The following is a 144,179-nucleotide window of genomic DNA, read 5'->3' on the forward strand; positions in this document are numbered from 1 at the left end:
CACTCTAACTAGAGGAACCTCTGCTATCTGTTGGCTCACTGGAATCTTCTTCTTTTTTTGCAACTTTAACAAGGAACTTATCCAATTGCAGTTGCTTTTGCCTGAAGAGTCAATACACTTGGACACAAAATGAAAAAATGCTTTACACACTGTAAGGTTTCTAAACTCTTTTGGGATTCCACCCAACAGGATGACACGCAGAAGAGCGTCCCGAAGCAGTTCGCCGTGAAAGCAAATCCAAAAAGATCGCAGACATGCTATAAGCGCCTACCATTGATGGGTGATACAAGGAACATTATAAATACAGGGCACAGTATTACTGGCCACTAATGTGGCCCTGACCTTGCCTGACTGCTGTGTCTGTGTATAGGAGAGTGGTAGATCCTGCTATAATAAATAACCGTGCTGTTCCTGTTTCAAGCTGAATAAAGCTGGTGTTGCTAAAGTACTGCGACTCAGCTTCGTGTTTTGGGGTGCAAGACAGGGACTCACACGTTACAACACACACACGTGGGCACAATGCTATAGTAAACAGTATACACTTGTACGGATGTTGACTATATGAGTGAGGCATGCCAACTGAGACTGAGAATGGGAGATGATTACCCACAATCCCGCAGCGAGAGAGAGAAGAACCATCAGCTCAGTTGTGATCATGTGACGCTCAGCAGACAAAGCGTATACATACTACTCGTATCGCAAGACCTTGTTCGTTTATCAAGTTAAAATTTATTAAAAATTTTAGCTCGTCTTGCAAAATACTTACAGACCAAGTTACTCGCAATCCAAGGTATTATTGTATATATGTATATATATATACACATATGTGTATAGTATATACAGTCCTGTGCCAAAGTCTTAGACAGAAAATCCCATAAATTGAAGGTACTTTCAAAAATAGGTTTCTAAATATCAAAAAATTTTATATAAAGAGCAGTAAACTGTAAAAAGAAAATAAATCTATTCTCTTAGGTACACTGTCATGCAGTTTTATAAGAAAATCGGTTAGTAGTTAGTTTGAAACATTTTGAAGACCTTACCCCAGTTCTTCTGCAGGCTTTGGTTATCTTACTGCAAGATGGCCTTGATGATGCTGAGATTAGGGCTCTGTGGAGGCCATAACCTCTGTTGCAGAGTGTCCTGTTATTTTTTCACTGAGGATAGTTTTATATGATCTTGGCCTTGTAGTTGCAGTCATGCTTTGCTGTGTTCTGCCGAATGAAGTTGAGACTTATCAGATGCCCCTCCCCCTGCTTTTATTGCAGGATGGATACAACTCTGCTTATGGTTCTCAGAATTGAGGATTCCATTAATTCTGACCAGGCTACCAACTCACTTTACAGAAATTCAGGGAATCACTGCCATGATTCGTGGTTACCTGCATACACTCATCTGTGTAAAGCTCTCCAGGTTTTCTACTGACAAAACTGCCCCCTATTTGAGCTACACATTTCAAAATTTGACTCTTTAGTCCTGACTCCTTGTGTTCATTGTGTAGGTGATACACTTGGCTTTTATTCCACTTCAGAAGAAAGGCTTGGTGGCAAAGTGGCTCTTACAAAAAGACCACTTATGACAAGGCTTTGAGTTCCAGTCATTTCTGTGAGTTCAGATTTGATAGCAGATCTGGACTTCTTTCAGTTCTGAAGTGACATCAGTTTGATGTATCTCATTCCTGCTACACACTGACCACTGCATTTCTGGCCTTCAACTTTTCATTGGGCTTTTTCACATTTTGAAAGTCCTGTCTGCCATAAAATATCTGATGTGGGATATCTTGCTGCTGAAGGATGACCACCTTCTGCTATGTCAGTCAAGGTGTAAGAATTAATGCCACGGTGTACAAATTAATAAATTGAAGGTAAAATTGTCACACCTGCCACAGTCTCACCTTTTAATTTGGTAGTCATTTGCAAAATCCGATTCTGCCTGTTCAAACAGAATGTTATGTCATTCAGTATTAGCACACGTTTGCTCTCTTATTAGTTTTTTTGTTTTGGTATGCACTAGACTATATAGCTGCAAAGATTTTTATCTGAAAAGTGGTCTTACTCGTCCTGCAACTTGTAATTTTTGGAAAACAAATGTTTTAAAATCTGAATTTTATTATTTCTCCTGACACAATAATGCAAAAAGCAAAAAAAGTTAATATATTGTGCCTATACAGTATATTATAATATGAAATGTTTTATATATAGTATATTTAAAATGGTGGCCTTTTTGGAATACACTGCAGAAACATATTATTATAATGTCTACCTTAATGAATAAATGCCTCAGACTATATATCACTTTAACAATTTTGTTTGACACTCTTTAATTAAACTTCTAGCTAAAGATGGTGTAAAAAGCATACAGTATCTTTGAATTGCAAGTGGTATTAAGAACCTCTTCCAAAACTGAGGAAAGTGTAATCAATGGAAGAGTATTACCAAAACAAGACTGTTTGAAAATGGCATTCAAAATATTATTACAGGTCTACAAATGACATTTTTATCTTTTTCTTTTTTATAATAGCTGAATATATATAAACAAAAACTTTGTAGTTTCCTTTGTTTTCTTGACAGCCAGCAATTACATAGAAAATGATATGGGCTCCATCACTCGTAATTAATGTACACCTTTGCTGTGGGATGCTTTAACAAGTCCTGGGTCTGTTGTATCCCAGTTATCATTTTCGAAAAGCACCATACCCAGTTACCCTTTAACGCATAAAATGATTCTTGACCCATACTTTATTTAAAAAATTTGAATGCTTAAATGAGTATCCATTTTCAAACAAATCTCAAAAAAATTAAGGATGACTCCTTAATATTTGATCATAAACTATAAATAAATCATTAATTTTCTGAGGTTTTATAATGTACATTAAAACCAAAATAACAAACTATTCATTGAGGTAGGGTAGAAATGGCAGTTACCTGAAAAACTAATTAGTGTCTCAAGTCAATTACTGTATATAAAATTTCTTAGATCAAGGAAAAAAGTGATAGTGACACAAACAAAATGATATCTTTAGTAGTAATATGTATTGTATATTCTTCTATATTATGTATAACTCTTGTAATGGATGGCACACATGGATTGGCATCCTGGCCAGGATTGAATAAGGATCCTATGGGAGACGACCGGCAGTACAACCCGGCCAGGATGCCCCTAAAATGGAAGGATGGAGGAAAGCAGCTACAGGTTGCCATTGCTTCTCTTAAAATGCTAGATGGCAGCTTCTCTGGAGTATAGCAGTGCCCTGGATTCCCGCAGGGCATCCTGGGACTTGGAATTCGGATTCTCAGCCCTGTTGGGTGCCGCCGGGGGAGGTGTTGAAGGACCTGGGGACTCATGCTTTCCTTATAGCCCGAAAGTACTAGGTAGTCATTAGGATGGAAGCCCTTCCGGGGTGACTAAAGAACTTGAATTATCCATTTGACCCAGAGGTGCTTGCAGGTCACGTGGGAGGAAGAGCAGAAGCACTTCTGGGTTAGACACTATTTAAAGGAAAGCTGAAGACCCAGCAAGTGAGTCGGAGTTGGGAGGTAGAAGACAGAGCTTGCTGGGAGGTGTGGAGGAGAGAATTGTGTTCATTGTGTGATTTACTTGTGTTTATTCATGGCTGTGGTTATTAAAAGCCTTCTGGGTGCTTTTACTTTGTGTCCTGAGCGTCCGTCTGTTGGGGTTAAAGGTGCAACAGCAACCCCTGGTGTTCACAATCCTTACCAAGCTGGGAGGCCTGTACAATGAAAGGACTGTGGGGAGATGAGCACTGATAAATATTTTCTCCCCTAATACACTACGTGGTAACCTCCTTGGGTTAGGATCCCCACACAGATGCCTGTAGGGCACGCTGGTAACTGTAGTCCCGTGAAGCAGCCCTGTTGGGTTACGTGGAGGCTGCCAGGGGGAACTGGTGGGATTCATAGTCCCTACTTTTTGGGACTTCTTAAGTGCTTCCATTTGGCTATTCCCTAGCACCACAAGTATTCTTGGGTCCAAGATAAAAGAGACTGCTCAACCTCATCCAGTCGGGTGGAAAAAGGACAAAGCTCTCTTGGGAGAGTGGAAGGAGAGAGGAAAAAGGAGATTAATTGTGTTGGTTTATGTCGCTTTTAATATGGTGTAAAAAAATATTTTACTTATATGGGAACTGGTGTCTGTGAAGTTGTGTCTGGGGTTAGGGGTGCTCCAGTGCCGCCAGGTGGTCACACTGTATAAAGTTTATGTTTATACAGTGCCAGAGACATAAAAAATATTTGGTTGTAATGAAAATTTCGTAGTAATGAGATACTGTAGTTGACGCTATAGTGCTTTCTTTAACTTGCGTCCAGGTGTTTGCAATAATTTCAATAGCTTCTTTCGCATTAATTTTCATCTCCTCCTGTGTACAAGTTATGCTGAATAGAATTTTTCTCAGCATTTCCTTGCAATAATACACTTTCAGGGTGTGAACAATGCCCAAATCCAATGGATGAAGCGCTGCCGCGCAATTGGGTGGGAGGAACTCAAAGCAAACATTATCTAAATGTGGGCAGCACAGTTATCAATCGGAAGCAGAATCTTCCTTTTGTTCTTCTTCATATTGTTAGGTTTCTGAACTGTTTTGGGACCCCCGAAGAGTGATTGTTGCATCTGTGGAAGACTGCGTACCCCGACCCCCTCCGCAATGGGATGACACGCTGAAGCGTAACTGCTGCGTCTGTGGAGGATTGCTTGCAGATCAAGATCGTGCTATAAGCGTTTGTCACCGATGGGTGATAAAAGGAACATTATAAATGCAGGGAACAGTATAACTTGGCCACTAACCAGGCCCCGTCTCTGCCCGTTTGCTGTGCCTGTGTATAGGAGAGTGGTAGCTCCCACTACAATAAATAAGCGTGCTGTTCCTGTTTCAAGTTGAATAAAGCTGGTCTTGCTGAAGTTTTGAATCTCACCCTTGTGTTTTGGGGTGCAAGACAGGAACTGACACATCACAATATCCTTGTCAAGTTGTCGCAGCCAGTTTCCCAAAATATCTTGAGTCATCCATGCATGCTGGTTTGCTTTATACTCAAAGGGAAGGAATGTAACGCACTTAAAACACTGAGGATTGGTTGACTTGCCAATGATGAGAGAAATAACTTTGCGGCTGGCAGTTGAATTGAGCTGTCAACCTTTATTTAATTTTTTTTCCTCCCCGGCACAGATCACCTTTGAGTGCTAAAGTGCAATGCGGTAGCAGCTGGTAGAAGATTCCAGTCTCATCAGCATTGTAGATGTATTCAAGCTCATAAGCTGAAAAGATTTTTCTGATTTCACCTGTATGCCATTTGTTTGCTTTTCCAATTGGAATTACAGATTATTCTCCACAGATCACTTCAGCTGCAATTCCAAAACAAAGTGAATTAGCCCACCCCAGCTGGTAGTAAAATCTTTGTGACCCAAGGAGATTGACAGTGACTTTGCTTTTTCTTGAATGAGTGGCCCACTAATATGAATGTTTCTTGAATGAGCATCACTGAACCACATAAAAACTGCTTTTTCGACATCTTCAAATGCAGTAGTTTGCATATGTTTGCGCTGAGGCTTATGGTTTGCAACCTGAGGTTTTTCTTCTGTTTTTGATTGGTCTTTCAAAAAAGTTGACAGTGTCAATGGCAAAATTCCACATTCACTGCCAACGTCTTTTTTTCTTTTTGCCAGAATCGAGAGCCGCAAAACTTTTTTTTTTTTTAATGTGAACTGTTGTCATTTTTACGTGTCTGCCATTTCTATAGGAGGGTGACAATGAGTTAATTCCAATGGATGTTTTTCAAATATTGACGAACAATAAGCAAAATGTATTACTGAAAAAAGCAGAAAACAAACACAGCAAAAAAAAAAAAAAAATACAGGGAAAGTTCGAAGAAAGAGAAACATTTATAATGTTTGAGGATCGTTGTGCACAACTGAGCTGCAACCACAGAACTAATTGCTCTGTGAATGATTCATTCAGGCATTTCAAGGTTTTTTGAGCACTTCATTGTAATTAAAGTATCTGTTGAATGTATTTCGTTGTAAGACTCTGTCTTATGTGGAAACTGTTGGGTCTATAAAAATACTTTGTTGTAATGAAAACTTTGTTTGGTTGATATTGGTTGTAACAGAGTTTTACCTGTAGTCATAAAAAGAGTTGTAAACCATTTAATAGGAAAGTTGGCAAGGCTTCTTTAGGACCAGAAGGGACAGGGTAGGACAACGGGCAGAAGGTGCTCTCATACTTTATCATCCCGGTCTTTATCTTCTGTTATAGGGGAGTAAAAGGAAGGAATTTAAGAAGCTGTGTTTCAATCAGATCATTCCTTGGTGTATCATTAAATTCAGTCCCCCAAAAAATCACATTATGCCCTTCCATAAAAAAATGTATGCATATTGGATTAGATTATGTATTGTCATGGAATATCTGGCTTTCAAGGGCACTACCAGAATGGTACATGTTACGGCACAATCCAGCATCAAATTTTCTAAGGAGAGAACATCTTGTAGTGAAAATGAGAGAACAGTGTTAAAAGCCAAAAGGTTATAGTACGTAGATCGTAGACTCAGTTATGCATAACGCCCCACAACCAAATCAGCGGGAGGTTTGATCAGCGACTGACTCCTTGGATGGAAATATATCATGCTCATTCAGGACCCTCTAATGCAAGCGACCACAGAATTTGCCTAGTGCATGTGACCTTGGGCTAATAGTAATGGAATGGAGAGCTGTCCATTTCAATTACAGAATGTGGAATACTGTGCCAAAACAATGTTGTCCCTTTTATGTTAAGCCTATGAAGAATGATCAGAGGTTACTTCTCACTTGTCTAGCTGTTATAGGATCGCACATATGACCCCTGAATGGGAATAAGGGGACCACATAGACATTTCAAACTAGGCAACTGGAGAGTTGCCTTGAGGAGTCTAACTTTTGGAGAATACTGCAAACCTGTGGCAGTAGCTGTGGGGCTTGGCTGTAAATGATAAAAGGAAAGGGTTAAAGCAGCCTTAGGCCAAAAGTTTAGCTGAGACTTGTAAGAAAGAAAGAAAGAAAGAAAGAAAGAAAGAAAGAAAGATCATATAATGGAGAAAGACAGAGAGAGAGAGGTTAGGAGCACGTGCTGACAGGAAAAGAAAAAGTGCATAACCCACCCCATCTGTTAATTACAGAGGGATTGTATGTAGAAATGTACTTTATTTATCCCTTCCTCCTTTGTGGATGCTTGTGCAGTATGAGTTTGACACCCGACACGATGTCAAAAACATCTTCTTTATGATATAGGAGTTTAATTCCTGTCTACTCAATGGGGTCTCTTGTATACAGTACTTGCTCACTATCCAGAATATACTACTTCATGCCTAGAAACAGTCTTCTACTAAACTAAACTAGTGTGAACCTGTTGTGAATCCAAGAAAGAGTGGTCCACTTTTGATAGAGTGAAAATTGTGACCATTAAAGAAGAGGCATTTTTATTATATAATAGATATCTTTAAATGTATAGCTAATCGGTATACTTTGTATATGGAAAGGAGGGTTCATCTTGATATCACTGCTACTGGGTATTCCCTCTGGTTTTATAAGTCAACTAGAAAAGAGTATGTTTCTCTCTGGTGGTCAATCCCAGATCCATTCCCTCTTATCCGTTAATTTCCTGTCTCTCGTCAACCTGGAGTACGCCTGCTACAGTATACATTGCTTAAGAGATAACAATATATGATTTTAAATACAAGATGAGTCAAATGTCATTAAATATACACAAAGGCAGACTAAATATAAAAGTTGGAAAATGAAGAGTGTTTTAAAAGGGCAAGGTTAATGTAGAAGGAAAAAAATGATTCATTCCATATTCCAAAAAGAAATACAAATTAAAAACCAGGTAAGGTAAGAAGCATCTTGGACTCCCACCCAAGTTTTGCAAAATGAACCCTACAAAGCTGATATCATGTTCATCAAGAATGGTACTGTAAAAAAATCTAGAATCAGTTTTGTAACAAAAGTTTAGAATATATAAAAAACATTACAATTGTTTGAGGGATTTTAGGTGAACATGATGGAGAGGAAGTCAGTGTAGTGAATGAAGCATACTAGTAAGCTGATATCTGGTACTTGTCTGGACTGTAAATCCAGAGCCAGGAAAACCCTCAGGTTACCAGTCCCTTATAATGAGAGTTAGAAAGGCAAGTATAACATAATGATTCACCCTACTGGCACCTGCCAGGCTGGAGGTCTCTTGCTATGCTATCCAGTGTCTCTCACTGTCCTGTTTTATAATCATGTCTGAAGTATGGTATACTCATTTGAATGGATAAGAGAAAACATACCCTTGAATGTCCATTACTCCATTTATAAATATAAAGAACTGCACCCACATTTAGGATTGGTCAAATGTCACTTGCTAAGCCATTGAAGTTGCGATCGTTAGGGCACAAAATATTAGGTCTCCATTATAGCCTGACTCACATCAAGCAGTATAAAGCTCTGTCTGAAGAAAGTTCCTGACCAAGCCATCCATCACACAATGCAAATTATAAAGGAAGTATTTAAATTCTACATTAAAAGAAAAAAAAAGATCCTGGACAGTGCTAGCCTTAATTTGTGCAGTTTAAATTATTGGTTTGCATGGGAAAACTTCATTCTCTACAATTACAAGTTACTGAGCTATTGCTGGTCTGGTATTAACTTTTATGTTTAAGATAAATTCCCACAGAAACTTAGAATCACAGTAGTCCTGTTGCATCTACAGGGCATTTCATATGCCTTAAGGAGCACAATATGGCTGCCAAGTGGTAACAGCATTATTTACTCAAAAAGCAATGGCGGAAGATTTGCAGTCAACTTTGTGTGCTCTCGTCTTGTTCATCTAGGTGGTATCATTTCTACTCACATTCTGTGGGCATGCGTGGAGGTTGATTGGTGTCTCTTGATTGACATACTGTAATAATGACTTGTATGTTAATGTATTTGTGCATCTGTTCTACATATGTACCCATGTACCTTTAGTGATTCTAAGACACCATTCAATTACCTGTAGCTTGTGTAATATTGCAGATGTCAGTGCCCCGTTATTCATATATTCTTTCTGATTCAATTGTTTACATTTTTGTGGAGTTATATAAGTTTCAACCACTGGTGTAGCTCAGAATTCTTGCCCCATAACTCATAACAGTGGAGGTTAGGGTCTCTCCATAAAAACAAGTTTCTACAATAAAAGCCACATTTAATATTGCCATATTTAACATTTTTATACATTCAACGTTTTTGTGGATGATGTTGTTGACATAAAAAAGCTCTTTTAAGGCTGTGTTCACATGGTAGCTAAAAGTGACTTTATCCTAATGTTGTTTTTGACTGGTCAGGTTAATTTTGCAACTGATCCAAACCTGAGAAGACTTTCCCAAATGTGCCCCAAGCGCTCAAAATGAATATAACAATTTTTTTCAGACAGATACAAATCAAAAGATGCTGGTTGCTGCTCTACTTCACATTATTTCATTGCAGGATATCTGTGAATTTGTAAGGGCAAGAAAGAAAACCAAAAAACAAAAGATCAGAGATGTTGGTTTGTGTACATGTATCACTGCCAGTGTAGCTCGAAGGACAGGAGACAGGAATAGTGCCAGCGATGTGGATGGCATGGATAGAAATAGTTGTTATGAGAGTAGGGTGCATAGTTTCTGAAAAGTTTTGATGATTTTGATTTGATATCATTTCTTGCTAATCACACTTCTCTTAAAAAACAGAGCTGTGTCACATATGAGTGAAAAACGTGAATTCAGCTGTAATGTCAATGTGGCCTTCTTTGGTTTCAAAAATTAAAAGCAAGATTTTTATGTGGGGGTTTAACAACAGCGTAGCTGTTGGCAGCACTCATGAAACGGAATAACATCAAGAAATGACAAAAATGAAATTATTCTAAAGTAATTATTTAATATCAATAAAATGATATTCTACAAGTTAAACAGACCAAACTGGATCTTAACTATTAATCCTGTAAGTAACTGTGGTGAAAATATATACATATAAAAAAGAACTAAATGCAGGAAACTGGAACCCGTAGAAGCAGAATCCTGTGAAATCCTTCACAATTTCCTGCATTTAACACCTTTTAAATTTCTTAGAAAAACGCTACATGGGTGTTCTACTGCATTTCAAGTTCTTCTGCCTCTTTGCCGATGTTAGATAATATTCAAACAAATGCTTTTTTAGAGATCAAATTAAATTATACCCGTGGTTTCCCATAGTGATATTGTTGTAATTTGGAGGAAAACTACTTTGGCAATAATATAAAATAATGAAACATTTTGGGACCGCAATATTATTATTTATTTATTTCTATTCAAATACTGGGATATTCTTACTTCTAGTTAGATCTGAGGCTGCTAAGGTCCTTGCCACATCTTTATAAATAAATTCCTTTAGCTAAGCAGATTTCAAATATTATTGTACTTGTCCATTCATTGCCTGTAATATCACACAAAGCAACACACCAGTTCCTCACTGTTTTGTTTAGCCTAAAAAAATTCACAAAATATGTTTTTTTCTTTATTCAAATTTTAAATATATACAGTATATTTTTGTGACTGGCTTTGTGTAAGTCTGCTATGCCAGTGGTTTTAACATACCAATAAAAACATAAAAATTGATACAGACACAATGACATTTTGAGAGCCCAAAATCACTTACATGTTCCCTTCTCTACCAAAAAAAGGCAAGGAAGGCATAGAATACAATATATTTAAGTTATACTTTTAAAAATTGGAATGTGAGCACTTATCTGTAGACTTACAGCAGAAATGTTGCTAGATGTCTGCTCTTTCTAAACGAAGATTAAGAACGAGCCCAAGAAAAGGCAGTGCTCGCAGACAAGAGGTCCAGCCATGCCATGTGAAATTAAAGGGTGAGGACTTTTTCCTTTATATTTAAAGAGACATGAAATTTTGAAATGCTGAATGTCATACATTTTAGATATTGTGTGAAAAAATAGTATTCTATTATCCCAGTTTATTTTTGCAAAAGACCCTATATAAATAAAATATTACTATTATTTGTATAATGGTACTGCTAATAATAGGTTGCAGCATTTAATAAGTTACTGCTATGTGGCCACCTTAAATATGCTGTTTGATATTAATCATAATTTGAATACAAGGGCTATCTGTAGTGCCTCTGTTAGCCACTTACTTACTTTTTTGTATTACATAGCAGTTAAAGCTTAATTAAAGGACTATAGAAAACCATTAGTTGCTATGCAGTTCAAAATATGTATATGTTGTGGCGGCTGGGACGCCTGGAAGGACCAGGAGAAGGACTGTGCCTCCCCCGGGCCAGGAGAGGGTAGCCACCCTGGTCAGTATGGGGGCCACAGGAACTGAGCATAGACGTTCAACCCTATTAGGGCCCGTGGTCACCGTGAGGGGGCACCCAGAGGATCATAGAGCCCTGAACGACAGGACTTCCGCCACACCTGGAGGTGCTGGTGGAAGGAATACCAGGGACACCCAGTGTGCTTCCGGGTGCTCATGAAGCACTTCTGCCACACCAGGAGATCATCAGAGGGCACCTAGAGCACATCCTGGTGGATATAAAAGAGACTGCCTTCCTCCAGTCGTGATCTGGAGTCGGGAGGAAGAGGACAAAGCTCAGGAAAGAGGAACAGAGGCAGTGAATGAAAGAAGGACGAATGGAGGGCCCGGACTTGAGAAGGGTGTTTGGTGCGAGGACACTATGTGCTGTGTGGACAATTTATTTATTAAACATGTGTGTTTTTGGAACTGTCTGTGTCTGCCTGTTTGTGTCCGGGCTGGTTTGCCATAATGCTTACTTTGAAAATGAAAATGCATTTAGAATCTTGTTAAATAACAATTATTAAAAATATTGGTATCAATTATAAATACTGTGTTAAAGTAGAATAAATTGCTGCATACCATAATCAATCACACGAGTTTCCTCCTGTGACTTTCTGTTTGGTGGCAGTATAGCCTTGCGGCTAAGAAGTTTGTTTCTGCTACAAGGGCACAGGTTCAAAATTACACCCCAGGGTATGATCTTGACCAACAACTTAACCTTACTGTGCTCAACTTTTACAAGCACTTTGTGAGAGTGTTTACCAAGAATCATGTTATAAAAATTGTTATATTTATTAAAGAAAGAAAACATAATTGAAGAATGATGAAGTACTTGAATTGTGATGAATAAAATATTAGAAATATCTTTACAATCAAAAAAATAATGGTCCTGAAAAGTCTATATTATATCATATCATGTGTAATATTCTAATTCCAAAAAAAAAACTAATTTAAATGTGTGCAGTTAATTTTCTGGGTCACTTGGTGACATAGTGCTTAGCTCTGCTGCTTCACAGATTCACAGCTCTGGACCTAAATCTTGACCCTGACATTGTCTTTGTGATATTTGCATGTTGTCCATTTTCTATGTATTTCTTTTATTTATCTGACACATTTTAAAGATATGCAGGTTAGGTTGTAACAGAAAGATATAAGGAATATGTAGGCCCTAAATGCTGATGATGTGCATGTATTGCATGTTTTCTGTAAGCATCTGTCCTGTCCTGTCAGGTTGCTTTTCCTTATTGATTAAAATGATGAAGAGCTGCAAACCAAAGAATTTTGTCCCAGGAGGTCTGTGCTAGTCACTCAGGATCACAGGAAGCTATTTAAGCCGTAGACAGCAGTGTAATGGGATCTTGGATAGTTTTGGAGTTGGATGTAAGAGATCACAGTATTGTGATCATCACCTGTGGGAAAAAGTCACCTCCAGTTTTCGACTAAAATACTATATATAAGGGACTTCCATCCTTAGCAGCTGGAGGAGAAAAGCTAACTTAAGACTAAAATTTGCATAATCATTAAAATGTTCTTCACAAAGAGAATTGCAGGCACATGGAATAAGGCCCCTTCTGCACTATTTTATTTTTTTTAAAACACAGACTTTTGTCACCGTTTTTGACTGTCATCCACTCTACACTGCCGTTTTCAACGCACAAAGGCAATTCTGGAAACGTTCCCCAGAACCATATAATTCTAAAAATTCTGGTGTGTTATTTCAACATCTTCTTCTTCTTCCTGTTCATTTTTTCCCACTTTTCTGTGGGGCCAATGTGCTTGATCAGCCTTCTCCACAGAGCTCAATCCTGCATCTCCTCCTTAGTCAAACCCTTTTTTTAGATTTCTACAAGGGATGTTCAAAAAGTTTCCGCACTTTTTTTAAAACTCTATTTACTAAGAATTTCAAAAATAAATTATATCACTTTTCTACATAGTCACCTTCCTTTGCGAAGCAGCTTTCCTAGTCACATGACACTCTTAGACACAAACAATTACTACTCCTCCCACCTTCACCGTTTCCAAAGAAAAAATAAAAGTGCAGAAACTTTTTGAATGCCGCAGTCTGGTTGGTTTGTGTTTATTACATGGCTCTACCCTGACTGCATTTTGCTCTTTGTAATGTCTCTTTCCCTGATTGGTCACTCTTCTGACAGAGCGGGTTGAAAGGAGTTTCTTTCCATGGCACTTGTGCTTGCCTGTATGCTGTGGCAGATGGCTGGGGAGCCTGTGCAGCTGGGGACGCCTGGAAGTTGGAAGGACAAGGAGAGAGACAATATCTCCCCGGGACATGAGAAGGCAGCTGCCCTGGTTTGCATGGGGGGCCACGGGATTGGAGCTTAGAAACTCAACCCTGTTGGGAAGTGCTGCGGGAAGATCATCAGAGAGCACTTGAAGCACATCCGGGTGCATTATAAAAGGGGCCGCTTCACTCCGTTCAGGGAGCCGGAGTCGGGAGGCAGAGGACGGAGCTTGCAAAGAGAGGAGTGGAGGGAAAGAATAAGAAGGGAGAAGAAAACAAAGTAAAGGACTGAGCGGAGTATAGTGATGATTCGTGCACTGTACTGTGAGAAGAAGAAATTAAAACTTGTGTTTTTTAGCTTGTGAGTCTGTGTATCTGTAGGCGTCGAGTTCAGTTTCCCCCAATGCATTTCAATTTTGTTTTGTGCTGATTTTCAGAAATCATGGATAAGCCACTAGTCTCACTGCTGTTCATTTCGATTGATAGGCCTCGACATTGGGTGTTTAGACTATAAGTTTTCAATGCACACTCACTGCGGTTGCTGTACAATAAATTTCAGGAAATTTCATGATGACATCAGAATATGGGCTAATGACACTGCTCACAGTAGAAGAAAGTCAAATGAAATTTCTGACATGACAGTAATTCTTCCTGTTGTGGGATAGCCCAGTTTTAAGGTGCAATCAGGCATCACAACTACATTTGAAATAATGGCCAATGAAGCTACAGTTTGAACCAATGCACAAAATCAGTCTGTAACTACAAATCAGGCATAACATTGTGCCAAAGTCGTACAGCTTTTGCATTGTTAAAGAAGTCTATAGCTTCTTGCTTCCCAATGTTGATGGACAATTATGTCATATGTGCTTTTGATCATTTTCGTATGGATGAAAATACTTTAGTAAATGATATGAAAATCCTAGTGTGTCTGTAGCTTGTTTTTACTTAGTGTGGATGTAACCTAATTTACCAAGTATTCTGGTAGACAGTAATATTTTGGGGACCTTTAAAACTCAAACTAATGTTATTTTGGAGAAATTAGGATTGACAAGGTTTGTAAGGCTTCAGGTTTCTCATCAAAAGTGTACTCTTGTTCTAAACTATAAACTTATCAGGCGTGAGAAAAAGGCCATGGCTATGGGTAGCTAGGGGGATGACAGTGCCTAACGAAATGGATCTCCCTACTCAATAAAAATATCAGTAAAAATACATTTTTGTCATATTTTGACATTTAGTAGTCAACACCCACCCAAGGTGACACTTTAGTAATGCTGCAGCTTAGAAAACCTTATTTAGGCTTGTACCTGAGTGTCCATTTTCCATGGGTCATCATACATATCAAAAGAAACCCTGTATAGTAACTGTTGCAGGGACTGCATCCTTGCCAAATGAGTGTAAGTGGCATTCAGCTATCATGCATATGTACTGTATATGTATAGACACATAAGAATTAAACTGGAAAGTCTAGGTGGCATGTGCAGTTCAAAAGGCCTTCAAGCTTAAGTATAAAATAAGAGGATCTGAAATTTAGTAAATAAATGAAGACTCTTCATTCAAATGACTGAGACAAACAAAATCCATCATGAGAAAAGCTCAGCATCTGTAATGCCAGAATAGTCTGTGAACATTTTTGTTATTCTAAACAGCATCAGTTTCATTCGCAGAGTTGTTTTAACTGAGATTACTTCTTCTTGATAGTTTAAAGATAGGTTTCTTTTGGTTAACACCTCCACATTTCTTCATTATATGTTACTTTGGATCTAGAGTGTGCCCTTTACTTTAATGGTGTCCTCTTCAAGGCTGGTTACTTGCTAGAGCCCAGTTCTTCTCTGACTTTCCACTATGTTTAGACAGTTAATTATTATTAAATATTTTATCTTCACCTTGAGTCTTTTTAAATTTGATACATCATAATGCCAAAAAATCCTGCTATACAGTATTTTTCTATACTGCTTACCTGTTTCACTTGTTTAGCTTTGTGCCACCAGATGTATCGTATTCAATTGAAACTCCACAATTTTTTGATTTCATTAAAAGATTATTTTCTTTCATCTGTCGTCAATAGGAGAAGCAAATAGTCACAAAAAGTCTGTAGTTTAAAAAAACGTTTCCAGTGCTAATTTTTTATCATGCTTGGTAAAATAAAGATAAACTGAACTGGAGAAGCTACCGCGGTATGTAGACTAACATATTTATAGCGGAGAACAGCATCATTCATTCAATTAGAAAAAGCTAGCAGCTCCGAGTGCAAAAGTATTTGTTCCTGTAAACAGTTTGAGTTTATTTAACATACATAAACCCCTCAAGGCCATGCCTGTGAGCATCAGCATGTGGTGTTACTGGCAGGAAAAGAAAAGATGAACAGTGCAAAAATGCTTTTGCCTTTGTTCACATTAAATTAGACAAGGATGAATCAATCTGAATTGGGTTAGAAAAGCTCAGGCGATAACAATGATTCTGTTAATTCCCCTATGTCCTTTGGAGCGAATGTGCAGCTTTTTTAGCTTGCACGAACTCCTGTGATATCATGTTATCCTAGTCAAAACTGAACGAACAAGGATTACGAGACATCAGACTGCAATCTTTTATCCTGTCTTGTGTGAGTGAAAACAAGAAGTCGTTTGCCCTTTGATGTCCTAATTGACTGTCTGCATCAATCAGCAGCTAATCCTTTTCCTGCATGCATTGAAGTATCCCAAGTAACTGAGCCAAGGCTCCCAAGGGTTCCTGCTCTAGACCACATTCATAAACTAATGTGCATGAACAGGGCTGGCACTTTATATGTTTAGAGTGATGCCTTTGGTGTGTGATTAGATTTGTTTTATTTGGGTATTCTGGCCGTTGCTTTGACTAAATGGAAAGGTAAACACAAGTATTTGTCCTTTCACCTGCCATTCTTTATGAGGTGTCAGATGATTAAAGCTCTGTTTATAATCAATGGAAGAGCAGTCTTAGTTGTATCTAATTAAAAAGTAATGGGTGTACCATTAGCCCAGGGATCTTGTTTTTAGCCACTTCTATTATATCCTTTAATCCATCCATGTGCTTTCTTAACCAGATTTCATTTCAGAAGAGATTTCAGGAACATCCAGGGATTTTTAAGCAATAGGTAGGAACTGGCTTTAAACAGTATATACATACACCCTAGTTAGACATTCTGGTTAATGTGGAAAGTATCTGGGGAAAATCCTACACTAACAAGGAGACAACAGGCAAACGAAGAAAATACCATGGCATGAAACTGAACCCTGTTTCCTGGAGCTGCGAGGCAGTAGAACTTTACCACTGAGCTGTCATACACGCAATTCCTGTTATAAGTATAACATAAAAATATAAAACAAAATTAAAAAATAGTGTATTATGAGACTCAGAGTGGAGGCAGAACCTCTGTGCTTTTCCCAGTTCATTCTGGGGATTGTCAGGAGTATGTTCTTGCTCCTATTCTGTTGAATGCTTGCATGGACTGGGTGATGAGTAGGGTTAAATGAATTCTGAATTCTGTAGTTTACTTTAACATATTTTATGAAAATTAATCTTGAAAATGTGTGTAAACTTGTGGACTTTAGTCATATCCATTAGTTTAATTTCTATTTCTTACCCACTGTATGACCCCAAGCATATCATCTAATCAATCTGTGATCCAGCTGTAAAAAATGATTGCTTCAAGATCCAATGGGGTGCTAACAAAAGCCAAATAAATCATTCTGAACTGAATGAGAGAAACCTCTTAACCAGCAGTGCAAAGAGAAAACAGTGATGGTGTTGTACCTTAGTAAGTCCATTTTAACTGTTACCAATGCACAGGAGCTTAGTTCTCAGTGTACAATAGAATTCACTTATCTCACCTATCCATACTTACAAAAGATGGAAATTGAAGCCTGCAGTTGTAGTTCATGGCTGCTTAACTGTTTTGGGTTCATTCTTTTGGGGTTTTGGGTAATTATTTTTGACATAATTATTTTTGTTGTCTTTTTAGTGATGTCATCAGAGAGGCATTTGGTTTCTTGTTTCTGTTGTGATTCCATTGTTGGTAACCTTGATATTGATTGCTAATTACATGTGGAATGGCAGTATAGCATGTGACTTATATACACGACTGCTGTTTAGGTGGTGTTGTGGTAATGCAAGCACCCACATTTCTGAATAAATATAAACAGACTACTACAATTCTAAAGAGTTATTTAGGGAAAATTTATTTAGGCAGTTAGGACCTTTTCCATTGGATTTCAGACCTGTGATTCTCATTTTGCATATTAGGCTTTGTAAGTCTATGTTAACTGAGTTTTGGTTTCGATTTCTGCTTGATTTTTTGACTACTAATTTGCCACATCTTCATTTCCTAGTCCATTTCTAATGAGACTTTCCATGTCCGTTGGGACAGGCAGCTTACAATGCTTGCCTATATTAACTAGTTCCTCTGAGAAAGGGAAAATAATTATTTCTGAAACTTTGTTAACAAAGTGAACACAGTGGAATTAAGGTATTTGCCAAACTACAACAGCATGCTTGCATATGCACCATTCAAGTAAAGCAAGCAGTATAGAACCCTTGGTTTTGGAAATACAGATTACTGATTATTTATTAAATGAACATCAAGAAATATTGTCACTAATACATCAGTGCTCTGTAAAACAACAGGAAGATTTCCATAGCAGCGATATCTGAAGAAAAGATGACTGGGTGCAACCTTCTGCAATTATAATGTGAATATTTGACCACTGCAAAAGAAAACAAAAATGAACATAGAAAAATACCAAGATGAATGTTAGTTCTGCAAAAATTGTAACCGATCCTGATCTTGTAAGTAGCCTAAAATAAATTCCTCAGCCCAATTTATAGGTCATTTCTCTGCATATACTTTTACTTAAATGTAATACAAGTTTTACTGTATTACAATTTTTAACTCAGCATTACAGTCAAATTCTACTATTACAGTGGTTCCTTTGTTTTGAGCCAATTATTAAAAAAAAAAAAATAGTTGAGTTAGAATTAGAGCCATTCAATAAATAATGTAAAAAATTACTCAGCTTATTTTATGAATACACTTATGATATTGCAAGGGAGGTAGTACATATTAGGAATGATGATGACATCACCTCATCTTCATGCTATTGTTTGTCTTTCTCGACTTGGCTTGGCTAGGCCAGAGCCCTGTTGTTCCTGACAGTAGTGTGCATGGCTAGTTATGTGATTGGACATTGCCATGTCGAGTTTCATCACCAACATATCCCTACTTAAGATGGAGGCGTGTCAAGGTCTTTAACCATGTTTTGCATTCATTCTCAAGACAATTTTTTTAGGAAATAGTTTAGTGTTTCAATTTTACCTTGAGAGCAATTGCTCAAATTGGTACATTTTGTATATTTTCCACTTTTGCTCGTCTGACAGCTGCCCGGATGCCCAATGCAAGTGAGTCAGATATCAGGCAGGGTGCTGGCGCACATACAGCTCACACACAGCAATGCTGTTGTCCCGTTGCTTTACATAGGTTAACTAAAAGAGCACAAAAGTAGGTAATTTCTCTGGAAATAAATGGAAGAGGAAAGTAATTATGTAAGCATATATATGACTGAATTAAACAATATTATCTGCAGATTATTATTGTAAAGGACGAGCATCATCAACCTGCAGCTAAGTGGTATTTGAGCTAATTAATAACACAGGAAAGGTGCAGCTGCTGTAAATGATATAAACTTAGGATGGGTTTAAAAATGAACAGTGGCATCAGGAGCTGTGATGCTTTAGTGGCTTAAGTCCCTGATATACACTAAGAATTGTGGCAGGTCCCCGATCTTCTTGTCCATCACATACCATTTATATTCCTGTTCTACAACATGCCAGTTCCTTTCCAAGTTGTTATTTATATAATTGTAATGAATTACCGTGCATTAACTAATGATAATAACTAGGTAGGGAACTTCCTTCAGTTCTTTTTCTCCTTTCGTAGGTTAATATTTATACTACTTTTATGCTACTATTGGTCATTTTGTATTAATAGTTATTTTTCAGTTGCCAATTATTGGGTACTACTCTACTCGGTAAACTTTCACAGTTTATTCCATTATGTCTTTATGACTTTGAATTGAAGTAAACAGGTTCAAACATAGAAAGATGGATGGATTTCTGCATAAGGCCTGTAATGACTGGCTGGTGTTAACCAAAGATAACAACAAAAATCTTATACAGGCTCAAAAATCACAATGCTGTCCAGAAAGCTGAAAAATTTCAAAAATCAAAAATGTTTAAAATGTTATTAAATAGATAAAAAAGCTGTAGTACAATGCATTTATTTTTTTAAAGCAGAAAAGCAAACTGTTTAGTATTGTTCTTTCACCCCCTATACTGCTCTGTTTGGGACAGGCGGCTGTGATTTCAAAAGCTATGAATCCTTGACGGAAACACAAGAACAACAGAAAGCTACTAGAATTTCTGCACCAGTTGCTGAAACATGATCCTGCCGTCTGAGACTCCCCATTTGCTGCTGGAGCACATCAGTCTGGTCTTGGTTTGTGGATTCATCCCCATGAGCCTTTGTGCTTATTTTATGATGGAAGTAAAGTGATCAGCATGTACAGTTATACATGGTGAGACTCTTCCCTGTACATTTTCAGCTTCAGCTCAGTATTAGACCTAAATAAATAATTAAAGCCAATGTGCCAGGGTGAATGAAGTTTCAGTTGCTGGCCTGTGCTGGATACAATTCCGTCCATTATCTGCTATGTAATCACATTATTATCATTATTATTATTATTATTATTATTATTATTATTATTATTATTAGCATCATCAGGGATTCTGTTTCAGTCCAATTCTTCAGTAATTCCCTAGTATTTGGAACAGGCTAAATTGATCCAGTTTCAGTCATTGTTGAGAACTGCTCTGGGATTTAAAGGCTGCTGTCAATTGATAATATTTTCAAATCTCGGTTTGTAATTAGGTGTCCTATGTAGATGGGTATTCTATTCACAGTAGGCCCCTGCTTTGCACCAGACAGACTTTAGCGCCGCTCTGCGTTTGAATTTGATCACAAAGTGGTTGTATAGAGAAATATCTGTGGTTGTAATCTGCAACAATGAATGAAGTTGAATTCAAGAGAGGCAAATTATGCCCTTAAATAAGAATTTCAGGATGGCCTGGTAGTTAAACGTTAGTCTGGCTTCAAGACTCCAGTGATCTGGGTTTAAATCCCAGTTTGGTATTTGTTTCTTTGAAGTCTGCAAGCTCTACCTGAGCTCACATGTTTATTCTTTAGGTGTTCTGGTTTTCCACTCTGTTCAGAAAAATGATGAAAGAGAGGAAAACAGACAAACCTAACATTGTATTTTACTTTTGCAATATGGCATTGATCTGTAATATATCCACTTTATGTACAAAAAAAAAATAATGAGTGAATCTTTCTTGTTAGGCAATTGGTGATAATTATCCTGTAGTCCATAAATAAGTCCTTTACATTTCTGAAATTAATCCATCCATCCATCCATTTTGTAAACCCACTGAATCCACCACATGGTCATGGGAGCCACAACCTAACTTGTCCAGAGGGTCATCATTGTTGCATGTACAGAGTACATTGGAATTCTTACTTACATGTGCTAGTCGATATGCAACATGACACCACTTTCCAGCACTATGATCAGTAAGTACAACAACAATACTAATCGTAAGGAACTGAAAATGGGTCTGTGGGATATCAACACAAACCCTTATACCATTTTGCAACCCCTTTACTAAGCATCATATGTATATGTCTTATTTCTAAGAACTCCAACTGCTCATTCTCCCTGCCATCTCTGTGCCAGTTACTGCCTATATGCATGTATTTATTTATACTTTGCATACAATGAGCAGGCAGGTGACTGGAATACAAGATGTTGGATCTGTGTCGCAGCATCACTAATCAGACCACATGTGCTACACGACTTGTTCACGGTCAGTGAGTCAGTGGTGTGAATGTGGGCCTTCATGAAATGCACTCCTACCCCAGCTTTAAGTTAACCATTGGGTCACATCATAAAAACATCTTTTTTCAGTGATAAACAGATTAACTGATTCAATAAATAAGAGCTAATTTTGAAAGAAAAACAAAACAACATACACATTAAGTAAAATATGTGCATGTTCCAATTCATTAAAGTTTTCAGAACTATTTATTTAGGTATTAAGTGTATTAAAATCAGTAAGGCACAATTCAATTACTCGAAGAATAGCATGCATTCCTTATATGTTTAGAAGCCTTAAACAAAGCAGGGTAATGGTGACGTTACTTGATGTGGAGATGATTGTTGCAACTTCTCAGTCTTTAACCCTCCCTCTAAAATCTTTGTTTCTTTAATGTTGAGATTCCTTCATGCCCTGTTAAGCACCAACTGTGGGGGATCAAGGCCACCCGGGGTGCTTCTCAAAATTGTCGAGAGGTTAAATGATCTCACAATTGGACATTTCCTGCAAATGGAATTTTAAGCACATAACCATCTTCTGGATGCATTTTTCTTAATGTATTGAAATATATTGGAACTCTCTCAAGTGTTTTATACAGTATGTTGGCAAGTATTATAGATAGTATAGTACTAACTGCATGTCTACAGACGTGAGGGTGGAAAGCTCATATAGACACGAGAAGAATGTGCAAAGACCTCAAGGATAACAGCCAGTATTCAAGAACAGGGCATGGGATCCATGAAGCAGTAGTATTAACCGCTGTATTACCAGCCTTACATTATGTCACTTCCATTAAATTCACCTGGTTGGATGTAGTCACATTGCATGATGGCATTCCATTTTCTGCATCTAGTTTTTACATTAAAAGTGTAGCCAGAGCTTATACCAGTTTCCCTAGCCACAAACCAGGCAGTTATCCTTCATGCGACATTCTCTCTATCATATAACACACTAATTCACATCCCTGGACCAAATTCCAATCATTTAATTAATCTAATATGTAGTTGTAAAAGAGGAAACCCATGCAGATGCAGAAAGAACGTCCAAACTCCACACAACAACCTTGGCGCCTGGTGAGGTTAGGCAACAGTGCTTGTCACTGTGACATCTTCATTTAAAAATCCACTGAACCACTTACCTTAACCTTGGTCCATTACAGGGACTCCATCCTAGAAAAACTTGCCATATTACAGAACTGGGTGCATGATAGTTTCTTGCAGGGCATACGCACTCAATAAATGAAACACATCCACTAGCCTAAAAACTAAAGAACCCTCAGAAAGCTTGCATGAACACAAGAAGAATGAGAAAGACTCACAGAGACAATAACACACTTGGGATTCAGTCCTTGGTCTCTGAAACTGTAATGGACCACAAAGCATTGTACCACAGGTAATGCCTAAAATGCCACTTCTTAAAATTATTGTTATTCAATTTAAAAAGTAAGTTTTTCATGTCCTCAATCACATTGCATTTTTCCAGTAATCTAACAGTGCTGAAGACTGCATTCCTTTAATGTGGGAAGTGACATCTTTAACATGTTCTAGAAATCTGTGATGGCCAGTGTGATTTTCTACCCTGTGGTGTGCTGGGCTGGTAACATCACTTCTAGAGAGACCCACCAAATCAACAGGCTAATTAAAAGGGCAAGCTCGGTTATGGAATGCACTCTGGATCTCCTGGAGGTCATAGTGAAACCAAACTGAGTGCCATTATGAATAATGCAGCACATCCTCTCTGTGACACACTAACACTAAGGACTTCTAGCCAACAAATAATTCAGCAGAAGGGCATCAAGGAGCACTACTGGGGCTTCTTTATATGAACAGCAATACACCTGCATAATGCCTCGCTGTGACTATGTCAGCATACTTAGAAGTTTTCTTCTCTTTTAAATTTTCTTCTTTTTTAATTATTATGGTGTGTGTTCAGACCATAGTGTGTGTGTGTGTGTGTGTGTGTATTAATTAATTAATTTATTTATTTAAAGAGCTTCTGTAAAAAAACAAATTTCCACCAGGGGACCAATAAAGTCTATCTATCTATCTATCTATCTATCTATCTATCTATCTATCTATCTATCTATCTATCTATCTATCTATCATATGGAGAAAATTTGCAATGACTGAAAGGTTATTTGACTCTGCCTCTTTTGAAAAGTGTTTAGATACAATAAAATTTTGAAAATATTATAATTATCATGCCTTACTAGCATGCCATGATTAGGTGCAAAACTGGTACTAGAAATCCATTGCAGAAATTAACAGACATTTTTGTGCTTTCCATATTTTCTCTTAACAATATTTTTGGCCTTCCCTATTGTGGTGATAAACAGGTCGCTACAATTATTGGAACATTTTATGCAGATTTGTAATCTGAAGATTTGTCAATAACTTCTGAAAGGTATGGATTCAACAATGCTTGGCGTCTGGTGGTCATCTTACTCTGAAAGATGATACTTAGATGATTAGAAAATGAACTCTGATTGGAAAGCAGGTTATCTCCCTAAATGAAAATGTCATGTCTGTATCGAGGCTATTAACTGGAAATCTCATCGCTCTAGTGGAATATGTCACATTTAGTTTCAGGCAACCTTTATTTTGATTCTTTACATAAATAAATAAGGGAAGGATATTAGACCCAAAATAATTACATTTAATGTTATATTAAGATTAGAAGTGTGCCACACAATTTAGATTATTTGGTGATTTGGATACTGCCTTTAATCAAGCAGTTATTCCATCCATCCATTATCCAACCCGCTATATCCTAACAACAGGGTCATGGGGGTCTGCTGGAGCCAATCCCAGCCAACACAGGGCGCAAGGCAGGAAACAAACCCCGTGCAGAGCGCCAACCACCGTGGGCAGTTATTATATAATGTTAATTAATTATTAATATAACTGATTTCCTTTAATAGAGTCAAATCATTTGGATTCAGTTTCAGTGTCTGATCGATTTACTATGTAACATACATAAATATTCAAAAATGACTCAAAGTGCTGCTTATTACAGATATGAACAGCAAATTATGTCACAAAAAACAGATGGCTCCTCACAGTGACATCTTCATTTAAAATTCCACCGAACCACTTACCTTAACCTTAACCTGCAAAAAGTGCAGTACACAGCCGAGTACACAGAGTGTAAACTCTGAAATAATTACATAATATTGTTAGCTTATCCATAAACAACTCTGGAAATTATTAATTACATAATATTGTTAGCTTATCCATAAACAACTCTGGAAATTATTTTTATTTGTAGCATCAAGAAGTAAGGCAGCCAAAATCAGTTGTATACAGGGTGCCCATAAAGTCCGTGTGCAATTTAAAATAGTTGTAACTTTGTAAGTATATGTGATAGGAAGAATTCGTAAAAAGGATTAGAAAGCTTGATGTATCTAGTTTTTTTTTGTCTTTTTTTTAGAAGTTTTATTTTTGTCATATTTGGGGAACTGAAAATCCACATGAGTCTACGTGATAGAGATTCTCCCAAAGTTAATGTGTGGTGTGCTTTGGGAAAAAATCGAGTTATAGGGTCATTCATTTTTAAAAGGCGTGTTGCAAAATGACTTTATTCCTCAACTTGAACAATTAGGACTGATAGAGAATACAGTGTTTCAACAAGATGGTGCTCCTTGTCACTTTGCTTTGCATGTTAGACAGTTTCTACATTAGAAATTCCCTAACAGATGGATTGGAAGAGATGGACCATTTTCTTGGCCTCCACGTTTGCAAGATTTGACGCCATTGGATTTCTTTTTATAGGGACATGTGAAAACTAATGTTTATTCAACCAAACATCGATCTTTAGAAGACTTGCAAGCTAGGATAACTGATGTGATTGCTGGTAATAAAACTACAGAATTGTATTACCCTTTGTATTAGTAATGATGGTGAACATGTTGAAAACTAACAAGAACGATAAAAAAAATTTAATGTTTCTTCTTTTTAATCATTTTTACAGATTCTTTTTATTACATATACTTACAACTATTTTAAATTGCACTCAGGCCTTATGGACACCCTGTATACAGTATATATTAGAAGACCATTATCCGGATTTGATTTTAAATGTTATTTATAAAGTAACTTTTTTTAAATTATGACATAATCACCCATCTGTACATTTGATCCAATTCATTATTGCAGTTTGCTGGAGCCCGTCCTAGAAGCATGCATCCAAGGCAGTACCAAACCTGGGAAAGGTTGCCAGTCCGGTGCAGAGAGCAATTAACCTTATGTATGCAATGCATTGTCTATTTTTTTTCCAAGGAAATCCCAACATGTTTTAAATATGGATCCTTGTATTCAGAGTGCAGGTAGATCGTAATGAGTTACTTCTAGTAATATAGTTCCTGTATTTTTATTTACAGTGTTAGACACTCACAGATCCAGTATCCTGATTTTGAAGCCCATGTTTGCTTGCAGACTATTTAACTTTCTCAAAATGTCTGCATGTTTTTTTTCTGGGCACTCCATTTTTCTTCCTCAATCCATAGAGAATGGCAGGTTAGGTTAATTGGCAATGCTAAGTTCTTCCTAGTTTTATTATGTTTGTGTGAAAAGACCCTGAGATACACTAGTTGTGTATCTTGTACTCAACTACTTTTGCAGGCTTTTAGTGTATTTTACCAAAAGGATTTAAACAATGTGAAATGATTTGCTTTTTTACAATTGGTAACATAATTTTGTCTGCACAACTTCATGATTTGATAGATGTCTACACACCTTGAGAAATTAGGAAAAGGAAAACTTTCAGAAATAGACATTGTTATTAAGTAAGCAAATTCTTTTTTTTAATCAATATTACTTAAAAGAAAGAAAATTAGGAAGTGTTGCAAATAGATAGAAGTAGACTATAAGTCATTGACAGAAAGACATTTACCCCAACAGATCTAAACAAGCTTCCTTAAACTGAAGGCTTTACCTTTAAAATACAGTTTTCCATACTCTGAATCATTAGAGTCAAAGTCTCACAGTTCAGTCAGTCACAGCTTCTAGCATGGCAGTAGATCAATTTGTATTTGTCAACAGTAAGATTAACAGATTTGGCATTCCTGGTGGTCTTCTCATTATCAGGCTTTTTGATCAGCAAATTACTTGAGCTATACCACTTGCTGCTAGGGCCACTTGATCTGTTCTGTAATTACAAAGCAAATTTTTCTCAAACCGGGAAGTCAAAGTGTGTGGTAATCTTCAATCTAAACACCTCTTTCCCTGCCTGTGGACCCCTAATTTGCCACATCAGCGTGCAAGGAAAATAAAGCCAGAGTCAGTGGAGAGTTACATACTACTTGTTCAGTCATCAGTGACGCATAGTTGTATACTTAGGTGAAATGCTCTTTTATTCTGCCTCTTATGTAGCCTCTATCTAATTTCTGAATTTTTTCAGGGTTTAATTTTAGGCCCTTCAGCATATTGTTAAGCAGAATACTTTCTCAGATTTTTATTAAATTGCAGTTGAAACTTGGAAGATGAAAATATTTAGTTGTAATACTTCCTATTAAGCAAAAATGCACCCATTTTAAGCAACTGTCATTCTGACATAGGTTGGTTTTTATTACCATTCATTTTGTGATGCCACCTTTTCTATTATAGCGTTATGAGGAGAAGTCTAATATTGCAGTATTGTGTGAATTGTTCCTGTGGGGACCACCAACTGGTCATTGGGCACACATGCAGTACTCACACTCAACTCTTCTAAAGTATTATAAAGATTGAAGTCAGGGATAATGTTCTTAAATCAATGAAGACTGTATAAATGTCTCACAGATCATGACTGAAGTAAAGAGCTATCCACTGCAAACACATTTTATTAATATTTTTAATTTCTTCTTACATGTAAAAGAAGCAGATTTAATAGTTTATGTTAGCTGTAATGTACATTGTAATAATTAACATGACCATTCTCAAACCTTATTCCAATTCTGGGTCGTAGGAGTCTAGAGCTGCATTGGCTACAAGGTACTAAACAGCCGTGCGCAGGGTGTAAGTCCATTGTAAGTGAAGGTCTTGAATACAACAACTCTCAAAGTAACCACCACTTAGGGCAATTTGGAATTGCCACTTAACCAAACCCATCCATCTTTGATGATGTAGGAATGAAAACACCATTCAAATATGAGGAGAAGATACAAACTCCACATGGATAAAGACCCAGCATGGAATTCAAACTCTGTATTTTATATCTGAGAAGCAGCATTTCTACCTGCCCTTCAATATACTAATTATATGCATAAAATCTTTACTGTACATTCTAATAGAGGACATACTGTATATTTAGGTACTTTTTACATACATTACTATTGTCATTGATGAAAGGTACACAAATCCAACTGGGTTGCCCCTATTAATAAATATAGTCCCAAAAATAAACAGGTACTTGATGGCACAAACATTTATAACAAAACAAAAGCAATATTGCCAGGTAGGAGTGAGGGTGCTTCAAGACACTGTACAAAAGTCACTTTTCAAATAGCAGGAAACTCAGTCTGAAGTGAGACAACCTCAGCTGGGAGAGTCTCAACTTTCTAGTGGCTGGACTGGAAAGGGTGGAGTCAGTTGATCTCATTGGGCAATTTCTCTGTGCTGTGGGTGAAAGAAGAGTTAATGCTGTCAGTGACAGTGTCCACTCATGTTCCAGAGTGGTAGTGCTTACCTCTGATGAGGTTGGAAGGTGAGCTTTTCACTATATTAAAAGTTTACATTCCCAAGCTTTGGGTCAGTGGCTGAATGAATACGTTTTGGGCTTCAGGTGGTTAAAAAGAGATTCCTTCTTGGCATTGCTGGATGCACTTCTTCATAATAGATGTCCCCTAGGCCTCTGTCACAGAAGTGTACTGAGTGCAGCCTACTTAGAGAAGAGCCATAACATGCTAGAGGGGCTATACAGGGTGGTCCAAGAAATCGTCACCCAGTCTAACTGTCAATGTTGTTAACACTTGAAAAGTTATTTTGTTTTATTATTACTACATAATATTATTAAAGAATGTTTCTGACCATTTTAACGGCTGTGCTGAAAATCCATATTGCAAAGATTAATGCACTGAAACGAGGTCCTTAAAACCAAGCCCATCTTAGCACATCTAATCTCATAATCGCCATATTGACTTGTAAGTTCTACTTTTCTCAATGTCAACTCACAACTTCTGAATAAGAAAACACAAAATTTAATGAAAGGGTTTCTAGTTTTGGTGCATTGCCTACTAAACTAATAGAATGCCACTTTTTCATCAACTACTGAATTGTCTGTTTCACTGGAGGATTCACAAAGGGAAATTCTATGAATCGTTCACATGTTTATTTGTAGGAGAATGTGCAAACATACAGCTCCACAATCAAAATTCAGTGCACTGTTCCAATGAATACAGCATGTCTTATCTCCAGCAAGCCTACAGATAACAAAACTAATAATTCACCTGACTACTTTTGCTGTTGCTAAAATGACAGCATGGCTCCTTACTGTGCATGGGGCTCACCCTGTATTTCTTAGCTAGAGTGTCAGTCCTCAAGAAGGATCCGAAAACTGTTGCTTAGATTACAGTGATCTGGGCTGTCCAGCTCAGCATATTGCCTCCATGACCTTCACTAGAATAAGCTCATGAAGAGTGTAGTGAACATTCTATTTTGTTAATAATATTCAATATAAGTCAATTTTACAATTTCTGCTGCATGCATTATCGTAGCAATGCGGCCAGCCAAAGAATAAAACTGTAATGTCAGTACTTGTTTTAAAGTCAACAAAAAAGAAACAAGAAAACACTTTCAAATTATGTATGACAGCAGAATAAGATAACACGATAGAATAGGTTCTGCCTAGGTTCATCTATTACTCAGTTACTGCATTGTAACTGGATCCTAACAAACACTTGGTGTTAGTAAAATTTATACAGCCAATGAGGCTGACGAAGGGGGGCGAGCCATAGTACATCTATTAATCACTCATTGTTATGTATCTTATGTTAGACCTTAACAAAGGCTTAGTTTATGTTACATGGCAATCTTTTTATATAATACACTATCATGGCCGTTCGTTTGTCTGTTCAGGATTTTAAATCACCTGTAGCTCTCAAACCATTTGACCTATTGACCTGAAATGTGGTACACATATACTATGTGACATCTACTATCTGCTTTCAGACTGATGATTGACCTCCAAGGTTATTCTGCTTTTTTATTTTTATTTAATTGCATAATCAACTCTCAGCAGTAGACAGCGGGGAAGCTGTGTGGCACATGTATATGGGTGCTGTTCTCATTACCTACCACCTTCACCATCTTAAGTGAACAATTAAAAAGTACTAAGTAATTGCAACACAAACACTGACTTAATAAGTTTTGATGCAAAAAGATGTGAACAGAAAAAGAGAAGTGGGCTGCTAGGGTGGAGGAAAGAAGGGCTGCTCAGAAAGCAGCAAACGCAGCAAACGAATGCTAAAGTACAGAGAAAGAGTATGAAAACTATGAATGCTCAAGTCAAGTGTATTCACTGCATGTTATTGTGCAGTGCGCCGTTACTGGTAAGAGACTAATATGTGTCCCACATCAAGTCCTTAAAAGTCTTGTTCTGAAGTGTTATCCAAAAGTAGCCAGCAGTCATGAATTGTATCAATTGTATCAATGCAAATATCAAAAGTCATGTCCTTTTCTACTGATATTTTTTTCGCCCCTGTCTTTTTATCACTCATTTCACTCAGCTTTCCTTCTTTCAAACTCTTTTGGTCTAATATTTCATTCTAGAGAGGCTACTGACTTTCTGTTTTCATTTCCTGACTCTTCACCTACAGTAGACTTCCTCATTCTGAATTTCTTTCCTTTTTCTCTTCTTGTTGTTATTGACATTCCTCAGCTGCTAATGAAATCCCTCACCAACATGAATGTTCAACGGTTCACTTTCAGGCTGTCACATCTCAGTGAAGAATAGGGGTGATGTGAGGAGCACTGCCCTCTCACTGCACCAGATAGGCCAGATGTTAACCTGACTTACAATTCAGAGGTCACCCATGTCACTGTTAATTTTAACATCTTAAACTTTTCTCATTTTTTATTATTAGAGTGTGGCATGTACAGGCAAATAAGAATGAATTAAACAAGGCAGAGTACCAAGCAAAACTTGCTTCTCTATATCTCATTTTAGAAGATAACTTGGTTCAAAATCAAGAGTGTTACCTTTAAATTCTGGACACTCCACCTGAGAGTTATGTTCTATAAAAAATCTCCTGACTACAAGTCATACAACATACAGTATGTGAAAAATACAATTAAATATGACCTAGGAATTTGCTGATCTACTAATTAAATAAATAACCAAATTGTTGTTTAAAGGGTAATGTCTTGAAAGAATCTACTCATAGGCAATTCTGGTTGACTACTCTGTGATATTACATATCATTAATATAATATAACATGGTCATACGTGCCTGTTCCAGTTAAGAGTTGTGCTCAGTAAATCCTATCCCAGCAACCTTGATTACAAAGCAGGAATAATCCTCAAATGGGACTCAAAGTCGTTTGTAGTCCCCATTCATATGTGAGAAAAGTGGAATACAATGCAAATAAGAAAAGTGAGTACATTTCACTCAGAAAATAATGGTGAATTAAGCACAATGCTCAAACCCAAGATGCTACATCCAGGAGACAGTAGTGCTGATTATGGTGCCACTATAGTATCCTTTCATAGCCATGTAGATAAGTCAGCTGACATAGAAACTCTACTTCATTTACATGAAAACCTAACTGGGAAATTTGAATACCCAAGCATGCAAAATATTTGATATCAATTGCCTGTTGCACTCATACCCAGAGCTACAACAACAACAACAACAACATTTATTTATATAGCACATTTTCATACAAACAGTAGCTCAAAGTGCTTTACATATTAAAGAATAGAAAAATGAAAGACACAATTATAAAACAAAATAAATCAACATTAACATCAATAAGAGTAAGGTTCAATGGCCAGGGGGGACAGAAAAAACAAAAAAAAAACTCCAGACGGCTGGAGAAAAAATAAAATCTGTAGGGATTCCAGACCATGAGACCGCCCAGTCCCCTCTGGGCATTCTACCTAATATAAATGAAACAGTCCTCTTTGGATTTAGGGTTCTCATGGAAGGGCTTGATGATGATGGTCACGTAGACTTCTGCCTTTTAATCCATCCATCATTGTTGGAGCATCATGAAGCTTTGAGTAGGTGGTGGTGGCGTAGGCCACCACCACAAAGAAACCGGAAAAAGAAACAGAAAAGAGAGTAGGGGTCAGTACCGAGAGGCTAGAGGCCCACACCTCACAGTCTCCATAAAAGGCAATACCAAACAGGATGAACTTTGTGACAATTGTTCACCTACAGCACAATATGAAGGCATCTTCCACTCATTTGTCAGATGTACAGACAACAGGGTAAGATTGATATAATTACCATACACATGTAGGCTGGTGCTGGTAAGAGAGGCTGCAGGAAGGACCGTCACTGTAATTGAGAAGGATCTGGGAGGCCCAGTGGAACACTATAGTCTGTCATCTTACAGAAATTTGTTACATAGCTTGCTTGATAGTGCGTTTGGCTATGGGCCATTAACTCACAGAGATGGGCCTGCATTAGAAGCATCCACATTTGCCAATGACTCACAGAGATAGCACTTCATTCACAGCATCCACTGTTGTTAAATTTGTAGTAGTGTGGAATGCTATCAGGTCAACTTTTACCAACTGGTTACTTTAATCAACTCAGTCTCTTGAATACATTTATATAGTATTTCTAAAAAAATACACCTGGCACACTTGGCCAGGCTACACCTGGCTACTTCTCCCATCATGCACAACAATGCCTTAAGCTGTCAGCTTAAACCAAAGATGGGCCTCCCTCCCTTATTTTAAAACTATTCTATACTTACTCCACTTTGACCCAGCTGTACACTTCATTTCTGTGATTATTTCTAACAAAATTATATTACAAAAGTGCTGTAATATTTAAGTAAATCCATAAGTAGGAAAAAATCTTCTGTGCTGGCAAGAGCTGATGTATAACTGGTATAAGACCCAGGGCAATGTGCTGTTTATTAGTTGGGTTCTGTTTTTAATGTTTGCTAAGTTCTGTTTTTACTCTAAAAGTGCCTATTTATTTATGTATTTACATCTGGACTGAAGAATTCCTATAACCTAACGGTAAGCTAACATTCTTCTAAAGTTGCACGTATGCAAATGGAGTGAGCAAGAGTTCATTTTCTGCCAAGGCAGTTTATTTCAACTTTCACACCTTTAATGAATCCATCCATTCATCTATCCTTCCCTTTCCTGAAACCACTTTTACCAATAGGTGGTCATGGGGAGCTGAAACCATTGGCATCAGATGCAAGAGAGAAGCCAATCAGGTGGGGAGGGTGACAGCCTATCATTCACTGGGCCCTCTCATACACACATCCACAGTTACAGTTGTAAGTTAACCTGGCAAGAACAACTCTGCCATGTGGGTAAAAACTGGAGTATTTTTGAAAATGCAGATGTGGAGGGAACATGCAGACTCTAGACAGTAGTGGGCCAAAATTTGAACCCAGGATTCTGGAGCTGTGAAGCAGTAATGCTATAGCTCTGGTATAATTAAAATTAAAATTGAAATAAAATCCTGGTTTTCTTCGAATTTTCTTAAATTAAACAGTGATAAAACTGAGGTTCTCCTCATTGGCTCAAAATCATCATTATCCAAAGCCGATAATCTTTCTCTTGTGATTGATACCTCCGTTGTTTTTCCATCACCTCAGGTTAAGAGTCTGGGTGTCATCCTTGACAGTACTCTATCTTTCCAATCTCACATTAATAACATCACCCGGTCTGCTTATTTCCACCTACATAATATTAATCGCATCCTCCCCTCCCTCTCTCCCCATACCACTGCCAATCTTTTTCACAGTCTTGTTATTTCTTGTCTGAACTATTGCAATTCACTTTAAGAAATATTGTCAAGTAAATTTTGCTTACCCTATTTGTAGATATTTATGCTAAATAAAAGCAAAACAACTCCCATATAAAGTTTTTTGTCTAGTTTTTGTATATGCATTTTTTGCAGTGTGAATTCAGAGTAAACATAAATAAACATTTTGGAAATAAGCATGTAGCCTGGAAGAAAAGCTGGGGGCCAGAGAGGGGAATCCAAAAATTCTCAGAACTGACAAAAACAAATTTAACAGGTGTCACAAAAAGCAGACACAAGAGTCATAAAAAGGTTTGGACAGCCATCTGTATAATATTCCCTGGCTGTGAAAGGATAATTGTTTAGCACTGATGTGCTCAGAACGGAGTCCAAAACAGAACTGATTAGGTTAGTCAAATATGGCAGCTTTAAAGGCCAGAAATGGAAGTGAAGTCATCGAGGGCAGAAGCGGAAGGGTCCTCTTCCATAGGTTCGGACCCAGACATGACATCATCAAAAGGGCTGGAACAGGAAGTTGTGGTGCTATGGGTCCACAGCTCTCTCTCAGCAAAGGACAGTTGTTTTTAAATAAATTATCGCCATGCTCGTGACTTAGCGACGGGGCGTGGTGGCTGTAGCGGATCTCAGGGCGATCTGCGGTGTGGGCATTTCTTACCTAGTGCACAGGTGAGGGACTGCCCATATCCATGATTGTTCCTGAGGCTGTTAATGTGCTGCAGCTGCTATGGCCCCTCAATATATAGAAGCGCGAGTCGGTTAAAAAAAGAGAGATCAAAACGGAAAAAGAGAAGGAAACGAATGTTGCAGGAGGAAGCAGGAAGCAATGAGGCGAGAGAGAGCAAATCGGTGCAGCAGGAAGCGAGCGAGAGTTAGGCTCGCAGCAGCTGAGCAGGCAGCCTGGGTGTTTGGCCAACACCTGGGAGAAGTAGTGGTTGTGGTCGCTCCCGTAGAAGTTTGCTTTGGAGGGTGCAAGTGACCGGAAGGCGTAGTACTCTCCGCGGAAGGAAGAGGGAGTCGGGACTTGGGACGTGGTGTCCCCTACGTGAGAGCCTTGGTCGCAGGGGAATTCCCAAGTCACTGTCAGGGGGGGCTAACTGGAGCCAAGGATCGGTAAGGCGACTGACAGTAGTAGAAGTAGGAATAAAGAAGGTCAGCTGCAGAGAGAGCGTCTCACCTGTCGCAAAGCCCAAACAAAAGAAGCAGGTGAGACGCTAGTGTAGAAGAAGCACCGGGCTTGTCATTGTTTTAGGACTGCTTCCAGCATTGTTTTTAACCTCGTTGTTTTAAGAAGACTTTTCTATTTATTGATTTTAACCTCCACCATTATCACTGTTTTTTGGATTATTTATTTAAGGAAGATCTTTTGAATCACTGCACTATTTAATTGAACACTGTTTTTTGTTGAACTTTGTTGAAATAAAAGCACTGTGCACTTTTATACACCATCCCCTTGCTCTATTGTTGTTGCCTCACTGTCTTGTCTAGCTCATCGGTTATATCTACCGACGGTGTTGGGTTCAAGGGCTCCCAAACAGCAGATGGGAGCATGGAGCTGAACCCGCATCGTCACAGAAGTCTATTCAGTCATGGGTTCTTCACCAGAAGTGACATCATCCAAGGGTTGGAACCGGAAGTGACGTCATTAGGGCCAGGAGGAATTGCCCATGAATGTTCTGCAGGAAAGCAAGAAAAAAAGGTCAATGCATCCCACCACCTCCTGGTCTGGCATGGAATTATTCTCATTTAGACCCTTTAGCTGCCTCCCATGTGCATGTGTGTGACACAGGGATTTTCTGTAAGTTGTATAATAAAAACTTTCAAAATATTCCTCTTCAGATACAACACACGTGTCCTTTTTCTTCTTCCATTTGTAGAAACATTGTACTTGTCCGTTGTTACCATTGTACTCACCCTATACTCATCCTTTGTTACCATGTCTTCCAAAGTTGCAAATCATGCTCTTTTCATTCTCACTTTAATTTTTAGGAATGAAAAGAAGACACAGGGAGTGAGAATATATGGTATACAAAGCAACAACCACATTGTTTTTGGTTAAAAACTCTTTGACTTACAACAGGTGCGTTCTCATGGTGCAAAATGCACTTTTGTGTGTTTTGCTGTTACAGCTCTTTTTTTCCTGATGCTTTCCTGCAGACACCTCAGCAGTTCAGTATCATGCCACTAATTACCAATCTATTCACAGGGAACCAATTCCTTATAAACAAATCTTGCATTACAGGAAAATTAATGGAAGGAATTATTAAGGATAAGATTGAGCATGAGTTCAGAAAAAGGAGGTCATGTTTTACTAAAATGCTGGAATTCTATGAGGAAGCAACAAAAGGATATGATCAAAGTGGAGCTTATGACATGATTTATCTGGACCTTCAGAAAGCATTTGATAAGGTGTCACATGAGAGGTTGGGCATCAAATTAAAAGAAGTTGGAGTTCAGGGTGATGTTTTTAGACGGGTGCAGAATTGGCTCAGACACCAGAAGCAGAGGGTGATGGTGCGAGGAACCTCATCAGAACTGGCCGATGTTAAGAGTGGTGTTCCACAGGGGTCAGTGCTAGGGCCGCTGCTATTTTAATATATATAAATGATTTAAATAGGAATACAAGTAAGCTGGTTAAGTTTGCAGATGATACCAAGATAGGTGACTTTGCAGATAATTTGGAATCTGCTAAATCATTGCAGAAGAACTTGGACAGCATACAGGCTTGGACAGATTTTTGGCAGATGAAATTTAATGTCATTAAATGTAAAGTATTACACATACAGTAGAATGTAAAAATGTCAGGTTTGAGTATACAATGGGAGGTCTAAAAATTGAGAGTACACATTATGAGAAGGGTTTAGGAGTCATAGTGGACTCTAAGCTATCAGCTTCCAGATAGTGTTCAGAAGCCAATAAGAAGGCAAGCAGAATATTAGGTTATTTAACATAATGTGTGGACTCAAGTCCAAGTAGGTTATGCTCAAGCTTTATAATGCACTGGTGAGGCCTCATCTTGAGCATGTGTGCAGTTTTGGTCTCCAGGCTACAAAAAGGACAGAGCAGCGAAAAAGTCCAGAGAAGAGCGACTAGGCTGATTCCTGGGCTTAAGGGGATGAATTATAAAGGAAGATTAAAAAGGATGAGTCTATACAGTTTAAGCAAAAGAAGATTAAGAGGTGACATGATTGAAATGTTTAAAATTCTGAAGGGAATTAGTACAGTGGATTGAGACTGTTATTTTAAAATAAGTTCACCATGACCTGGGGGACACAGTTGGAAAGTTGTTAAGGGTAAATTTTGCACAAACATTAGGAAGTTTTTCTTTACACAGAGTACCGTAGACACTTAGAATAAGCTACCAAGTAGTGTGGTAGACATTAAGATTTAGGGACTTTCAAAACTTGACTTGATGTTTTTTAGAAGAATTAAGTGGATTGGACTGGCAAGCTTTGCTGGGCTGAATGTCCTGGTCTCATCTAGATTGTTCTAATGTTCTAAAACGTCAGTCAATGTCAAAAAACATGATCATTATTGTTTCTTGAAAATCTGACATGATGGCTTGGAGAATAAAATGCCAAAGACATCTGCATGATTGCAGAATAAATTGCAGAAATATACAGTACTCCTGTGCTATTGACCAATTTAGGAAGTTTTGGGTCTTCCATCATATATCAGCAATGGTACTTCTATGTTACTGTGTCATATCCTTAAATATAAGTTGCTGCTCTGTCCTGTGACAAAATGGAAATTAAATTTACACCGACCAGCCACAACTTTAAAACTACTTGCCTAAAATTGTGTAGATCCCCATCGTGCTGCCAAAACAGTTCTAACCCATTGAAGCATGGACTGCACAAGACCTCTGAAGGTGTCCTGTGGTATCTAGCACCAAGACGTCAGCAGCAGATTCTTTAAGTCCTGTAGGTTGTAAGGTGGAGCCTCTGTAGTTCGGATTTGTTTTTTCAGCACATCCCATAGATAATCAATAATATTCACTTCACCTGTCAGTGTTTTTAATGTTGTGTCTTATCATTGTAAATATTATTTGCAACATATGTAGATCTGCATGCATCAGTGTACCTGAAACAGCTTTTGTCCACCATACCAGCAATCAAATAAAGTTTGCTGACAAAGCTTTGATCATTCCAACATGTGTGTATTTTAAAATATTATGTGCAAAATTATACTGAGTGGATTATGCAGTGAATCAAAAAAAGTAAATTATTTAATTTTACTGCTCATTAATGCAGGCAGTGGGTGCCATGGTGGTGTGGTGTGTAACTCTGTATGAGTGAGTGAGGGTACATGAATGCATGATGTATGATTACTTATGACATCACTCTCACCATGTCCCTTCAAAGGGATAAGAATGACAAGGGTACACTAACCAGACTTTACCCAGTAACAATGATATGTCTCATGAACAGCATTCAGTGCAAGTGAAGTTATTGTTTACTTAATACACACAAAAGGAAGCACGTCTAACACCAACTACACAAATAGAATAACACAACAATAATGCTCTTTCTGTCTCGGGTTTCAGTTGCTGCATAATAACTGTGACACTAACATATAGCATAACATACAGTAATATAGTTTTCTCAGACTTGCTTAATACAATTTAGGGCTGTAGGGACCGGGGTCTGTTCTAGCAGCATAACTCACAAAGCATGAACCAGCCCTGGACAGGACTGTCATTCAGATAAAGAAAAACATTTAAAAAATGAGTCTACCTGTATATTATTTAAATACAACACACATAAAAAATGCACCTCTTTTCAAAACTGTAACACATTTAACTCATTTAAACTATACATATCGTCCTGACATTATACAATTGTTTTATACAGTATGAAGCACTCTCTTCATGCACTTAGTATTCTCCTTATCAATATCCTCTCAACTATGTATGTCTCTAAAGTCATCTCTTCACGGCTCTGCATGGCGCCCCATTGTTGCTGAGGGCCTGGCAATAGGGACCCGACACTGGTTGTGATGGTTGACTGCCCCTCTCAGTTGGACGCCTCCATGGTTGCCAGATCCCATATGGCAGTAAGCTAAGGTGACACCGACTTGGAGCAGGGAGCATTGGGATTCATGAGTTTTAAAGATCTGTTTCTCTGATTTACCTTTAACCATGGTTTTTATTGGAATATATTTTGTAAAAGGTTTTTTAACCCCACTTAGATATAGATAATTTTTTATTATTAGGATTAGCTATTTATTTATTGAAGATTTCACTGCACTGCACTTTAATTTTGACACTGTTATGTTTTGATTGCCTTATAAAAGCACCGTTTGACCTTTGTACCCACCCCTTGCTGTATGTGTGTGCCCTCATCTGCCCAGCTCATCTCAGTTACAGTATTGACAGTGGTGGGTTCAAGAGACTTCAGAATGCAACCTGGAGCATCATCCAACCCACTATGTCCTAACACAGGGTCACGGGGGTCTGCTGGAGCCAATCCCAGCCAACACAGGGCACAAGGCAGGATCAAAACCCCAGGTAGGATGCCAGCCGACCGCAGGGCACACACACACACACACACACACATACACACACACACCAAGTACACACTAAGATCACCAATGCACCTAACCTGCATGTCTTTGGACTGTGGGAGGAAACCCACGTAGACACGGGTAGAACATGCAAACTCCACGCAGGGAGGACCCGGGAAGTGAACCCTCTTTACTGCGAGGCAGCAGTGCTACCACTGCACCACCGTGCTGCTCAAGAATAACATCACTTTTGGAAATGTTTTGTGGTGGCAGAACGAGAGAAACAACAAGCCATGGAATTAAATAACAGGTTTAATTAACAACAAGTATCTAAATCTAATTAAGGTACTGGTTGAAGTGAAATTGGTTGGACTATAAGGCCTTGACTTAACTGGTCATCTGTTGGCTCACTTCATATCTCATTCCTGTTTGGCTGCCATTTAAGGAAAAATGAATAAATGAAGTGAGTCTTTAAAAAACACAGCATTTATAATGAAGGGAAAATAACTGAATTTACAACAGAAATTGGTCAGTGTTTAAGAAAGTGGCAAATGGGAAACCAGTAGTCTCTGCAGTCCTCCAGGTCTGGATTCCCCTGCTTTAGAAACTGCAGCTGAGAAAGGCGGAGCCCAGACTTAGAAGTGCTCTTCTCGCATTTCTTTGACCATAACAGAGGCCATCGTTTTGCAAGTACCACCATAAACAGGGTTACCCTGCTGGTGTCTCATATCTTAGGGCTCAATCACTCATTTTTATTTTAAAAGTTATTGAAAAGAAACCTAAAAATCTATTTTACTCTTTTGTGACAGATTTGTCACAATACCACAACTCCTCTGGAGGCACCCTGTCATATGCTTTCTCCAGGTCCACAAAGATGCAATGCAACTTCTTCTGGCCTTCTCTATACTTCTCCATCAACACCCTTAGTTGTACAGGATATGTACGAGGGAAGTGTGACAGTGGTGAGGTCTGCGGTAGGAGTGATGGATGCATTCAAGGTGGGGGTGGGATTACATCAGGTATCGCCTCTGAGCCCTTTCTTATTTGCAATGCTGATGGACAGGTTCACAGACGAGATTAGACAGGAGTCCCCATGGACTATGATGTTTGCTGATGACATTATGATCTGTAGTGATAGTAGGGAGCAGGTTGAGGAGACCCTGGATAGGTGGAGATATGCTCTAGGGAAGAGAGGAATGGGCATCAGTAGGAACAAGACACAATACATGTGTGTAAATGAGAGGGAGGTCAGTGGAATGGTGAGGATGCAAGGAGTAGAGTTGGTGAAGGTGAATGAGTTTAAATACTTGGGATCAACAGTACAGAGTAATGGGGATTGTGGAAGAGAGGTGAAAAAGAGAGTGCAGGCAGGTTGGAATGGGTGGAGACGAGTGTCAGGAGTGATTTGTGACAGACGGATATCAGCAAGAGTGAAAGGGAAGGTCTACAGGACGGTAGTGAGACCAGCTATGTTATATGGGTTGTAGACGTTGGCACCTACCAGAAAGCAAGAAACAGAGCTGGACGTGGCAGAGTTAAAGATGCTAAGATTTGCATTGGGTATGACAAGGATGGACAGGATTAGAAATGAGTATATTAGGGGGTCAGCTCAAGTTGGACGGTTGGGAGACAAAGTCAGAGAGGCGAGATTGTGTTGGTTTGGACATGTGCAGAGGAGAGTTGCTGGGTATATTGGGAGAAGGATGCTAATGATAGAGCTGCCAGGGAAGAGAAAAACAGGAAGGCCTAAGAGAAGGTTTATGGATGTAGTGAGAAAGGACATGCAGGTGATGGTTAAAACAGATCAAGATGCAGAGGACAGAAAGATATGGAAGAAGATGATCCATTTTGGTGACCCGTAATGGGAGCAGCCGAAAGAAGAAGAAGAAGTGACAGCTCCGGCACAAACTGGTATCAAAAAATAAAAGAATGAATGACCAGAGCTTTGTAAATAGAATAGGCTCTAATGTCTGTGGGTTTTCCATGTTTGCCTCATCCTGGGAAGATCCAATACCCCAGCTCAGATCACACTACAACATAAGATGGCAGAATTATTTTGCTGATTGACAAAAACTACTGAGATATCAAGAACAGCCAATGATGTCATGACTTTATATGTCTCAACTCCCACCTACTCAGGAATTTAGTCCATAGCCTACAGAGAAGCTTGCAAAAGCTTTCTTTTCCTAACCAGTTATATGGTGGCTGGAAACAGGTGTCTGTCTGCAATGAATAGCTTTTGGAAGCAAAACAAAGTAACATTACCAACAACCAACCAACAAAACAAACATGAAAATTAAAGTACAACACAGGTGGCCAAATCAACGAATGCAAACAGCAAATACTCTCAAAAAAAATAAAATAACAAGAAGCAATACAGACAATTGTTCTACAAATACAGCTTGACAATGTACTTTAGAACAGGTGGCTTTATTTATTTAAACACTGCAAGAAATTAAATAAGCCAACACCTGCACATTCTCGGGACCAACATGGAGGTGTGAGTAGTGACTGACAGTTGTGATTCAATGGATTGTGGAAAAATTGCAATTTGAAATTTACCTTTGGGAAGACATTTTGAAATCGACATTACAAAAAGAAACTTGGACTCTTGACAGTGACTGTGTGGTAACTCTAGTAAGTATGTCCACTGATCGACACCATCCAGAGTTCTGGGGTCTTGCTTAGCAACCTTTCCTTCCAGGGACAGCATCTACTCCCCCATAACCCTGGAATAATAAAAGCAGGTTCAGAAAATATACATTCACATAGTGAAAATTAGTCTTGTCAAAAAATGTAATAAAAAGCAGGGATAATACAAAAAATGTTTCAGCAAATTTGCTTTCTTAGCTCCCTTCACAAAGTAGCATTTGTTAAAGGTGAGGTGCATCTTGGAATGGTGCCAAAAAACAAAACTCTGTAAGTTTTAGGTTTCATGCCTTGTCAAACTTATCGCAGTTTTCAACATTCTTCTGAAGTCTCAACAGATTTTGTGGAAAGCTTTAAGAGATGTACCACTGCTCATCACCTCATAAGCCAATGATTTTATTGGTTAGTGTTGATAAATCCATGGTTGTATAATATTTAAAGATCCTATACAAGGTAGTCTTGCAGTTATTCAACAACAATGTCCAGTGTTAGCCCTCCTCAGCTCATCTCTGTTGCACTACAGTATATGTAGTATTATCTCTGTATGTAACTTTGAGGGAATCACAAAACAGTCTGTCTTTTTTTTTTGCTAACTGACAAAAAGGTCAATCTATCCAGATTCAGATTTCCTGAGACCGAGTGCCGCTATTTGCAACAACTGTGGTATCAAAAGAGACCATCTAAAAAGGTGCAATGAGAGGAACATCACACTCTAAGCTTCATTTAGTTTCACAGGAATACTTTGGTAGAGTCCATGTTTGTAAGGCAGATTTTTGCTTAAAAGCCTGTTATTTACTGTATTCCTCCTGCATAGGGCAGAATGCCACAAGGGTTTGTGGGAAAGAAGGCTTGAAACAATTAAACACCTTAACTCTTTCAGGGCTGATGTCGACTTTTGTCAAAATTCAGGGGTAAACTGTGACAAAACTCGTCCTTACGTTTTAGTTCAACTCTCTTTGCTAGAAGGACTGTTACATAGCTTTGTTGATTTTACTTTGATTCCCTACGCTTGCATGAGTAGCGAAGAACAAACAACCTCTAAAATGGCCTCGACATCTGGCGAGAGACCAAAGCGAATGTGCAAAGCAAAATATTCCATGGATGTTTTATGTAATTCCGTTAAATAGGACTCTGACTTGTCGAACTCTGAGTTTGATGCAAGTGATCTGGAGATGGATATCGAAAACGAAAGTGAGGTACCAGCATCATCTGATCGGTCCCCAGCTTATCGTGGCGCTGAACACTTTCGTGTAGCTGATGCGCCTACAGCAGCGTTCACCTGGGAGGACCAAGACTTATGGTGACAAGAGGTACAAACCATATTGCGTCACTCTGCGACCGCCACCCACCTGCTGTGTGAAGACAACCAGGCTGCTGGCCCACTGTTCATTCCTGCTGGCTATCGAGGCACCCCTGCACAGCCACTGCTGCCAGAGATGCCGAACAGGTGCCAACAGCAGCCACAGCACATAGCAACAGACATTTTATGTTGACTTATGTGTGAAACCACTGCTTTGCATGCTTTTGAGAAAAGTGAGTTTTTTGGAGAAAATATTCAGCCCTCAAAGAGTTAAAGATACTGTATGATTGAAACCATTTTCAGGAGTAGCACACCTCAAGAATACAATGGTGTCTTTGTCTTATATTTGCAGAAGGTCATCTTAGTTGGAGGCCTTTGCCACCTGTAGCCCACATGGTTTCATGCAAGACTTTTGTCCAACAGCGGCGTACACACAGTCATGTATAATCTACTCTATATATATATAAAATCGTAAGCCTAAAAGTGCAACGATTTTGTGCAACAATTTTATGTGACATTTTATGTGATGGGCTTACTTTAAAACCTACATATGTATTGGTGTCATTCTTTTCAGAATTTATTAAACTTTAATGTGATGTTGTTAGATTTTCAGATTCTTATTGCGTTTTTATATTATAAACAAAAAAATATCAAGAGCCCACGTCCCACGAGACGAGAGTTTGTGCCAAGAGATTTAACTACACCCGGGGCTGGAAATAAAAGACAAAGAGTTGATGACAAAGACAGCTGGTGTACAGGCTTCTAAATGTTCGAAGCACTGCACAAGATGCAAATCACGCGGCACAGCAGCAAGCCAGCAGCTGATTGAGCAAAGAGGAGGTAAAAAGAAAACTGTATTTGTTTCCCATTGTATCACAGTTTAAGAAGGGGTTTTAGAGGAGCAACCGAGTCTCCTCGGGGTGCATTCAGCCCCCCCTCTTCACAACACGAGGGGCAGAGACATGAAGTGGCTGGTGTGTAGCACAGAAAAGGGGGGTTGGCGAGCAAAGCGAGTAGGGTGTAAACCCCCTAGTTACCTACAATCCTGGTTTATTGGCTTATAGTCATGCTACTACGTAATGCATTGTACTGTATTGACTTTTCATTTATTCAGTATATTTTTTTTTAAGTTTGCTTTTGTTGGAGTCATTGGAGACCCAAATAATGTACATGAATCTTTATTAAATAAAAAGGAGAATACCCCAGATATTTGTTTTTTATTAAAGCTTATACAGAAAATTATTAAACCTTTTTTAAGTCCTTAAGAATAAAACAATGAATAAAGGAATAGTCTGATACTCTCTGCTGATGCAGATCTCTTATAATACTTGATACTTGTGGACTATTTTTTTTCCACATAAATTAATCAACAAACTCAAGTTCTTTTTAACTCGTATGAAATCATGCTGAAAATGACTACAATGGGCTTCATGAGTGCCCCCATCCTGCTTTGATTTCAGCCTTCCAGTCAGTGAGACCTTCATGGTACTGAAATAGATTAAGCAGGTTTGAAAATGATTGGATGGGCTTAGTCTTATTTACTCCTTAAAATGATCTACTTAGATATGTTCATAACTGCCCTGTGATAGAAACACTTGGAAAAGCTTCATACAATTCAGAAAGGCTTGGACAAGCTTCAGAACTGAACAAACACTTGGAAAATGCAATGTGGAAAAGCATAATATGCTATAAATGGGCAAAAGAAATGTCAATTATAAAAAAGATGAGAGACACTGTCCCACAGGAAGCAACTTCTGAAAAGAGTTTAGGAGTTTATGTCGACATAACATTTTCATTATCTAAGCAATGTGCAGAAGACATTACAAAGACAAATAAAATCTTAGGGTATATCAAAAGAACTGTTGAATATGTCAAGGGACATAAAGATTATATAATACACTAATGAGACTGTATCTGGAGTAATGTGTGCAGTTCCCCTGAATATGCTACAAGAAAGACATAGTAGCACTTGAAGCTGTGCAGAGGAAAGCAACCAAGTGCATTCCAGGACTTAAGACAATGTCCTGCTCTGACTCAGACAATTAAACATGTTTAGTCTTGAGCAGAGGAGACTGTGTAGGGATCTAATCCATGTTTTCAAATTTCTCAAAGGCATTGACAAAGTAAGTCAAACAGAATTCTTTCAACTTAACAGTGAATCACATACTTGAGAAAATCATTGAAATTAAAGGAAAGGGCATTTGGACAGAAAGAAGACAGAAAGCACTTCTTTATGCAAAGAGTTGTGGGAATCTGTAACAAAACTGTAGAACCATGTGGCTGAAGCAGAATCCTTGACAAAGAAGTGTCTAGATGGGATATTGGGATAGCTGAGCTTTTAGCTAAGCAAACAAGCCAGATGAGACTGAATGGTCTCCTCCTCTGATTTGTCAAATTTCTTTCGTTCTTATGGCATCTTATTCAGGGTTTGTTCCTAAGCCAGCTAGGAAAAACTAAACTTGTTTATCTGTGTGTATGTGTGTCTACTTTTCTGAGGAGTCATGCAAGTACAAATTTCATTGTCCTATGCAGACCTGACAATAAACTAAAATTTGAATTTGAATAAGTGTGTCTGCAAAGATAAGGAATGAACACTTTTAACTTTTGTTTTGCTCATATTTTTCTTTACTTTACAGAGTGGCAAACTGAAGCAATTTCAATAACATCTTTGACCCTGTTTCAACAACACCATCTGTGTGCACCTCTTACTCAATTTTCACAAAAAGGGCAGAGACTATTATGTCATAGAGGTTGCAGCTTTACAAACTTTTCAGGGCTTACTTCAAAACTAGAGTGATACAGACTGCACAATGCGTTTGTAATTCAAATAAAATTAAATAAAGCATAAAACAGAGCAAAACTGTGCAACGCCACTCTTTCAAATATATTAAAAACTAGCCAAATACCCGCACTTCGCAGCGGAGAAGTAGTGTGTTAAAGAAGTTATGAAAAAGAAAAGGAAACATTTTAAAAATAACGTAAGATGATTGTTAATGTAATTGTTTTGTCATTGATATGAGTGTTGTTGTCATATGTATCTAGATACAGACACACACACATATATATATACATATACATATATATGCATATATATACATATACATATATATATACACATACAGTATATACATATACATATATACATATACATATATAGCAAAATACCCGCTTTGCAGCGAGAAGTAGTGTGTTAAAGAAGTAATGAAAAAAAAGGAAACATTTTAAAAATAACGTAAGATGATTGTTAATTGTAATTGTTTTGTCATTGTCATGAGTGTCATATACATATACATATATACAGACACACATTTACATACACTTATATCTATCTATCTATCTATCTATATGTATATATCCATCTATCTATATACTGTATGTATATCTATATCTATATTTATATATATATATATATCTATATATCTATCTATATATCTATATATATCTATATCTATATATCTATATCTATATATCTACTGTATATATATCTATATATCTATATATATATATACACATATATATACAGACACACATTTACATACACTTATATCTATCTATCTATCTATCTATCTATCTATCTATCTATCTATCTATCTATCTATCTATATCTATATGTTGTAAAAGGACGAGCAGAGACAGCATGAAGTGTTGGGGTTTCCGGCCCCGTATATTCTACAGCAAAAAAAACAGGTCAAAATCATAAACTTTTAGAAGTTCATAACGCGACCCCGAGTCCTGGTGTCGCGGCCATTTTATTGGGGAGGAGCCGGAAGTGGAGGAATGCTGGGAAGGTCCGTGAGGGAGGATGGGAAGGATGACGTCAGGGCAAGATGGCGGAGGAAGGGCGGAAGTGCCGCACTGCGGTCAAACCCGGCTACGGAAGAGGGAGGTCTTTTTTCCTACAAGGAAGCAGAGGGAGAAAGTTAATACCCCGCCATTCCCTGCCGGCGAATGTTTTCCCAGATGCTTTCGAATCCGTCCGCGGTCTCCTACTCGCGCGTGCGTGACACGATCCCCCCCTTAGCCCAGGACCGTCAGGTCGGGCGGACCTAACCGAGAGGTCGTGAATACGGGAGAGGGCATCGGCGTTGGCCTGAAGGGTACCAGAAACCACCTAGTGACCCGCGGATTCGACTCTTTGTGTAGGGACATCCACTGAAGCGCAGCGTGATCTGTCACCAGAGTGAATTCGTGACCCAGTAGGTAATAACGGAGGTGGGTCACTGCCCACTTAATGGCCAAGGCTTCCCTCTCCACCGCCGCATACCGAGTCTCCCGGTCCATCAGTTTCCGGCTAAGGTACATCACAGGGTGTTCAACACCATCAACGCTTTGGCTCAGCACGGCACCCAGGCCTGTGTCCGAAGCGTCGGTCTGGAGGATAAACGGGAGCCCAAAATCGGGCGTCCGCAATACAGGTGCCGACGTTAGGGCCTTTTTTAAGTCACTGAACGCGTGTTCTGCCTTGTCGGTCCACACTACGTATAGGGGAGCACCTTTTTTTGTCAGGTTAGACAAGGGTGCCGCTCTTTCGGAGAAGCGGGGAACAAACCGGCGGTAGTACCCGCAAGCCCCAAGAAAGCCTGCACCTGCTTCTTGGTATTCGGACGGGGCCATTCTAAGATGTCTTTAACTTTGGAGCCCTGTGGCCGCACCTGTCCTTGTCCCACGAGGTAGCCTAAATACTTGGCCTCCTTTAAGCCAAAGAAACATTTTCGGGGGTTTATGCGGAGGCCGGCTTTAGCCAGTGTTCTGAGGACAGCTGCAACCTGCAATAGATGCTCCTCCCAGGTGCCGGAATAGATGACGACGTCATCCAGGTAGGCGGCACTATAGGATTGGTGGGGCTTCAGCACTCTGTCCACCAGACGTTGGAAGGTGGCCGGCGCCCCGTGCAGCCCAAATAGGGGTGCTAAAGGCTGTTTTTTCTTTTGCGGATGCCGTTAAGGGAATTTGCCAATACCCCTTTGTCATGTCAAGGGTGGTCAAATACGAGCCGTGCCCAGCCGCTCCAGAAGGTCGTCAATGCGGGGCATCGGGTAGGCATCGAACTTGGAGACCTGATTCAGATGTCTAAAGTCGTTACAGAACCTCCAGGAGCCGTCCGGCTTGGAGACGAGGACAACAGGGCTGAACCAGAGACTATGGCTCTCCTCAATTATGTCCATGTCCAACATACGTTGCACCTCCAGTTCAACCTCTGCGTGTTTTGCCTCCGGGAGCCTATAGGGCCTCTCCCGGACGATTACCCCGGGGTCCGTAACTATATCGTGGACAATCAGCGAGGTCCGGCCGGGTGATTCGCTTACCACTTCGGGGATGGCTCGGAGTGTCTGGATTAACTCCTGCCGCTGCTTGGGTGTCAGCTCTTCGCCGAGGTTGAGGGCAGTCGTGCTTGAGAAAAGGGAGAGTGACCTATGGGAGCCGGGCAGCTCCTCCCTATCCTTCCAAGGTTTCAACAGGTTAACATGATAGATCCTTCACTCGGTCGACGCATTGGGTTGTTTCACCAAATAGTCGACGAGTCCTTTTCTCTCCTTAACCTCGTAAGGCCCTTGCCAGTGAGCGAGCAGCTTAGAGTGGGAGGTAGGGATGAGAACCATAACCCGGTCCCCTGGGCGGAACTCCCTGAGGACGGAGTTGCGGTTGTAACACCGGGCCTGCGCTGCTTGCGCACGAGTCATGTGTTCTTTTAGGAGGGGCCTGATTTTTGTGAGTCGATCGTGCAGTTGCGCTACATACTCTAAAATATTGGAGGAGGGAAGGGCCTCAGCCTCCCAGCCCTCTTTTAGGATGTCGAGGATTCCTCGGGGTTGTCGCCCATATAACAATTCAAACGGGGAGAAGCCCGTAGAGGCCTGAGGTACCTCCCGATAGGCAAAAAGCACGAGCGGGAGGAGCTGGTCCCAGTTCCTGCCGTCTGCACTGACCACCTTGCGGAGCATCTGTTTAAGCGTCTGATTAAAACGTTCCACCAACCCGTCCGTTTGCGGGTGATAGACAGACGCTTTCAGGTGCTTTATCTGCAGTAATTTGGCTACCTCCCTGAACGTATCCGAAGTAAAGGGCGTACCCTGGTCCGTGAGGACTTCTTTGGGTATGCCTACTCGGGAAAACACGTTAACCAATTCCCGTGCGATGCTTTTAGAATTAGCGGAGCACAGGGGAACCGCCTCTGGGTACCGGGTAGCATAATCCACCATGACTAGTATATAGTTGTGGCCACGGTTTGAGGGCTCTAAGGGTCCTACCAAGTCGACCCCTATTCTTTCAAAGGGGACATCGATGAGGGGTATAGGGACGAGAGGAGCACGGTCCTTTCTAGGAATCTGGCGGATCTGGCACTCCGGACAGGACTGACAGAAACGCCGGACCTCCTCATTGACCCCCGGCCAGTAAAACCAGAGCTTAATCCTCTCCAGTGTTTTTTCGGCCCCGAGGTGGGCGCCTAGGAGGTGAGCGTGCGCCAACTCGCATACCTCCCGCCGGAAGGTACGCGGAATTAGCAGCAACTTCCGCACCTCGCCCTCATGGGTTGCCACTCGGTACAACAGATCGTTCTCAAGGACAAAGAAGGGCTCACGCGGTGTGGAACCGTCCGCTTGTGTGCTGTTAGGCAGAACGACAGCATTCCGGGCGAAGCGCAGGGAGTCATCATTCCACTGCTCCCTCTTAAAGGAGGCAGGCGTGGACCGGAACTGATGGTCCAGGCCGCCGAGAGGGTCTTGTGGCCTGGGCCCGGGAAGAGTTCCTGGCTAGTCCCTTCCCCGCGGAATCTTCCGGTCGGGTCCGTAGCCGCGAAAGGTCCCCGAGGCGCCAGCGCCATTAGGGCCTGCCCTTGTGCACGGCGTGGAGACCGCGGGAGGGGTGCCACTGCCCCTCATAACAAGATCCAACAAGGCCCCGGGAGCGGTGGATGTCTTACCGCTGATCCTTTTAGACCAGTCTTGTCCCAAAATCACTGGGAAGGGGGGTTCCGGCAGCACCGCGACCGTCATTTGAGTTGGTTCCCCCCTCCAGGTGAGATAACAGCGAGCGGAACGATATGACCTAGTCCCCCCATGCACACAAGCGTTGGCTTATCCACTGTCGCGGTAAGACAAAACGGCGAGCTACAATGGTAATGTTGCTGCCGGAGTCAAACAAAGCCACCACGGCGTGCCCATTTAACAATACCACTCCCGTGTTCGGACTCGCCAAGGGATGCGGCGGGGTACAGTACCTCTCCGGCGGCCCAGGTGCAATCCATGGGTTCTGGAGCTATGTTGTGGGGGCAGGTTGGCAGCAGGTGGCCGGTCTCGCCACACTTGTAACAGCGCGGCAGGCCCGGCTTCTCTCTGGTTCTCGGCGGTGCTTCTGCAGCACGTCGAGAGGGCTCGGGGGTGGCCGCCCGTCCCTGTCGGTTCCCCCGAGCAGGCCTTTCTGACCCGCCGAGTCGGAGGACCGCCAGTTGACGCTCCAGGACGTCCAGGAGGCCTGGCATATCCTTATAGGCGTGTCCCCGGACCTGCTGGGCGAGGGAACTGGGCAGCGAGTTGACCAGGCCTTCACAGGCCACCTGCTCCACCACTCTCCGAGCTTGGGGTCCTTCTGGCCGTAGCCAGCGCCCATCTTACCCCAGAACTCGAACGCCTGGGCGCTGGCAGGCTTTTCGGGTCAAAGACCCAGTTCCGCCATTCAGCCGCCTGCTGGCCCGGGGTGATGCCGTAGCGCGCCAGTATTTCTGGTTTGAGGAGGTCATAATTGGCGGCCTCCTCCTCAGGGAGGTCATAATAGGCCCGCAGCGCGGGTCCCTTCAGATAAGGCGCCAATATGGACGCCCACTCGGCCCGCTGCCACTCGTTCCGGGTGGCCGTCCGTTCGAAGACGCCTAGGTAGGCCTCGATGTCTTCAGAAGCACTCATCGGGACCAAAGGAGGAGGCGTCTGCTTGGGCGGGTCTGGCCTTACCCGCTGGGCCTCTGTCAACCTGGCCTTCGTGGCTTCCAGCTCCATCGCGGGTGGCGGCTTGCGCCTGCTGCAGTGCCTGGAGCCGGGCGTCCATGTTTTGCAGCACGGTGTTCAGGTCCTGTCCCTCCGTCATATTTCCGGGATTTCTGTATCCTGCCGACTACACCAGATGTAAAAGGACGAGCAGAGACAGCATGAAGTATTGGGGTTTCCGGCCCCGTATATTCTACAGCAAAAAAAACAGGTCAAAATCATAAACTTTTAGAAGTTCATAACGCGACCCGAGTCCTGGCGTCGCGGCCATTTTATTGGGGAGGAGCCGGAAGTGGAGGAATGCTGGGAAGGTCCATGAGGGAGGATGGGAAGGATGACGTCAGGGCAAGATGGCGGAGGAAGGGCGGAAGTGCCGCACTGCGGTCAAACCCGGCTACGGAGGAGGGAGGTCTTTTTTCCTACAAGGAAGCAGAGGGAGAAAGTTAATACCCGCCATTCCCTGCCGCTAATGTTTTCCCAGATGCTTTCGAATCCGTCCGCGGTCTCCTACTCGCGCGTGCGTGACAATGTATATATCCATCTATCTATATATGTATATCTATATTTATATATATATATATCTATATATCTATTTATATATCTATATATATAACTATATATATATATATATATATATATATATATATATATATATATATATATATATATATATATATATATATATATATATATATATCTCCTTTGGGGTGTGAGCAACTGTTGCTGGGGTGCCAGAATCCATTGAGGAAGAAAAATTAAAAACATTATTTGTACAAAATCCTTAATTTATCTATCCATTCCTAAATAATTAAATGGGCAGGCTATTTTGTATCAGTGCAATACGCTGCTTGTTAAAACGGATGACTCCTAATCTTACGTGTACTTAGTGCTGCGTGGGTATTATGAACTATCGTATTTGTTCAAGTTCTATTTAAATTTTAAATATAAGTAATTTTTATTTGGTCGACAGAAATATGTTTAGTAGGAATGTAAGTTAAATTTAATCATTATTGCATAAATTTTTCTTCACCATAGAAATTTAAAGACTAAATCCAACTGCCTGATGGGCTCATCAGGCAGTGCACACTCACTGCACCCACTCGCGAATCGAACCTCAGACGTCAGCTAAAGGCTAAGCCTCTCATGTTGCGCTAGGGTGTGTGGTTCTTTTATTTTACAGTATGTAGATCGGGTGTGTATATACTTATATATATATATATATATATATATATATATATATATATATATATATATATATATATATATATATATTACTTTTGAGAATGCAACGTATAGTTTTGTCCAGGAGGAAAGCAATGTTGCCTCAAATCAATGGCAACCTTTTGTAGAGTGTGTCCCTGAGACTTATTAATTGTCATCGCGAAGCAGAGCCTTACTGGAAATTTGAGGCATTTCAATTGAAATGGGAGATCAGGGGGTATAACAGTGATGCCAGGAATACATTCAGAGTGTGGCGCTCTGCTGTTTTTTTGTGTAGTTGCCTTCACACAGCCTCTCTGCTGCTTTATAAACGAACGACATATAAAGCCATCACCTTGTCGGTTGTGTAATGCGTTTTTTGAACAGGTTTGATGCATGGAAGTGATCACTCGTACTGCGTTCAGTAAGTTCACGTGAGCTGCTCTCTTGTGTGATGTTGCGATGTCCACGGCTTAATTTAATGTTAAGTAAGACCCGGCTCCACCCCCCCACGGCCATCCAGCTCAACTCCATTACAGTATATGGAGAAAAATAGCTTCCAGTTATGACCATTACGCATAGAATTTCGAAATGAAACCTGCCCAACTTTTGTAAGTAAGCTGTAAGGAATGAGCCTGCCAAATTTCAGCCTTCTACCTACACGGGGACTTGGAGAATTAGTGATGAGTTAGTGAGTGAGTGAGTCAGTCAGTCAGTGAGTCAGTCAGTCAGTCAGTGAGGGCTTTGCCTTTTATTAGTATAGATATATTTTTCATAGTACTGAGGATGCCATATGCTCTGCCCTTCACCTCTCCCTAACACATCTGGATAAAAAAGACACATATATCAGGATGCTATTCATAGATTTTAGCTCTGCCTTCAACACAATCATCCCTCAAAAAGCTGGTTGTAAAACTGAGCCGGTTGGGCCTGAACACCACCCTCTGCAATTGGACTTCTTGACAGAGAGGGCCCAGTCAGTTCGGATGGGCTGCAACACTTCCAACAACATCACATTGAGCACTGGAGCACCGCAGGGCTGTGTGCTTAGTCCACTGCTGTTCACCCTGCTGACTCATGACTGCACAGCCACGCACAACACCAACCACATCATCAAGTATGCTGATGATACGACGGTGCTGGGACTGATAAGCAGGAATGATGAAACAGCATACAGAGATGAGGTGAAAAGGCTGTCTGCATGGTGTGAAGACAACAATCTATCTCTCAATGTTGACAAGACAAAAGAGATAATCGTGGACTTCAGAAAGTCAAATCCTGCCCACATCCCACTCAGCATGAATGGTTTAGATGTGGAGACTGTTAGGAGTACCAAGTTCCTCGGTGTGCACATAACTGAGGAACTTACGTGGACACATAACACCTCATCACTAATCAAGAAAGCCCATTAGAGACTACGCATCCTGAGGCGCCTGAAGCGAGCAAGTCTTCCCCCTTCCATCCTAACCATGCTCTACAGAGGCACCATTGAGAGTTTAACATTATTGGGGTGCCTCTCCCTTCACTATACATATTTTACAAACGCAGTGTCCGCAAGGCCTGCCGCATTGTGCAGGACCCCTTACACCCCTAACATGGACTTTTCACACTTTCTGCCATCCAAGAGAAGATACTGCAGCATCAGAGGCAGATCTTCACAATTTTGTCTTTCTGTATACTTGTATATGGTTGAGATGACAATAAAGTTCACTTTGACTTTGAATATGTTTGGAAGGTTAATTACTTTCATGTTATCCAGTAAAAGGAAACAAACACAATTTCTCTCACTGCATTGGGTTAATCAGGCTAAACTCTGAACATCAGCTGCAAAGGTTGGAACATTTCTTTCGATAGATAAAACTGTAAGTCTGTAGTGATAAAGGCCTAGAAGATGCTGGAGTTGGCCTGATTAAAGGTTATCAAGGCTACTGTAATTTCTCCTGAACTGGCTTCTTGTTCATGAACAAATGGAAAGGCAGATGAGACAACATAGACACACCTTAATTGAGCTAACAAATGTTGGTGTGTGTCCTAATGAGAAAATTTGTATGAGAGGGAGAATTTTGACATATCAGTACAGATCACCAGCTGCCATTGTTCAGCACCCAGCCCTTGTTTTTTGTTGTGCATCTTGTGAATCATTTGGCTTTGTTTCCACTAGAGGGATCACTTTGGATTCCAGTGGTCTCTGTGAGTTCAACGCTTAGAAGAGTGGTGAACTTCTTTTAATTACAGAGACATCAGTTTGATGTATCACTCGCCTACCTCACTCAGCTTTTGTGGCTGAGCATTGCATTTCTGGTCCTCAGACTTGCAAAGCACATCATAAATCTGCAGTTGGCAGCTAAATTTTATGCTTAGGAAAGGCCTTGCTGCTGCAGGATGTGCACCTTATGTTTTGTTGCTATGTTAACTTTTGTCATTGTGTAAAAATTAATTATTTGAAAGTTAAACTGCCACGTCTACTACACCCTCAACTTTTGGTCACACTTCACTCAGTTTGATTCCTTTTATATCCGTTTTTGTTTCACATAATTTGTTTGGTTCAATTAGCTTTTTGTGTGGTTGATCATTAGCAATACTGCACTGGGCAATATACCTGCAAAGTAATCAACTTTTTATAGGAAAAATGCCCTGTAGCTTAATAAAATTGCAAAAGATTTTTTCTGCAACATTTAGTTTTTGCAAATTGAATGTTTGTAAATCTAATCTAAATCTATATACTGTATATTGTCACACACGTGCGCATGGAAGGCAGCTAAACAGATCAAAAGAGAGTAATACCATGCCACACCAGGAGGTGGCAGAGTGCATTGATCCTTTCGGTCTTTCTTCTGCAGACCAACTATGGGAATTTCAGCCTGGACATGATGGCATCATTTCCAGTTCTAGTTATGATGACTGCTTCCTCTAACCCAGCGTTTCTCAGCCTTTACGTATTTGCGACCTGAGTTTTCATAACAGTTTTAATCGCGCCCCCCTAACGTTTTTTTGAAAGCAGCTTGCTAACACCAATTTGTTCTTTTTTAATTAATGATATATCATGGATGCATATTTTATTATACCTACTTAACTTTTATCGACATTTATCTAACTCTATATTTATTTTTCTAGTATCATTTTGGTTTCAGTAGATGTATTTTTCACATTTTTGATTCTTGTTTTTTTTTCAAATCTTCGCGCCCCACTTTTTGTTACTTCACACCCTCCTAGGGGGGTGCGCCCCACAGTTTGAGAACCACTGCTTTAACCTACATTAAAAACACCATTTTGTCTGTTTGAAAATCACTTCAGTGGTGTGCTTATCTCTATAAAGAGATATTGTTATTCTTTTTCTCTTTGCTCTACGAAATCGGCAAGTGTGCGGGGTGGCAAACCCAAACATTTTTCTGATGTCATTTGCATCATTTGACATATATATATATATATATATATATATATAGATAGATAGATAGATAGATATACAAGGGGGTCCCCGATGTAACCCGAATTTTGGTGTAAGTCGAAACACATCCTAGCCTTAGTCACTAACTAATCCATTTGCAAAATCATAATCTAGAACATAAAAACACAACTAAGCCACAGAAAAAGAAAAAGGACATAAATATACTGTACTGTACACTGTACTGTAGTAACAGAAAAAATGACAAAAAATGAGTGTAAAAAAATTCCTTACCTTTATTCCTTCTGATCTCTTTACAATGCCTAATTTCACTTCCATCGTGATGGCTTTCCTCTTCTTTGAAGAAAACCATCTGAAGACTCTGACTTTCATTTAGGAGCCACGATAAGGGCAAAAAGTTACCAAACAGAGCAACACAAATGGAACACTTCCTCCGCGCACAACCAAACTAGTTCGTCCACGTAGTCTGTAAGTACGACGCTGACGGTGTAAGCCAAAACACTCACATCTCAATTTTTTTAAGTTTTTATGGGAGTGAGCATTTTAAACTTAAAACGTGTTTACATGTGTGGCGGAAATGTCCCAGGAGAGCCGGGGAGGAAGAGAAGTGGTTGCACAATGTCTCCCCACGGTTCTTCTATAATTATATGACAAGACGTAGTCATGGACCGGTCAAAACAAATTCCTCCTGGAGGAAGACGTCCCGTGGGGCTGGATGCTTTGAACCATGGAGTACTGTGGGATATGGCCGGCCATTCATCCTGGCCAATACACCCAGGCCGCTAGATGGAGCCCTCCCTGCAACATGGAGATGCCCCGAATTCCAGCAGGGCCTCATGGACATTGGAATTTTAATGCACAGCCCTGCTGGATACCATGGGGGCTGCCAGGGGTCGCTGCAGAGAGATCCAGGGACTACTATTTGCCTTATAACCCAGAAGTACGTCTTAGTCACAGCGACAGAGGAAATGACGTACTTCCGGGATGAAGAAAAAAGGAGTTTTCGCCGGATCCGGAAGTGTTAACCACATGGACTGAGGGATCAGAAACACTTCCGGGTCAAGGACTATAAAAAGGACTGTGGGAGAGCCCAGGGTTGAGCTGAGTTGGGAGGAAGAGTGGCAACGCATCTGGGAGAGTGGAGGATTGATTATTGATTGGAGTATTGTGATTTGTATGAGTATTGTGGAGTGTAGGGTGCTTTGTGCACTTATTAGTTATAATAAAGTCAACTTTTGGACTTTTATCGGGTGTCTGGTGTCTGATCTGAGGATTAAAGGGGACGACAGTGCCCCCTATCTGTCCAATATATATATATATATATATATGTAAATATATATATATATCTATTTATTTATTTATATATATGTATATATTTATATATATATATATATATATATATATATATATATATATATATATATATATATATATATATATATATATATATATATAGTAAAAGAAGCCCAGCCAAAGACAGACACCAAGGACACACAATGTTCAAATGCACACTCTATTTATTATTTGTCTTCTGCATAGCACACAATGCACAAATTACCCACAAGGCTCAGTCCTTTTACTTCTCTTCTTTTGTCTTCTCCCAAGTCTTCTGCCACCTCTACTCCTCCACTCGCAAGCCTTGTCCTCTTCCACCCAACTCCGGCTCCCTGAATGGAGTGAGGTGGCCCCTTTCATAATGCACCCAGATGTGCTTTAGGTGCTCCCTGATGACCTTCTTGCAGCACTTCCTGGTGTAGCTGAAGTGCTGCATACCACGGCTTCTGAACTATCCAGTCACAAGGTTTTGCTTCCAAGCTCTGTTCCCGTGGCTCCACCACCCACCAGGTTGGCTGCCTTCTCGTATTCCAGGGGAGATACTGCTCCTCTCCTGGTCCTTCCATCCTCCAGGCATCCCGACTGGGCATGAGCCCCAGTTATCTGCCACAATATATAGAGAGAGTGAGGGTTGGGAATCAAGAATCACTTACACTGAAGAACCAGTTTAGTTTTACCAGAACTAAACAGATTGAATTATACTAGCTTTATTGATTATGGCTATCAATTCTTAAATTTGTAATCTGTTGTGCGTGCAAAGGTCTGGGCTGTTTATGTCACATAGAAAACATCTAAGCATTAACAGATGAAAGAGATGTAAAGTGTGGTTATATTTTTAATAAAAACATTGAAGAACACACTAATTACCAGAGGGCCAAGCCATAATAATGTGCAAAGAGACTGCATAGGCGTTGTAGTACAATGAACAATTCGTAAAATTACATGAAAGTATATTGTCGACTAGTCACTTAAGGACCTATTTGGATGGGATTAGTTTTTCATGGGGATGTCAGGTAATGCTACAGCCTCTCTCTGATTTTATTCACTTGTGAATCTGGCATGTTACTGACTTTTACTGACCAATCCCGAACAGGGGACCGCTTCATCACCAGAATTCCACCTTTAATATCAATTTAGAGTTGGCAATCAATCTAACACATACAGTATGTCTAATTGTTATGGGAGAAAAACTGGAGTACTTGGTGAAAGCCCTATGCAGTCAGGGGTACAAGTTGCAAACTCCAAACAAAATATGACCAGCATTTATATATATAAGACTGTACAGTAGACCTTTTTGGCAGCCACACTAACCATTGCAGTTCCCTATCTTCAAAATAGCACTCAAATTGTATGAAGTAATACAAGCTTCACCCACTTTATGAAGCTAACCTTTTCATAAGGTGAAAGCCTAATTACTATTAATTGAAATGTAAAACATTTTTAAGTGTTCCCTCTTTTGTTCAACACCAAGATATATGAAAATTTTAATAATACTAGTTATTTAAAAAAAACCCAAATAGGGAATTGACCTTCATTAATACTACTTTGCATTTAATAAAGTTGTTTACCTATGTTTTATCACATCAAGTTTCACATTCAAATGAATGGAATCTTTTTTGGAGTGAAAATGCTCATTATAATATGAGAGGACATGTGAGCAACACACATGATGAGTTTGACTGAACCACGTGCCTGAATTCACAAGTCCACCTCCATCTTATGTGCCAGGTTGGAGCAAGGAGAGTTTCTGAATCAGCTGTGCGAATGACTGGGACTATGATTACAAGTCACAAAAGTTCAGCCAAATTCATCCCTAACACCCAGGCACATTCTAATATGCAGCCAAAGATGACTGGGTATTAGCGCTATCCGCACGTGTTTAAAAATCTTAACCACAAAAATTCAGCTTCACTGTGGTTTTGAAAATGATAAAGGTTATTAAAAGACTGCCTTCTAATATGCAAAATTTCATAAAATAATTTGGTGGAAGCCTGTTAGATATGCCATTTTCAAAAGGATCTCATTCAATTGTGAAAGCATTCCCAAACCCCAAGATGATGTTAAAGAGGCCAAAATATCAAAAATAAATAATTTAGTAATAAATAACAGGGAAAGATAAAGAAATTACAAAGCTGACAAAATAGACAAACACCAATCTTTCTTCCATGCCATCATAATGTAAATCATATCTACTGCATGAAATAGTTCATCCACCTCAGTTAGTCTGCCCCACACTCCTTTTTCCTTCTTTCTTGTCAAGTTCTTGCCCTCAGTTCTTCATCCTACAGTACATTCAGCTATCCTTGTAGGCTAAGATGGCTTTAAGTTCTTTTCCAGAGTTATTTCCATCTTCGTAATTATTTCCAAGTCCACTGCCAGGCCTATATTTGCAGAAGGAATGCCATGCAAAAGTTCCCACTAGTAGCCCCTGGTGTATTCCTCAGTCTACTGATGATCTTCAAGGACCAGGTATCCAAGTTAGCTATCCGGCATTCTCCAAAGGTTAAGAGACAACACAATCCCATATGTACACTTCTGGAACTACATCCCCTCTAAGGTTCAGGAGGTGTTTTCACTTGATGGTTTCCCATTTCAGTTTTTGTCCCAGCCAGGTTTCTGGTTATGGTGGTGTAAAAACTGGCACTCTGCAACAAGGCCTAATAAATGGCTTGTTGCTATTTGTTTTCAGTTCTCACATCGACCAATAATGAGTGTGACACTGATTAGCGCAATCATTATAAATTTAGCCCTAAAAAGTCTTCTGTAATTATATTGAGTAAGTTAATTGTAACACCTGTATAAACAGGAATGCATCATTTCCCACTGTAGATTGGATTTCTGTTTATACAGTCCAACGATTTCGAAGTTGAGCTTTGGAGTTTTAATAAGCCCATTTGCAGCACCTTGTTAACAGCGCTTTACTGTGAAATCAAGATTTTCACTTCATTAGTAGAATATACTTGTGCTTTTATCAAGATCCATCACATGTTGTTAAGTGAGACTGAAAAAAATGAGTGGGAAACAATTTGTTCTTGTTTTTTATTTTACCTGTGCAGGTGTTTCCAATAGAAGGACAAATACACATTTTTGCAGAATTGTGAGATTGAACACCTGGTTATTCAAGTTAGGTCAGCAATGAACACTTCTAGTCAATATTGCCATGCATGTAGTTTTCTCACACCCTGAAAACAAAGATAGATATGCTAAAATACTATTTATTGATTACAGCTCTGTATTCAGTACAGCGATACCATCAAAGCTGACAGACAAGCCCCTCATGTTTGGTCTGCCATCCACCTTCAGTAACTGGGTTTCCTTCAGACCACAAGTAGTTCAAATTGGGAACCATATTTCCCACATATGGATTTTAAATACAGGTAACCCTCAGGGCTGTGTGCTAAGCCCCCTGCTTTATACCTTCTTCACGAGTTGTCAGTGTTGCCTCCCAGAATAATCAAATTTTCTGATGATAGCACAGTCATTGGACTGGTTACCAGGAGAGATGAAAAACCTACATAAGGAAAATCTGGTAACACAGTGACAGAGCAACAGTCTTTCCTTAAATGTTAGTAACACAAAGAAGATTGTGGGCCCATGGAAAAGGAGGGAGCAGCACACACCACTGTACATAGGTGTAAGAAGTCAAAACCTTTAAACTCTGTATTTATATCAGTAAATGGATCCACAACTCTGTTCAGTTGGTAAAGAAATCTCAACCCTGTTTGTACTTCTTGAGGAGACTGCAGAAATTTGGCTTACCTGCCAGAATCCATGGTAGCTTTTATAGCGGTACTATTAAGAGCATTCTTAGCAATCCCATCACAGTCTAGTTTAGTGACAGGACCACAAAACCCTACAGTGGATGGTCATGACTTTCCAATCCATTGCAGAAAACAGCTGACATTTACCATGCCAGAGTGATCAGGAGGGCTCACAGAATTATAAAGGACAGCGGCCACCCTCAACACAGCCTATTCACATTCCTACCATCAGGGACACGCATAGGAGAAAAAAATGAAGAGCTACAAGGCTACAGAACGGTTTGTATCCACAGGCAATAAGACTTGTGAATGATTCCCGTCCATTGCTTCTTCTCTTCTCTATATCTGATTTTGCTGGCTCATAGGCCTAGCTAATAGTTTACCCTCTGAATGATCATATCTGCCTTATGCAGTTTTTAGATTATATGTTTCTTTTTTATATGTTTATGTAATAGTCATAGTATCTGCGCTACATATGCTTACATTGTGAACTTTATTCTTCTTATCTATTTTCTAATGACTATTAGCATGTTAATTGTAACAATCTTGTCTTTGTTTTGTGTATACTGTTGGATGGAAGAGCACGCAAAGTAAAAGTTTCATTGTGTAATGTGACTGACTGTTTACCATGCATATGACAATAAATTCTCATCTCATGTATTTTTATACATTGTTAAATTGACAGTTAAGAAATTACATATTATTTCCAGATTAAAGCCATTGGGCCTCAACCATTATAGTTCAAAACTCCTTTTGTTTCATCCAACCACCCACCCATACTTCTTCAGACATGATAAATCCAGTTCAGGGTTGTGGTGGGCCAGAGCCTACCATAGGACACAGGCTTCAAGGAAAGAACAAATCACATACAGCCATACCAGTGCACTGCAAGGCACACTCACTAATGCTGAGCCAGTTTAGCATTGCCAATAAACCTGATAAGCATGCCTTTGTGATATGGGTGAAAAAATTGAACAGAGAGGAACATGGAACCAACTGGCCGGGATTCAAGCCCAGTCTCTTAAAGCTGTGAGACGGCAGTGCCCCCTACTGCCATTCATAAAAATGAAAACTGTTTTTCTTTAATTCTCAAAGTTACATTTCAAAGTTTTAGGTAATATTTCTCATCCTCCATTAGACATGAGATCAGCTGCCTTCCTAAAGATTTAAAGGCTTGCTGTTATATTCATTTTTAAATGTTACAAAAACGAAATGTAAAAGCATGTTCTTCTGAGTGTGCATACATGCTCACATGCACATGCCCCTTATATGTTTACATGTTTTTTTGGGCTACCAGATAACATCTTTTAACAGTTAGGACTCCCAACTTTAATTTTATATCAGAATTCAGGGTTTAAATATTTAATCGATACCTAAAATCCTAGCCCTCAACCCAAGAGCCAACATTTGATTTCCCATAGACCAAACATTTGTGTTTGTCTTATGAATGTAGTGAGAAGTCAAGCAAAATGACACTTTTTATTGGCTAACTAAAAAGATTACAATATGCAAGCTGCCTGAAGAAGGGGCCTGAGTTGCCTCGAAATGACGTTTCACTACATTCATAATGGCTAACACAGTACAACACCCTAGTCTAATATTTTAGAAAAACTGTAATAAAAGAAAATCCAAAGTGAATGATGGCACAGTCCTGGATACTAAGCATGATGATTGTCAATGCACAGTTTTCACTTTCTCATTATCAGGGTACTGATTATTCTGATGCTTAAAACATAGAGTTCAATTTTCACAAGTGTAGCTTTTGTTTTTATGTTAATTATTTTTAAAGATACTACAGAGAAGTCACAAAATAAACACTGTTTACTCTTCCTTGTTTTAAGGGTGCAGTTATTTTGTGTATAGTAATGGTATTCATTGCCAGACGCACGACTCGCATATCGGTAGGTGACTTCTTCACAACTCAGGTATTTAAGCTGACATTGTGGCACACATGGTGTCCTAGTATTCAAAAAATTCTCTTCAAAAATTCTGTGCTTAGTGATTTATTTTGAATAAGACGTATCTTCTGGTTTTAAACTTCAGGCTTTGAATTCCAACTTTGGGTTTGATTAAAGATTTTTTAAGTTATTTTGATGAATGATATTCTGGATTCCTCCTGGAGTGATGACCTTAGCCTTCTTCCTGACAACGTGTTTCCTCCCAAAAAATAAATTAACTTTTCAACTGCTGGCCTTGGCAACTGAAATGTTCTGCTCTGGGTATTTCACTCTTACTTAACTACATTTTTACACTTATTGTGTCTGTGTGGATGAATAGATGGATCAAAAATGAGGTAAAGAAAAATAGGTATGTACGTACAAATTCAATGGAACCAGAAATAAATTAGATATATCTGTGCATATTAAGTTTTTACATTGGTGTAAGTTAAATAAAAGATTATTAAAAAAAATGACTTAGTTTACTTATGCATGGAGGGTCAGTAAGTGTCAAATCACATGGAAGAAAGACAGAAAGAGTGTGTCACCAATGCCAGCCTTAACAACAAGCCTTTTTCTCCGAGACCAAATTGCCTTGGAATTTTTTGTGCCATCTTGTCATATATTGAATGTTCATCTTTAAGGTTTATCCCTAAAGAGTCACATACGATGATGCCAGCAGAGGTGGAGGAGGAGGGCAAGGAGTAGGAGAAAAGGATGTCACCAAGTTGTTAGAAGTCAACTGTGAGAAAGCAACACTTTTGAAAAAAATCAAACATTTTAATTTAAATAATAATAGATTTTAGACATAGAATGTTTAAAGAAATGTGGCACCAATCTAAATACCAGCAATGAGAATGCAGTTAAGTTTTGATAAATGAAATTTTTTTCAAGGTTTTTGAGATGCTTTATTAACAGAAAAAGACAGTTCACAGGCAGGTTTTCAGAAACACAGAACGAGACCTTCCCTTCGCACAGGGTTCAGCCAATCATGTAAATGAATGACCCATACTGGCTTCACTCTTGATTCAGCTACCTCATAATGATCCTCATACAGCTACGTAAATATAAGTGTCTAAAATCTTCTCTTCATGCTATGCAGGTCTTCTTGAATTACTAAGGGGTCATGCTCTGCAAGTGCACACACTCTTTTGATATTTTATTTTGTTTTTGATCTGCCAATTGCCACTTACATGTTGGCTAATAGTTTCCAGACCTTTAGAGCATTGCCATTCAGACTTTCTAGTTATACTATGTTATGTGCTCACAAAAAAGTTTTTGAATGAAAACGTTATTTGGTGATCCGCTTTGCTGGTGTTGGCACTGCAGATCTCTGTCTTTGTCTGTTCTTTACCAAAAGACTACCTAACATTTATTTCATATCTTCTCTGACGGTAGCCAGTGTTGAGTACAATATTGCTAAATAAAAATAAAATGGTAATATGTCATGACTGCTTTAGTCTAAAGAGGTGGACAGTACAACAAGGTGACATTAGTCCTAGTGATGTCTAACCTTCCATGACACCAGGCCAGGATCTATAGCAATTAGCTCCTGATCAATCAGAAACCGCCCTTCCCACTCTCATCTAATGAAGCAGGTCAAGTCCAGAAATAGTTGGGGTGCAAACTGAGTAAAACCCTGTTTAGTTTGAACACAAAAAAACTTCAAAACACACACATGATGGTGCTACAATGCATGGTTAGTTGCCTTCTAAATATCTCTGGTAGTATTAAAGACTTTCTGTTCAGCGTGATCAGGTCAAAATGAGACACCACCTTCTAGGAGCATCTTCCTTTATACAGAATGGACCAGAAAGGGCGGGTGTTCCTTGGCTCTGTTGCCCTCAAGGCTATAAGGGTAAAAGGAGACAAGACTGTTAGCAACAGCACTCTCTCTCGTCCCAGGATTGTACCAAATACCTTAGGTGAGTCTGGAAGGCGATTCTCTTGCGGGTATGCGTGATAGGCAACTTGTACACATGAAACACCTCAAACTACAAAATCTTACTCTAGTTCCAGGTAAGCCCCGTCAACATTAAAATTGAGTAGACAATAACTAAACCTGTTTGAAACATTTCAGAGATTAGGAGACCAAAGCCTATCACAAAGCAAGAAGCAGCCCAGGAGAAGGCATCAGATCCTGACAGGGCTCACTGATGCACACAGGGGTCAATTTGTAATCAGTACTTAATCACACCAGCTTGTCTTTTAGGATAAAGGAGGAAACCCATGGGGGTAGGTAAAGACATACAGTACACCATTAAGTCAAGGATTTGGTGTCAGGGACCTGAATTCATGGAAAAGGCAGAAGTTACATTTATTTCAAAGTTAACTATTTTTTACATTTATTTAACAATGATTTAATTTAATTTTAGAAAAAATAGTTTGTGCTACATATTTTTATAGATAGATAGATAGATAGATAGATAGATAGATAGATAGATAGATAGATAGATAGATAGATAGATAGATAGATAGATCCACAATATTCATAACATTTTACACAATTTTCCATTCATTATTTATTTCTTTCATCCATTAATTCATTCTCAAACTCAGTCAATCCTATCATAGGGCTGCATTGTTTATACCTGCAGCATTTCTGTAAGTCAGGGACCAACCCTGGATAGAGAGCCATTTCATCACTGGGCGTACTCGTGGGCACATTGACATGCACTAATACCAGGCCATACTATGGGTAACCAACTAAGCTAACATGCACTTTTTACACATTGAGGTAATTATTATTTTTTTGAACCTATATTTATATATTGGTGCAGCTACAGTTTTAACATGCTTGGCCATAATCTACACTAAATTCGTGTTCTAAATATATCTATTTAGTTAAGGAGCTTCTGTACATATAGACATTCCCCATATTTAAAGCTTTGTCAAAATTTCTAACAATTATTATTGTAGAATTTTGGATTTTTGAGAATAGTTAACATGATCAAGAAACTACCGTATCCTCAAATAATCCAAATGCCATTCTAAACTATATTGCTAAACTGAAAACTAGAAATATCTCTGTCAAGTCAGGGTGGAAGTAAATATCATTAGCCCAATAAGTCCAGAAGGTATGTTTGGAAACCAGATTATAAATCTTATCCAACCTTTAACACAGGTTTTCTTATTAGACATAGTTTTCCTTCCTAGCTCTGCCTTTTTCTTCTTTTTTTTTAGTCTCGGCCTGCTCCCCCACCTTTCATCCCGACTTACTGGTGCCCATAAATCAAAAAAGTACATCTTGAATGTTCCTCTCTGCCTTGCTTGAATGAATTCCTGCTTTTCCTGACCATTAACCACCAGCTCTGGAATGCACATTTACTGTCTGAGGTCGCCAGGCCTCCTCCCCTCCCTCTCTCTTTCTCCCACCCTCCGCTTTTGGCAGTAATCTGCAAATCAGGTCTGCACCCTTTGCTGAATGAAGAGCTCTTTACAGCCTGTTTGATATGGTCTGAGAGCACACAAAAAATCGTTGAAGCACAACCTAACTTTTATCCCATCTGCTGATGGGAGTCTTATAGGATGAATTTTTCGACACGCTGCCTAGCACAGAAAAAATAGAAAACTACGCACTCTTAAGGCATTTGCACCCTGACAAAACAATAAGATCAGAAGTGTATCAAATACATTAATGAAAAAGCACGCTTGAAATGTGGGCTGTGACTTCCTTCACATACTCGGGTGGTTTCCTTTAAATACATTTTGCATTTATTTATGTTAATACATTAAACATTTATTATTAAAATAAGTCTGCATTATTATTTTGAGAGATGTATTTTCAAAAAGAGAATTTGAGATGTTGACTTAGGGAAATATGGCCACTGGTTTAAAGCTTTCTTTAAATGAAACATATTTAATTAAAGCAATGAATTTGGATACTTCATATACTGTATAAGCATTACCCCTAACAAAATATTATAAATTTACAAGATTTCTATTTTTAATCTCTTTTGAGCCTACACTGGCACCTTTTGCAGAGCTGGATCTTGCTTTGCATCCTATAGATTCCAATCCCAAAGGACCTTAAAATTGAAATAAGTTAGATAATGGACAGATTTCCTTTTCCTAACATAATAAAATATTATTTTAGGATACAGAAATGGGATTTAAAAATTTACAGCTATCCTTGTTTTCCCTTCCATATGGAAAACCATAAATCAGTCAGTACTGAAGATCCCAGCTGGTGCAAAATAACAAGGGAAGTGAAGATGCTCAACACTACTTTAGAGATAGATAGATAGATAGATAGATAGATAGATAGATAGATAGATAGATAGATAGATAGATAGATAGATAGATAGATAGATAGATAGATAGATAGATACTTTATTAATCCCAAGGGTGCTTTACTTAAATAATTATAATACATTACAAAATCCATCCGTTTTTCTAATCAGCACATCATAGAGATGGAGTCAATCCTTGCAGCAGGAGGCAGAAGGTACCATTCAGTCCTGAACAGGATATCAGACTATTCTCTAAACATACAGATGCTCATACACTCATATTTGATCTTCCAAAAATACTGCCCCACTTTGCCTAAAAATCAGTATAAGTAACAGTTCTATTGTCTTGCTTTCCTTCAATTTGAACATAAATGGAAGCTTCAAAGAATTAAAAATAAGCCGTTTTTACTGATAGGACAAACAATGAGGAACATTTTTAATTTTTATTTGATTTTCCTACATTATTTACCTTAGGTTTTACTTTCATTATTAATATACAGTAATTCTTGAACAGCAATTACTGAAGCAGTTTGAAGTCAGAGTTTATTATGATACACTGGACAATAGCCTAGGTAAATGATGTTCCTTCCATTATGTGGAGTTTATTAAGAGTATGATGAAAAGAGGAGCTATAATTATTCTTGCTGTCTAAGTAATACCTAATTTTATACACAGGCACTGTGTAGTCAGTGGGATCACCTTTTATACAATAAGGTTCTCTCCTCTCTTTAAATGCTTGGGATCAACAGTACAGAGTAATGGGGATTGTGGAAGAGAGGTGAAAAAGAGAGTGCAGGCAGGGTGGAATGGGTGGAGAAGAGTGTCAGGAGTGATTTGTGACAGACGGATATCAGCAAGAGTGAAAGGGAAGGTCTACAGGATGGTAGTGAGACAAGCTATGTTATATGGGTGGCACTGACCAGCAAGCAGTAGACAGAGCTGAAGGTAGCAGAGTTAAAGATGCTAAGATTTGCACTGGATGTGACGAGGATGGATAGGATTAGAAATTAGTACATTAGGGTCAGCTCAAGTTGAACAGTTGGGAGATAAAATCAGAGAGGTGAGATTGTGTTGGTTTGGACATGTGCAGAGGAGAGATGCTGGCTATACTGGTAAAAGGATGTTAAGGATAGAGCTGAGAGGCAAGAGAAAAAGAGGAAGGCCCAGTCGAAGGTTTATGGATGTGGTGTGAAAAAACATGCAGGTGGTGGGTGTAACAGAGCACCCAATAGAAGAACAAGAAGAAGAATGAAGTAAGTGTAACTCTGGGATGAGTGTTATATAGCACATAGTGTATGTGTCTTCTGTTTGTGTTTCTGAGAAGCATCTCCATGCTTAAAAAATTGTCAAATGTAATATAGTCCTGTTGTAATATCCCAGCAATACTGAGGGTTTACAATATCTTTTTCCTAAACCTAAAGTCTTCATTACGGTGTCACAAGGACGGCAGGGTATCCAGACAACATCATAAATCCCATGCATACATACCAATATAGGGTCAGCTACTGTATGTGTTGGGGTGGAAGCCAAGCTACTGCTCTGTAGTAACAGGAGAATGTGCAAAATGAACTCTGTAAATGTCCGAGCCAGGAGTGAAACCCACATGTCTAAAGCAGTGAGGCAGCAGCACTAACTATTCTGTTGACCCAATTTTAAAATATAAGATTGTTAACCCACATATATTAATGCTCTATGAAAAATGGGAGTCTATTGCAGGGTTTGTTCATCCATTGTATCTACTTTAGCAATAGGCAGCAGCTAGAAAATAAGTGCTGAGAAAATGAATGGATGGATAAAACATAACATCATATACTGCAGACAGGTTTTTAGCCTATAAATTTAATAATTACACATACCTTAATAGATTTGCTGATTATTTTATGCAAAGGCATAATAACAGTGCATATTTATATGATAAATTGAAAATAAATGGATAAACAATGCTGTTTAAATAAATAAGACTGTAAGAAGAAAGCAGGGCCGTCTTAATAGAATCATAGACCCCCAGACACAGTTTTGATAGCAAAACAGAAACATACATAGGCATCAGAAAGATTGTGGGCCCCTATGCCCCTGAGGCCCACAGCCAGTGCCCATTGTGCCAATACGTCAAGACAGCCCCAATCAGGTGTGGCATTTCCCTAGGTGCTGAAAGATCTAGGAGCTGAAAGGGCCTCTTTAGCATTGACAATCCTATTTCATCAACTGTGATTTTTTTTTCTTTTAGCACCTACAAATTTTTACAGGCTACTTAAATAAACCAAAGGGATCAGGTCATGCAGGGCTTTTGTCAAGCTGTTTATTAGGCTAAGGAAGGGGTTCATTTTCAAGATAAATATTATTATATGACATCTGTCCATATCATTTCACTCCCACATACCCAAAGATGTACATCTTAAGTTAGAGTTAACTCTAAATTAGTCCCATTTGGGTGATGGTGGATATGTTTATCTGTGAGTGCGCCCTGTAGACTGGCGCCTGATTCAGGGCTGATTCTTGGCTTGCACCTATAAACACTATAGTCCGGTTAGGAATTGAATGGATGTATGCATGGAGGGAGCAATCTATATTCCAGTAAGCGTGTTAGGCAGGTGTGTGTTTCCAGAGTCTACCCCAGCTGCTTTACTTGAAATGCAGTAAGTAGCCATGAGATGGCTGGCATTTTATATCAGGTTAATGAACCTGCCGAAGAAACCAAAATACACTGGAAGAAATGAAAAACAGAGTAAGAACATGCAGACTCCATACAGACAGCGACTGAGCTCGAAATTAAACTCAAGCATCTAAAGCTGTATGGCAATAATGCTAATCTCTACTTAACCATGGATATGTTTGTTTGATACAAACAAAAGTATTTTTTTAAGACTTAAAACGTTTTCTTCATAAACTCCTATATGTTATTAAATGCTCCATATGCTAGGAACCTTCTGCAGAAATCAGAGTAGCCCCACACAGGCCTAAAGTGAATATGTGCTCTACAAAAAAAGGGATCAGCCTAGGATTTGAACCTGGGACTCTAGTGTGGGTGTGATACAGCTGTAATAACTGTCATATAAACAAATAGATTAAATAATCATGTTCTACACTAACCTATAAAAATTTAGCCATGATATTTATGTAATTTACGTTTTCATCCAAGACTTACCTGATCAGGATACCATAGAAATATTTGCTGTTTTCTATTCGCTTTCTTTTTTTAAGACATGGAGCAGAAGTGGGTTAAGTGACCCGCTCCAGGTTACATAGTGAGCTAGAAGTGGATATTAAACCAGCAGCCTTGAGGTTTAAAGTTCAATGCTAGGGGCACTACAAAACACTACCTGCTTGAGCTTACTTAAGCCTTATTTTAAAATTTTCATATAATACCTGATGCTACTGTAACTCTGGTCTGAATTAAGCAGATTTATCAATGGTGGATGAGTGGATTATCAAACTCACTATGATACAATACAATACAAGTACAGGTAAAATACAAGTACAGGTAGTTATCAACTTACGACCTATGCGTCTTACAACCATTCGATTAATAAATGCTACTGCATCTCACAGGCAAGTGACCTTTTTCGTTATGCCATCGCTATATGCTGTGACTCATTCATCTCAATCTTAGTTTATTAATTGCGGTAGATTCTACAATTACAGAAAAAAGGCAACTGATCTCGATACAAAAACGACGGTGATCAAGCAGTGTGAAAGAGGAAAGAAAGCAAATGTGATTGCATGCAAATTTAAGTTATCCCGTTGTTTACCACATGCACTCCACTGCTGTGCTTTGGCTTTGAATTAGGTTAATCTGTGAAGCTTCTGTGTTGTGACTCAGGATGTGCAGCTCTGTGTGAACCACCAAGAAGGGGTAATGAAAACCATACTGAACTATTTTATCTGTTAATGTTTATTATTAACATGCTGGAATGTTAAAACAGAAAACTTATGAATGCTCAAACTCAGCTGGTACAAATCCTCCTCTCACAGTGAACACTTGAGAGGCTCACACTGATGATGTAACATAAAACAGAAAAATAAAGGATTCATGAAGCTGTTAAAGGTTTGGCACCAGTGTGAGCAACAGGAATAACGAAACAAAATAAAAAAAAAAATTGAAAATCTACACAATGTGTTAAGAATATTGATAAAAATAAGGATATTAAACAAACAATGACTTAAGGGACTTTTTATGCAGTACTATACATATGTTTACTACCAGTCCATTGGACCCAAATGTGGTCGCAAGTTGATGACTAGCTGTACAGATTACAATAATTACTAAATACAGAAGTAGTACTTATAAAGATTGTGATATGGACGCTATATAGTGCCCAACCCAGCACAGACTCACACTGAGGCATGTGTAAAAACACAAAAAGAATTTATTTTTCTTCACCTGTGGGGAACATCTTCTCTGTGAACCCCACAGGCAATACACAGTCCCAAAAGCACTTAAACCACAACACACAACCATTCTTCTGGCACCACCACTCCTCCTGAGCCACCTCGTAATCTTCCTCCTGATTCTGGCCACAGAGTGGTGGCTGGCCCCTTTGATAGCCAATTGCACATCCGGGTGAGGCTGAAGATTTGTCCAGCCGGGCTGTGGAATCCGCGCAGCACCCCCTAGCGATCACCCCAGCTCCCAACCAGGCTGTGGAGGACTCCATCTCCCATGGACCCCTACGGGAGGTTGGGCAATCACTGTCGGCCAGGGAGGCTGCCACCAAGTGTCGTTGGGGACGTATTGAGCATATGTAGCAGAAGAGTCCCGTCACAAGATACAGATTTGTTAAAACACACAGATTGTAGCGGGTGTCCCATGTATTATTGGGCTTTTGTTAGTGTGCCTCTCTTCAATAAATACCAAAAAAAATGGGTTGCTGTAGGTTTGCCCCATAATGCGGTCTGTTTAAGGGGGAAATACAGCATGGAGCTACAACATTTTACCATGGAAAGTCTGCAATGGGACCCACCTGCTGCAAGATTGGATTTTTGACTTCAGGATTCAAGGCAGACGCATCTCAGAAGAAAACCTTTTTAATATCTAATCATAAGCAACCAACTTGTCATCCTCTGACCCCCGTCTTGGCCGCCTTCTGACCACGCAATCAGACTCTCCGAGGTCGGCTCTCCTCCTGTCATAGGGAGGTCATCCACCATGCTCGCCCCATTCGATACCATTATTCAGTGGGGTGAACAGCCCCTAGTGCGCCATACCCTACACTCCTTCACACTGCCTCAATTCGTGCTGCCTTTCCATTCTAGGTGGCGAGATTGTCCTCCCGAGACTGCTCTTCACGTCTTTTAACCTGAATTCTCTTTCTTTCTCTTTTTTTTCTCCCTCTCCCCCTGTGCCGACCCATACTTATACAGCTCTGTGGGCGACAGCATCATAATCACATACCGCAGGAAATGGATGAAGCAATTGAGAATGATCGCACCCTCATATGCAGATGTGACTCTCCCATATTACTCCATTAACTTCCCATGGTCATGCGATCGCGCCCATGGAGACTGACACAGCTATCTGGATTATTTAAAACTGTCCATTCTTTTGAAGCTGCAGACCCACCATATCACATACTTTCCCCCTTAAGCCACCAGTTGCACAGGAAGGCTCCATGCTTCAATCAACCCAGTGTGACTGGTGGCCTAGGTATGCAGCTTGACCCCACCACTGCAATAAAACCACAAATAAATAATAAAAGCACTAAAACTCCCACATGGGCTTGTGTCTTTGCATTATCCATTTCTAACTTAAAGGACAGTAAAACCAGATTGTGGTATTTTTTGTGAAATGGCTTATTTATGGAGATTGCATCTTGCACCCTAATTTGCTAACATCAGATTTTATGCTAGTAATGTATTTGTTGGTTGGGGGTTTATGTCATGGATTGTTGTCTTGTCTGTAAATATATAAGTATAATTTTTCATGCCCTTACTGCTTTTCACTAAGTGCTGGACTGGAATTTGTGGTCAGTAGGTTAAATAGGACGAATGTTGGTCGTGGAACCCTGAAAGATTACTGTTAAGAATATTACCTGTAAGTATTACTGCTATCACAATAGCAGTGTTCTGGTTCTGCGGCTGTATGGGGCATAATTGGTTTTCTGGGGTAGCAGTACAGAATAACAAAGTAGAAACTGATTAACATAAATTGAAACCAACAATATCTATTAACTAATTGACGAACTATGCAGATTTGACAACAAATGAAGTGAAAAATGTAAGAGAGAAAATCAAACAAATTCAGATCCAGTCACAATCCCGGAGGCCTTGGCCATCTAGCATTCTGGGCATTCAATAGCAGAATCTACGCCAGCTGTCCAGTCTGATGAGAGAATCCTTCCATCCAATGATTCCAACACTCTTTGCTCTGAGATGACTTTTCCATATGCAGGAGAGCAGCTTGGCAGTAGAACACTAACATCAAATATGAAGAATGTTCAAATATGAGAAATGAGAAGAGAAACAAGACAGAGGAGGGTTAGTAATTGTTTATAAATATCTTATTCCTTATTTTGTGTACAAATAACTAACAAACTGAAATACAGTATGTACAGTTAACCAGCAGCTCTAGTCAGGGTATGCTAGACTAAAGTAATGAGTCTTAGCCTGGATTAAAATTTGAGGCTGAAGGAACTCAAGCAAATCAGTATTGACCCCTACAGTGTACTGTAGTCTACCACAGATGCTTAACCTGGAGCACTGTCTGTGAACAGTGAAATAAAGTGGGAGCTAGCAAACAAGAAAATGGTGAATAAGTATCCATCCCAGGACTCTGGCTTAAAAAAGCCTTATTCTGCATAGTATGTACATTCCTAGTTATTAATAATTTATTCATTGTTTGTACAACCTGAACAGAAAAAAAGAATTGGTTAAGTATATGGCTCACTACACTTACTGCTTTTTTCATGTTGAATATGCCCTGCATAACATTTAAATGCATAGTTATTACTTTATTATATGCCATTAATTGTTTTAATGTATTCTACAGAAACACAAAAAATGTGTCTGCCAAGCAGATTCTACTTAAAGTATTACTTTGCATTCATTTGACTATGCAGCAATGTACTACAGGAACAAATTTCAGCTGAATGAGTGTAACTTCAGATGTCTGACCATTTATAATTTGCCTGCACGGCGTTACTTTACCTTCCTGACCTCAGGCACAGCTTGTTAGACTTGACCTAATGCAAAGAAAGATATATTTTAGCTTAAAAAAATGTTAAGTACACGTTAGGTCATCTAAAAATGTGCAAAGGCGCCTTGTGCTTGGATGTGTAGGGTGTATTCCCTAAAGCACATATCCCAAGCATATTGAACTCTGGGATGTCTCAGAAGATGAGCGATGATATGAGTGGACAAGTCTCAGGCCAAGGAAACATTGAAAGATTTATCAAGTACCCTCAACTAGGGGAGTAAAATAGATGAAATTCTTTCCATGGGGCCTGGTTAATAGAACAAATGGGAAAATAATGGAATGTGAAGTCTAGTGAAGTTGCTCAGCCGCCAACACGGATAAAGCAAATTGTATTACAAATGCCTTCGCCTCTTGCTGTTTGAAGGATTGCTGAGAACAGCATGACGTTTTAGATAAAAATGATTCTTTTGCATTCTGAACCATGAGAACAGTGACGTTTTAATGTGCTTACACTAAGCAAAAAAAAAACTGTCCACCCAAGGTCAAAATGCCTTTTTTCATGATGGTATAATTTTAAAATATTTCTCTCACTCTGCAGTACTCAAGCCAATAAATAAAGTATAGCAGGGTGGACAGTGATAAATGTTCTCCCAATTCCAAAGTGATACTCATTCTCTTTCCCATCGTTGACATCCTCTTTAGAGTGATAAGGCTTTTCCTCCACACCAGAGTTGTCTGGAATTAATTAGCCTTCAGTTACTCCCATGTCCCATCATGTCAACTACCAAGGGCAAGGCACAGAAGTCCTCTATAGCATCTGAGTGAGGGAGAGGCAGATAAGTAGGGCTGAGTGGATATCCAAGGTAGCCGATGAATGCTCTCCAACTTAATGTAATTTCCGGCAGGGTTTATTAAAGGGATAAGAATGACATCTGTGCAGTGAAGTCATTTTAACCCTGCAAAGCTGCTGGTTACAATTACTATTGCACAAAAACAACAGTCTTGACCAGTGGGACCACCAGCAATACAAAGACATTAAGCTGTGGCTTATTTTATTTCCTTATGGTTTTCCTTAAGGATCAGAGCTTTTGGAAAATGTGTCGGGTCAGATAGGAATGAAATGATTTGAATGATAAGGAATGCTTTGATGCAAGGCTTTTTGGGCTTACTGTCGCGGGGTCTACACGTTAGAGTCATGTTTTGATGCAGAACAAGTTGTCTGCTGTTCTTGCGTGTGAATTAAGAACCCTGGCAGGTTATTACATCATTGAGGAGTATGGTAAACAGAAGAATAAAACAAAACTAAATATTACTAGTCCAATTTTCTGGATTTTGTTTCTTTTTTTCAGCTGAAGTGTAATCATTACAGGATTGTAACATTATTCTGCATAATGCTGTAATTAAAAATACATCTATCATATCTATATATTTGTTTTTATTTGTAATTTATTACACATTGAAACCTTAAATGTATAGCATATTTAATATGTATACATAACTATTCACAACCATGATTTGGATTAGGCTGATTAGAAAATGGACGGATAATTGGGTGTGCAGTATTTATTGTCAAAATAAAAACAGATCTCTGAAAAATGACCAAATGAATAATACATATACAATTCAGTATGATTGACTGCATAACTATTCACCCCTCTCAAGTCAGTTTTTAGTAGATGCACCTTTAGCAACAGTGATAGACTCTCCATCAGCTTTGCATATGCGGACACTGCAATTTTCCCCATTCTTGTTTGCAGCTCTGTCATGTTGCATAGGATTGTGTGTAAATGGACACACATTAGAACCTGAACTGAGATCCGGACATTGATTTGACTACTCCATGAGATTAACACTGTTTCCTGTTAAGCCATTCCTATGTAACTTTGGCTTTATGCTTAGGGTTGTTGTTTTGCTGGATATCAGAACTTCTCCCAAGGCGTTGCTTTCTCACATAATCAGTGTTGTGCTTCAGGATTTCTTTGTATTTTTCTGGATTCATTTTACACTCTAACATCACAAACTTGCCAAGGGCCTGCTGCAGGGAAGCATCCCCACAGCCATGATGCTGCCACCACCATGTTTCACAGTGGAGAATGGTGTGTATTTGATGATGTGCAGTGTTTGGCTTATGCCAAAGATGACATTTAGTCTGATGGCCAAAAACCCCAATTTGGGTCTCATCAGACCACAGAACCTTCTTTCTGCTGACTTTAGAGTCTTCCATTTCCCTTTTAGAAAGCTCCAGTGAAGATGTCATATGCATGGTTTTCTTTTCTTCATTGTAGCTTATAACTCCTTTAAAGTTATCAGAGGTCTGTTGGTGGTCTCCCTCGCTAGTCTTCTTGCACAATCACTCAGTTTGGGTGGACAGCCTGCTCTAGGCAGATTTATAGCTGTGCCATACATTTCTGAATGATTGATCTAACTGATATGTTCTTGTCTCCATCCCCTGGTGTTTGCTTTTCAGTCACCTTTTCACAGAGTTTTTTGGAGTGTTGTTTTGTTTTGTGTTCCTTGCATAGGTTAGGCCACCATACTGACTCACCTCAATTTGGACCATAGGATGCAGGAGTGTTTATGCTACAATCAAATCAAAACCTCTCAACTACAGAAAGGTGATTTCCATTTAACAAATTACGTGCCTTTAAAAACCAATTGACTGCACCAGTGATAGATTAGGTGTGTTATATTGAAGGACATGAATACATATGTGATTTTATATTTTGTGTTTTATAATTTCCATTAATTTGACCGCTTTGTAGGTATCTGTTTTCAATTTGACATTAAATAGTTTTTTTCTGTTGATCTATGTTGAAAAATAAAGACATTAATTAATTAAATCCATTATGATAAAATGTTGAATAACAATAAAATACGAAAACTTCCATAGGTGTTACTACTTTTTATAGGCACTGTACACCATAATATCAGTTATTTAGCTAAGCCTACAAGGAAAAGGCAATAAAAATGGATGAACATGCCTTTCTTGTTTTGCCAGTCAATCGCAGGATACTCTCAAGTACACAACCACACTCCTTCATACCAAAGAAGTTTAAAATTACCAGATTTGGGACATGGGGGGAAAGAAGTATGGTCATGGGAAAACATGACAACTACCCACGGCCACTGAATGGGTGAGGATCTAAATTCAAGCTGTTTGATCTGTCTAGTAGCAGCCTTAAAGAAAACACACAAAACAATTTATTACTGATAACTAAGTACAAGCAGAACTAGTTTATATCAAGACTTTTAATTTGAACTTCTGACTCTTGGTTTTCCAGACTTCTGCTTGTTTAATATGTTTAATGTGGTCTCCCTAATAAATCTCTTCACAAGTTTCAGTTAGTCCAGAATTCTGCAGCACATAACATCACTGGAATCCCATCTTTTCACCATATTACTCCGGTCTTGCAGCAGCTTCATTGGCTCCCGATCAAGTTTCGTATTGATTTTAAGATTCTGCTACTAACTTTTAAGGCCATCCATAACCTCGCACCTCCATATCTGTCTGACCTTCTACATTCCATCCCGTAACCTTAGATCCTCTTCCTCCACCCATCTGACCGTTCCTCCCTCCCGTCTAACCACCATGGGGTAGCTTTCAGCCGTTCTGCTCCCAAGCACTGGAACTCATTACCTGCGGATCTCCGAAATATCAAATCATATTCATCTTTCAAATGTAAACTTAAAACACATTTGTTTAAAATGGCTTTTTCTTCTTCCTCCTAATTATAGTGGTTTTGTTTGGTTTTAATTTTTAGATTTTCTGATGTTTTAAGTTGTTTATAATTGTGTTTTGTATTTATTTATTTATTTGTTTGTTCGGTGTCCTTGAGTTCTCTGAAAGGCGCCTTGTATAAATAAAATGTATTATTATTATTATTATTATTATTAATAATTACAATCTGGTATGCTCCTTTAGCTCTTCAATTTTGTGGTCTTGTATATCATCCTGACTTCTTTCCACATCTCTGATACATGCATGCTTGGTTGACTGGAGGCTGTAAAGCAGCATTGGAGACAAGTAGCTGCTTCTGACCTTATTTATTCTGAAATATCTGAATAGTATTGATTGATAGATTGATTGGCTGTATTATTTGTCCTGTATGTATCCTTGTTTTTTATGTTTCTGATGCTGTATGCATCTGAATTTCCCCTTGGGAAATTTCTGATGAGAACACTGAGATTGCTTGGTAGCAGGGCAGTATGGCTGCCGTGTTGCATTAAAAGACCATGGTTCATATCCTAAAAGACCATAGATCATATCCCAGATGCTCGCTTCATGGAGTTTACATGATCAACCCGTCTCCACATGGGTTTTCTCTGAATGCTCCAGTTTCCTCCTGCTGTCCGAAGACGAACTGGACCTAATGTCTCTGTGTGTGTGTGTTTACCCTACAATGAGCTGGCACACTGTCCAGGCATTGCTCCTTCATTGTACTTATGATTGCTGGGACAGGCTCCATCTGTCCTCTGACTCTGTCCAGGATGCTTGGCTTATGAAAATGCATGGATGATGTTGACATAAGGGGTTAATGTGCAAACAACAAATGTTTAATGAAAAAAAAAAATTAAATATTCAACAATAAAGAAATAAAAGCAGGGGCATAATTAGAAATTGTATTTTTGCATCTAGAGTACAGAATTGTTAATTTTCTGAAATAGAAAATGTTGCATAAAAACTAACAGTATTTGGAGTTTAATTCTTCTAAAGGATAACGCCCATATAAAATTTCATCTTGTCACTTGAATCATATTTGAGACAGCATACAATGATTGTGATTTAATCTCCTGTTTTGCAATGGTTATGAATTTTGCTACTGCAGGCACAATGTACATCCTTATTTTCGGGTGGGGTAGGGGTTGCATCATGCAGCCTTTTGCACAGCACACTGTGGTTAAGAAAGTTTTGGATTGTTGTCAGCGCTAATTACTGTGTTGCCACAGATGGTTATTGTGGAAGGCAAAGGCAGAAGAACAATTTGAGGTTAGTTTTCAACAAAATACCTACATCAGATTTGAATCAGCATTTTTATTTATAACCTTGTATCTGAGTGCTGCCACATTTCCTAGTTGAAGGCTCCTGAGCGCTATCGTGTACTCAGTCATTCTCACATAACATGTCTTAATAGTGCCTTCTGAATTAACTGCAGCTGAAAAAGCTTAACGTTTATCACATTTTTATTTCCTAATTTGGGAAAGAAGCATTCTACATTGTTGAGATTAAATGAAAAAATTTAGCAAAAAGTACAAAGGGAACAGATTAATTTTTGTAGTATATTCTATCACTTGTTCTCTTAAAACATAATGTTCCTAAAATTTGGTAAAAAGCCCAAATAAAACTTGATTAGTTCGTCACCATTTATAAGGAAACAAAAGTTTGTCCCATTAGTACTGAATGCAAGGCACAATCCCACCATATATACACTCATACTAAAAAAAAAACAGTAGACTGAAATGATTTCGCTACATTTCCATAAAACAATTATGGGGAAAGTGGCACACACTGAGAAAAAATATTATAATTTTCCACTGTTAAAATTAATACATCCTTTTCAATTAGTAGAAGGTACTTTGGAGTGCTAGTACATATCGGTGGCGAAAATTTGTGAAAAGTCTGATCCAGATTACATTGTTAGGCTTCAGCATGATGCAACAGTATCACCATAACATAAGAGAACATTCCCAGAGCCACTTAATTCATGTCAGCATCAATCCTGGGAGTATCTAATCTTGAACAGAGTAAGAATCCATCATAAGGTCCACTATCACACATGCACACCCACACTAGTCCAGTTTTGGGATTGCAAGTCAACAAATTGGGATATGGGAGGAAGCCATCGCAAGTGGAGGAAAGGCCGACATAGGCACACGGAGAATATGTAAGCTCCACAGAGACAACGCCAAAATGCAGCATTTGAACCAAGAATCCTTCATCAATGAGGTAGCAGTGTGAGTGATTGCTCAATTGTCCCATCCAATATTACTTTATATGTTTTCCTTTAAAAAAAATCCTAATGAAGCTATATTTTCAAAGCCAAATATTTTTTCCCTGTGCCTATTCAGATGCTACCACAAGCATTCTCATTTTTCATTTTTTCATAATGGACTAATGTTCAACCTTAGTTATTAGATTACACGCTCACAGCCTTGAACTGTTCGAGAATGCATGTATGAATGTATTGTATGTAGGTAGCAATCCTGTACAGATCTTTGGGAAAAATGTTATGCCAAAGTTTAAAATATTTATTTTACATTAATCATTTTTGACAAAGTCATATTTCATATTTCAAATGTATTAAGTTATTCTGTAAGTTGATTAGATGTGAAATGATAGAGGGCGACTTCTTCGGGTATTTTTTGTTGAATAGAAGCCAGGGTTGCCATTTGCTCCATATCTTTATAAACGTGCCTGCCACACATGGGTGCCCTCATGGATCAGTTACACTGAAACAATTAAAGGATAGTGTTTGGTGCAAGATTAGGCTTATTTGTCATGTAGTGATCGGTACAGCTCTCATTAAATGCCAGATTTAAGTTGTAAAATGAACATTTGTTTTTACAATCATATATTTTCTTGTTGAGTCAGTCATTATCACTAAACAGTATATGAGGATGTCAGAGTACAGAAATGAATAACCTACAATCATTATTTTTTTAGACAAGTTTACAAATATACAGTATATACTGTATTTATCCTGCACTCACTGTGTGCTATCCTCAGCTTCTGCAAGCTGTTATACTGCAATTCATTTTCATTCATCTTACTTAGTAGGCACTGCCCCAAAAGATATTGAGCAAAATATGAAATGAGCTCCCCTCAGTAATTTAACTTATCACTAAAATGATTATAACAACTCTCTAAGTTATCTTCTAAAGCACTTTTCTTTTAGTAGAATGTGAAATTTTATTTCTGCCAGCAGTACAAATCTGTTTCAGGTTGAGGTGCAGGTCCAATTGGCCCTGCAGTGCCCTCTATACCCTTGTGTGTGTGTGTGTGGGTAGGTGTCCAATAGAGCCCAGCTGCAGTCAAGACAGTTTTAGGCCTCAGACAGATCCATCAACCTGAGACAATCTGAGGCTCGTAAGATGACGCCCCTGTCAGCTGCATCTCTTTTGACTCCACCCACTTTCCACGCCCCATCCCAAATGTTAGCGGTACACTTTTGTGCTAAATGTACTATTATAGTAATTGGTGGCAAACTAAATATGAGTGTAAAAAAAAAATATTATAAATAGAAAAAGCTTTACCAGGATAAACTGTCATGCTAATGTAATGAATGTCTCTTCATACTTGCTGCAAGGTCACGAGCCATCCCAAAATTGAGCACGCAAACCCGATCGGCTAACAGAAAAGGTCTTAGCTAGGCGACTCAAACGACTACTTTATACCTCTTTGTGCTTCTGAGGGCGAATGTGTCATTCCTCTAGAGCATAAACACCACCACAATTAATGCCTCATTAATAGAAATATAAAAATTTTGTACACCAGTAATAATACAGTACTAATGATATAACACAGAGAGAACCACAAAGATAAAAGAACTTCTAAACGTCCAGTGCATAGTATTGCATATTTTGACTGTTTACACAAATTATATGATTTATTCGATTCAGAGTCTATAAGAATATGTAGTGTTAATCGTAGCTAAGTGCAGCATATCATTTCTTCTTCTTTGTCTTCATCCTTAGCATTTCTTCTGATTACCAGTGTAGATCCATAGCCACAGAGCCACTACTCGGTTGAGTGCAGCATATAACTGAGACAAGGCAAACGCAGATATAAAATGTATACTATAAAATACAAAATGTTAAGATTTTTTGTTCAATTTGTTTCTAATATATGACACCAAAACAACTGCTTCAGATTCCAAGACTGATAGTTTAGAAGTTTAATAAATGCTGAATACACATTTGAGTGCAGAAACTAAAGTGAATTGAAATCATCATGAGGAGGCATGTAATATAGGCATCAGGTCACCAGCAAAACAGCGGAATGGCTCCAGATGGGGGCATCAATTTATGGACATCATAGTGTCTGAAGTACTCAGATCTGTCCGAGGCCTAAAACTGTCCAGACTGCAGCTGGCCACTTCCCTGGGTATGTGTGTGCACGTCCAACCTGAACTTTAAACTTTAGCAATGGGGCTTGAAAGTCATTGTCTGTATTAAAATGATGACAGCCTGGTTCAAGCATTTTCCAGTTGATTCCATACAGCATATGCCAGCAAAGAGGTATGAGAATTTCAGTACCATTTGTTGTATATAGCAAATAAAATTAGATTGTATTTGCTCCCTTAAAGATAGCCACAGTGATTAAAAAGAATGGAGATTGATATGAGGAGTTCATTGTTAATAAGATATTACTCTGCATCATGATTTTTACCCACCACTGAGAAGGACTTAACTAAGTTTGAAAAAGCCACCAGCATTACCTATGTGTGCTCCTTCCTCTATGTGGAAAAGAAGCTAGAAGTATGATGCTCCTGTTTCAGATTCCTCATGTGGAAAGAACAGGCATGTATTTAGAAAAGAGGTTTTTCTCTGCTGGCCTTTCACTGATAAGCAACTACCTGGTTATATGATAGTTAGCTCTTCTAACAGACATGCAGTGTGCAGTTTGAGTTGTGCAGTGTGTGTAGTCCGTGTGCCCTTCCCATGTTCCCATACTTGCTGGTCCTTTTTCACCTCAAGGCTATTCGACTCAAAACGTGAGATTTTGCCTGTTAAATTTTGGCTCACAGCTAATATATTTTCTTGAGCAGCAGGTGCTCACATCTACATGGCTGCATTTTGTAATGATGATGATGACGTCAGAGGGCATTGCAATAATCTGATGCCAATTAAGACAGACCAGGTACCAGCATCTTATTGTTTGATTAATTTATTGTGATTTGAACCAGCATGCTTTACTAGTCATTACTAAAGAGGTATTAGTTATTAGGTAAGTTAATCTTTACGTTAGAAAAATCTGCACACACATATAGGAACATTTCTGGAATGGCATTATCAGAATTTTCATTTTCATTTCAATATGGCATTGATCATTTTACATATTCCTTTCCCAAAAGTAGCAGCCCTTGTTATTCCTCCTTATTTCTTTGACCATTTTAATACTTTAATAAGCAGGTACAAAACAAAGCAATTAGCAAGAAAAGCTAAGTATTTACCTAATGGTAAAGCGGGCTCTGAAAATAATGAATGGATGAATAAATTCACTTTGAATAAGCACTAACATTAAAATGTTTTATGCTTCTAACTTTCAATCCATGAGGTTTGATTAGTTTGCAAAGTCAAAACTCCTTAAACTTCTCTTCTCCACAATAAAAAGATTTGGCATATGAAACACAGTATAAAAAGATTATTTCTTTTAATGAACTGGGGACATAGTTTCAGTTACTCTAAAGATTTATGACCCAACAATGGCATGCTGCTCAGTACCCAGTCAGCAGTTCTCTAGAATAAACACAAACTTAATGCTTCCTCTCATCTGTCCAAGTTCATGAACATGTCTGTGTTTTCTTTTTGTCTTCAAAGAATCTCTCCAAAAACATCAAACGATTTCCAGATTCAAAATTAATTTGAATAAAAGTGTGCTTTTCCTGTAATTTCTCTGCCTCCTCAGACCAGGCTGGAAAACGTTTCACTGATTAAATACCTGGGAATAATTATTACAGGAAAACATAAAGATCTCTTTAATTACAACCTTTTTTAGTATGATTAAACACATCACAATAACAGATGTATCAATATATGCTACTATGTCAAAATGACATTTTAAAAATAATCAATATTTAAATATAAAATATAAACAAAATGTAAAAATCTATATACTGTATATAATTGACTAAGGCAAGACAACCATGGAAAGCACGCCGGAAGGGGCGTGGATTCGTTAAGCCCGACAAGTAAGCCACATATGGCGCACGCAGGAAGGAGCCATGCCCACCAACTCGGACGCGACGACACAGAAAAACCGGCGTCATTTATATTCGTCTGTCGTAGAGGTCACATGCAGCTCCGACCCACTGTTAATAGAGGCATGTTTCTCACGGAGGTGAATCACCATATGCAGCATGTAAAACTGTTTGTGAGGGGTATCCCATGGGATCCTTAAAACATTCCTTTACAACTGAGGTTAAAACACAATGAGTTTTCAGTTACGACGCACGACCACATGCACCATAGCAAACTGTTTTACATGCTACATGCAGCAATTCGCATCTGCGACAAACTTGTGTCTTCTTAGATGCTGCTGCACTCTGTACACACCCCCCTCCCACCTCGCTACCACCGTGGTTGGGTGTCTTGGTGGATTATATATAGAAAGGCAGCCAAAACCGCACAGAGCGATGAAAAGTCTACATGAGTCACAGGTGCATCTGGGCTGTGCAAAGACGACAACGACTCAAGTGACGAGTTGGAGGTGGGCACATGAGCAGGCAGTGTATACTGAACGAGAAATTAGCAGACTAGCATGACGGAGGGAGCGGAGTGGACATTCTTCTCCTCTCCTCCCGTTCCAACCTCCGCGCCTGAGCGTCACACGGATGATTCTGTTGGTTCGTTCCGTGCATTGGTTTAAACACAATGAAGGAAGCAGTCTTTAAAAACCAATAAGCCCTGTGCCTCTGTTTCTTTACCATCTCACCTGCTTCACCAATGCAGGTCCTGCAACAATCGAGACACTCTCTCAGCAGCTGACCTTCTCTGTGCCTGACCGGTTCACACAGAGGCACCACATGACCAGGCGGTGTGTATGCTTCAAGAACGAGGGTGGACGCGACAGGACTATTTAAGAGGAGGCATGTTTGTCACGGATGTAAATCGCTGTATGCAGCGTGTAAAACGTTGTATTGTATGTTGCCCTCTCCAGAGTTGCATCTTTTCATTCACCTACAGTCGTATACACAATGAAGTGAGCATTCTTTAAAAACCGAGTTTTCGGTTACAACGCACGACTGCGTGCACCATAGCAAACTGTTTTACACGCTACATACAGCAATTCGCATCTGCAACAAACATGCGTCTTCTCAGATGCTCCTGCACTACACACCTTCTCCCACCTCGCTGCTACCGTGGTCGGGTGTCTTGGTTGATTATACTGTATATAGAAAACAGCCAAAACCGCACAGAGCAATAAACAGTCTACGTGTTACGTCCTCATAGGTGGCGGAATGGTAGTGCTGCTGCTTTGCAGTAAGGAGACTGTGGAAGATTGTTGGTTTGCTTCCCAGGTCCTTCCTGTGTGGATAGCACTTTGAGTACTGAGAAAGGTGCTATACAAATGTAGTGAATTATTATTATTATTATTACGTGAGTCACAGCTGCATCTGGACTGTACAAAGATGACAACGACTCGAGTGACGAGTTGGAGGTGGGCACATGAGCAGGCAGTGCATACTGGACGAGAAATCAGAAGCCTACCTTGATGGAGGGAGCGAGTGGACGTCCTTCTCTCCTTCCGTTCCACCCTCCGCACCTGAGTGCTGCAGGGACAATTGTGTGTTGGTTCGTTTCGTGCATTGTTACAATGTTGCTTTTCTTGCTGATTTATTACATTACAGATTTTTCAAATGTTCATTTTCTCCCTGTGCTTAAAAATTATTAAAAAAACAGCCTGATTATGCGGCATATGGTACGCCGCGGGTTGGCTAGTACAATATAATTTTTTAAAACAAAGAGAGACACAACGACAATGGGGAAACTCAATGCAGACATTGACGTGGAATTCTGTTGATGGCTAAAAAAGGGCAGATTATTGGATAGTTATAAGTGGTCACTCTAAACCATTGAAGTCAGAATGTCTAATCATCAAAACAAAAACATTAACATTACAATAAGTGTAACACAGCTCAGAGTCAAAATGGGAAAAGGAAAACTAATACGCGCACCAAATCTTGTTAGGATTTATCTGTCAATCATGGATGACCAGGAAGTGTTCATCAATGACCTTTATACAAGTGTGTTGATGATGTCACACATCACATCATTCCTGGGTTACAACACCATAGCAACCATATACAAAACATCCACTAAATGGCAGTGCCCATAACAAAACAGTAATAGTGGTGCAGTAACACATGAAATATTTGAACCTTAAAGAAAAACATTTTGGAATTGAAATTACATGTTAGATTTGGATTCATCATTGTACAAAAAATCACAAATAGAACCTATATTCATTATAATGGATACAGGAGATAAAAAATGAAAAAATACACCAGATCAAAACACCTCAGGTATAAACCTTGCTTATGCTCTGAACAGTGTGTAAGCTATTTCTTATAAAAAGAAGGTATTTATCAAACACAAACTTGCTGTGGAAACTGGCTTACAGTTACGGCAAGGTTCGACTATCTGTAAATCCTATGCAAACTAATTTGTTTATGGAATGTTACAGACTCCAGGCAACAGGACAATGAAGTGAACAGAAAATCTAATTTCATTGCATATTTAATTGATGTATCAGCCACATTCTGATATTCTCCAGCTAATTATATCACAGTTTATTGACATGATCTCTCAATACAGCTGTCTTCACTGTTGGTAATAATGTCTAATACATTCACTTAATGTCAATTACTTTTATTGTGTAGACTGCTTATTTTGTTTATAAAAAGAGTGTGTGTTGCACAACATAACTGGTAATGGCAGCATTAGCTGTATGACTGACTTAAAAGCAAATTTAGACCTCCTAGACTCTAGGAGGTACTCAATAGGCGGACTCCGGTCCGCATCCGGACGCAAATACGGTTAAATCTGGACCGATGCCAAAACAAACATGCAAATTTAATCATAATCCAAATGAGTTCTCAATGAAGTGCGCAATTGTGATTCCGCGATATATCTTTGAGGTTTCTACTCGGTTTGGCTGCTTCATCTATTTCCAATCACAGCAGCTGTAACCGTATCATCATAGCAACGTTCCCACTACTCCCCGCCTCCCCAATACTTGCTTGCGCGCTCATTCACGGCAGCCAGATTTATGTACCGGTCACGTGCTCTGGGTCAAGCCGGTGAACAGGCAGTCTCATCACTCGCGGGCAGTGCAAATTTCGATAACTGAATTTTTTTTTTGCTGACTGAAAGTGAAGATGGCTGGCTCAAGACAGTACATTGATAAGAAAAGAAAAGTTGATTTTGAAAACCGTGAATTTAAGAGTGAGTGGACAGAAAAATATGCGTTCGTGCTCTTCGTGGGAAGCAGAAAACCAATGTGTTTAATCTGCAACGAGACGGTAGCAATAATCAAAAGTGGTAATGTGAAACGCCATTATGAAACCAAGCATGCACATTTCGAACAAAATTACCCTCAGAACTCAGAGGTAAGGACCATAAAAATAAACCAGCTGAAATCATCATATGAAGCTACAAGAAGTGTAATAGTTAGATCAGCCACACAACAGGAGCGGGCAACAGAAGCCTCACTAAGAGTAGCATGGGTCCTGGGAAAAAACAAGAAGCCCTTCTCTGATGCTGAAGTAGTCAAAGAGTGTATGAGTGAAGTGGTGACTGCTCTGTTTGAAGGAACTCAAAAGGATGAAATAATCAAGAAAATAAACCAAATACCCTGTTCTGATGAAGAGGAAGCTGGAGGTGTTCAAATGTGACTTACATCAGGACCTGCTTCACTTCCCAAGACTTTTGGATCAGACTGCAGGAACACCATCACAATTATGTTGAATTCCTGGACAAGCTGATTAAAAATTTCCAAACTCGCTTTGAAGATTTCCCTTTGGGAAATTGAAAATCCATTTCTTGTCAGAAATATTGCAGAATTCTCAAATGAAGCCACACAAGTCTTCCAATGGGCCAGTGCTGCTTCTCTGCAAACAGAGTTAATTGAGCTACAAGAAAACCTAGCACTGCAGGAATCTCACTGTGACCTTGTCACCTTCTGGACAAAGATGGTTACTGCGGCAGGTGTTCCTCTCCTGCAGAAGATGGCCCTTCAAATTCTTACAATGTTTCCCTCAACGTACTGCTGTGAATCTGCCTTTTCCACTATGAACATGGTGAAAAACACATACCGCAACACCTTCACCAATGAACATTTACATCAGTGCCTCCGCCTTGCCCTCACACCTTTTATGCCCAAGTTCAAACAACTGGTGGCACAAAGAAGGTGTCATCTTTCACACTAAAAGGCCTACCATGCCATTTTTTTGTGTATAGGTCTAAAGTTTGGGGATTGCCTTTTTTTGGAGTTCTCTATTTGGAATTTGACCGTCACTTTTCCGGACCTCAGACTGAATGGAAATTTAGTAAGTGGACCTTTCAAATTTATATTTGAGTAGCCCTGCCTAGAGGACCTAGAGCCATCCTCTTGGAATTGTGTGCTGAACTGAAGCCTATATTACAGAGAGCATCATGCAGAAATCACACAGTCCCTGTTCTGCCACAGGTTTAATAATTGTAGGGTTTTATCAACAGCCAATTTTCAGCAAGAACTGGCCGGCAAGTCAGAAATCTCAGTTATCCCTGAGTCATGTCATGCCATCTGTATGGGATGTTCAAATATGTCTGACTAACATTATTGTGCAGCTTAATCCATGACTTCTTTATATGCTCAAAAACCAGCTTTGGAAGCAGACTTCACGATCATGCTGTGTGTCATGGTTGGTTTCATGGTAAGTAAGCCTAATTGAGAGGATTGCAATTATGTTTAGTACATTAGACAATTTATATAATCTTTTTTTAAGGTGATAGTGGGTACACCGCAAGAGAGAAGATATAATGAAAGGCACTTCACACATGATCAGTGATAGTCAGACTATTGGTTCATTAAAAGGTGGATGGTGGTGTTTGGACTCGTTAGGCAGCACACTGCTGTACAGTCCCATTATGATGGCTGTTGCAGTAATGAACAACACAGCGCAGAAACAGGAACTGCCTCTACCAAGATAAGTGGATGGATGTCCCAGACCCTGTTCCTCAGATCGTCAAGATGTTTGAATGTTGTATGTTGAAGATATTATGTAGTTCTCCACATACAGCCCATATCAGTTGACAGTGGTCTGCACTAATCGTTACTGCAAAGCTGCTCCCACTCTTGTTTTTGTTTTCTTCTATTTGTGACTTCTGCAGAGAGACCATCAAAACGAATGTTTCGGCAATTCTCCACTTCAGTCATTCATGTAAGTTTCAATTTTCTGCATTTTATCTCTGTTCTTCCATGGTTTGTAATAAAGAGGTCACTCAGGAACATGGTAAGATTTATTTGGTGATTAGATTAGATCATGAATATTCATAAAAGCCATTTTACATTATACTGTATATGGTTACAAATGGGAGGTGATGGAGAGTGACTAAAAACATGGTCATGCCTACATAGTTTTAAGTTGATTTGAGATTTTTAAAGGAACTTAGCATGGCACGTGTCATAGGTACAGTTTTATTTTTTTGTGTGTATACCATTTTTGCTTTTCAAGCATCAGCATACTTTTAGTATTGAATCTAAGTTTTAATGTACTTGACAATTATCTCTGAAAGATTATCCATGTGCTTTAAACATATTTATTATTTCAGACAGATGTAGTTGAAGGGCAAAACTGAACCATTTTTGATAGCTAAGAAGAACAAGTGAAACAGAGCAGTAACACTGATGTCAAAGGAATACCTTTTTTGCCTGAAGATTAGTGAAAGTAGAAAATACAAGCTCTTACTCCATTTCACAGTATTACAAGAACTAAAATTTATAATGATCAGGAAAAAAGCATATTATTTCTCTTGAAAATTTATAATTTGTTTCAAACTTATGTGATCTGTTATGAATACATTATACATACATTACATACAATACATTATGAATACATTATTTAATTACAAAAGGTTAACTATTGTGACTAGAAATTATTTTAGATAGACCCTTAAATAAATCTCTCTTTATTCACTATACAAGCATATACAGTAGTATGTGATGTCTTGTGTGTTCTTTTTAAAAGTATGGGGCTTACCTAAAACACTGGCAATTCTAAAAGTGTGGGAGGATAAACACACTGTACAAAGGGTCCTCCCTTGCACCTGATGCTAATGGGGAATGTTCTGGATTTCTGTAAATCTAAAGTTGAATTAGACAGGTTCAGTGAATAATTTATTACCATAGATGTGGTTATCTCCTCCTCGAACCGCCACCTTATCGTAGTGGAGGGTTTGCTTGTCCCAATGATCCTAGGAGCTCTGTTGTCCAGGGCTTTATGCCCCTGGTAGGGTCACCCAAGGCAAACTGGTCCTAGGTGAGGGATGAGACAAAGAACGGTTCAATCAAACCTCCTATGAAGAACAAAAACCTTGGACGATGTTTTCCCTTGCCTGGACGCAGGTCACCGGGGCCCCCCTCTGGAGCCAGGCACAGCCCGAAGAGACAACGTGGGTCCCCCTTCCCATGGGTTCACTACCTTTAAGAGGGGCCTAGGAGGTTGGGTGCAGTGTGAGCTGGGTGGTGGCCGGAGGTGGGGACATTGATGGTCTGATCCTCGGCTACAGAAGCTGGCTCTTGGGACGTGGAATGTCACCTCTCTGAAGGAGAAGGAGCCTGAGCTAGTGCGCGAGGTTGAGAGGTTCCGGGTAGATATAGTCGGGCTCACCTCGACACACAGCTTGGACTCTGAAACCAATCTCCTTGAGAGGGGCTGGACTCTCTACCACTCTGGAGTTGTCCCCGGTAAGAAGCGCCGATCAGATATGGGCATACATATTGCCCCCCGACTTGGAGCCTGTTCATTGGGGTTTACCACGGTGGACGAGAGTGTAGCCTCCCTCCACCTTCTTGTGGGGGGATGGGTCCTAACTGTTGTTTGTGGGGGACATTAAGTCCGAATGGGCCATGTTCCGTGCCTCTATTGTTGAGGCAGCTGACCGAAGCTGTGGCCGTAATGATGTTGGTGCCTGTCGTGGTGGCAATCCCCAAACCTGTTGGTGGACACTGGCAGTGAAGGGATGCCGTCAAGCTGAAGAAGGAGTCCTACCGGACTTTGTACTGTGGGACTCTGAAGGCAGCTGATAGGTAACGGCAAGCCAAGCGGAATGCAGCTTCGGTGGTTGCTGAGGCAAAAACTCGGGCCTGGGAGGAGTTTGGGGAAGCCATGGAGAACAACTTTCGGACGGCTTCGAGGAGATTCTGGTCCACCGTCCGGCGTCTCAGGAGGGGGAGCAGTGCAGTGTCAACACTGTATATCGTGGGGATGGTGCGCTGCTGACCTCAACTCGGGACGTTGTGGGTCGGTGAGGGGAGTACTTCGAAGACCTCCTCAATCCCACTAACATGCCTTGCAATGAGGAAGCAGAGCCTGGGGACTTGGAGATGGACTCCCCCATCTCTGGAACTGAGGTCACAGAGGTGGGTAAAAAACTCTTTGGTCACAGGGCCCCGGGGGTGAATGAGATACACCCGGAGTTCCTCAAGGCTCTGGATGTTGTACGACTGTCTTGACTAACACGTCTCTGCAACATCGCATGGACATTGGGGACAGTGCCTCTGGATTGGCAAACCGGGGTGGTGGTCCCCCTATTTAAGGAAGGGGACCAGAGGGTGTGTTTCAACTACAGAGGGATCACAGTCGTCAGCCTCCCTGGAAACGTCTATTTGGGGGTTTTGGAGAGGAGAGTCCGTCGGATAGTCGAACCTTGGATTCAGGAGGAACAGTGTGGTTTTCGTCCTGGTCGCGGAACAGTGGACCAGCTCTACACCCTTAGCAGGGTCCTAGAGGGTGCATGGGAGTTTGCCCAACCAGTCTACATGTGTTTTGTGGACTTGGAAAAGGCGTTCGAAAGTGTCCCTCTGGGAATCCTGTGGGGGTTGCTTTGGGAGTATGGGGTACCGGACCCCCTGATTAGGGCTGTTTTGTCCCTGTGCAACCGGTGTCAGAGCTTGGTCTGCATTGCCGGCAGTAAGTTGAACCCGTTTCCAGTTGGAGCTGGACTCCGCCAGGGCTGCCCTTTGTCAATGATTCTGTTCATAACTTTTATGGACAGAATTTCTAGGCGCAGCCTGGGTGTTGAGGGGGTCCGGTTTGGTGGACTCAGGATTGGGTCACTGTCACCTATGGTCATAAGCTGGGGGTAATGACCAAAAGAACGAGATCGCGAATACAAGCGGCTGAAATGAGTTTCCTCTGCAGGGTGTCTGGGCTTTCCCTTAAAGATAGGGTGAGAAGCTCAGTCATCCAGGAGGGGCTCAGAGTAGAGCCGCTGCTCCTCCGCATTGAGAGGATTCAGATGAGGTGGCTCGGGCATCTGATTAGGATGCCTCCTGGACGCCTCTCTAGCGAGGTGTTCCGGGCATGTCCAACCGGGAGGAAGCCCCGGGGAAGACCCAGGACACGCTGGAGGGACTATGTCACCCGGCTGGCCTGGGAACGCCTTGGGATTCCCCCGGAAGAGCTAGAAGAAGTGGCCAGGGAGAGGGCATCTCTGCTCAAGCTGCTGCCCCCGTGACCCAACCTCGGATAAGCGGATGGATAGATGTGGTTATCATATCTGCTGACTGTAAAATGTTTCATTAATTCCTCAGCCTTTTAGATCCAAGTTTATCTTTAATTTAACACGGCTCGATTCCTAGAACAGACCCTTCTTAGCAAACTGTAGACACTTTTCTATGTGTTATAATATGTGAGGAAGACCTGGATGGTTTGGATCTCTTATTTTTTAATTTATACTGTATATACTCCTGACCAGAAAATGTCATGGAAAAAAAACTTTTCTCTATCTTTGAAGAAGGCGGTTACGGAGCCCAGATAAGAATGCAGAACATTTCTGTATTTGCACAATTGTCTTAATTCTATGGATTGAGCAATCAATCAAACTTCTATCTGTTTTTATACTTTTTTCTAATCACATCACCATATCTAATACATGATGTCATCTGACTCTTATTACGCAGAACTTTATCATTTCCTCCAATCAACTAATACCACCAGTAATTTCTGACTCATGTTGATTCTCCCATTACTCTGAACATCACTTTGTTAAGTGGAGTGTTTGTAGCAGTGCTTCAAAGGAGGGGTGTATGGGCTTTCCCATCAATTTATCCCTAGATTCTGGAGGGGTGTTCGTTATTCATTTACTTCATTCTAACCTTAGAAGATTATGCTGGTGGCTTATCTTAGAGTCAGGCAGAGACCTCAGTCACTTAAGCTTTAAGTTACATTTAGTTAACCCCTGAGTTACATTCAATCCTTTTACTTATGTTTAATAATTCATTCTGTTATAGCTTTATATACACTGTATGTATACTTGTAAAAATTGTAAAAGATTATTATATATTAACTAAACATTCCATTAAAGTAATGTCATTATTGCGTGAATGCAGACATTTTGGCAGCTACAGAAATGCATGTATACCAATTCTAAATTGTAAATGGACTTAGTCATAAGTCATTAAAAGTGAGGTAGATTAGATTTTCCTTTTTTTTCTAACTTCTTTTACGAAATTCTGACCATATTTTTTCTTTATTTTTGTTGTTTTGTTTTGCCTTTTTTGATTTTCTTAGGAAAAGGATGGGCTGTTCATTGTCCCTGCCTCCAACATATAAACAGCAGATTTAGAAATACCGCTACCAAAGGACAACATTATGGATTGACCGTCACCAAAAGTGTGATACGTTCACAATGTAGGATTTATGTGAAATATAATTAATTCAAGCTTTAAATCACAGATCTGCAATCTCCTGTAAAGTCTAATCACCAAATATTCGAAGATATTTTATTAATAAAATGAAAATGTAACATTATAACATGCATTAATTGTTAAAGCATGTTGTACAATTACTAAAATTACCGAAACAATTAATCCAGATAACAAATATCCTGTCAATCTTCATTAATAATACATTTTTTAATCCCTGTAAATGATCTGTAATAAAAATATATATCCCTGTATTTTGTGATAGGAAAATGTACAAATGTTATCATGCAATTTCTTTGATGTTTAGGTGCAGCAGACAACAGTACTGTATATAATTCTGCACACAAAGCAACTGTTTCATGTCTAGCCATCCATCCATTCCCTAAACAGTCATTTTTTGTTATCGCAATACTAAAGGCACACATACTGCAAGGAACTGCAGTCGGTAACATGGTATAGTAACACAAAAATCTACACCCACTCATACTAAGACCATTTATAGCCACTAGTTACCTTAGAATTTGGGAGGGAACCGGTATACCCAGAGAAACTCCACAAAGGCAAGGGGAGGCTGTACAAACTGCATAATGACGATACTGACTGAGCTGCTATTCAAATTCAGGTCCCTGAAGCAATGAGGGATCACCATTATAAACTGCACCTCTGTTCCATCCTGAAGTTTTCCATGCTGTTTCCTTTCACTTTCTCTGTTTGTGTTATCTGTTACAGTACTCTTTACTGATTCTTTGATCTCGAAAAGTCTGCAAATGTCTTTAAGCTTTTATAATTGTGAACACGCTTAAGCCAGCCAAGACAGAAGACATGTAGGATTAAGGAGGTCTTAAAGGCAGATGAAGATACGTAAATATTTCATGGCCAGTTACATTTTTTTTCAAGACATCAATTTCTGAGTAAGGAATTGTGCATTAGTGGTGGACCACCATGAATGCAGTGTGAGACCATGGCAGTGCAAGATTTTCCTTCTTTGTCTATTAAGTGAATGTACTGTGAAAGGCTAAATAAAGCAGAAAAGATCACATACTGTAATAGCAACTGCATCATTTTCTAGATAAGCAGTATCTGCTTTTGTAGTAAAAGGAATGCGTACTTTTATTTATCCGTCTAAGTGGAAAAAGAGTAAAACTCCAAAAACTGTGTCTTTAAAAAGTAATTTTTCAAAAAATTATGATTATGAAAAATAGTTAGGCAATGAATAACACAGCTTTTGGATTTTTGTTTTTGAATTATTCTGTCATACATCTATGGCTTGGTGACAGTGGTTTACTGCTACCTCATGAACTGAGTATCCTCATTTTGACCCTTATGGCTGGATGCTACCTGTATGAGGTTTTTAGTGTATGTTCTCCTTATATCTGCATAGGTTTTCCTCCTTCATCCCAAAGTTTTGCAGGCTAAGTCGAATGGTATGTCAGAATGAGCTCTGTATGAGTGAGTGGGCCATGTGATGGACTGCTGTCCCCTCACAGTTTGCTTCCTGCTTTGAATCTGATTGTGCTCTGGTTGACTCTATCCCCCATGAGCCTGAACTGGATAGAGGGGTTTTGGAATGTTGTGCTAAGTCTTACCCTAATGCTGTAATGAACAGTTCAAAATAACTTGTATACATTCCAGACTTATACATTTTTAAAGTAATGTCTCATCATCAGATGCACATATTTGCAAAAGCATCAATATCACATTTGGCATGCAGTATATTTTCCACCTACCTCAGAGTGTTTAGGTTGTTACCACACTGTTTGTATATAAAAGTGGAACTTGCCAGTGTCCTTCAGTTTAGTCTGCTAGGAAGGTGGCTATAAACTGGGTGGTGCACAAAACTACTTGTTTACATCAGGAATTAACAACTGTAACTAAATAAGGCTTAAGTAATGATGGCCCTGACCTCAGACTTTGTCTGTTTTTTTATACTGTAACATTACCCATTGTTGTTCAGAGAAATATGATACTGTAGGTTAAATGAATATTAAAGCATAATGTATACAACTCCTATTAAATGTTATTGGTATAACACTGTCTGCTAAATCATTTCTTCATTTCCTTCCTAGAAATAGAATTCTTTAATTGGCAAAGATGTCAAAAAAGAAATGCAGTATTGTAACTGTTCAGATATTTTGTTTGTTATGTTTGATGATGGAATTACTGATTAACTATTTTTAGATGCACATTAATGAATTACTTTTCTAAAACATTGCACTGTAAAACTCAAATCAGTTTTCAGTTTTCAGCTGTTTAGTACATTGGAGCGTTAGAACAGCTGTGACGAGAACAGTCCATTTGGCCCAGCAAGCTTGCCCAACCTATTCAAATAGATTCTCCAAGTCACGATTTGTACATCCCTAAAGGCCTGCTCTCCGCCATTCTACTTTGTAATTTATTCCATGCATGTGTTGATCTCTGTTTGAAAAAAAAATAAAATTCTAATATTTGTGCAAAATCTTCTCCTACTAAGTTTCCAACGTGTGTCCTTGTGTTCTGTGTTGAAGAAATTATTTTAAAGTAACATGTTTTTTTTTACAGGGTGGCACGGTGGTGCAGTGGGTAGCGCTGCTGCCTTGCAGTTAGGAGACCCAGGTCCACTTCCCAGGTCCTCCCTGCATGGAGTTTGCATGTTCTCCCCATGTCTGCGTGGGTTTCCTCCCACAGTCCAAAGACATGCAGGTTAGGTGGATTGGCGATTCTAAATTGGCCCTAGTGTGTGTCCTGCGGTGGGTTGGCACCCTGCCCAGGATTGGTTCCTGCCTTGTGCCCTGTGTTGGCTGGGATTGGCTCCAGCAGACCCCCGTGACCGTGTAGTTAGGATTCAGCGGATTGGAAAATGGATGGATGTTTTTACATTCAGAAAACCTTTGCCTCATTCTAGTAATAATAGTAACAACCTCAGTTTACTTACAGTGTATCTGGAATGAAAGAATCTGTCCTGTAACAAAGAGAAACAGATATACTTTAAAATGTATGCTTTTAAATGTCCCAGAAATTAAAATCATTATAATGTGCTAGAATGTATTTGGAAATTCCAGTGGATTCAGAACATATTCAGACATCTCCATTTTCTGCACAATTTATTTTGGTGTAGATTTTATTATAAATGGAAACAATTTGCAATTTTTTGCCTATCAATCTAGACTCAAAAGCCCAGGTTTGCAAACATCAAAAATCAGAAACTGAAATCTCTTTTATTTAAGTATTCATGCCCTTTTCTATGGCACTCCAAATTGTGGTTAGGTGCAACCTATTTGCTTTAATTATCCTTCAGATGTGTCCAGAACTTAATTGGAGTCCATCCATGGCAAACTGAATTGACTGAGCATCATTTAGAAAGACACAAATCTGTGTATATAAGGTCCCACAATTCATACTGCATGTCAGGACAAAACCTAACCTATGAAGGAACTCAAGCAACCCACTTAGGAAACCAAAGGAACTCTTTGTAGACCTTTGCAATCAATTTGTGGTGAGCCATAGATCAGGACAAGACTATAAAACCATTTCTAAAGCTTTCAGTGTTTGAGCACAGTGGCCACAATAATTGTGAAATGCAAGATGTAAGAAACCACTAGGATTCTACCTAGAAATGCCCGTCTGTCAAGAAGGGCTTCTATTAGGGGGGTGACCAAGAACCCAATGATCACTTTAACAGAGCTTTAGAAGTCCCTCTGCTAAGATGGGAGAACCTGATGGAAGGATGGCCAATTCAGCAGCATTCCATCAATCAGGAATTTATGGTATAGAGTCGCTAGACAGAAGCCATTCTTGAGTAAAAGACATTTGACAGTTTAAAGGACTCTGATGGCATGAGAAAAATATTCTCTGGTGTGATAAGACAAAACTTCAGCTCTTTCGGAAAAACTCCAAGCACTATGTCTGACAAAGACCAGGCATTTCCCATCACCTACCTAATACCATTCCTGTGGCAAAGCATGGTAGGAATAAGGAGACTGCTCAGAACTGAGGGAAGCATGAATGCAGCTAAATACGGAGAAATCCTTGAAGAAAACATGCTTCAGATTGGACATGACCTGAGACTGGAGTAATGATTGAACTTTCAGCACAAAAATGACCTGAAGCATACAGTCAGACAACTCTGGAGTTGCTTCAAGACAAATCTCTGACTGTCCTTGCATTGCCCAGCCAAAAGCCCAGACTTAAACCCATAGAGCTTGTGTGAAGAGATCTGAAAATGGCAGTTTACAAATGCTTCCCATCCAATCTAAAAGATAGAACTTTACTTTTCTCCAAATTTAAGCTCATTAAACAAACAAATAAATAGATACATAAATACACACACACACTTTGGTCTGAACACACACCAGAATGAATAGCTCATACTGATGGTCAGAGGTGGACACATCCCTGGCTTTTCAAGTTAAAGTGGTAGGAGTTTTAGATGCAGTAGTGTGGGGGAACAGGTCAATGGAAGAAAGGGGCAGTGAGAACGAAAATCTATTAAAAAATGGTAGCTTTGTCCAAATCTCCTTCTTACCTGAGCTCTGAATTGCTTGAGTGCAGTAATTATGCTCGGTCCATTCTAGACCTTCTTTCTTGTTATTCTGAGCGAGTCTGCATTCTTTATAAGCTTCCTTTGCTTCACTCAGCTTTTTCTTTACCGCACACTATACGTCTTTCAGAGCCTCTTTATAACCAGATTTGAATGCTGTTGTTTTGTCATTCAGGAGACTTTTTAGCTCCTTACTAATCCTGAGCTTGTTGTTTGGAAAGCAATGCACTGTCTTTGAGAGTACCACTGTGTCGACACAAAAGTTAATATATTGTAGTCTGTGATGCAGTGACTGTATCCCTCAATATCATCCCCATGTGACTCACACATCATTTCCCAGTCTGTCATTCGGAAGCCGTCATTCAGAGCCCTTTTAGCCTGCAGGCCCCACTTCCTCATTATCCTGGTGGTAACAGGTTGCCATCTAATAACAGACCTGTAAGAGGGAATACGATGAACTAGGTTGAGGTGAGATCTGCCCAACGGTGCCAGCAGTTTACACTTAAAGGCATCTTTAACATTTGAATGGAGAAATGGGTTAAACTGCCTAAATTCAGGTGTGCAAACCTTGTAACGACTAAAGTACTTTTGCAATTTTGTGTTTTTTTAAATGGCAAATGTATTAATATGAAAATAAATCTTCAATGAAATAAAGTGTCTTGAAAGTGAAAGGGTCCGAATACTTTCTGAATCCACTAAATGCCCTATTGTAGTGTATGTTATTATTATTTCTTTCTTATATCAATGTTGACAAAATCTGTGTGAATGTGCATTTTGTGTTGATGAGATTTTTGAAATGAAGCTATTCCCCTGCTACTTTAGGTAAGGTAGGGTAGTCATTTTTTAGGTAGTACCTCTGGTGGAGTATGTCCTCTTCAAAAAGATGACTTTACAATTATTTTTCATTCTCATTTACTGACAGATTTAAACTACACTCATGTTCACTTTTGTTTTTTGCAAATAAGACCATATATTTTTTGACTCAGGGACTCTTCAGTAAGGACTCAAAAAAAAACTGAGATCTGTCTGTGCTACTAGATGCATGATTCAAATGTCTATTGAAATCATTGTATTTGTTTCTTGAGCAACATTTGAAGAGGCTATAATTATTACACATATTAAATTATAAGCCTTCATTTAACTAACAAATGGAAATTGAAGACTGTTTAGCAGTAGTAGGAGTATCAGTAGTGAAGAGAAATTCTTACTTATAAGTCCTAAAAGTATTATGCTGAACCCTGACAAAAATCCATTCTTCAGTTGATTGACCTACAGTAACAAAGCATTGGTACAGTAATATAATATAGTGTTTTAGTACAGATACATATTGCTTTGTATTCCATTAATGTACTGTACCATTTGCATTTATAAGGGGGATAGAAAGCAAGAACCATCGTGGATTGGTAAACCGTTTATTGTATAGTATGCCATCGGGGCACACAGTATGTGGCTATTAACAGGAGGAATATCATTTATGTTGATAACATAAAGCTTTAATTGAGTTAAGTTAATACAGTAATTTCAGTTGGAGAAATGAAAAATGTTAAGCCAGTATTATCAGTGACATCTTTCTCAGCAAATAACATTGGAACAGTCAGCAAGAAGTGAGTGTTTTGAAACAAACTACTGGTATTTATTTGCTAAGAAATGGTTTTAAATTTGGAATAAAGAAGTAAAACAGATGTAACAAAACTGCTGCCAATATTGTGGTTCAAAAATATATTATTCACTCTTTACAAACTAGGATGTAATTATTCATAGATATAGTGTAGATGAAACACAGTGTTGCAAAACAAATGTGAGATGCAGTAAAAAATGTTATTATTTGTTCCAAAGTTCCAAATATAGCTAAGCTTTTTTTCCTACACAGAAATAATGTGATGCAATTTATTATATTTCTGTGAAGTGCCTTGGGATTGTTTTCACTGTAGAAGGGCACTACTTAAAGTATATTTTGCTAGCATTTATGAGAACATTCATGACCACATGAATGCTTATGAAACTCAAATAAAAGTTGTCCCATGCTTGTTTATTTAGAACTGTTTTGGTGGTGTGGTACTAAATGTTGATACTTCACTAGCCTAGGGTCCTGAGTGTTTTCTTGACACATTCGGTATCAGATAGGGGTTTCATGTTCTTCACAATGTTCTCATGTGTTTCTTCTCTTATCCAAAAGACTGGGAACCTATTTTAATGACTGCTGTATTAGATTATGTCCTGTCCAGTACAGCCAGGACAGGATCCAGACGCTAGTCAACATTCCTTCATGCATTCATTGTCCATTGCTACTACAGTTATGACTTAGAATTGCATCACAGTTTTTTGTTGGCAAACATGATCCTGATTGCTTCATCAGGACCAGAACTTCAGCATGCATTGGGGACAGTTTGCAAATGAGTCAAATCAGCAGGAATGAGGATCAGTGCATACAAATCTGAGGACATGGTCCTCAGTAGGAAAAAGGTGGACTGTTCTCCGAGTTACTGCCTCAAGTGTAGTAGTTTAAATACCTCTTAGTCTTGTTTATGAGTAGGGAGAAAGGGGATGGTGTGATTAACAGAGATTAGGGCAGCAGGGCATAGTTATGTGGCCGATATAGTGATGAAGAAGGATCTGAGCCAGAAGGCAAAGCTCTAAATATACCAGTAATTTTATGTCACTACCCTCACCTACTGTCATAAGCTTTATGGTAATGACTTAAAGGGCATGATTGTGGGATGAGTATCCTCTGCAGTGTGGCTGGGCTATCTCTTAGAGATAGAGTGAGAAGCAAAAATATCCTGGAGAGTTTAGGAGCATCGAGATGAGCCAATTGAGGTGGTCCGGGCATTTGATGTGGATGGCTCCTGGACACCGTCCTGTAAATGTTTAACGGGCACAAGCAGCTAGGAAGAGACTCAGAGGAAGATCCAGGGTTTGTCTTGACGATTACGTCTCCTAGATGGCCCGGGAATGCCTTAGAATTCCACAATATGAGTTGGCAAGTATAGCTTGGGGAAAGGGACGTATGAGTCTCACTGCAAAGACTGTTGCCCCCCGCGACCCAATGCTAGTCAACATGCAATGGAAAGAGATGATTTAGAAAGTGGATGGATAGATTTTGTATCATTGAAAATGGGCAAAGCCATGAAAATTTATACATTAAGAAAATAAGAGGCTGAACATGAATGTTTATTTAAAACTGCCATGATGGGCCAGTGATTAGTGCTTCCTCCTATCGCATAGTTGTAAAGATCTGAGATCATTTTCAAGGTTTGTGTATTGTCTCTGCACAGTTTACTTCTTTATCTCAAAGATTGTGCATTTATATCAGGTGGTAACTCTAAAATGGCCCATTGCTAGTGACACCTGAGAAAGACTGGTATCCCTTCCAGAACTGGTTCCTTTCTTTAGGCTCAGTGGAATTCTCTGGCCACTTGTATCCTGAATTGTAAAAGTGCTTTCATAAAATGGATAGCCACATCATTTTTTATTGAGTAATTATCACATGTATATAGAGCAATGAAAGTCTTACCTACTTGTCTCTTCATAACAGTTGGGAAAATACAGTACAATATAAAAAATAAATTATTAAATAAATACATAGTTAAAGGAGATTATGATGAAGTAATTGAGACTTTACATACAGCAAATTAATTTTTACGTGTCTTTTCATGTCTGTTATGGTATGCACAATGTTAATTTGGGTGAAAATAAAAAAGAAATGTACTTTTAATGCTAAACCAACAAAGGTTTAACTCAAAAACCATGCTTGCACATCTGGCTCAACAAAGAATGGTCAACATGGACTGGAGGACATCTGGTTGAAATGTGCTTTGCTTCATGTGGATAACTGATGATTGATTCTCCAGTTTAGGTTTGCTGTACAAGTGTCATGGATTTGATTAACATTTTAATGTTCATCACATCTGGCCTTTTACTCTTAAGCCATATACAACATTTCTCACCATCATTACTTCAATTTAAAATAAAATCTCCAATGCTTACATGAATACTAACTGAAAAAACTTGTTAAATATCACGTATTAATACATAACATAACCACTTTATATGCAGTTTTATTTGTTTCAGTTTGGAAAAAAGTCATAGGAGGACACCTTGAAAACCATTCAATCTGACACATTTAATTTAAAGCTAGGAAAGGTAGGATTAATTCCTCTGAGAGCCATCGTGTCTCATGACTTTTAATTTTACAAAGTTATCTTTTAGAAAAACTGCCTTCATTTTAGCCTCATTCAACATATCCTATAATTCCTGCCAACCACAAAATGTTTCTGGGCAAGTGCACTTTGAAAATAATCAAACATAAAAGGAAAAAAGTATAAATTCAACAAACCAACTGTACACATGTTTGAATTTTTAAGGTAAGTTATAGGAGCTTTGAGTTGAAGTAAAAACCAGAAGATCCTGCAGCTCTCAAGGACAACGGTTCCTAATTTAGAGAGTTGGCTGAGTTGGAATGTTTCTAGTATTCCAAAATAAACTGGAGCCGAGCACTGGTTCCAGGAAAAAAAAAAAAAAGATGTCTGCATCAGATCAAGACAATCGTGATTAGGAACTTCCTTTCAACCTTTGTCTGTTTCTTTGAAGATGTCCCTACAGCAAGCAGGTAGCAGCAGTTTAGCACATGCTATTTTAGTTAGATTATGAGCTAGCAAAGGAAAGTATTCCTTCCCCGGCTTGCACTCTTTGCTTGGTTGATTTATACGTTTCCTCTGCTTTACCTTTCTTGCACCCTCCTTTTTGCAGGATAGGCAAGAATTTATTTTGCATACCTTTGTCTCGGTCGCTTCCCACTCATGAAAAGACTTACTGATGTTTTTAAATTATGGTGGAGACAGTGGTGCACACCAAATGATACAAGTTCAACTCTTCTCACATGGTTGGTAGTCAAAGATTAAAACTAACAGGATTTATAGCTGTAGTAAACTTGCTTCTGTATGGCACGATATTCTTTCAGTTCCTGGGCCAATTTTCCACTTCGCTATCATTTAGGATGAATCACCGAGTCCTGAATTTTGAGCACTTCACAAAGTCTGAATTTTATTAGTGTAAGCTGTTATATGAGATGTCCATACTGCTTCTAAAATGGGATTTTTTAAAGTTAAATTAATTTAGAACTTCAGAAATAAGATTGAAAATTGTAATGGTTCATTCTTTTCACTTTTGTTTATGGCAGAGTGCTTCATAGCTAAAATTGGATAGGGTTCTGTTCATAGTCAGTCATTTTAATGATGTCTTTGTATTTGCACTGTTTTTCGTCTGGTACTCCTGTTTCCTTAAATGATATAAAGAAGAAGAATAGACAAAAAAATGGTAGTGCACTCTGCATGAGGAAAAAGGTCACCCTCCCATTTATCTATCAAGAGCCAGGCTGTAGAGAAATTTGTGTTCACCACCATTTTCAGCACTTTAGCATGGTCAGAGCATCTCTTATATTCTTGAAAGCTCATCAGAGACAGATTCTTCATGAAACAATTCAAGAAAATCAGTGTTAATGGAAACAATGGCTATTTTCTGTAATTTTGTTATTAAAGGTGTTTTGACCTTTTTCATCACTTTGTCTCTTCCAAAAACAGACAGAGACTGGTGAGAATCACTTCTAAAATTATTGGTCTATATCTGTGCATTGTCAATCCACTCTACACAAATTCATTAAGATCTTTTCCGACCCATCATGTTGTGTACGATCTTGCAGCTTCCTTTTAGCAAGTATTTAAGGTTTTGGAATGTGTAGAATTTAATTTAACACTTACAAGTTCATTCTGGCTTTTCTGTCATTTATTAGCATTTTCAATTCAGTCCACTATTTTGAGTTTTTATTTATGGCTACAGCCATATTGTTAATTGCTGATAGGGCCTTGGCACCATGTGACTGGAAGTGTTTGTGTGTGACATCATGGGTAATTTACTATGTAAGGTGGCAGTGCGCTATCAGTAGCATTGAAGTTTCTGGATTCAACTAAAAAACCTTTTGTGTGTTAGCTAGTGCAAAAGATTTCAGTATTGCTGTTTCATTGATATTTTGTTTTTTGATCTTCATTGTTTTATGGTTTTATGAATTTCCCTTTCATCCACTGCTCAATCCAGTTTTTTTTATTTTCATCTGGCAATACACCTTCCATCTGGTAAAATGCTTAGGTCAATCAAGATGAGGGCCACTAGATTATGTTACAGTGCATATTCAAATGTTGTGAGATTTACAAACTTAAGATCTGACTGTAATTTGATGAATATATTTAATTCTGCTTAAACTCCTTTGAATTTTGGCTGATGGGAATATATATATATATATATATATATATATATATATATATATATATATATATATATATGCAGACGGGCTGGATTTGAGCTTTGCTGTGCTCAGACCCAGACCGCCAGCGGCCCAAGAAAAGAAGGAGGAACCGGCGGGTGAATGCCGGTTCCTCCGATAGGAGGACGCGGCGCTGGGTGCGCGCTGCCGGAGAAGGGCCGCCGCTGTGCGGCAGAGAGATCCCTGGGCGGCTGGGCGAGCCGCCTGCGAGCGGTGCCGCGACGCGGCGGACGGGCATGGAACCTGCGGCGGAGGACTTCAGCAGGCAAGTTGGGGGCTGTCGGAGGGGGCAGAGGCACGGTCGATACGGAGACCGACGGAGCGCCGGGATGAGTGTCCTGGCTGTGCTTCTGGCCCTCTTTTCTTTATTTTACAGGCCCCCGCCGAGCGCTGAGGCCGACGTCGGCGGGGACCTGCCCGCTGGAGGAAGGCCCGCTGGAGTGCTCCACGCCGAGGCCTACAGTGACCCGCTGGGGAACAGCGGGCGAGCGGCGCAGACCACAGGGGACGCTTTGCGCGGCGAGGGTGCGAAGACAGATGTCCCAGGGTGCCGTGTTGGACCCTGGGGACATGCTCAAAAAGGGGCCCGTGGTCACCGCCAGGCGCGCCCGATGCCGGTTTATAAAGAAACTCTTTGAAAACACATCAGATCTCAATGGGAAAAAAACCTGCTGGATATCTATACTGATATGGGCTGGGTAATGTGTTAGGAACGAAAGGATGCCACATTGTTTAATGGAAATGAAAATTATCAACCTACAGATGGCTGAATTCAAAGACGCCCCAAAAATCACAGTGAAAAAATTATGCGGCAGGCTAGTCCATTTTGCCAAAATTTCACTGCAGCCACTCAAAATCATACTCAGTAACTTGTATGGCCCCCACGTGCTTGGGTGCTTGCCTGACAATGTCGGGGTATGCTCCTAATGAGACAACGGATGGTGTCTTTATTTCCTCCCCGACAAAGCTTCCCTCAAAATTCTACCAGCAATGTCTAATTGGCTAACGGACCTTTCCCTATCCTCTGCGTTGTGCAGGCAAACCATCTTTCTAAATATCAAAAATTGTTACAACATTCCTAATCATTAGTATACACAATTTAAATTTGATCATAGGCTGTACCCTACCACCTAGAGAGATGTTATGTAATAGGACTACAATTAGATCCCCTATGTCACCTTTGTCCTCTTATAGTCTCTGACACTTTTCTCCAAATGTTCTGGGAATGTCCTCTGGCTGCTGCTTTCTGGTGCTATGTGGCCAAATCCCTCTCTTTCATTCTTTCCTGACTCATTCCTTTTGCCCCTCAAGTTCTCCTCCTCCTACACCAGTGATTCTTAACCTTTTTTGAGTCATGGACCCCTTTAAGAATCTGATGAAAGCAATGTACCCCCTTCCCCAGTAATATTCACATAAACACAACTTTGCATGCAATGAATATAATGTACTTTATTTATCGAGATGATGACACATGTCTAAATGATAAACATGGGCCAACAACAACAACATTTATTTATATAGCACATTTTCATACAAATGATGTAGCCCAAAGTGCCTGACAGGATGAATAAAGAGAAAAGAAGCCAAAACAAATAAGAATTAAAATTAGGGAATACTAATTAACATAGAATAAAAGTAAGGTCCGATGGCCAAGAAGGACAAAAAAAAAAAAAAAAAACTCCAGACGGCTGGAGAAAAAAATAAAATCTGCAGGGGTTTCAGACCACAAGACCGCCCAGCCCCCTCTAGGCATTCTACCTAATATAAATGACCTCAATCAGTCCTTATTGTATTCAGGGTTCTCATGGAAGAATTTGATGATGACGGTCATGTGAACTTCTGGTCCTTAATCCATCAATGTAGGGACATCACAGTGCTTTGATTAGGTGGTGGGGTCGCTGATCGCCACTACAGAAAACCGGAAAAAGAACAGAAGAGAAAGCAAGTCAAGAAACGCCTAGTGGTCGGTGCTGTAAGCAGTGGCACTGGCAGGGTGTGTTTTCTTTTATTTTTTTTAATTAGGAAACCATTGATTGGGACAAGTGGTTGGCTGTACGATGACCGCTATTTTTCTCGCCATTATTATTCTTGCGTGTTCTTTTTCTCACAAGCATTTAACTCGTTCATTATGCTTAGGTGAGAGAACTACTTGCGAGAAAAATAATACACAAGTTAAATAACAGCGAATGACGAAACGAGCGAGAAAAATTACGTGATAAAGTTCATGCAAGAAAAATCAACATTACTGGGCTGTATAGTGAATATAAATGTTAATGTTTATCTAACCATCACGGACCCCCTGAAACCCATCTATGGACCCCCTAGGGATCCACCGACCTCAGGTTAAGAACCCATGTTCTAAACATTTCTTCTCTTTCCTCACTTTCCCTTTCTCTCTCCTAGTGGAGGCTTTTAATGACTGTAACCATTGTGACCACTGTAACCAGCTTTTAGTCTCTCATTGTAAATCTCCTACCATTGTCTCTCAGACAATCTGGAAGTTTTCATTTTACAATCTTATCCTTCTTAAACCTCCTGTATCCCAGATCAGCAACTCTTCTGGCTGTACCATCCCATACTAGCTTCATACTGTTCAGTTTTGCCAATTTTTTTTCTTCTATCCCTTACTTCACTTTGCGCTCTTGAGTAGTGTGCCAGCTTATGTGTCGACACTTTTTTTCTCTCTCTTACTGTGTTTCTGTTTAAATAGCTGCCTCAGGTGGGGTATGGTGGGTGTTCTGCTTTTGTTTTTATGCAACCTAAAAATCAGTGATTTCTGCTAGTTTTATTTTGCTGTATTCCTTTTTCATATTATTAATAAAAATTTGATCTCAAAAAAATGAAAAAAAGCTGAATGCAAGAAGAATATGTGAGTGTGTACTGGGGCATGAAATTAAAGCACACTGCCATGACTGATTTGAACATGTATATGTTTAGAGATTATAGTTTTACTCTGTATTGTTATTTACTTTACCATGTTTTGATAAGGCTACATTGGCTCCTATCAGCATGTAACAAATATTTAACACTCCTTTAAATAATGGATCAGGTTAATATTACATTTTCTTTATTTTTTTTCAGTTTGAACTTATTTATAGCAGGCAATTCACTTGCATAATTCTGAAAGGTCCACATCTGTATTCGAAGGTCCTGCAAAGGGGTAGTTTCAACATTGCTTTGAAAAACTACCCTTTCTTCTATAGCTAGTCTGTCTATTTACATTTTGAATTTTCTAAGCTTTAAGCTGGTATATGTGCAGTAAGCTTATTTAGCTATAGAGTCTAAATGGCATAATGATTAAACATACCATTATAACAAAAATATTATGCATTCACAAATCAAATGAATTTTCTACAGGCCTTTTTCCTCCATGTTAACATAGAATAGATTAATAAATACTTTCTGTTAAGACTTTGAGAGAAAGGGAGTGGAACAAAGGAATTTTTCTAATCAGTCATGTTGCAGATACATGTAAGTTTCAAGGACTGAAATGTCATATTTTTAAAGTACTGTAGACATAATAAGAAAACAAAGATTGTAAGATCCTTGAAGGCAGTCACACTTTGGTCTGTTGGGTTGTAATTTGTACACATCTTATGGGGTACCTTGAACTCCGTATAGCATCCTACATGCTGTAGGTTCAGTCATTTTGTACTTATTTAGATTAGTTACAATTAAATCCCAAGATGATGTATTTAAATGAAATTAGGAATAGCAATAACAGTGAAAGGAAGCCAGAGTCAATCAAGGAGCTCCAAGGAACACAGGAAGAAGATCTATAAAAGTGGATTTGCATTTGTGTGAATCACTTTGTAATGTGTTACAATTAAAATCAACAAATTTCTGGCTTATTATTTTGAAAATTTGTCCACATCTGCATCTCTCCCCACACCGACTCATTTAAGGTTATTTGTTGTTTGTTGTCTATTTGGAGCTTTCTCCGCTTGTTTCTGAAAGTCTTTCAATGCAGCTTCTCTATAAATTATTATCTTTAATTCGCGAAACATGAATTTCTTTTTCCTTTGTCTTGTCTGTATGCATCTAAGATAAAGGTGAGTTGGCCTTCGGAATTATATCCATCAATTATGCACGTGAAAAATGCAATATTTTAAGGCTTATTTTTTAAGTGCTCAACATGGAAGGGTATTCTTTATGCAGTTATTTTTATTTTTTGTGTTCATTAGAATTACTTATGAAACTTGTCTTGGGCCTTCTAATTCTCCACTATGAGAAAACCCCCATACAGTGATCCCTCGCTAAATCGTGCTTCGACTTTCGTGGCTTCACTCCATCGCGGATTTTAAATGTAAGCATATCTAAATATATATCACAGATTTTTCGCTGGTTCGCGGATTTCTGTGGACAATGGGTCTTTTAATTTATGGTACATGCTTCCTAAGTTGGTTTGCAGAGGGGCTGTTTGCACAGAGGATACGGACGCTCCTCTAAAAAATGCGGTGCTTCGGCAAACTTAAAAGCACAAAAGCACGTATTGATTTTTTGATTGTTCCTTTTCTTTCGCTCTCTCTCTCTCTGACATTCTCTACTCCTGACACGCATTCTTTGAAGAGCAAGATATGTTTGTATTCATTTAATTGTGAGAAAGAACTGTCATCGAGCACAGTTTAAACTTTTGACTAGAGGGTGTTATTTCATGTCTAGAGGGCTCTAATAATGTTAACAGTGTGGGAGAGTTTATACAGGCTTAAAATATATACAAATAACCATACAAACATATGGTTTCTACTTCGCGGATTTTTATCTATCGCGCGGGTTCTGGAACGCATCCCCTGCGATCGAGGAGGGATTACTGTATATGGCATGCCATTCAACCTATCTTGATGTCTACTTATGAAGGACATTAAACTTTTTGAAGTTGTCCCCTATTTTTGGCCCTCTAGACCCAACTAAAATCACTTTAGGCCATATTTACACAATATTTTGTGCAGGAAATTACATTTATGATGAAGAGTAAAACAATAGGTGATTTCATTAAAAGTGATCAGAAGGACCTGAAGTTGTGCATGCCATGTCAACTGACCCCAGGGGTTGGCTATGAGGGGTCAAATTTACTCTTTGTCAAAAAAATTCAAGAAAATGTAGAGTAGTAGTGTGCATAAGGTATTTCGAGGTTAATGATTCAGACCTACTCTGACCTATTACTTACCTTGTTAACCTAAGGGATAGTGTACAGGGAGGCATCTTGATTCTGTACTTTAGTATTTTTAGATTTTTGTTAGCATTTCCTTTAAATGTTCTCACTGTAACTCAACCCCCATCAGAGATGTGCTGGTAAGGTTACATGGGAACTCTGAATTTGCCTCTGTGTGAGAGTGAGTGAGTTAGTGAGTTAGTGAGTGAGTGAGTGAGTGAGTGAGTGAGTGAGTGAGTGAGTGAGTGAGTGAGTGAGTGAGTGAGTGAGTGAGTGAGTGAGTGAGTGAGGGTCACCTGCTGCTGTGGTTGGGATGGCTTCTAGCCCTCTGTGACCCTTCATAGAATTAAACAGGTTGGAGAATGTATGTTTGTATCTGTACTATTTGCACTTGAATTGTATAAACCTGATGCTTTCAATTTTATTAAGTCAGTTGAAGACTTCACATTCATTTTTAATTCCAGCTAAATTTACCTTTTTACATATGGAGTGATTCCTTTGATGCACATCACTTGGCCCATTACAAAATCCACACTCTTTACCTTTACCTGTGCTTTTATGTATTGCCTTCTAGGAGGTGAATATCCAGTTTTTCTCCTGCTTAATCCTAGTCTCGGTCACAGGAAGCTAGTGCCAATCCTGGGAGTTCTAAACATAAAACAGGTACCCACCTTGGAGAATGCACCAGAGCACCGCAGGGTATAATCATGCACACTGGACCCTTTTGGAGTCACCAATTAACATCATTTAAATGTGTTTGGGATGTGAGAGGAAAGACCCTTGCAGACACAAGGAGAAAGTGCAAATAAAGAGTAACAGTTAAGAATACATATAGCTGAGAAGCAATCAATGAAGTAAAACAGGGCCCTAATAAATACTGCTGTTTGGTATTAGCAAGAACTACAAAGCGCTTGGAACACTTGAGAACCACCTACACAATGTCTATTAGTCAGTTCCTGCTGTGCAACAATTTTGTATTACATAAAAATGATTAAGATGAAATGTAGCAGGCACTTTACACCCCTATTCCAAAGTGTTGCCGTTAAACTAAATCAATACATTTATGTGTAAAGAGTTTAAACAACAGAAAACACTAATTTAGCAAAACCTTCTGTCTTTGGCATTATTATTATTTGTTCATTGTAGGATCTGGACCATTTCTCCTTAAGATAAATTAGAAATGCAATTAAAATGAAAAGATCTTGTTAGGTTAATTAGTTTGGCGGAAGAAGATTGCATAATTAAAGTAATGTAAAATATGCTGTGTCAGTATCTAGGTTTTACAATATAACAAAAAACCTTTACTTTGCTTAGGGCTTTCTAATTTAAACAAAACACCAAGGCATTTTAAACATGACTTTTTACTGTTCTTGTGCAAGCAAGATGAGATAAGTGCAGCAGGAGATTGAACAAGCAACCTTGCTGTTTAACATCCAACTCTACAGCCACAGTGTAAAAATATAAGTAAACGTAAATCTGTTTTTCTGTAAACGTGTTAAAGGAAGTACAATCCTACTGAGTTCTTAACATATAAATAACAAGAAGACAACAAAGTAATCTTGGAAGAATGAGATAGCATAAACGTTGCGCTATAGTTATATGGGTTTTAGAGCTACAATTCTGTAAATTAGGAAAGAACATTCAAACAAAACTGACATAAATGTTAAACAGTAGGTAACAAATCAATAGAAATTTGTAACAGATTGTATATGTTTGTTTAGTAAGCTTCAAAAGATTTCTTCTTATGCTTAATAAAATAAACTCTTTCTAGACAGAAGACACGTTGAACTTACTGTACACTAAATAAATAAAAATGACAATTTTGGCAGATGATGTTAAAAGTGGAAACAACTGTATAGCTTCACAGGTTGGATTAATATATTTTGCTTTCTTTTTTTTTTTTTTGACTCTTTCTGTGAGAAATATCAACAGGTTCAGAAGGATTGCCACAGTCTTGGCCCACACAAAGCACTGTGACCCCTCTGCTACTTAGCTGGCTTAAATAAAATGTTTTCTTGTGAAATATCTCACTGCCTTCAAAACTGGCTTCTAAAATTAAACACATTGCTCCAGAATGTTTGGTTTCACTGCTGGGACAATATAAACCTATTAGACATTTGTGATCATCTTGCACTGTCCTAGTAATTATTTAAAAATCATTCTGCAAAAACACTCATTGGGGTTTTCTTACAAGCACTCTGAGACGTTTTTCCAAGGTCTTTTGGTTTACTCAGTCTGTCACAACATTGAAGTCTTCACAAAATGACACATCCAAAACAATACTATACTATGTAATACTATAAATTTTGTGAATTTCCCCTTGGGATTAATAAAGTATCTATCTATCTATCTATCTATCTATCTATCTATCTATCTATACTTCATCTTTTCCAAGAGAAAATCCAGTGATTTCAGGCCCAATTACAATGTTGCCACATTTCCAGACATTTTTTCTTTAAGTGTGCCCATTAAGGGCCAGTTTATACTTCACGCTCAGAACGCGTACGTGAATGCATCATGGCTGCCACATGTTCCCAGTGTTCATTTGAACTCCGAGCTTGTCCTCAGAAATGAACACAATGCGTGCACAAGTTGCAGTACCAGCAAAAAGTCAGGGGGCGCAGTGTGATCAAGTCAGAACGCGACGTCAGAGTCTCTGTTTGCTATTGACATGTGACAGAAAGCCGCCCCGCAGATCCTATAGGATTGATGTGCATGCAAAATGCAGACATACAAATGCATTCGTGGTGCTTTTATACCCAAGCATCACATATTCCCCATCGTGATGACAAGATTTTAATTTAAAGGTCTCACATACCATCTTCTGTGTTGTCTCTTTTTTTTTTTTTTTTGCACCTTCACAACAGCATCAGAATGTATGGCAGCGTATTTGAGCCACAGAGAAAAAAACGGGACACAGTGAAAAGGTCTATTTTGGGTTTAAATTAAATGTCTCGAAATATCCACTTTAATCTTGCAGTTTATTTTATAATTACATTAAACAATCATAAACATCATCTTAAAACCAACCCAGTTGTTAATTGCTACATGCTTCTGGGGCTTCCTCCTGACCTGACAGCAGTGTCAAATACCAATCGCCACAAAGAACTCATTAACTTTATGATATTCCAGCTCTCTGCACATTTAGAATCCTTAGATTTATACTTGATATCACTTTCATGATGAAATGCATTAAAGTATGTATATTACATTTTACGGATAAATTGTTAACTTCATTTAAATAATGTAAACTGTTAATAAGTATACATGTGGGGGCGACATGGTGGCGGAGAAGTAGGAATCACATCCCTGGTGCTCCCTGCCTGGAGTTTGCACGTTTTCCTGGGGGGTTTCCACAGTGTGCTCCAGTTTCCTTCCAAAGACATGAAGGTTTGGGGATTTGGTGATGCTTAATTGACGCTAGTGTATGTGTGTGCTTGTATTCACCTTGAGAAGAGCTGATGCCTTTTCCAGGAATTGTTTCTGTCTCGCACCTGATTCTTGCTGGAATGGGCGCATCCCTGGATTGATAGTTTTATTCATTAAACATCCATCCTTTTCAGATATATTGTGGCAAGATGTCCTCGGAATTTAATGGATGTTTCAGGCAATTCACAACACAGCAAAGTGGAACATTTTCTCACCATGTTGATATCTTGCACTGCCACCTGGTGAATATTTACCACATTTTTTTTATGTAAAGTACACACATAAGTAAAAACAGTACAATGGTTGTGTAGCAGAAATGTCCACAGGCGCTGTCACAGAGTTCGCAGAGCTGATTCTGCCTGTCATTTTCCATTGACCATTCAGGAAGCAATTCAATGTTTTTGCTCTTGCAAACATGGATGCAAAACGACTGTAGATGATTGGGATGCAATACAAACTTGTCAAATTGTTGCCAGAAAACCAACCACTAAATGATATTTGTTCAGAGGAATATGATTTTTCAAAAAATCCAGGCAACTGGGTTTGAATCCTGCGTCTTGCCACTGTGTGTAGTTTGCTTATTGTTCCCTGTGCTTTCAAGAGTTTTCATCCAATATTCAAAAGATAAATGCATTAAGTTTTTTGTTGAGTCTAAAATGGCATGTTGAGAGAGAGTATTGGTGTGTGTCAATTCTTCCTGTCTTATGACACCAGAATAGGTTCAAAACTGTAAACTGGACAATGTTAGCAAAGATAATGAATGGTGTACTGCCAAAAGATATTTTAATAAACAAGAATAGTTTGCTTACATTTTGAATATGTAGAGAATTAGTGGTTAAGTTACGTGGAAATGCACGGTGAATCAAAAGTGAGTAGCAACCATTTCTTAAAAATTCCAGTGCCTTGGACACAAGACTACATGGCCAGGCAAAAAAAGAAGTGTGTTTGAAGCAAGATTGATTCATCTTCAGTTGTTGTTTTTTTTTATATTTTTGACATTACGTTTCTAAGGTTTTTTGAGAATTTTTGTTTTGCTAAATGAATTTTTGGATTTTTCTTTTTGATTTTATTTGTTGTTCCATATTTTGTTATGTGCTCGTTTTTCCACAGATTTCTAAATTACAATACATACTTTGTGTGGTAGGTTTCCCAATGTTCTCCCAATGTGAGAAAGTAGAGGGAGATATATATATATATATATATATATACACACTCACCTAAAGGATTATTAGGAACACCTGTTCAATTTCTCATTAATGCAATTATCTAATCAACCAATCACATGGCAGTTGCTTCAATACATTTAGGGGTGTGGTCCTGGTCAAGACAATCTCCTGAACTCCAAACTGAATCATAGAATGGGAAAGAAAGGTGATTTAAGCAATTTTGAGCGTGGCATGGTTGTTGGTGCCAGACGGGCCGGTCTGAGTCACAATCTGCTCAGTTACTGGGATTTTCACGCACAACCATTTCTAGGGTTTACAAAGAATGGTGTGAAAAGGGAAAAACATCCAGTATGCGGCAGTCCTGTGGGCGAAAATGCCTTGTTGATGCTAGAGGTCAGAGGAGAATGGGCCGACTGATTCAAGCTGATAGAAGAGCAACTTTGACTGAAATTACCACTCGTTACAACCGAGGTATGCAGCAAAGCATTTGTGAAGCCACAACACGCACAACCTTGAGGCGGATGGGCTACAACAGCAGAAGACCCCTCCGGGTACCACTCATCTTCACTACAAATAGGAAAAAGAGGCTACAATTTGCATAAGCTCACCAAAATTGGACAGTTGAAGACTGGAAAAATGTTGCCTGGTCTGATGAGTCTCGATTTCTGTTGAGACATTCAAATGGTAGAGTCAGAATTTGGCGTAAACAGAATGAGAACATGGATCCATCATGCCTTGGTACCACTGTGCAGGCTGGTGGTGGTGGTGTAATGGTGTGTGGGGATGTTTTCTTGGCACACTTTAGGCCCCTTAGTGCCAATTGGGCATCATTTAAATGCCACGGGCTACCTGAGCATTGTTTCTGACCATGTCCATCCCTTCATGACCACCATGTACCCATCCTCTGATGGCTACTTCCAGCAGGATAATGCACCATGTCACAAAGCTCGAATCATTTCAAATTGGTTTCTTGAACATGACAATGAGTTCACTGTACTAAAATGGCCCCCACAGTCACCAGATCTCAACCCAATAGAGCATCTTTGGGATGTGGTGGAACGGGAGCTTCAAGCCCTCGATGTGCATCCCACAAATCTCCATCAACTGAAAGATGCTATCCTATCAATATTTGCCAACATTTCTAAAGAATGCTTTCAGCACCTTGTTGAATCAATGCCACGTAGAATTAAGGCAGTTCTGAAGGCGAAAGGGGGTCAAACACCGTATTAGTATGGTGTTCCTAATAATCCTTTAGGTGAGTATATATATATATATATATATATATGTATATGTATATGTATATATGTATATGTATATATATATATTGTAAAAGAGACAACAACAAGCAGCATAAAGGTTTGGGGTTATCCGGCCCCTTATATTGTAGACAATCCACAATTAGCAAGAAAAACTCTGGTCAAAATATAAACACAAATATGTTCATACGCGCGACGCCATTCTAGGCATTGGCGGCCAATTTATAAGGGAGGAGCCGGAAGTGGAGGAATGCTGGGAAGGAACCATGAGGGAGGATGGGATTGATGACGTCAGGAAAGATGGTGGAGAAAGGGCGGAAGTAAATGTACTGCGGGAAGGCTTATGATGGAGGAGAGTCTTTTTTCCTGGAAGAAATCAAAGGAGAAAGGTTAGTACCCTGCCACTCGCTGCCGAACGTCTTCCGAAGCGGTTTAAGGTCTGTCCGCGGTCTCCTATTCGCGCGTGCGTGACAATATATATATATATATATATATACAGTGGAACCTCGAGATACGAGTTTAATTGTTCCAGCACTGAGCTCGTATAGCGAATTTCTCATATATAGAACAAACTTCCCCATTGAAAATAATGGAAATACAGTTAATCCGTTCCGCACCCCCAAAAATATCAACATAAAAATCAACTTTCCTAACAAATAACACTGATAAATAATATATACAAGTGGAACCTCGGTTTGCAAGTAACTTAGTTTACGAGTGTTTTGCAAGACGAACTAAATTTTTTAATTAATTTTGACTTGTCTTTGACTTGATGTCTTGCAATACAAGTATAGTATGGATACACTATGTCTGCTGAGCATCATGTGATCATAACTGAGCTGATGGTTCTTCTCTCTCGCGCACGCCCCCCCTCTCTCTCTCTCCTCTTGAGGGCAATTGTCTCCTATTCTCTGTCTGCATGTCCGTGATATTTTTGGATACGCTTATACAGCGAACTGCTACAGCGAAACAATGAAATCACAAGCGCACAAACGCGTAGATCCTCACGCTATGGGAGAACAAGGAACACTGAGTGAGCTGACGGGCTGGCAGCGTCAGCTTGGGTGAATCCCCGAATCGAGGCGGATTGGAAAACGCGTCACGCATAACCACAGCCTGGTTCGTGGCTCTTTACACGAGCCAATGCTCGTATTTAGATCCAAATTTTTCGCTCATACTTTCCTCTTATCTTGAATTTCTCGTATACAGAGGTGATCATATCTAGAGGTTCCACTGTATATATATTGTGGAGGACTGCCGGCTTTGTGTTCCGGCCCTCACCCCCAGGCTGCCAGGAGGAACTCTCCTGACAGCAGGATCGTGCCCCGAGTTCCAGCAGGGCCTCATGGACTATGTAGTGTTTTTAAACAGCCCTGCTGGATACCTTGGAGGCCACCGGGAGTCGCTGTAGGGGGGCTCGTGGGCTCTTGTGTGCCCTATAACCTGGGAGTACGTCACGGTCACGTGACAGGAAGGAACGACGTGCTCCCGGGTTGAAGAAAAGGACTGTTTACCCTGACCCGGAAGTAATAAGGAACTGTGGACTAATTGGGCAGGAACACCTCCGGGTCAGGACTACGGGCCAGTCCAGACACTGAGCTGAGCTGGGAGGTAGAGGGGCAAAGTGTCTGGGTGAGGAGGAGAGAAAATAGTGTTGTTAATTGAATATATGAGTGGTGTGGAGGGTGCTTTGTGCACGTTAGTGATAATTAATAAATACCTGAGGGTTCAAGGAAGCACTAGCGCCCCCTACTGCCACTATATATATATATATATATATATATATATATATATATATATATATATATATATATATACTGCTAAAAAAACAAAGGAAAACTTTGAAAACCATCTCAATATGAAAAAAAAATCCTGCTGGATATCTATACTGATATGGACAGGTTAATGTTTTAGGAATGAAAGGATGAAGGATCATTTGATGGAAATTAAAATTATCAGCCTACAGAAGGCTGAATTCAAAGACTCCCCAAAAATCAAAGTGAAAAACTGATGCGGTAGTATAGTCCGTTTTGCCAAAATTTCATTGCAGCAACTCAGAATTGTACTCAGCAGTTTGTATGGCCCCCACGTGCTTGTATGCATGCTCCTAATGAGATGATGGATGGTGTCCCACTGAGCTCCTGGACAGTCAGAGGTGCAACCTGGCGGTGTCGGATGGACCAAAACATAATTTCCCAGAGGTGTTCTATTGGATTTAAGTCAGGCGAGTATGGGGGCTAGTCAATGGTATCAGTTCCCTCATCCTCCAGGAACTGCCTGCATACTCTTGCCACATGAGGCTGGGCATTGTCGTGCACCAGGAGGAAACCAGGACCCACTGCACCAGCATAGGGTCTGACAATGGGTTCAAGGATTTGATCCCGATACTTAATGGTAGTCAAGGTGCCGTTTTCTAACCTTCAGAGGTCTGTGCTTCCCTCCATGGATATGCCTCCCCGGACCATCATTGACCCACCACCAAACCGTCATGCTGAACGATGTTACAGGCAGCAGAACATTCTCCACGGCTTCTCCAGACCCTTTCATATCTGTCAAATGTGCTCAGGGTGAACCTACTCTCATCTGTGAAAAGCATATGGTACCAGTGGTGGACCTGCTAATTCTAGTATTCTATGGCAATTGCCAATTGAGCTCCACGGTGCCGGGCTGTGAGCACAGGGCCCACTAGAGGACTTTGGGTCATCCGGCTGCCCTCATGAAGTCTGTTTGTGATTGTTTGGTCAGAGACATTCACACCAGTGGCCTGCTGGAGGTCATTTTGTAGGGCTCTGGCAGTGCTCATCCTGTTCCTCCTTGCCCAAAGGAGCAGATATAAGTCCTGCTAATGGGTTAAGGACATTTTACAGCCCTGTCCTTCTCTCCTAGAGTAACTGCCTGTCTCCTGGAATCTCCTCCATGCCCTTAAAGACTGTGTTGGGAGACACAGCAAACCTGAAACTGATTAACAACCCCTCTGGTACTTAACTGACAAGACCAATATTCCAGAAGTTTCATTGACTTGGCTATACTCTGATTAAAAAGTATTATTTAAATTTTTTTGAGCAGTATATGTATAGGATATAATATATCCTTCCCTTGTGGCACAGTGGCAATTTTAACATGAAGAAAGGAAGAAAAAACACTAAAGACACTCACAATAAAACAATTTTCAAAGGAAAACCCCTGGCAAAGGTATGCAGTCATGGTGTTCCTGCAGTCAGTTCTGGCCACTTTGAGACAGCAGGATCTATCCATAGGTGTGCTCTAATGTTCAGTGCAATTGCCAGAACTTTATACTTTTCTCACGGTCTTTGTTTCCAAAATAAGAATGTGCACTTGCCAAGCATGGCCTATAATCTTTTGCTGGCATACGTTAAATAAAAATAGCATACAGTAACTGTTGATCAAAAACTGACCATCAGACAGCCTACTCTTTTTAATAGCCTGTCTAAGTTGTCTCCACTCATCTCTTCCCTTCTCCCTGTCAGGTTGCTTACATGGCAGTAATGTTTTCTCCTTGTAAGCTGGTATGTGTAGTTTAGATGTTTTCAGCTGTATCAATTCATGGCCTTAGTTTTCTGCTTTGATTAAAATCATGTGCTATGGAATAAGCCTCACACATCACAGTGGCACACTTCAAAACCTTGGCTACATTGTCCTATTTAGAATTTATTTTGTTTCAAAAGTATGCTCTTAACATTTGTAGTAAAAAATATTTTTATTATAATTTCCTCATGATTTTAAGGTTTTTTATTGTTATTTTGTGTTACTTTTAATAATTATTTTGTGTATCTTATGTTAGTGTTCTTTTGGTTCTGAAAAGTCAGTGGGAAGGTTTTTACTTGAATCTCTTTTGTCCTTCAGTGCTATTTCTGGCCGCCACCAACAGAGATGCAACCAGTCCTTTTGAATTAAATAGCAGGAAAGATGAATGGTGAAATAAATAAATATATCTTCCAAGGTCAAATACATTTACTGGATGGATAATTGTGTGACCTCTGTCTAGATCAGAATGCTGTGCAATACAAGTGTTATAGCCAGGAATAAAATCTTCCCACACATTTTAGTCATTGATGTTAATTCAATACAAGTGGTTATAGCCAAGAATAAAATCTTCCCACATATTTTAGTTATTGATGTTAATCAGGTTCAAAGCAGAAGATAGTTCTGCCTACCTAAGTTGTTTGTGCAATATACATGTGTTATTTATTAATAAGTGAACTCACAAGTGAAGAGAGTGTGTTGAGCAGATGGAAAGAGTACTTTGAGAGGCTGATGAATGAAGAAAATGAGAGAGAGAAAAGGTTTGATGATGGGGGGATAGTGAATCAGGAAGTGCAATGGATTAGCAAAGAGGAAGTAAGGACAGCTATGAAGAGGATGAAGAATGGAAAGGATTTTGATCGAGATGACATAACTGTGGAAGCATGGAGGTGTTTAGGAGAGATGGCAGGTGAATTTTTAACCAGACTGTTTAATGCAATCTTGGAGAGTGAGAAGATGCCTGAGAAGTGGAGAAGTGTACTAGTACTATTTTTAAGTATAAGGAGGATGTGCAGAACTGTAGTAACTACATAGGGATAAAATTGATGAGCCACAGCATGAAGTTATGGGAAAGAGTAGTGGAAGCTAGGTTAAGAAGGGAGGTGATGATTAGTCAGCAGCAGTATGGTTTCATGCCGGGAAAGAGCACTACAAATGCGATGTTTGCTCTGAGAGTGTTAAAAGAGAAGTATAAAGAAGATTAGAAGGAGTTGCATTATGTCTGTGTGGACTTAGAAAAAGCATATGGCAGGGTACCTAGAGAGGAGTTGTGGTTCCTTATGTGGAAGTTGGGAGTGGCAGAGGGGTATGTAGAGTGGTACAGGATATGTAAGAAGGAGGAGTGACAGTGGTGAGGTCTGAGGAAGAAGTGAAAGATGCATTCAATGCAGAGGTGGGTTTGCATCAGGAATCAGATCTGAGCTCTTTATTACATGCAATGGTGATGGACTGGTTGCCAGATGAGATTAGACAGGAATCCCCGTGAACTATGATGTTTGCAGATGACATTGTGATCTGTAGTGAGAGTAAGGAGGAGGTCAAGGAGACCTTGTAGGGGTGGAGAAATATTCTGGAGAGGAGAGGAATGACGGTCAGTAGGAACAAGACAGAAAACATGTGTGTGAATGAGGGAAGGTCAGAGGAGTGATGAGGATTCAGGGAATAGAGTTGGCAAAGGTGGAGGAATTTAAACACTTAGGATCAACAGTACAGATTAATCGAGAGTTTGAAAGAGAAGTTAAGGAAAAAGTGCAAGCAGGGTGAACTGGGTAGAGAAGAGTGTCAGGAGTGATTTGTGACAGTCAGGTACCAGCAAGAGTAAAAGGAAAGGTCTACAGATTGGTAGTGAGACCAGCTATGTTATATGGGTTGGAGACTATGACACTGACCAAAAACAGAAAGAGCTGGAGGTGGCAAAGTTAATGATGTTAAGATTTGACAAGGATGGACAAGATTAGAAATGAGTACATTAGAAGGTCAACTCAGGTTGGATAGTTGGGAGACAAAGTCAGAGAGGCGAGATTGCTTTGGTTTGGAGATGTGCATTGGAGAGATGCTGGGGATATTGGGAAAAGGATTCTATGGATAGAGTTGCAAGGCAAGAGCAAAATAGGAAGGCCTACGAGAAGGTTCATGGATGTGGTGAAAGAGGACATGCAGGTGATGGGTCTAATGGAGTTAGATGCAGAGGACAGGAAAATATGGAAAAAGATGATCCACTATAGCGATCCAAAATGGGAGCAACCAAAAGAAGAGGATTTATTAATAAGTGTACATTTTTATATTCATTCAACCCGGACACCTAACTGGAAACAAAAGAAATATGGAATTTACACCCTTTTCAGGCTTGCTGCTTTCGATGCCAAACATTCAACTGCTTCACCATCACTACGCAAACTCCGGGGTTCAGGATCATACTGACACACAGAGGAGAACATAGTGAATAAAATAAACTGTGAGATTAAAGTGAACATTTCGAGATTAAAGCAAAATTTTCCACTTTAATTTTAAAATAGACCTTTTCACTGTGTCCCTAACTTTTTTTTCTCTGTGGCTCAAATACACTGCCATACATTCTGATTGACTTTAGTTTAACCTTTCGGACTTTCATGTGTTTTTCGTGCACCTTTTATTATAACAATCCGCTGTTAACTTTTGTGGTCGCGTGTGTTATGTTGGTGGGGGTTGGGGATTGAGATATACAGGTATATATTGGTTGGAGTTTTTTTCACTTCTTTTCATTAATATATGTTCACTTTATTATTTTACATACTGTTTGCCTTTTTGCTTATTTTGATCGTCGATTGGGAAAGAGATTTGGAAGAAGTACTGCTTGTCCAATCAAACATTCCCTCAGGTTGCCAGGCCACGGGTTTTGGCAGTGTAGTTGCCGGTCTGGACGATTGGGTCGGTCATTACAACCTCCTTGCTAATCTTCTGCAGTTGATTAAAATTATTTGTGTATTTGCCAATTTTGTGCCACACACTACTGCCACAGATATTCAGAACAGGAGACTGGAAAATGAGGAAGTTAAACTGAACCGATTGTACTGTAGCCCTTACTTTGCCACGAAAGTAAATAGAAAAAAATGTTTTTTTACAAACCCCAAATCTTCTGGATTGGGAAGCAGCAGTGTTGTGAGACCTCCAATATTACATGATGGAGCCTGTGGAGTGGTACTGGTTGGTAGTGGGGCTTCAGAAAGCCTCGGGCAACAGTGTTGATACTTTCTAATAGTTTAAATAAGGACATGTTCATGTAATCAGGTAGGGGATAGTTTTTAGGTTGCTTGGTCAAGTGACAAGCACAAGGGTTAAAAAGGGCCAGGCTCTGTTAATGGGGGAAAGAGGAAACAGCAAATCATGAGAACTGAGCGTCAGTGCAGGCATGCGATCAAGGCAGTAGTTATCGGGTTTTCTGATGTTGCTGCAGGCAGTCCGCAAAATGGGTGGCTGTACAGTTGAGAAATCAATCCTTAAACATTGTTGGGGTTAGGTGTAGATGATTTAATTTAGAGTTAACATTTTTTGTAGAGATTGCAAGATTTTGTATAGGAGATACCCCTTAGTTGGAAAGTGTGCAAAATAGACTTTCAAGTTATTGAGAACTTCTATCAATACATTGATTAAATAATTAATTAAATAACACTGAATTATTGATCAGGAATGGTGATATAGCTGGATAGGTCTAGTGAACATATATTCAACAATATTAAGACCAAATGTTTGTTTTATTATTGCAACTAAGGAATATGTTTTGTTTTGTTACAAATGTCATTTATTATGAAAAAAAGAAAGTAGTGCTGGAGCCAGGAGCCAATGTATTCTCACTCTTTAAACTGCTCTTTTTAGGTAACTTGCTGTCCTTAGAAGGGCAGCTAACTGTTGCTGCAGTTGTTAAAATTCAATCAATCAATCAACATTTATTTATATGGCACATATTCATACAAAAAAAATGTTGCTCAAAGTGCTTTATAAAATGAATAGAAAAATAGAAGACACAATAAAAAATAAACATAAGTCAACATTAATTAACATAGAATAAGTAAGGTCCGATGGCCAGGGTGGACAGAAAAAACAAAAAAAAACTCCAAAAGCTGGAGAAAAAAAAAAAATCTATAGGGGTTCCAGACCACGAGACCGCCCAGTCCCTTCTGGGCAATCTACCTAACATAAATCAAACAGTCCTCTTTGTATTTAGGGTTTTCATGGAAGGACCTGATGATCATGGTCACGTAGACTTCTGGCTTTCAGTCCATCAATGTTGGTGCATCATGATGCTTTGAGTAGGTGGTGGTGGCACAGGCCGGCACCACAAAGAAACCGGAAAAAGAAACAGAAGAGAGAGTTGGGGTCAGTACGGATTTTAGAGCCACTATGAATAGTTATTGTGATGAATTGAACATACAGAGTATCAGTATTAAGTTAAAGTGAAGTTAGGAGAAGGCCATGTTAAAGTAATATGTTTTCAACAGTGTTTTAAAGTGCTCTATTGTATTTGCCTGGCAAATTCCTATTGGCAGGCTATTCCAGATTTTAGGTGCATAACAGCAGAAGGTCACCTCACCACTTCTTTTAAGTTTAGCTTTTGGAATTCTAAGGAGACACTCATTTGAAGATCTAAGGTTACGATTTGGAATATAACGTGTCAGGCATTCCCAAATATAAGATGGAGCGAGATTATTTAAGGCTTTATAAACCATAAGCAGTATTTTAAAGTCAATACTGAATGACACAGGCAACCAGTGTAGTGACATCAAAACTGGAGAAATGTGTTCGGATTTTCTTTTCCCAGTTAGGATTCTAGCAGCTGCATTCTGCACTCGTTGCAAGTGTTTTATGTCTTTTTTGGGTAGTCCTCAACAATTCATGTGACTTTAGTAAGTGTGCCATTTTTAAAATTTCCCATGTAGCTGGCTCTGAAGCCGCACATTTAAATGAGGAAATAGCAGCTCATACTGTCGGTGACTTATCACAAAGCCATCCCCAAGGTGATGCAACATATCAGGGCTTTGCTGTAGTGGCCCTGAATTAGTTTAAGAGGTTTCAAGACTGTTGTTTATGTAATAATGAAAATAAAAATTTGTTTTACACAAAGCAATATAACAGTACAAGTAGATCATCGTGCTCTTTTCAAACATGTAATATGTCACTAATATTTTATTTAAGCCAGTTACAGTATACAATCCCTTGAAACCCTTCACATGTATTATTTGGTGCCATATCGGTCATACTGATTAATAAATGTTTGACTTATACAAAATAATAGATTATTCACAGCTTTACATTCTGATATGGAGAAACATTCAATGTTATAAATTCTTTCATATTCTGTACCTGTTTTTCTCATATCCTTTTCATAGGGTAGAATATCTTATTGCAGGGCACATTTAATACAACCCATGAACCAACAAAGTAGAGAGCACTCTATATATGCAAATATTGGGGTAATTTAAATTTGCAGATCTATAGAAAAACAAGCCTTGGGAATGTAAAAGTCAGAGAAAACATACACAACCAGTAGATGTTGGGAAACACATACACAAAGATTCGAATCCTGATGTCTGTAACTATGGGCCTAAAGTGTTAACTACTGTGCCACTCCTCTGAAGAGCAAGCCAAGGTTAATTTCATGTACTGCGAGAAATCAATAACAACGCATTATCAGCTAGGAGCTCTGTGTCTCCTGTGAAAATTCATTGTTTTACTAAGACCAAGGTTTGAGATCACTTTATTATCATCCTATTAAACATAATAAACAACAATCCAATTCTTTTTTCATTCAGTCTGTAGAGATTACACATTTTACAAACATAAAGTCTACATTACTCAAATTATGTTAAGGCAATTGGCTAATATTCTTTCTATACAATAAAGATTATTTATTTTGAGTGTATTTGTTACAGTTGGAAGAAATCAGGATTCGTGGTAACAAATATCTAGAGAGTTTAACTGCTGAGATATACGGACAGGCTAATCACATTAAAAGGAAGAGATTTTCTGTTTTCATTTACATTCTAAAAATTTCTAACAATGCAACTGCTTTACAGTAAATAAAAATTGCATAAATTTGGAGGACAAAGACATATGCTACACTAAGGCTAACAGTGGTTTTACACAGCACATTAACAAACTGGAAAAGCAATAATTGTTTGACACCAAGTTATTCTCTCTGACATTTTATACTGCACTATATGAAGCAAACATAGTCCCGATTATAGGTTAAGCCTGGGGACCAAAAAATGCATTATTCTCAGAAAACGTGGCTGTGTGAATATACAGAATGGCTTACGCAGTATTTGATATTCCTGCTTTTGTAGGCATTTACAATAATGTTCTACATTTGACTTTTCAAACCTTGATTAAACATTTAAGCTTTGCTATCGGCATACTTTGTCTCTTGTAATTTCTCTTGTAAGCCTAATTTTTTTTCCTGTTCTTCAGATTTTTGCCATTCATTTTAAAGCTAAGAATCTGTAGTAGTCATTTACTTTACTCTGGGTGACTCTGAGACGTTGAAGTTATTGTGCTGTCATAGTGTTTTGTGTAGGAATGGCCACAAAAACATCCCTCACCCAGGAGCCTCTATCCTTCTTAATCTGGCCTAGGAAGCACCAAGTATATTTTAGTGCCCTGTGTATAATCTTCAGTATAGTGTAGAAATGGATTATTGCAAAAAAAAAAAAAAAAAAGATTTATATTTTATAAACAGAATTATTGCTGTGCTGAAAATGCATATCTATCAATATACTGGATTGGATTAGATAAACTTTATTAATCTCATGGGAAAATTAAGATAGCAAAGAACATCAGAAACATAATAAACAAGGATACAGACCCACAGGACAGATAATACATTCAAATCGATCAATCTGTGACTAAATAAATAAAAATAAACTTAACAAGTACATCAGGTGGAAGCATTGAAATACCTGATACCAGTGGGCAGAAAACAACAACAAGAACAACTTTTATTTATATAGCACATTTTCATACAAATGGTATAGCTCAAAGTGCTTTACATGATAAAGAAAGAAACGTTTTTAAAAAATAAAAATAACATTAGGCAATACTAAACAACATAGAATAAAGTAAGTTCCAATGGCTGGGACAACAGAAAAAAACAAAACAAACAAAAAAAAAACTTCCGAGGGCTGGAGAAAATTAATAAAATCTGCAGGGGTTCCATGGCCAAGAGACCACCCGGCCCCCACTAGGCATTCTATGCAACATAAATGATCTAAATCAGTCCTCATGGTTTTCATCTGGACATCTAGGGTACTGCTTTCATCCATCAATGTAGGTACAGGTGATCACCACCACAGAAAAAACGAGTATGGATTGTGGAGCCATGATAAAAATGATAATTCAATATAGTTTATCAGCGTTGCACAAATATAGCTATGAGAAAGTCATGTTAAAATGGAAAATGTCTATCGGTAAGCTAGTCCAGACTTTAGGTGCATAACAGCAGAAGGCGGCCGCACCACTTTTAAGTTTAACTCTTGGAATTATAAGCAGACACTCATTTATAGATCTATGGTTACGATTTGGAGTGTAAGGCGACAGGCATTCTGAAATATATGATGGAGTGAGATTATTTAAGGCTTTGTAAACCATAAGCAGTATTTTAGAGTCAATTCTAAATGGCACAGGTAGCCAATGTAATGACATGAAAACTGGAGAGATGTGCTTGGATTTTCTTTTCCTAGTCAAGTTTCTGGCATCTGCACTATGAAACCGGTTTTTGGGTAGTCCTGAAAGGAATGCGTTACAATAATCTAGTCGACTTAAAACAGAAGCGTGAACTAATTTTTCAGCATCTTGCAAAGTTACAAGGGATCTAACTTTTGATATATTCCTTAAGTGAAAAAATGCTGTCCTTGTAATTTCATTAATATGCGACTTAAAATTTAGGTCTGAATCAATAATTACCCCTACATTCTTTACCTCCGTCTTGACTTTTAAGCCTAAAGGATTAAGTTTATTTCTAATATTCACTATTATCCATTTTTGCCTATAACTAAAATTAGTTTTCTCCTTATTTAGTTTAAGAAAATTATTGCTCATCCACTCAAAAACACAAGTAAGACATCGGGACAGTGAACCAAGAGAGTCGGGGTCATCAGGCGCTATTGATAAATACAATTGTGTGTCATCAGCATAGCTGTGGTAGCTCATGTTATGGTTTGAGATAATCTGACCTAATGGAAGCATGTAGATTGAAAAGAGCAGCAGACCCAGGATAGATCCTTGTGGAACACCATATAGATTCTCATGTTTCTTCAAAGTATAATTACCAGAACTAACAAAGAAGTGTCTACCTTTTAAGTAACCAATTAAAAGGTTACCAATTTAAGACACTGCCAGAGAGGCCCATCCACTGACTAAGGCAATTTCTAAGAATATTGTGATCAATTGTATCAAAAGCTGCACTCAGTTCTAAGATGATGAAAATAGATAAATGGTTTCTGACCGCATTAACCTGCAAGTCATTTACTGTTTTAACAAGAGCAGTTTCTCTATTTGATTTATATGATTTGTTCTAAAATCTGACTGAAACTTGTCAAGAACAGAATGTTTATTCAGGTGATCATTTAGCTGCGTAATGACTGCCTTTTAAATGATTTCACTTTAAAAAAGCAGATTAGAAATAGGTCTGAAATTGTAAAAAACAGAGAAGCCAAGATTATTTTTCTTGAGCAGGGGTTTAACAACAGTACAGTGATCCCATGCTATATCGCACTTCAATTTTCGCGGCTTCACTCCATCATGGATTTTAAATGTAAGTATATCTAAATATATATCACAGATTTTTTGCCGGTTCGTGGATTTCTGCGGACAATGGGTCTTTCAATTTATGTTACATGGTTCCTCCGTTTGTTTGCCCAGTTGATTTCATACAAGGGACGCTATTAGTGGATGGCTGAGAAGCTACCCAATCAGAGCACTTATTACATATTAAATAAAAGTCCTCAATGATATACGATATGCTTCCCGAACGCTGCTTCGCACACTTAAAAGCTCTAACAGCCCGTATTGATTTTTCATGGTTTGCTTTTCTCTGTCTCTCTTACTCTCTCTGAGAAATACAGGCAGATACTTATCCATCATGCAATACCATGAGGGAGGCGTATGATTGGCCCCATTATCTGCTCCTGACGGAGGGGGTGTGAGCAGAGGGGCTGTTTGCACAGTGGCTGTTTGCTTAGAAGATACGGACGCGCCTGTAAAAAAATGCTGAAAGGCTACCTTCACATTGATCCCTTCATTGCACTGCTTTATCGCGGTGCTTGCATACATAAAAGCACAACAGCCCTATTGATTTTTGATTGTTTACTTTACTCTCTCTCTCTGACATTCTCTGCTCCTGACGTGAACCTTGAAGAGGAAGACATGTTTGCATTATTTTAATTGTGAGAAAGAACTGTCATCTCTGTCTTGTCATGGAGCACAGTTTAAACTTTTGACTAAAGGGTGTTATTTCATGTCTAGAGGGCTCTAATAATGTTAAAAAATGTATTAAGAAGGTCGTAAACAGGTTTTCAATGCTCTAACTGCGAAAATATTAGATTTATAAATAAAAAATCCTATTTCTTTGAAATTCGTTTATCTGTCTGGAGCGGATCAACCGCTATAAGCAAGGGTTAACTGTGCAGAGAATATTTATAAACAGTGTAAGAGAGTTTCTAAGAGCTTAAAATATATAAAAATAACCATGCAAACATATGGTTTCTACTTCGTGGATTTTCACCTATCACGGGGGGTTCTGGAACGCAACCCCCACGATCGAGGAGGGATTACTGTAGTCTTAAGACCATCTGGGAAGACCCCCGTATCTAATGATGAATTTCCTATGTCAAGCACACTATCAATTAGCACATCAGATAGTTCTTTAAAAAAGCTTGGAGGTATTTGGTTAAGGAACCAGGCAGAGGATTTCAGTTAAGAAATTATTCTACATTGATTGGGTAAATCTATCCTGGTGAAAGAATTTAATTCACTTGAAGTGGAATAGGATCAGCTTTGAGGGGATGTACTATATTATTTCTAATATTGTTAAGTTTGTGATTAAAAAATATAGCAAAAGCCTCACAACAGAAGACCCCCAGATGCATTTCTTAGCAAACCATGATGGAATAAGTCTCGGACTAAAAGTCCTCCAAGCAATTACCACCTGTAGGGGATGGAGGGGTTTTTTTTCATGATGGTATCCAATTATGCCATCATTCTGTTTTCCACAACAGTTTGCCTTGTAACACTGGAGCAGGCTTTCCTGATAAGTTTGTTCAGCCATTGTACGTCTTTTGTGCTCAAGTTGCTTCCCAGGCAATTGCAGTGCAGAACAACACACCGGCTACATTGGACCAGTAGAATATTTCTAGCAACTTGCTGCACATGTCAAAACACCCGAGTCTCTTCAAAAAGTACAGTTTGCTTTGGCCCTTCTTATACAGCACCACTGTGTTGTCAGACTAGTCCAGTTTGTTGTTCATGTGAATCCCCAGGTACTTGTAGTTCTGCACCACTTCCACATTCTCTCTTAAATGATGTATTCGGTTTCATTTCCATTATTAATGCAGGCTATGATGGACGAGTCACCTGAAAATATCTGTAGATGGCAAGAACTGGTACTGTGCTGGAAATCTGTTGTGTAGAAGATGAGCAGGGAAGAAGACAGGACAGTTCCCTGAGGTGCTCCACTGTTATACACCACCATTTCTGACACAATCCCTCAGCCTCAGAAAATGTTGCCTATTGGTCAGGTAGTCCATGATCCAGGAGACTGGGGTCGGGGTTGGGTTGTGAGCATCAAGATTCAAAGCCATGAGTTCTACTAAAGTAGAACATAAACATTAAATACAAGCTAATTACTATCATATGGTAAAAATTGTGAAATTACACATTTGAGCTTATTTAATAACTGTGTTGTGTAAAAAAAAGAAAAAGAAAAAAGAATTACATAAAATGACACCAAGTCCTCTAACACAATGGAAACCAAAATCTTTCTTGGCAACAGCAGACATAAAGCAGGGACCAACATTTGATGGGTGAAAACAAATTACTGGACTCTCTTGTGCACACACATGCTCACACTCACTTCCTTATAGCTGGCTATCTTTGAACTACACATTAATCTAGCAAGCATGTTTTGGGGATTTGTAAAGAAAGTGGATATGGAGAATACTTAAACTACGGTTGAAGACTACTCCCAAGCCAGGAATCAAACACAAGTCTGTGGAGTTATGAAGCAGCACTGTTAATTACTGTGGCATGGTGATCTGTCCTGCAAATAAACATATCACAAATAGGAATCGGCCTCAGTAAATAGGAATGGTGTGAAATACAAAGTTCATGGGTAGAGCGCATTCTTTTATCTTCAGAACATGAGGTAGGTGTTAATTGGGCCTCAGAAAGACCAACAGTTTATTATTATTACTATTATTATTATTTTGCTTGTTTGACTATCAATTAAGTTAAAAGAGGTTTGAAATCGGCATGCCCACACAGAAAAAATACATCTGCTGCACCTGCATGGTTTTATTACAGTTCTCTGAAAATGTAAATCATATTCTGTTTTTGTTTGGAAAGCACAATTTTATTAAACAGTTCTTGAAAACTAAACAAACACGTCAATTGGTTCATCATTGGCAATAGTCTGCTAATCTTGTACGTAGTAAGCTAATTACAAAACAGCACAGAGTGCATTCACAGTTAGGACCTTTCCCAGGCTCTAGGCCACACTCCTTGAATACCCTGCCAGTCTATCAGCTGTTAGCTGGGCCTTAAACAACAGCTGCCGGCAACTGCAAACATCCGGCTTCAGTGAAGGAGCATAAAGAGGCAATTGATAGCAACAAACTACAGGATGATGTGGAATACTTGCTAGTTTAATTCAGCATTCAACAGAGAGACTTTATAAAATGCATGCAATGTTTATAAATCATACTGTATGTACATCATCTTTTAAAATGTTTGAGATAACCATTCATATATGAAACATTTTGAAAACTCAAAAAAGAGATAGATAGATAGATAGATAGATAGATAGATAGATAGATAGATAGATAGATAGATAGATAACTATATGAAATACAGATAGAGTGATTTATTGATTGTGTGATTGCCCATTGTTTTTTATGCTTCACATAAGAATTGTACATTTGTAGCTAGGTACACAAAAAAGAAAGAAAGAAAGAAAGAAAGAAAGAAAGATTATTTAGCCTTGTTTCTCCAATTCCCTCAAGTACTAGTCATATTTGGCACATACTCCTCTGTTCTTCTGATAAGTACCTAAACAGGATGTCCTTACAAATTAAATCTATAAAGGCTCTGGAAAGACTTCCTCCCTCTGGAATAAGTATTAATATTGGCAGCTGGCTCGGGAGGAAATCTACAGGAATGCAGTTCAGCCAGTATTGCACAATGGGTCCAGCAGATGTCACTGAGACAACCACAGAGTCCCTTAACAGCAGACCTGCCAGGTCACCAACATATCTGGAAACTGAAGGAAGAGCCTAAAGTGTTTTTTAGGCTAGTTGGGGGATATCATGATACAGTAAACTGTGAATGGATTCAGAATGAATAATACATTGAATAATTTTATTTTTAAACATAACAAATGAGAATCGCTTAAAAATAACAATTTCAAGTAGTTACAAAATCATATTTATGTGTAACTGCACAAATTACAATTTCTTGTTCTTTAAACACAAGACATTGACTTTATTTGTTTTTGTTGTAAAACATACTGCATAAGCAAAGGTTATATAAAGGACATAAAATATACTGACATTCATAAGACTGGAAACTTAATAGAAATATAATACCCCTGTAAAGTGTATAAAACGGTCATTTCAATTTGATAATAAGATTCAAAATAAATTTCTTGGAGTATTTCAAATTCAATTCTTGCCAGTTTTTAGGGTCTCTCCATGACTGTAGAAATTTTATACTGGGTGCTCCTGATAATTCTGGACTGTGGCTGTATTCTGCCTGAAATAAATTGGCATCCCAGGGCCTGTATTGCTCTTGATGCCACTAGAATAGTTTCCAGCTCTCCACAATATTGTAAAGGAATGAGCATCAACAGAAAATGAATTAAGCATATAAACATAATTTGAAGCTCTATCCAAGCCTGGCTCTTGACTGCATCCAGTATATGGTAATTAAATAAATTGGAATGAAAAAAGGGATTAATATATGCTGTGAGATATGGTCGGCTTGTCATCCCGGCCGCCAGATGGAGCCCTCCCTGAAGTATGGAGGTGCCCTGAAGACCAGCAGGGAGTCATGGGACATGTAGTTTTTATACAAAACCATACTGGATACCACAGGGACCACAAGAGGGAGCTGCAGGGAGGACCGAAGACTTCTTCGTGCCCTATAACCCGGAAGTGCATCAGAGGAAGAGCAACGTGCTTCCGGGGTGAAAAGAAAGGACTTGTACCTGACCCGGAAGTGACTGAGAGTCACATGGACTGGGGATTGGAACACTTCCGGGTCAGGGTATTTAAAAGGACTGTGGGAACTCCCAGACGGCGAACTGAGCTGGCTGGAAGGGTGGCAACGCGTCTGGGAGTTGGAGGATTGTTTATTGATTGTGTTTATTGTTGATTTATGAATATAGTGGAGGAGAGGGTGCTTTGTGCACTATGACTGATGGGGGCGCTATCGCTCCCTTGAACCCCTGTCCACGACTCCAGACAACAGGTAAAAGTCCAATAAGTGACTTTATTAATCTTCCACAGTTTTTTTTGCCAGATTCAATTTTGTGTTATTTATATGCAAATATATGTTTATGTCCATTATATCAGCATAGGAGTTAAACTGTTATACACAAGCCCAAAAACTTAACCTCTTTTCCTTGTTTTACCATATCACACATGTGCATTAGAGGATCACCCTCCAAGTTCCTCCCAGCTATGCAGTTTCATCCGGGACCGAGGTGGGTGGTGCTGCCACTATGTTGTCTTTCTTTTCCTCCACTGTACCAAAAATCCACTTAGCGAGTGCAACTGAATCTGCCCCTTCTAGTCCCTGGGCTGTAAGAGGAGTGGTCACTTCACAACCAAGCGATCAGAGAGATAGAGCTCCTCTGTAACTTGAAAGAACGTCTGAATTACTTTGCTCCAAGTTAACAGGGGGCTGTTATTTTGTTATATTTTGTTGCCATTGTGCATTTGTTTTCTACTTCCAATTGAAGTAAACAGGAACAATCGGGTTGCCACCCCAGAATTTATTTTGTCGTTGACTGTCATTCCCTTGAATGACTGCAACACCGTATAACAAAATAGGGGAGTCGAGTTTTACTTATCATTGCCGATGAACTTCTCACCATCTACTTGAATAAGCCATCAGAGATTCAGATAACTGTATGAAAAGCACCTAAATATAATCTAATTTTTTAACAGACACTACAGTTCATACTCCTTATATTCAAATGTGCAAAATGTAATGCTGGAGCTCTATAAATGTAATTGTTTAAGATTAATTTTAAACATTTCTTGTAAAAAAACCTTGCATGTCATCTTGTCTCAGAGTAGTACACATACTTTGTATTCATAACTGCACAAAAATTTGAGATCTGACTTGACAGACTAAAAGAATGCACTTACCTCACAATAACTTGGAATATCGATATTGCTCAAAAAATATATTTCCAAAATGTCAATATCTTTTATAGTGTATTCCAACATATGTGAAAAGCTTTACTTTTATAAACAACATATTTTTAACTTTGTCCATTTGGAATACAAAAAAGTCACTTATATAAAATGTAATCCATAAGAGAACTAAAGCAGACAGAGGTATGGTCCTATCTAACTTTCTGTTCTACTGCTGGGTTATAAAAAACATAATAAAAGAGTATATGGAATCAGACAGAAACAAACTTATACGGGCCTGGTTATCCATGGAAAGGAAACACTGACCCTGAACACTCTCTCTCTATACTTTGATCTAGGTACAAGTTACTTTTATTGGATTTTGATGATATGTTTAAATAACTATGTCTGAAATATAACATTTATTTTACTACATGAAATTTACAAACATCCAATAATTATCCATTGTAAAAATTCTACTTTCTTGTTGTGATTAAGATACAAGTAGTATTTCCAAACAATATCAGTGTTTTTCAAGTAATGCATCTCTGGACAGTCAAAGGCAACATTAGAAATATGTCTCTTCAATTAGATTTTAAGGTAATGAATTGAAGGCTGCTGTAGATACCTCCGTCTAAAATTATACATGACATTACTATAGTCTTGGTTCACTATCAAAATCCTGTCTGTGACAGACATCATCATGCACTGGTTTTCCTGGGTCACATTTGTTTTGGGAGTGCCCCCTGCTCAAACCTTGTTTGAATAAAATATTTGAATATTTATTACTTACTATCTGGATTACAATAATTTCCAGTCCTCTGATAGCTCTGTTTAGAACAACACTTAGGATTTTATTGGGATAACTTACACCACACGACATGCTGTTCAACGGTGCTCATTTGGAATAATCCCAGTCTACCTAACACAATGAGAATTTATTACTGTATGTCATAATGATTTTTAATGTGTGAATTATAATGAAACACTGAAATTAATGAAAAAAAAAAAATCTAAGCCAGCTGGGACCTAACAATGTTCTACTACTTTACCATATTTTTTGTTCTTGGAGAACATGGAGCAGCATCTCGGGCATGATTTCTGCCTCTTAAACATCTAACATTTAACTCCTCCTTTTCTCCATACATTAGTTTCTATAGTTCATTTTGGGATGACACTAGTGAAAAGGGTAGTCTTCAGTGGAGTATCTTGTTATGTTTTTGTGAAAGTGAACTCACTGAACTTCCAGTTGTCCCTGTGTTGTGTGTCCTGCAGTTCTGTATTCTCGACATTTTTGACATTTTGACATTTAACAAAACAAACACTTAGAACAAGGTAGAAAGTGATCCTGTTGGAAGGAGGTGCACATTCACTCACACAAAGCCAATGTAGAGTTTAGAACTAACCTATTACATATATTTTTAAGTTTGTAACTAAAACCAGGGTTCACTGAAAACCAAAAACAAACTCACAGACCCAGGCAGAAAAGGAATAATACAGACAGTAAAGAGGTCAGTATCTGAAGCAAATCACCGCTTAGGCAACAGTTGTAACTACTGCACCATCGTGTTGCAGTATATTCAATGTACATACATGCATACAGTCCACTAAATAAGCACAACCTGTTTCAATTCAATGGTTAATTTTATATGTTAGGTTATAACTGATAATCTTCTTGTCCTCATCATGTCCTCAATTGATAAAAACATGAAACCAATTTATTTTTGCGTTGTTCCTCCAGCCAAAAATATGCTATCACTGTCCTGCTCTACTGACAGACTGAGAAGATCGTTCCTCCCCCACACTATGCAACTCTTCAATTCCACCTGGGGGGGTAAACGTTAACATTATACAAAGTTATTGTCTGTCTGTTATACCTTCATTGTTATCACTCTTTAATTTAATATTGTTCTTTATGAGTATGCTGCTGCTGGAGTATGTGAATTTCCCCTTGGGATTAATAAAGTATCTATCTATCTATCTATCTATCTATCTATCTATCTATCTATCTATCTATCTATCTATCTATCTATCTATCTATCTATCTATGTAAGACAATGTGTAGGAGCCACATATGGAAAAGTACACTCCTTGATTTAGTAGGTTGTAGAAGTAATCATTTTCTGAATTAATTTATCAATGTGTTACATTGTTTTGTAAAACATTTGACCAAATATTCGTTGTAACATTGTTTTAATCTTTGTTGTTTGGGTTCATTTTTGTATGGACAGCTCTTCTAATTTCCCACCACATCATTTCAATAATGATGGCCCATCTCTACCCTTGATTATTTTTCAGATCTTTCAGCCATTCAGTTGTAGATTTGGCTTGGCCAAACTCCTGCTCACTTCAGACTCAATCAGCCTCATATTTTCACGCAAGATAACTCAGGTATAAAAAGGAGTTTGTGTTGGACTCCACGTCCATAAGGTGTTCAAGTGCTGTGACTAAAGAAACGACTTACAATTACCCCTCCACCAGTGTAGCTGAATGGTGTTATGGGATTATTATTTTATATGTTCAATGATATAGCAAATCTGAGCCAGACTGCCATGTTATTTTTGCAGAGAAGGAGCCTAAACCTTACTATTCTTACTTGAAATGTTTAGGTATTTGGTAAAGGTTTGTAGATTCCTGGATGTAACTTTGGGGTTCATGAAAGTTTTTTCTCCGCAGTCTGATGCTATAACAAATATGAATGCTCTAGACTGAAAGGTCAATTGTCTGGAGCCAGCACCTTTATATTGATGATATATATATATATATATTTATATTCATGATCATTAACCATTCACATGCACTTCATTAGCAACAGTTTTTTAGTAACACTTCAGTTTCGGTACTGCGAAATGCATCTACTGTATTACTCATTTACTTTTATGTAATAGGAACTTAATAAAGGCTTTTTTTCATCTTCATAGCACTTATGAAACATCAGTAGAGGGGTTATCAGTGTGGCATATTGACATGATGGTGAATTGCTTGTTAATATGAAGGATTCACAGGTCTTATACTAAATATGCAATAAAAAGGGAAATGTGTCTCGTTTAAGCCACTTCAGACCACTCCAAAGTGAGGTTTTGTTAGTACAGAAATGAAGAAACACTTTACTGATGCTTTGTAAGTGTTATGAAGAAGTGTTTATGGTCTTCTTACTTAATAGTAAATGAGAAATAGCTGCATTTTTGCAGTAATTAAACTAAAGTGTTACCAGTTTCTCTAATTCTTCCCTAATCTGCAGGTTGGCTAAAAAAAAGACAACATTGAATATTTTGTATGTTGTTTGTTGCTTCATGTTGGATTTATGTAACTTTCAGACACGGTGAGAATTACATAATTCTTAGTTAGGTACTAATATGTAAAACCACAAAAGTGAAAGAGGATTTGCTTGCCTTCTCTGAAAATATTTTATAGATCTATATGGTCAGCCTTTCTGAGTGCACTATTAAGCAATCATTGGCCCAGAAAAGCAACCAGGCAAGGCCTGAGGTACAAGAAATATCAAAGGGAGGGTATACAATAAGATGAACAGTCAGAGTTTCTATTTGTACAAAAAAACAAGAAACATCTATGCCTTCTTTAGGCTTTGTTAAGCACAGACTTCTAAATTATGATCATTGCACTCCCACTCAACCCCCCATGGTTTCTAGTTCACCTTCTTTACCTCCAACTTAATCTTTTTTTCCTCTGTTCAGCTCCTCCAAGTTCTTGCCACGGAAAACCTCTGCCTTCCTCCTGGCCACAAGCTCTGTTTGCTGCAGGATCAGAGGTCCTTTCAAAGGGAATCCAAGGACGCATCTAGAGTAACACTCAGTTGGTCAGCAAATGGTAGCAGGTCATCTGTGCCCTCTGAAAAGGCATTCACTTCTCCTTCTTAAATGACAAAATACCCCTACAAAGCACAGCTGCAGCATCTTGCCACTTCTGTGTGTTGGGGTGGACTAACTACTAGCCTTCTGACCTCTCTAACTTCCAGTGAGCTTTGCAGTCTCCCGTCCAGACAGTCATCCAAGGAAACCCCCAAGCTGTCCAGAAAATTTCTGATAATGTTACATAACTGTAATAAAGCATAATTGTAAAAGCAATGAAAATTCTATAAAGCCTTTAAGATAATCTTAAGATTTTTTTGAATTGCTCTTTAGTATTTTTAGAAAATATGTCTATTTGTTACCATGTCATATTGTTGAAATTCAACTGGTTAAACTCGCTGCCCCACATCATTCAATCATTAAAAGGTATTAACTACAAATTTCTTTGCATCTATTTGACATTGATGTTATATGTTTTTACTGCAAACTACCATATCCTGCTCTATGCAGTGCATGAATAGAACTAGTCACACTTCTGTGGAAATCATCTTAAACCAGCAGAATTAAAGTAAACAAGTTATTTAAAGTATTCAGTGGAAATTAACAGAGTATTTTTTCTTAACTTTCATAAAAAGTTCTTTTTTATTCTTACATCCATTTATGAAGAGGTGAGGGCTTCATGTTAAAAGTAATACTATTAAAGTCAAACAGACCAGTTGTTAATTATAACACGACAGACGCTGTGCATACAAATTTCAAGACTGACAGTGCACCATGCAGAAGTTTGCAAAGCCCTTTAGAGCTAATGTATAATGTTTTAGTTTTCACTCCATATCATACTATAAATCATATTTATATTTTTATTACTGTTAATGTATATAATTTTATTTTAATATCTAGATGCTATGACTTTAATCTGCGGTGGGTTGGCACCCTGCCCAGGATTGGTTCCTGCCTTGTGCCCTGTGTTGGCTGGGATTGGCTCCAGTAGACCCCCGTGACCCTGTATTCGGATTCAGCGGGTTAGAAAATGGATGGATGGATATGACTTTAATTGTAAATGCAGACAATCTAGAAAATCTTTGATAGTGAGGCATAAATTCTGACTGCCCATCACTATATTATATATAACACAACATAAATATCTGGCATAAACATAAATGTAAAAGCAATGAAAATTGATATCATCAAGCATTCTATACTAATATATTTAGTGTAATCAGATTGTGACAGGGTGAACAGACTGAGGATGATTAGGTTGAGGTGCCAACAGGGCAACCTCATTTTATAAAAGATAAAAAATAAAAAAGATTTGTATCATTGGCATTGGTTAGGCAGCCTTTAATATAGCACTTCAGTGGAAGCTCTGTCCCCATTGAGGTCTTTATCCAAACTGAACCTTCCTTTCATGGACCGCCCATTTTTATGGCTTCCTGAGTGAAAGGGGCGAAAGCTTCCCTGGGCCTTGTGGGCAGGTTTAGTCACCATCCTCTGACACCTCATTGGAACTGCGGTGAAGAGAGAGGTGGTTAGCGACAGTATTCCCTCATATCCCAAGGTGGGTGCTGCTTACTGTCTTAAAGCGTGGAAGGTGGTCCACTGGCACATGTGAGTAAAAATATGTATTCAAATAAAAAAAAAACCTGACAACAAGGCAGAAACTTATAACTAAGTTAAAGCTTACTCACTATGTTCCTTGTAATATTTTTAAAATAACATTACTTTTTATACCATACTGGTAAATTCCACGGAGTATCAAATCACAATGTTAAAGTGGATTTATTGGAGGAATTGGCATTTTGTAACAAGAGATTGTTAAAGATATAACAACCCACCTATGTTGGTGCGAGGAACCTCATCAGAACTGGCTGATGTTAAGAGTGGTGTTCCACAGGGTTCAGTGCTAGGGCCGCTGCTATTTTTAATATATATAAATGATTTAGATAGGAATATAAGTAACAAGCTGGTTAAGTTTGCAGATGATACCAAGATAGGTGGATTAGCAGATAATTTGGAATCCGTTATATCATTACAGAAGGACTTGGATAGCATACAGGCTTGGGCAGATTTGTGGCAGATGAAATTTAATGTCAGTAAATGTAAAGTATTACACATAGGAAGTAAAAATATTAGGTTTGAATACACAATGGGCGGTCGGAAAATCGAGAGTACACCTTATGAGAAGGATTTAGGAGTCATAGTGGACTCTAAGCTATCAACTTCCCAACAGTATTCAGAACCCATTAAGAAGGCTAACAGAATGTTAGGTTATATAGCACGATCTGTGGAGTACAAGTCCAAGGAGGTTATGCTCAACCTTTATAATGCACTGGTGAGGCCTCATCTTGAGTACTGTGTGCAGTTTTGGTCTCGAGGCTACAAAAAGGACATAGCAGCACTAGCAAAGGTCCAGAGAAGAGCGACTAGGCTGTTTCCAGGTCTACAGGGGTTGAATTATGAGGAAAGATTAAAAGAGCTGAGCCTTTACAGTTTAAGCAAAAGAAGATTAAGAGGTGACATGATTGAAGTGTTTAAAATTCTGAAGGGAATTAGTACAGTGGATCTAAACTTCTATTTTAAAATGAGTTCATCAAGAACACGGGGACACAGTTGGAAACTTGTTAAGGGTAAATTTCACACAAACATTAGGAAGTTTTTCTTTACACAAAGAACGATAGACACTTGGAATAAGCTACCAAGTAGTGAGGTAGACAGTAAGACGTTAGGGACTTTCAAAACTCGACTTGATGTTTTCTTGGAGGAAACAAGTGGATAGGACTGGCGAGCTTTGTTGGGCTGAATGGCCTGTTCTCGTCTAGATTATTCTAATGTTCTAATGTTCGACAGTGATTTTGTAGGATAAATTCTACTTTAAAGTGACCACTTTAATTTTATTATGTATATTTAGGTCTACAATACCAACATTCTAATCCAATGTTGCTGGACTTTTATTTTAAACTCCTGGGTTTCTGCAAGGACCCATGTCCTTTAAAATAGATAACAACAGGCTGACTAACAGCACTGATACAATGCAAGCAGCACACATCACCTGTCTTATGGAGTTAAGGGAATTAAAGGGAGTTTAAAAGAGAGTACTAGTTGGATGGGAGACAGACAGACAGATATACTTTTTACATAAACTCTTTAAATAAATTGGTAGATAAATAAATAAATATACACACACATTGGAATGTCTACAAAGCAAAGACATTTGAAAAAGAAAGAAAACATCTAACTTGGCTGCCACAGGCACAGTAAGGCATTATGCAGGCATATTGTTGCTGCTATAAAGGAGTAGCATTTCTTGACATACTTCAGCTGAATGATTTATTGGCCGAAAGTATCAAGTGTTAAGTGTCAATGATGGAGAAATCACTACAGGTGAACTGGGGCATAGCAGGAAGGAGTTAAACATAAGTAAAAATTGCTATATTCTACAAAAAAATGTGTATTTTAGAACTGTCCACTATGGCTCTAAATCAATAGAGAAGTTAATTTAGGATGCAAAAGTTGAGTTCCACGCCAATTATTATTAACAAACATGCAGAGAGACAAGTCAAAAGACTAGCAGAGTGCCACCTTATAGAGTATGTGACTAATAATTACAGAGAACCAGAGTTTGAGAACCACTGCATTTGGACAAGATTTAAAGGGTCAGTCCTCTTTATCTAAATAGTGTTATTTACTTTTATTTTCATTTTAAAATATTTTAGCATTTTTGCAACAATTTAATTGTTTTTTAATGTTCAGCAGACAATAAAAATATTGCAGTGGAAGGATTTGGCAAAACATTTGATCCAATGTGAACGCTTAGGTTTTGAGAAACGTATGTGTGGTTTCAGTTTCTGCAATTTCATTACTACAATGTGTAGTAAAGTGCTCTCATGTCCTGCTGAAGGTTTATTGAAGAAACTAGCATAAATATATTTACCAAAACTCCTGAATTTGTAAATTGATTTGATAGTTACAAATACTGAAGCAACTGAGACAGCCTCCATCTCACTGTTAGTCATGTTATAATATCCGTGGTGTAAAAGTTATCCACACTCACAGTATTGCTATAAATGTAACTTTTATTTTGCTTAATGCAGTAAAATCCTCACTATAGATTTGCTTATCCACATCTACAACAGTACAGTAAAACCAATTTCGCAGGGTTGTACTTGTGCCTATTTGCGACTTTGCACAATAGCAAAAAAATTCTGAGAGGCCGATCATACCAAATAAATAACAGCTCTGTAATGTCCAAAGTTCTCCAGGTAGTGCATTTGTGATGGGGGCCGGGGCTTGTAATTGTTCTGCATGAACAAGAGAATTCCAGTAAATGTGGGTCAAAGGTTTGTACTGAGACACTGCCCTTTATACACACTACTGATTGGATGGTTTAGTGGGGTTCTCAGATTGACACAGCTACGGTTGCTCACAGCCTCTACCAGAGCAAACTTGACTAAAAAGAAAGTAAAAGTTGTGACATGTTTTCAGTAGGTGACCCAGTAGAAAGATCATTATTGAGCCTTGAAGGACGAGATTTCAGGCCCAGCATATCCACCTGACCGCATCTCCCCGAGCTGGTGTTAATGCCAGAAACTTAGGCCCATTTTCCTATAGGATTAATGCTTTTTCAGTATTATGCAACATATTCCTTATGGATATGAGGGGACTACTGAGCTATGTACATTAGGTGCTATAAACAGTAAACATGAAAATAAACTTGAACTTGAAAGTGAAGAATAAAACTAGTGACTTCCAAAATTTCTGGTGAGCGTTGTGTAGGTTAACAATAGTTCACTGATGAAAAGATACAGAGACAGAAAATGATAGAACACATTTTGATTAATTCCCCTGATATTACAGCACTTGTTCTATTATTCTGTCTGATGGAGATGGAGAGGGCTTAAATTCAGAAAGCTACAGGTTCTCATCACTTTGTCGTCTGGAAACAACTACAGCAACCACATTTACTTTATGTCCTTATTTTGCTGTCATGTCTCTTTCATTTAAAGTGCCCTTGAAAAACAATAGATAAAACAAATACTGCATGTTTGTGTCATACCACATATTAGGATATAAACTTTATGAAACACATTAGATTGTGAGTGTTATAGTGGATCTTGCATTTAAAGCTTCTGTTCAGAGAAGAAAGTCAAACAAACTGGGAATTAATAAAGTTATATAATAAACTAAAAAAGGGCAGTGCAAATAAACAAAATTAAAGATTAGATTTAAAAGATGTTTAAGTTGGATGTCTGTCAGTTTACAGTGGCCTCTTCCTTACTACAAGAAAGCTGATAGAGTTGGCTATGCTGTTTTCCAGGACTGTATAATATGAGCTCTGAGGAAAGGCATAAAAAAAAAAAATAAAAAGCTAAAAGCCAGATTCTAAACGTTATAAACGTATAGGTATTTGGTGAAAACTTGGAATCCAATCAATAAGTTAAGTGAAAGGTAAAACTACTTAAAATATACATTAACACACACTCTGGAGAATTATTGAATAAGAACAGTAACTTCATTCATAAAAGCAGAATTAACTCAAAACTGTTGTGGATTATAGGTGAGAACTTTATTCTCATATGCAATTAATCAAGCCTGAAGACCCATTATAAGATCCATTATTGCATCACAGTACACTGTTAGTGCTGCTAATAATGAATTCATTGATTGTTTCATAATTATGCCAGTTTTCATAACTGGATGTTAATTAAGCTTTTCGCATTTGTTTTCTCTCTGTCTGTTGGCACTTGGCATTGTCACCCTGTTGTCCTACCTGAACTTAGAATGTGTTCTCAGAATTTGTAGTGTTACATCCTGTGTAATAAATAGCACAGGCTTGTAGAATGTCCAGCATCTGAAAAAGCTTTATTTGCCTTTACTTCATGATCAAAGGCCTCTGAAGAAAAAGTCCTCTCAATTACTGGTACACCTTAATTTATTATTTCTCTCTTTGTTTGCCACATTACCTTTAGCTTAAACTATTTGTGTGTTTCAAAATTCATTTATTATTAATCGTTAGAAATTGTAAGTATCATGTTTTTTGCCTTTATATTTGTAAATGTGGGCAGCATGGTAGATCTTTTAAGATTTCATGTCCTGGGGTAAGCTCCCATCCCCAGTCATTGTCTATGTAGTGTCACATATTCTTGACCTGTGAACAAAGTATACTATGTAAAAAACAAATTGAATTGAATTGATTCTGCAGTCATATCCAGGTTTGGTTTCTGCTATTCTGAATTAAGTAAGTAAATTTGGAAAATGGATGGGTGAGAGAGTTTCTGCATCTGTGAGGACTTTGCATTTTCTCTCCATGTCAGCACTAGATTTTTCCTTTAGGCACTCCAGTTTCCCCCTACATCCCAAAGATGTGTTTATTAGGATGATTGGCCCAGTATTGATGAGTGGGCGTGAGTGTTTGATGCTATAGCCCAGTGGGGGCGCCGTTCAGGGTTGGTCCCTGTATGGTACCTAAAGTTACTGAGATGGGTTCCAGTGCCCCATTACATTAAATTAAAAAAAAAAGTGGAAAATGCATGGATGGAAAGCTTTAGTTTCCTTTTACCTGTGTGCATTTATTATATTGGATAATGCCTTGTGATGATTTTTGGGTATGTATTACTATATATTGAATTACACAGTGTAATGATTGTACCAGTTCCACATTTGAGACAAAGTTCTAAAGTTTCACTTAATTTAGTAACCATACTCTCGTCTCTGTTCAGCCGAAAGTACATTATGGCTTTAGATTCTTTTAGTTGACCATGGTAAAAGCTGGAAATTGTTCAAAAATGCACAAAAACACATTGAATTTCATAAAAAAGTAGACTTATGATAAAAAAAAATATATCATACAGTTCTTATTTAAATACCACATAAGAGACCATTTTCT

The sequence above is a fragment of the Polypterus senegalus genome, chromosome 2, assembly GCF_016835505.1.
Source record: "Polypterus senegalus isolate Bchr_013 chromosome 2, ASM1683550v1, whole genome shotgun sequence".
Lineage (NCBI taxonomy): Eukaryota > Metazoa > Chordata > Cladistia > Polypteriformes > Polypteridae > Polypterus > Polypterus senegalus.